Raw genomic sequence first — 144,179 nt, 5'->3', positions numbered from 1 at the left:
TCAGTGATGCCATCCAGCCATCTCATCCTCTGTTGTCACCTTCTCCTCCTGCCCCCAATCCCTTCCAGCATCAGAGTCTTTTCCAATTAGTCAACTCTTCGCATCAAGTGGCTAAAGTATTGGAGTTTCAGCTTTAGCATCAGCCCTTCCAAAGAACACCCACGACTAATCTCCTTCAGAATGGACTGGTTGGATCTCCTTGCAGTCCAAGGGACTCTCAAGAGTCTTCTCCAACACCACAGTTCAAAAGCATCAATTCTTCAGTGCTCAGCCTTCTTCACAGTCCAACTCTCACATCCATACATGACCACTGGAAAAATCATAGCCTTGACTAGATGGACCTTTGTTGGCAAAGTAATGTCTCTGCTTTTGAATATGCTATCCAGATTGGTCAAAACTTTCCTTCCAAGGAGTGAGCGTCTTTTAATTTCATGGCTGCAATCACCTTCTGCAGTGATTTTCAAGCCCCCCAAAGTAAAGTCTGACACTGTTTCCACTGTTTCCCCATCTATTTCTCATGAAGTGATGGGACCGGATGCCATGATCTTACTTTTCTGAATGTTGAGCTTGAAGCCAGCTTTTTCACTCTCCTCTTTCACTTTCATCAAGAGGCTTTTTAGTTCCTCTTCACTTTCTGCCATAAGGGTGGTGTCATCTGCATGTCGGAGGTTATTGATATTTCTCCCAGCAATCTTGATTCCAGCTTGTGCTTCTTTCAGCCCAGCATTTCTCATGATGTACTCTGCATAGATGTTAAATAAGCAGGGTGACAATATACAGTCTTGATGTACTCCTTTTCCTATTTGGAACCAGTCTGTTGTTCCATGTCCAGTTCTAACTGTTGCTTCCTGACCCGCATATGGGTTTCTCAAGAGGCAGGTCAGGTGGTCTGGTATTCCCATCTCTCTCAGAATTTTCCAGAGTTTGTTGTGATCCACACAGTCAAAGGCTTTGGCATAGTCAATAAAGCAGAAATAGATGTTTTTCTGGAACTCTCTTGCTTTTTCCATGATCCAGCGGATTTTGGCAATTTGATCTGTGGTTCCTCTGCCTTTTCTAAAACCAGCTTGAACATCAGCAGTTCACAGTTCATGTATTGCTGAAGCCTGGCTTGGAGAATTTTGAGCATTACCCTACTAGCGTGTGAGATGAGTGCAATTGTGCGGTAGTTTGAGCATTCTTTGGCATTGCCTTTTTTGGGGATTGAAATGAAAACTGACCTTTTCCAGTCCTGTGGCCACTGCTGAGTTTTCCAAACTTGCTGGCATATTGAGTGTAGCACTTTCACAGCATCATCTTTCAGGATTTGAAATAGCTCAACTGGAATTCCATAAGAGATAATAATTACAATGGCTCAGACAAATTACCACAAGGATTTAATCTAACTTGGAGAAATATGAATGAAAAGGAAAGACTAAAGTTGAGGGAAATTTTGTAATAAAAGCCGACATAAATCCGGGCTTACTAAACACGAATGATTGGTAAAGGCCAATGGTGAGTGCAAATTTTCTGAGTTATTATTTGTTCAGATGGCAGGTGAGCAACCAGGATAACGAAAAACAAGAATGTCTTTGCAGTTCAGATGTGGCAGATATATTATATTATGTTTATGATTGGTGGAATTTGAGATTCTTATGGAATATCCAGATAGAGATTCTTCTGTGGAGCTGAGAGGGAACACAGACAGCGGAGACTAATTGACCTTAGGGTCCATTAGTGATTCTGAAGAAGAGTAGGCTTAAAGAAATAAGAGAACATTATTTTTGGAACCCAAGTAAAATAAAGAACTTGAAAAGGAGAGAAAGAGTAGTAAGACAAGAGAATAGGAACTGGGATAATCATATGTTAAAGATTGAGGAGGTGAAAGAAAAACATTAAGTAAAAGGAGAGTCTGTGGAGAAATGAAGAAAGTAGGACTCAGGAACTGCTAATGGATTTGGCAAAAGAAGATAATTTTTTTTTTTAAGTCTGAGGGTAGAAACACAAATGAAAAGGATAAAATGGTGACTAGAGACACTACATCCAAACATTTCTGAGTTTTGCATTCTTAGTAAGTCAAAGCATACATTATGGCTTAATGGGTATGGCCAGTATTTATGGATTGCATATCTGGCTATCATAATTATATATGTTGCATCAAAGTGTATTTCCTTTCATTTGTTCACAAATTGCCTGTTAACAGTGACAGTGTTAAAATTTTTGTGCTTCTTCAAACTTCAACTGTAGTCAAGCCTCCATAAAAGAGAAATAAGAACCATTTGGCTATTGTTTAGAAATGCTATGTGAGTCAGTAGGTTTTATTTCTGCATTCTTAGATAATTTATCAATGTTAACTGACTTAAATTTCACTCTCTTCCCTTAAAAAATATGTTAGGTAGCATCCAGAAAGTAGTCATGGAGAAAAGAGAAATGTCCAAAGATCCTAATGTTTCTACCTGAGAGGGTTGTTTGTTTGATGTAGGTTTATTTGTGTGTGTGTGGATGGGGAGAGGGGAAGATAAAAAATAACATAGGGGTAACAGAACTTATTTCTTTTCTGTTGTGCCTGATAATGATACAACTTATCACCTTAAGTCATGTCATGTTTATTTCCACTTGTAGTCTTAGGTAAAGCTACCAAATACCAAAGGCTTACACATCTCTGTTCAGATATCTTTGTCCTAGAAAGGAGCAAGAGACAAAGACTGCAATGATACTCTCAATTTTCAGACAAAGTATCTGTATTAAGAGGTCATGACCATCACTCCTGAAGTTGGATATGATTAGCAAACACTTCCATATGTTGCCCTTTATATATATGGTAACTATAATTACTCTTGATGTAATTATGTGACATTTCAAAAACATGATACCATGAGATTCAAATCACTAAAATAAAAATGAAATATAACCTGTTTATGATATTAAAAAAATTAAGCATCCACATTGTCATATTTTAAAGCATCTAAGAATACTTGAGTAATCATCAGGATATAGAATCTTAAGATATTTAAATGTTCTGATTAAACCTAACAAGAGATTTCAACTTTTATGCCAGATCAGTTAATGAAATAAAGCATTTCACTTTGTAATAGCTATTGACTCTTACTATATCATTAAGCTATTTTTTTTTCTAAGAATTTGGAACATGCAGTATCACTACATCATGGTGAGAAATATTTATTTTGTTGGAAATGTGTGAATTTAGAGAATTAAATGAAAATTATGAGAGGAATTTGGCTCTTTAATATGACTCCCAAATGCAAACTCACCGTTTTAATCCATTATTTTTAATCAGGCAGGATTAGGGAGAAAAACTCTAATTTTGTTACTCAAATAAGGAAGAGTATAGACTTTGCACAACCATAATTCTATAGGACATCACTGAAATTATATATCTACCATCCAAGGCTAATATCTACATGAAATAATCCAGGTAAATGAAGTTAATGTATGGCAGAAGTCCAGAGAAGCTAGAATTCTCTGAATGAGAAAACTAAGCAAGTATTCAGTCTCTGCCAGGAAAGCTCTGCTGTCTCTGAAATTCTCCTTCTTCCACCCTGGTCTCCTTTACCAGAGTATGTCCTTTCAGAACAGTCTTTCCATACATTCCTGGTGGCTTGATGGGTTACAAGCCCTAAATGGTAAGAGTTAGTGTTAACAGTTTGTTGTCATGGTTGCAGAAACACTAACTACAGTAGACAATTAAACCAACTTCATGATATGCCTTTCCTGCAAGACTGAAATTCTAATTTTCCAGTTGTACTTGGATCTGAAATTTGGCTTCACATGAGTTCAATATGTCCCAGAACAAAGAGAAACCAACTTTACACTGTGTGTTAAGTGGTTGACACGACTTTTTCAAGCATGGAACACAATTTACAGACTGGAACATAAGAGGAGGTAATAAAATCACAGGATTTATTTAGAAGTTTTTTTCATCCTTTTTTTAATCCCAGATTTTTTTGTCCAACATTAGATTTTCTTAGTTTTTCAATGGCTATTGTTTATCTAACAAAGAAAGCAGAGATAGCTTAAATTCTGGAAAGAAACGGTCAAAGATAAGAACTAATCAATCTCCAGTAATTCTTTCCACTCATTTTGTTTGCTCCCTTTTTAAATTTCTCACCATGAGTCTCTGCAAGTTTACAGTTCAGAGTTCCTTTGACCTTGTACAAAGAACTGCTGTTCCTTTAGCACAGAAGCTCTGGGTATGAGGTGGACTGTCCGGAAATTGACATAAGAAACTAGAGCTCCTAAAAGATGAGATAGCCATTTCTCATTCCAAGAATTACATACAATTCTTCTCTTGTTTTAGAGGTAACAGGAAAAGTTGATTTAACTTAAGAATTAAAATCTGATTTTAAGGCCTGTTATGAAGTTAACATACAACTGGGCAAATTTAGCATATCTGATTAAACCCATGAGATATCACTTTGATTTTGTAAATGATAACAAGGGACCCAAAGTTACTCAAAGCAGTTTATAGATAGTCTTCACTGTCATAATTGGTGACCTTAAAACTTCAGTTGAAGTTATATCTGTACATATTTCTGCTGTTAGCTGGTTATTTTCAGAAAGAAAATGAAACATAATACATTTTTTTAAAAAAGAGAAGGAAAAAAGGAGATGCTTTAGACTCAGGATAATGCATGTTTTGACAGGAATAGAAAGGAGAGTTTTCCTGAAAGTTTACTTGGCTACACCAGGTTTTATCTGATACTTTTTGGGAGAATGTCTGCACTCATGAGTGACAATTAGTTGCATGCCTGTGTATTACATTCAATATTGGAATCCAATTCAAAATGAACCCTACTTCAAAGAGCAAGTGGAGATGGACACTATGGTCCTAAATCAAACAAGCTCTGTAGAGTTGAGAAGGACTGGGGGCTAGTGTCATTGCCAGAATGGGGAAGAGTGAGGGAGCCAAGATCACTCCTATACATTCTTATTAGCTCTGTAAACACTGGTTAAATTGAACATAGGTCGGTAACTTAAAATTCAACATATCATCACTGCAAGGCAGAAGGATCCGCACAAGCACCTGCCTAGCAAGTTTTGGCCAGCAGCGCAGGGAGGGACAGGGGGACAGAAGCACTGGCAATGATCCCAGGGACAGGGGGACAGAAGCACTGGCAATGATCCCAGGGGACTGGTGGCACTGCAGTTACACTGAGAGAGCCACTTTGAAGCAGGTGCGGAAATAGACTCGTCTAATACCATGAAAGCTAGAACAACTTCCCAAAGGCACACTGAACCCAGAGACACTCCAAAACCTACTCCTGGACACTGCACTGCTCTTCAGAGAGAGGAGATCTAGCTCCATCAATCAGAACACAGGCAGAAGCTCCACCAACCAGGCAAACATCACAGGACACTAACTCAGCCCCATCCACAGGGGCAGACTCCACAACCAAGAACTACGGCCTTGAAAACCCTTTTTAAATTTTTTTCTTTTTTCATTTTTTTTTCTCTTATAAATTACAGTGTTTATTCCCTCAGCATATCTCCACCTTCACACTAGCATTTAGTGGTGCTGTGGAGTTTTCCTCATTGTTTTTCTTGTTATAAAAAAAAATGTCATTTTAAGATTCTTTCATCTTATAAATCACACTGCATATTCCCCAACATATTTCCACTATCTCATTAGCTTTTTGCGGTGCTGTGGAGTTTTCCTTTTTTAAAAAAAATTCATTTTAAGATTTTTTTTTTCTTATAAATCACATGGTTTATTCCCCCTACATATTTCCATCTCTGTATCAGCCTTTTGTGGTGCTGTGGAGTTTTCCTCTTTGTGTTTCTTGTCCAAAAAAAGCAAGAGAAAAATTCATTTTAGCTGTTTTTTTTTCTTTTTCTCACTTTTTTTTTCCTTGAATTTTTTTGTATTTTATTTTGGATGTATTCAATTGCTTTTACTGTTCTTTACTGTCTGTAGCTATTCTTGAATATATATAAATCTTTTCCAAACATGTCTATTCATCTTTGCTTTTCTATTTTTTCTCTTTTTATTTTTTTAATCCTCTTCTCCACCCCTTTCTTTTCTCTTTTCTTTCCTTTCTTCTCTTTCTATCTCTCTCTTTTTTAATTCTCCTTTTTTTCCCTTCACTCTTTCTTCTTTCACCAATTAAGCTAAATTGTCAAGCTCTCTATGCTATATTCCCCAGTTGGCCTTCTGCTCATGCTCAGATTTCCAGATTGAGCATTAGCTAAATCTGCCTTCAATTGGTTGCTATCACCTCTGGTTTCCCTTGCTCACCAAGTCAGACTCCTGTAGTCTTTTCTTTAGAACACTTTGGTTACAACTGTATGTGTGGAAGTGTGTGTATATGTCCCAGTATTCCTGTAACTACTTACTTGAACTCCTCCCACTAGAACACAGGCTCGAGTCACCCCTAATAAGAAATCAACGCAAACCACCCAGCCAACATTTCCTTCCAAGGGAAAAAATCAAAAGGAAGAAGTAATACAACCCTAAAGCCTGGGAAAAGGAGACCTCAAGTGGAGCAAGTTAGGGAAAAAAAAAAAAAAGCTGATGAAAAGACAAGACAGAGAAATACAATGCAAATGAAAGAGCAAGGTAGAAAATCACAAGACCAAATAAACAAAGAGGAAATAAATAATCTCCCTGAAAGAGAATTCAGAATGATGATAGTAAAGATGCTCCCAAGACTTGAAAATAGAATGGAGAAAATGCAAGAAACACTTAACACAGTTAATACAATCACCAAGGACATAGAAGAAATAAAGAATAAGCAAACAGTGATGAATAGCACAATTACTGAAATTTAAAATACACTAGAAGGAACCAATAGCAGAATAACTGAGGCAGAGGAATGGTTAAGTGAGCTGGAGGAAAGAATGGTGGAAATGACTGCTGAAGAGCAGTATAAAGGGAAAGGAATGAAAAGAGTTGAGGGAAGCCTCAGCGACCTTTGGAACAATATTAACTGCACCAATATTCAAGTTACAGGGGTCTCAGAGGAAGAATAAAAAAAGAAAGGCACTGAGAGAATTTTTGAAGAAATTATATTTGAAAACTTCCCCAACATGGGAAAGGAAATAGTCAATCAAATTTAAGAAGCGCAAAGTCCCCTACAGGTTAAACCCAAGGAGAAACACATTGAGACACAAATTAATCAAGCTAACAGAGGTTAAGCACAGAGAAAGAATATTAAAAGCAGCAAGGGAAAAGCAATAAGTAATATACAAGGGGAAGCCCATACAATTAACAGTGGATCTTTCAGCAGAAACTCTACAGTCCAGAAAGGAATGGCAGGATATATTTAAAGTACTGAAAGAGAAAAACCTACAGCCATGATTACTATGCCTAGCAAAGATCTCATTCAAAATTGACAGAGAAATCAAAAGCCTTATGGACAAGCAGAAATTAAGAGAATTCAGCGCTACCAAACCTGCCTTGCAACAAATACTAAAAGGACTTACATAGTCAGTAAACACAAAAGAAATGAAAGACCTACAAAAACAAGCCGAAAACAATCAAGAAAATGCCAATAGGAACATATATATTAATAATTACCCTAAATGTAAATGGATTAAATACACCAGCCAAAAGATACAGACTCACTGAATGGATACAAAAACAAGACCCATATATATCCTGCCTACAGGAGACCCACTTCAGACCTAGAGACACATACAGACTGAAAGTAAAAGGATGGAAAACGATATTCCATGTGAATGGAAACCAAAAGAAAGCTGGAGTGGCGATCCTTATTTCAGACAAAATAGACTTTAAAATAAAGAATATCATAAAAGACAAAGAAGGACACTACACAATGATCAAGGGGTCAATCCAAGAAGACATAACCATTGTAAATGTCTATGCACCAAACATAGCAGCCCCTCAATACATAAGGCAAATGCTAACTGTCATAAGAGGAGAAATCAACAGGAATACAATAATAGTAGGGGATTTTAACACCCCACTATCATCAGTGGACAGATCATCAAAACAGAATCAATAAGGAGAATTAAACCTTAAATGAAACATTAGACCAAATGGACCTAATTGATATCTTCAGGAATTTCCATCCAAATGCAGAAGAATACACTTTCTTCTCAAGTGCACATGGAACATTCTCCAGGATAGACTGCATCCTGGTCACAAATCAAGCCTCAATAAATTTAAGATAATTGAAATTGTATCAAGTATCTTCTCTGACCACAAACCCTCTGAGATTAGATATCATCTAGAGGGAAAAAAAAAACCAGCAAAACACACAAACTCATGGAGATTAAACAATACATTACTGAATAACGAAGAAGTTACTGAAGAAATAAAAAAGGAAATCAAAAGATCCCTAGAAACAAATGATAAATAAAACACAATGACCCAAAAGCAGTTTGGGTCTGCTTTTGGGTCAGCAAAAGGGACTCGGAAAAAGCAGTTCTAAGAGGCAGGTTTATAGCAATAAATCATACCCCAAGAAGCAAGAAAAGCTTCGGATAGATAGCCTAACTCTACATCTAAAGCAGCTGGAAGAAGAAGAGCAAAAACCCCCAAAATCAGCAGAAGGGAGGAGACCATCAAAAGCAGAGCTAAATAAATGAGAAAGAAATGAAGGAAACAATAGCAAAGATTAATAAAAGTGAAAGCTGGTTCTCTGAGAAGATTAAAAAAATTGACAAACCACAAGCCAGACACCTCAAGAAAACAAGGGAGAAAAATCAAATCAATAAATTAGAAATGAAAAAGGAGAGGTTACAACAGACAACACAGAAATACAAAAGATCATTAGAGAATTATGAGCAACTATATGCTAATAAAATGGACAACCTAGAGGAAATGGACAGATACTTAGAAAAGATCAGCTCCCAAGACTGAACCAGTAAGAAACAGATATCATGAACAACCCAATTACAAAAAGTGAAATTGAAACAATGATTAAAAAATCTCCCCAAAAAACAAAAGCCCAGGGCTAGATGGTTTCACAGGGGAATTCTATCAAACATTCAGAGAAGAGCTAATGTCTATTTTTCTGAAACTTCCAAAAAATTGCAGAGGAAGGAACACTTCCAAGCTCATTCTATGAGGCCACAATCATCCTTATACCAAAACCAGGAAAAGACAACACAAAAAAAGAAAATTACAGACCAATATCACTGATGAACATAGATGCAAAAATCGTCAACAAAATTCTAGCAAACAGAATCCAACAACACATTAAAAAACTCATACACCATGACCAAGTCAGGTTTATTCCAGTGATGCAAGCATTCTTCAATATATGCAGATCAATCAACATGATACACCATATCAACAAATTGAAAGATTAAAACCATATGATCATCTCAATAGATGCAGAAAAAGCCTTTGACAAAATCCAGCATCCATTTATGATGACAAACACTTCAAAAAATGGGCATAGAAGGAATCTACCTCAACATAGTAAAGGCCATATGAAAAGCCTACAGCAAACCTTATTCTCAATGGTGAAAAACTAAACATTTTCCCTCTAAGATCAGGAACAAGACAAGGGTGTCCATACTCACCACTATTATTCAACAAAGTTTTGGAAGTCCTAGCTACAGTAATTAGAGAAGAAAAAGAAATAAAAGGAATCCAGATCAGGAAAGAAGTAAAACTCTCACTGTTTGCAGATGACATGATACTATACATAGAAAACCCAAAAGAAGCTATCAGAAAATTACTAGAGCTAATCAGAATATTCAGCAAAGTCATGGGATACAAGGTCAACACACAAAAATCACTTGCACTCCTCTATACTAATGATGAAAAATCAGAAAGGGAAATTAAGGAATCAGTACCATTCACCATCGCAACCAAGAGCATGAAATATCTAGGAATAAACATACCTAAGGAAACAAAAGACCCTTATATGGAAAACTATAAGCACTGATGAAAGAAATCAAAGATAACATAAGCAGATGGAGAGATATTCCATGTATCTGGGTGGGAAGAATCAATATTGTGAAAATGACTATACTACCAAATGGAATCTGCAGATTCAATGTGATCCCTATCAAATTACCAATGACTTTTTTCACAGAACTAAAACAAAAAATTTCACAATTCATTTGGAAACACAAAAGACCCCAAATAGTCAAAGCAGTCTTGAGAAGGAAGAATGGAACTGGAGGAATCAACCTTCCTGACTTCAGACTATACTACAAACCTACAGTCATCAAGACAGTATGTTACTGGCACAAAAACAGAAATATAGACCAATGGAACAAGATAGAGAACCTGTAGATAAAGCCACGCACCTATGGGTACCTTGTTTTTGACAAAGGAGGCAAGAATATACAATGGGGCAAAGACAGCCTCTTCAATAAGTGGTGCTGGGAAAACTGGACAGCTATGTGCAAAAGAATGAAATTAAATCACTACCTAATACCATACACAAAGATAAACTGAAAATGGATTAAAGACCTAAATGTAAGACCAGAAACTACAAAACTCTGAGAGGAAAACACAGGCAGAACACTTGATGACATAAATCAAAGCAAGATCTTCTGTGACCCACCTCCTAGAGTAACGTAAATAAAAATAAAAATAAACAAGTGGAACCTAATTAAACTTAAAAGCTTTTGCACAGCAAAAGAAACTACAAACAAGGTGAAAAAACAGCCCTCAGAATGGGAGAAAATCAGGGAAACAACTGATAAAGAATTAATTTCTAAAATATACAAGCAGATTATACAACTCAATATCAAAAAAGCAAACAACCCAGTCAAAAAGTGGGAAAGGGACCTGAAGAGACATTTTTCCAAAGAAGACACAGATGGCTAACAAACACATGTAAAGATGCTCCACATCACTCATTCTCAGAGAAATGTAAATCAAAACTACAGTGAGATACCACCTCTCACCAGTCAGAATGGCTGTAATCAAAAAGTCTATAAACAATAAATGCTGGAGAGGGTGTGGAGAAAAGGGAACACTCATGCACTGCTGGTGGGAATGTAAACTGATACAGCCACTATGGAAGAGGGTACGGAGACTCCTTAAAAAGCTAGGAATAAAACTACCATAATACCCAGCAATCCCACTCCTAAGCATATACCCTGAGGAAAACTGAAAAAGACACATGTACCCCAATGTTCACTGCAGCTCTGTTTACAATAGCTGGAACATGGAAGCAACCTAGATGTCCATTGACAAATGAATGGATAAAGAAGCTATGGTACATAAATACAGTGGAATACTACTTAGCCATTAAAAAGAAACACATTTGAATCTGTTCTAATGAGGTGGATGAAACTAGAGCCCATTATACAGAGTGAAGTAAGACAGAAATATAAATATAAATATCACATATTGACACATATATATGGAATCTGAAGAGATGGCACTGATGATTTCATTTTCAGGGAGGCAATGTAGAAACAGAAATAGAGACCAGACCTATGGACAAAGTGGGAGGAGAGGAGGGGGAAGAGGAGATGTATGGTGAGAGTAACATAGAAATTTACAATACTATGAGTAAAACAGATAGTCAATGGGAATTTGCTGTACGACTCAGGGAACTCAACAGGGCTCTGCAATAGGCTGAAAGGTGGGGCAGGGAGGCAGATGGGAGGGAGGTCTCGGAGGGTAGGGACATGGATATACCTATGGCTGATTCTTGGTGATGTATAACAGAAAACCACAGAATTCTCTAAAGCAATTATCCTTCAATTAAAAAATTAAAAAGAAATTCAACATATCAGTCAACCAAGCTCATCATCCCAAGGAGGCATATTCCTGTTCGTTCAGTGCTCCTTTTCACTGCTAAGGGGATGCTATACCCCTCCTCCACCCGCCGCCCCACCTTGCTGCTAATCAAACCCAAAACTTGGAAGCAATCCATGATTTTTCATTCTCTCTCATAGTCCACATCTAGTCATTCATGAAATTGATTTTCTTCCCTCAGAAATATGTCTGGAATATTAAAATTTCTTCTTATGTCATCATCATTGAAATGACTGTGGAAGTTTCCTAGTCTCTCTCTTCATGTCTAGGTTTGCCCTTTCTAATTCATTTTTGGCCCAGGAACCAGAAGACTCTTTTTTGAAAATACAAATCTCATCTTGTCACTACCTGTGTAAAACTGTATGAAAACTTCACATTGTCTTAAAATATACAAAATTCTGACAAAACAATCCGGTCTTTATAGCTCTAGCCTTAGCTCAATTTACCTTGGTCATTTATGCTGTCTATCTTCCGACCCTCTGTCAGATTTCAAGCATTATTTACAGAATCTTGGTTCTAGGGTTTCATTGGCGGGGGGTAGGTATGGAATGCTATTACTCCTTCATTTTCACCTACTCATGTTCACCCTTTCCTGTCAGTTTAAGAGTTCTTTTAAGAAACCTTCCTCACTCCTGCTGCTGCCACTGCTGCTAAGTCGGTTAGACAAGTGTAAATCCCCATATTCTGACCCAAAGCCTTTGTGAACCGAGCCCCTTCTCCACACTTCAGTGTCCAGCTCAGTGCTCATACCTAACTTTAAGCTCCATGTCTTCAGGGACTCTTTCTATCTTGTTCACCCTTGGTCTCCTTATTTCTACTATAAATCCTGAAAACATAGTGGAAGCATGATAAATATTTATTTATACAAATTGAGAGAAATACATTAGAATGATAAAATCATATGTATCACCTTCCTTTCAAATGCTGAAGGCTAGCGATTTCAAAGCATCATACCTATATTGTCATAATCCATACTTTACTTCTGCTTTGCACATTTGAATTGTTTGTGAGTGCATATGAGTGTGTGTTTATATATAGGTGTGTGTGAAATGGAGGAGAGTGGAAAGAAATAAAGTATGAGTACCAAGGCCCACCCCACCCCCATTTTTTTTTTTTTTTTTGCCAATAGTGTGAAAAACACTGTGGGGGACAATTGGCCTTCTTTTTTATCAAAGTCTTGCCATGTTCTGAAGTCTTTTCTAGGCTTCTTGGTAGAAGAACATATACCAAAACAGAAAGGTTTATAAAATGCAAATAGAAATCCTCTGGAGAATAAATCATAGCATACCCTGATTCCTCTGTCTGCCTTTAAAGATGTGAAGATCTGAGAGAATATATAAAACCTAATCCCTTCCTGTGGTTTTAAGAAAATATTGAGAACAAAACACATGTAACCCTCAGCACATACTTGCAGTCACTCTACGTAAATGTTTCCTCTGCATTGTGGAGGAAGGAATTTTGTAACTCCCAGCTTTTGAAAATTAGCTAGTTTCCCTCCCCCCGAAAAAAAAGCACTTTATTGAGAAGTCTATATAGTTTGGAAGCAGTATATTTCTCAAATCCTGTACATTGGGATAGTATTTCTCTGTAGATGTTTATAAGTTTAATAAAGGAAATCCTACATCTTTGGGGGTTGGATGAGTTACATTGCACTATATCACAGTATTAAAATTTTTGAGAGGTATAGTTGTGAAGAAACTTGGGCAACATAGATTAACTTAGATTTTCCAGATATTTTATCATGTAGCCAAACTTTTTATTTGTTTGTTTATTGGGTTTGAATGCTTGTTAAAATCCAAGCCACTCAGAAAAATATTGATGAATTATTCTAGTGTGATAGGAAAGTAAGTTCCGCTCTAGCAACTTTATCAGTCTCTTTTACCCCTCAGATAACCTAACATATCCTAGTCTCAGTCACAATTTGTAAAATGACAGTAATCACACCTACTCCCTAGTTGTTGTAATGAGAATTAAAGGAGAAACACATACTAGAATTCCTACTCAAAAGTCTCTTTTATGTCCCAAACCAGAGGAGAAAAATTGTGATAAAGCACTTTATACAATATATATACAGCAGCATTTATTGCAACATTATAATCATGACATAAGGATTTACATAAAATAAACAGCAATGCTTTTTGCACTGCGGTAACTTTAAAAGTGGAGATTATGTACAAATTCCAGTTGTTGCCATCAGAAGTTGCACAGATGAATGGCAAGCAGCACCGCACATGTGCACCGGGAGAACTTGATGGGCACTGCAATCAAAGTGCAGCGAGATGCACTTTACAGATGAGCCAAGCAACTGCTGAAACAATGGCTCTGAATGCCTTTTATATTCACATCACTCTCAGCATGTCTGCAAATCATAGACAGACTTCAAGGAATGAAAAGTCGGAAATCGGAGCACAGCATCTGGGTTTCCAGACAAGTCTAGGTTATGAATTAGAAATGACTGAATTTGAATTCTCTGTCACATTTGTGCCAGCTCTGGGACCTGACTTTTATCCCCTTACCACTTCCTTCCCCACTCCTAGGACCCATCACATGTGGTCAAATAAAGGCGAATTCAAGTTAAAAGGAGAACTCAGATACCACAGAGTAAACACTCACAACATCCTCCACCTAAAGAGTTACACTTCAGAGAAAAGAAATGATTTTTTCCCTCGAGAGAATTGCTGTAAGCAAATATATGACAGTTTACAGACTTTCATTCTGGTGAAGCTAACTAGAAATGGAAATCAGACTTGAAATGAAAATTATCTGCAAGAGTCTCATTTGTTTCAAGTTTCAGTGATTTCCCCACGTGAGTTTTACTAAATTCATGTTAAATAAATAAGAAAGTCAAAGCATGGTTTCTCTTTTAAAAGGACAAGAAAGTAGTACTAAATTTTAAGGCTTTGAAATCATGCATTCAGTTCAGTAATTATCAGTTCAGTCACTATCAGTTCAGTCACTCAGTCGTGTCCGACTGTTTGTGACCTCCATGGACTGCAGCATAACAGGCTTCCCTGTCCATCACCAATTCCTGGAGCGTGCTCAAACTCAAGTCGGTGATGCCATCCAACCATCTCAGTTTTTGTCATCTCCTTCTCCTCCTGCCTTCAATCTTTCTCCACATTAGGGTCTTTTCAAATGAGTCAGTTCTTCGCATCTGGTGGCCAAAATATTGGAGCTTCAGCTTCAGCATCAGTCCTTCCAGTAAATATTCAGGACTGATTTCCTTTAGGATGAACTGGTTTGACTTCCTTATTGTACAAGGGACTCTCAAGAGTCTTGTCCAACACCACAGTTCAAAAGCATCAATTCTTCAGCACTCAGCTTTCTTTATAGTCCAACTCTCATATCCATACGTTACTACTGGAAAAACCATAGCTTTGACTAGATGGACCTTTATTGGCAAAGTAATGACTCTGCTTTATAATATACTGTCTAGGATGGTCATAGCATTTCTTCCAAGGAGTAAGCATCTTTTAATTTCATGGCAGCAGTCACCATCTGAAGTGATTTTGGAGCCCCCAAAAATAAAGTCTCTAACACTTTCCATTGTTTCCCCATCTAATTGACATGAAATGATGGGACCAGATGCCATGATCTTAGTTTTCTGAATGTTGACTTTTAAGTTAACTTTTTCATTCTCCTCTTTTACTTTCATCAGGAGGCTCTTTAGTTTCTCTTCACTTTCTGCCATAAGGGTGGTATCATCTGCATATTTGAGGCTATTGATATTTCTCCCGGCAATCTTGATTCCAGCTTGTGCTTCTTCCAGTGCAGCATTTCTCATGATGTACTCTGCATATAAGTTAAATAATCAGGGTGACAGTATACAGCCTTGACGTACTCCTTTCCTGATTTGGAACCAGTCTGTTGTTCCATGTCCAGTTCTAACTGTTGCTTCCTGACCTGCATACAGATTTCTCAGGAGGCAGGTAAGGTGGTATGGTAGCAGAAGTAGATGTTTTTTCTGGAACTCTCTTGCTTTTTTGATGATCCAGAAGATGTTGGCAATTTGATCTCTGGTTTCTCTGCCTTTTCTAAACCAGCTTGAACATCTGGAAGTTCATGCTTCACATACTGTTGAAGCCTGGCTTGGAGGATTTTGAGTGTTACTTTGCTAGCGTGTGAGATGAGTGCAATTGTGTCGTAATTTGAACATTCTTTGGTATTGCCTTTCTTTGGGATTAGAATGAAAACTGACCTTTTCCAGTCCTGTGGCCACTGCTGCATTGTCCAAATTTGCTGACATATTGAGTACAGCACTTTCACAGCATTATCTTTTAGGATTTGAAATAACTCAAGTGGTATTCCATCACCTTCACTAGCTTTTGATTAATTTCCAAGGACCAGACAGCAAATTAGCAAATAACGAAATTTGTGTGTAGATGTTTGGATTGGATTAAGAACATTTTATTCGATATTAAGGTGAGAAGAAACGAGGCATAGGAAACATACTACCGGGCCAAGTGTGTTAGAGAAGTTCAACTGGGCAATGAAATGCTTCAGCTTCTGAGGCTAAGGTTTTTCTTTACAGAAGACTCACAGGTTCATTTATCTAAATTATATTTCATTATATATCGATTTTTGTTATTTGACTAATATAGGTAAAAACATGGATGAATCAGTAAGCAGTAACAGAGAAAAAATTCTGTCAGCAAAGATTATATACTATATGATTCCATGTACATAAGATTCTTGAAATAATTAAACTATAGAAATGTAGAGCAGATCAGTAGCTGTCAGCAGTTAGGAATAAGCTTGAGGAGGTGTGGTCATAAAGAAGCAGCAGGAGTGTTCCTTTGATGGGTTGCTCTACGTCTTGACTATAGTGCTCCACACAGAAACTATACATGTGATAAAATTACATAGAACCAATATGGTATTGTAAAGTAAAATATATAAAAAAATAAAACAAGGATTCTCACTAAAAAAAAAATTACATAGAACACCCACAAAAATGAGTACAAGTTAAATTTGGGAAGTCTGAGTAAGACTGAAGGTTTGGATCAGTGTTAATATCCTTGTAATACTGTGGTATGGTTTTGCAAGATATTACTACTGGAAGCAATACATGAACAGTACAAGATTTCTATTACTTCTTAAAAAATGATATGTGAATCTACAGTTGTCTCAAAATAAAAAGTTTAAAGTGTATTAATACTGTCTTTGAGTACCTTTTCTTTTAGATACTCTCCAATTTATTCTACATGAGAGGTTAGTACCAAGACGTATCTAACCTCTTGCATCCATGCTTCTTTCATTCCTTTTTTCTACTGTTTAATACTCCAGTGTGATTAGGGCAAAATTCATGTATATACTCTACTAATGACTTGCATATGTGCTTTTTCCTGTTTTTGTTATTATGGACCATCTTGCCTTGGTACACATGGTTCAGTTCAGTTCAGTCGCTCAGTCGTGTCCGACTCTTTGAGACCCCATGAATCGCAGCAAGCCAGGCCTCCCTGTTCATCACCAACTCCCGGAGTTCACTCAGACTCACACCCATCGAGTCAGTGATGCCATCCAGCCATCTCATCCTCGGTCGTCCCCTTCTCCTCCTGCCCCCAATCCCTCCCAGCATCAGAGTCTTTTCCAGTGAGTCAACTCTTCGCATGAGGTGGCCAAAGTACTGGAGTTTCAGCTTTAGCATCATTTCTTCCAAAGAAATCCCAGGACTGATCTCCTTTAGAATGGACTAGTTGGATCTCCTTGCAGTCCAAGTGACTCTCAAGAGTCTTCTCCAACACCACAGTTCAAAAGAATCAATTCTTCGGCCCTCAGCCTTCTTCACAGTCCAACCCTCACATCCATACATGACTACTGGAAAACCATAGCCTTGACTAGCGGACCTTAGTTGTCAAAGTAATGTCTCTGCTTTTGAATATGCTTGTGCAAGTGTTTCTAGTTCACTGATCTGCTCTCATAGTTCCTTGAAATTTGTAATTTAATCTCTGTTCCTTTTATAACTAAATTTCTACTACACTTTCCCAGTATAAAGATTTAAGACTGTACATTTCCTTTAAAATACTGTTTCTGCATTTTTCCACAGGATTTGATGTACAGTATAGTTAACCTTACTTATGGTGTTAAGCCACTCAGGTGTGTCTGACTGTTTGCAAACCCATGCACTGCAGTCCACAAGGCTCCTCTGTCCATGGAGTTCTCCAGGCAAGAATACTAGAGTGGATTGCTATTTCCTTCTCCAGGGTATCTTCCTGACCGAGGGATGGAATCCATGTCTCTTAAGTCTCTTTACCACTAGTGCTACCTGAGAAGCCCCAAATATATGGGGGTTTATTTATTCATCTTTTGTTGTTGTTCTTTTACATGTTTAACTAAATTGCATAGTCTTGAGAGAATATGAGCTCCATGATACCTATGCTTTGAAATTTATTGTTACTTGATTCATTCATTAAATAATCAATTTTGGGAATGAGCAATGGTTTTAGCCTTTAAGCCATGTCCTACTCTTGCAACTCTATGGACTATAATATAACCTGCCAGGCTCTTCTGTTTATGGGATTCTCCAAACAAGAACACTGAAGTGGATTGCCATTTCCTTTTCCAGGGGATCTTCCTGACCCAGAATCAAACCCGGTTCTCCTGCCTTTCAGGCAGATTCTTTACCTACCGAGCTACGAGGGAAGATTACTGTAATATGAGGACACAGAAATATGTGTAATTCCATTATAATAAAGCTGTTATTGTTACTGTTCAAATAATGTCTTCAATTATTTTTATTTGTCTTTTCAAGGATTAACAGAAGGATTCTGAACTCTCCCTCTATATTATTAGATTTATCTTCAGTTCAGTTGTTCAGTCATATCCAACTCTTTGCAACCCCATGGACTGTAGCACGCCAGGCCTTCCTGTCCATCACCAACTCCTGGAGTTTACTTAAACTCATGTCCATTGAGTCAGTGATGCCATCCAACCATCTCATCCTCTGTCATCCCCTTCTCCTCCCTCCTTCAATCTTTCCCAGCATCAGGGTCTTTTCCAATGAGTCAGTTCTTTGCATAAGGTGGCCAAAGTACTGGAGTTTCAGCTTCAGCATCAGTCCTTCCAATGAATATTCAGGACTGATCTCCTTTAGGATGGACTGGTTTGTCAAACGGACTCTCAAGAGTCTTCTCCAACACCACAATTCAAAAGCTTCAATTCTTCAGCGCTCAGGTTTCTTCACAGTCCAACTCTCACATCCATACATGACTACTGGAAAAACCATAGCTTTGACTAGACAGACCTTTGTCAGCAAAGTAATGTCTCTGTTTTTTAATATGCTGTCTAGGTTTGTCATAGCATTTCTTCCAAGGAGCAAGCATCTTTTAATTTCATGGCTGCAGTCAACATCTGCAATGATTTGGGAGCCCCCCAAAATAAAGTCTCTCACTCTTTCCATTGTTTCCCCCTCTAATTACCATGAAATGATAGGACCAGGTGCCATGATCTTAGTTTTCTGAATGTTGACTTTTAAGTCAACTTTTTCACTCTCCTCTTTCACTTTCTTCAAGAGGCTCTTTAGTTCTTCGTCACTTTCTGCCATAAGGGTGGTGTCATCTGCATATCTGAGGTTATTGGTATTTATCCTGGCAATCTTGATTCCAGCTTGCGCTTTATCCAGCCCAGCATTTCTCGTGATATACTCTGCATATAAGTTAAATAATCAGGGTGACAATATACAGCCTTGATGCATTCCTTTCACAATTTGGAACCAGTCTGTTGTTCTATGTCCAGTTGAGGCTACCTTATTGAAAGCAAAAGAAGTTAAAGTTGTATCTTTTGGAAGGATTTAAACCATGATCATTTTTATAGAAATCCTAAAAATGTGCTTTGCTTTAGTGTCTTTTTCTCCTGAAATTGATATAGCTAAATCAGCTTGCTTTTGTTTCTTAACTAGAAAGTGAGCTAGTTACTATAACTGTAGAATTTTATTTCATTTCTTCTGAGAGTAGAAAACAATCAAAAATCTGTACCTCATTGGATTATACTGGGATAATCACTTGTGGCTCAAGATGCAATAGGACTTACTAAAGATTTTACAGTAAAGTTACTTTGCATTAAACTTTATAATTTCTATATTTTTTTTCTAAGGACAGTGCATTGAAAATGCAGTTGGTTTTTGTGTATTTCTTCAATAATTTATAAATCATCCATGAACCAGTATAAGTCCCCCTTTTTATTTCCCTCTAAGCAATTTTATTATATGTGTGAAAGCAAACAACACCCTCTACTAAAAAAATTAAGAAAGAAAATTTATCTCTGCTTTAAAATTTTCAGAGATTTTTATCCTTACTCTTAAAATGAAGAATCTTCTAAATAGGGAAAGTAAGGTAGATTTATGTGCAGTATCACATTCTACATTTCAATAAGTTTGATAATATCTTTATAATGCCCCTTAAGCAGGCCTTACCATCACCTATGGGGCTTTTCTGGTGGCTCAGTGTAAAGAATCCACCTGCAATGCAAGAGATGCAGGAGATATGAGTTCAATCTCTGGGTCAGGAAGATCCCCTGGAGGAGGGCATGGCACTCCATTCTAGTATTGTTGCCTGGAGTATCCCATGGACAGAGGAGCCTGGTGAGCTACAGTCCATAGGGTTACAAAGAGTTCGACATGACTGAAGAGATAGCATGCAGGCATGCACCCTGTCCTATACTCCTGTGTAGGAAGTATATTTTAGGAAGATAAATATGGGAAAAAATGTACTTAAGATCACTAGAAGAGAAACATGGGATAAACATTTAAGCAGATAAATAACCAATGCATTGAAAAATAAGAAAATAAAATGGCTACTTTTCTGTTAAAATAAATCAACTTAGATAGGTTAGAAAGGGTTCAAAACAATGTTTAGGGCACGGTGAAACATTTAGCTGATGTCATTAGGACTTTTCCCAGCTGGAGAATACTGATCCTTTTATGAGTAACAAATTCGGACCTCTTGATGAATGATCAGGATATTCTGAAGCTTTCCACTTTGGCAAGCTTTCAGGAACATCTCAGCAGAAAGTAAGGTCATTGCTTTCCCCATTTAGTGAATGTTTAAGGAGTCAATAAAATTTCTGACCTTGTTTTATTTGGGACGTTTTTTTCACTTGTTTAAACAATTACATTTTAAAAGAAGTCTAATGGAAAAAGAACAGACATTGACCATGGATATGTCTCTAGTTTAACCTTTCCCAAAGCAAGATATTTCACAAGGTTGGCAACAACTGCTGGTCACAGCCTTTCAGCTTTGTCTCCTAGACACATAGCTGCCTCATCTATCTTTACAAAGCATGGTTCTAATCATGTAACACCTCCCACCTCCCATCTTAAAAAAAAACTCAATGACATCTGTTAATTTCGGATCTATGCTGGCAATGTTTGACCTATATCTCCAATTTAGATCACGTCTTAACCAGGTCTGAATTTACATTTACAAATTAACTTTACACTTTTCCTTTTATGTACCTGTGCTCCAGCCAAACTCAGGGATGGAATATCTTCTGTTCGTTAATCATGCTATTTTCTTTCCTTGACTGGTCCTTTGCCTCATCCTCTGCCAAGTATGTCTAACATCCTATATTTTTCTTCTCAAGGTGGGATTTCACCTGTTTAATGAACACCACTCTAGAACCCCTCTGAGCTAAAAATAACTCTCCTTCTTCTGAATTACCTATTAGAACATTATATGTGAAAAATAGAAAATATGATTTCTAATATCAATATTATATATCAACATCAGTTTCCCCAGCAACCTTTCAACAGCAATTGACCAAGTGAATACTATGCTAGGAAATGGAATAGAAGTGTAGGCCTAAAGCATTGCAAGTGGACAAAAAGCTTCATGCAAGAAGTGTAGGAAGATGAAATCTTCTCTAGGACAGTAAAGAATATTTCAAAATAATGAAAACAGTTGACTGGATCAGTGCAAACTGGGTAATGAAATCTCCAGTACAAAACTATTAAACCCTGTGGTCCAGGAGGACAAAGAAAGTTAAGGAGGTATATTCCCCAATGACCCTCTGTCCCAGTTAGACTTTGAGTGAAGAATATTAAAACGTTGATGAAGAGATTTTTAATGAGACTAGCTTTCTAAAGCAAAACAATGATGAAGAGTTATATGCATGTTTAAGAAATTGGCCTCATGAATTCAAGAAGTCAAGATCACAAATTTGGACTTCATTTTGTAGACTTATTTATCAAACTGAATGGACTGAAACATTCTGAAGTGTTCATGATTCTGAAAGATGTTTTTAAAAATTAATGTTTAAACGTTGCTAATTGATGGTCACTCTAAGTGCTGACATGGTTGCTACCCCCTCCTATCCCATAATTGTTTTTCTTCCATCTTGATAGAGATAAGGAATTTTTCCTGCTTCTATCATGGACTGAATTCTTCCTGTGTGCCTGCAATATCACCCTCTTTCACCCCCTAGAGACTTCTTTGCTCCCAGTAACACTTTTCTTTCTGATTGATCAGTTTATTCCTTTTGACTTACTCATCTGTCAGTTCAGTTCAGTTCAGTTCAGTTGCTCAGTCATGTCTGATTTTTTGTGACCCCATCAATCACAGCAAGCCAGGCCTCCGTGTCCATCACCAACTCCCGGAATTGATTCACACTCATATCCATCGAGTCAGTGATGCCATCCACCCGTCTCATCCTCTGTGGTCCCCTTATCCTCCTGCCCCCAATATCTCCCAGCATCAGGGTCTTTTCCATTGAGTCAACTCTTCGCATGAGGTGGCCAAAATACTGGAGTTTCAGCTTTAGCATCATCTTTCCAATGAACACCCAGGACTAATCTCCTTTAGAATGGACTGGTTGGATCTCCTTGCAGTCCAAGGGACTCTCAAGAGTCTTCTCCAACACCACAGATCAAAACCATCACTTCTTCAGCACTCAGCTTTCTTCACAGTCCGATTCTCTCATCCATACCTGACCACTGGAAAATCCATAGCCTTGACTAGATGGACCTTTGTTGGCAAAGTAATGTCTCTGCTTTTGAATATGCTATATAGGTTGGTCATAACTTTTCTTCCAAGGAGTAAGCGTCTTTTAATTTCATGGCTGCAGTCACCATCTGCAGTGATTTTGGAGCTGCCAAAATTAAAGTCTGACATTGTTTCCACTGTTTCCCCATCTATTTCCCATGAAGTGATGGGACCAGATGCCATGATCTTCATTTTCTGAATGTTGAGGTTTAAGCCAACATTTTCACTCTCCTCTTTCACTTTCATCAAGAGTTTCTTTAGTTCCTCTTCACTTTCTGCCATAAGAGTGGTTTTACCTGCATATCTGAGGTTATTGATATTTCTCCCGGCAATCTTGATTCCAGCTTGTGCTTCTTCCAGTCCAGCGTTTCTCATGATGTACTCTGCATAGAAGTTAAGTAAGCAGGGGGGCAATATAAAACCTTGATGTACTCCTTTTCCTATTTGGAACCAGTCTGTTGTTCCTTGTCCAGTTCTAACTGTTGCTTCCTGACCTGCATATAGGTTTCTCAAAAGGAAGCTCAAATGGTCTGGTATTCCCATCTCTTAAAGAATTTCCCACAGTTTATTGTGATCCACACAGTCAAAGGCTTTGGCATAGTCAATAAAGCAGAAATAGATGTTTTTCTGGAACTCTCTTGCTTTTTCTATGATCCAGCGGATGTTGGCAATTCGATCTCTGGTTCTTTTGCCTTTTCTAAAACCAGCTTGAACATCTGGAAGTTCACAGTTCATGTACTGCTCAAGCCTGGCTTGGAGAATTTTGAGCATTACTTTACTAGCGTGTGTGATGAGTGCAATTGTGCAGTAGTTTGAGCATTCTTTTGCATTGCCTTTCTTTGGGATTGGAATGAAATCTGACCTTTTCCAGTCCTGAGGCCACTACTGAGTTTTCCAAATTTGCTGGAATATTGTATGACCTAAATCAAATCCCTTATGATTATACAGTGGAAGTGAGAAATAGATATAAGGGCCTAGATCTGATAGATAGAGTGCCTGATGAAGTATGGAATGAGGTTTGTGACATTGTAAAGGAAACAGGGATCAAGACCATCCCCATGGAAAAGAAATGGTAAAAAGCAAAATGCCTGTCTGGGGAGGACTTACAGATAGCTGTGAAAAGAAGAGAAGTGAAAAGCAAAGGAGAAAAGGAAAGATATAAGCATCTGAATGCAGAGTTCCAAAGAATAACAAGAAGAAATAAGAAAGACTTCTTCAGCGATCAATGCAAAGAAATAGAGGAAAAGAACAGAATGGGAAAGATAGGGTGCAGCATGCTTGGGGCTGGTGCATGGGGATGACCCAGAGAGATGTTGTGGGGAGGGAGGTGGGAGGGGGGGGTCATGTTTGGGAACACATGTAAGAATTAAAGATTTTAAAATTAAAAAATAAATAAATAAAAAATAAATAAAAAAAAAAAGAAGAAAAGTAGAGATACCAAGGGAACATTTCATGCAAAGATGGGCTCGATAAAGGACAGAAATGGTATGGACCTAACAGAAGCAGAAGATATTAAAAAGAGGTGGCAAGAATACACAGAAGAACTGTACAAAAAAGGTCTTCACGACCCAGATAATCAAGATGATGTGATCACTAATCTACCAGACATCTTGGAATGTGAAGTAAGTGGGACTTAGAAAGCATCACTACGAACAAAGCTAGTGGAGGTGATGGAATTCCTGTTGAACTGTTTCAAATCCTGAAAGATGATGCTGTGAAAGTGCTACACTGAATATGCCAGCAAATTTGGAAAACTCAGCGGTGGCCGCAGGACTGGAAAAGGTCAGTTTTCATTCCAATCCCAAAGAAAGGCAATGCAAAAGAATGCTCAAACTACTGCACAATTGCACTCATCTCACATGCTAGTAAAGTAATTCTCAAAATTCTCCAAGCCAGGCTTCAGTAATACGTGAACCATGAACTCCCTGATGTTCAAGCTGGTTTTAGAAAAGGCACAGGAACCAGAGATCAAATTGCTAATATCCACTGGATCATGGAAAAAGCAGGAGAGTTCCAGAAAAACATCTATTTATGCTTTATTGACTATGACAAAGCCTTTGACTGTGTGGATCACAATAAACTACGGAAAATTCTGAAAGAGATGGGAATACCAGACCACCTGACCTGCCTCTTGAGAAATCTGTACACAGGTCAGGAAGCAACATGTACTGGACATGGAACAACGGACTGGTTCCAAATAGGCAAAGGAGTACATCAAGGCTGTATATTGTCACCCTGCTTATTTAATTTCTATGCAGAGTACATCATGAGAAACACTGGACTGGAAGAAACATAAGCTGGAATCAAGATTGCCGGGAGAAATATCAATAACCTCAGATGCGCAGATGACACCACCCTTATGGCAGAAAGTGAAGAGGAGCTAAAAAGCCTCTTGATGAAAGTGAAAGAGGAGAGCCAAAAAGTTGCCTTAAAGCTCAACATTCAGAAAAGTAAGATCATGGCATCCGGTCCCATCACTTCATGGGAAATAGATGGGGAAACAGTGGAAACAGTGTCAGACTTTATTTTGGGGGACTCCAAAATCACTGCAGATGGTGACTGCAGCCATGAAATCAAAAGATGCTTACTCCTTGGAAGAAAAGTTATAACCAACCTAGATAGCATATTCAAAAGCAGAGACATTACTTTGCCAACAAAGGTCCGTCTAGTCAAGGCTATGGTTTTTCCTGTGGTCATGTGTGGATGTGAGAGTTGGAATGTGAAGAAGGCTGAGCACCGAAGAACTGATGCTTTTGAACTGTGGTTGTTGGGGAAGACTCTTGAGAGTCCCTTGGACTGCAAGGAGATCCAACCAGTCCATTCTGAAGGAGATCAGCCCTGGGATTTCTTTGGAAGGAATGATGCTGAAGCTGACACTCCAGTACTTTGGCCACCTTATGCGAAGAGTTGACTCATTGGAAAGGACTCTGATGCTGGGAGGGATTGGGGGCAGGAGGAGAAGGGGACGACTGCGGATGAGATGGCTGGATGGCATCACTGACTCGATGAACGTGAGTCTCAGTGAACTCCAGGAGATGGTGATGGACAGGGAGGCCTGGCGTGCTGCGATTCATGGGGTTGCAAAGAGTCAGACTTGACTGAGTGACTGAACTGAACTGAACTGATTGAGTGCAGCACTTTCACAGCATCATCTTTCAGAATTTGAAATAGCTCAACTGGAATTCCATCACCTCCGCTATCTTTGTTTGTAGTGATGCTTTCTCAGGCCTACTTGACTTCACATTCCAGGATGTCTGGCTCTAGGTGAGTGATCACACCATCGTGATTATCTGGGTCTTGAAGACCTTTTTTTGTACAGTTCTTCTGTGTATTCCTGCCACCTCTTCTTAATATCTTCTGCTTCTGTTAGGTCCATACCATTTCTGTTCTTTATTGAGGTCATCTTTGCATGAAATGTCCCTTGATATCTCTAATTTTCTTGAAGAGATCTCTAGTCTTTCCCATTCTGTTGTTTTCTTCTATGTCTTTGCATTGATTGCTGAGGAATGCTTTCTTATCTCTTCTTGCTATTCTTTGGAACTCTGCATTCAGATCCTATATCTTTCCTTTTCTCCTTTGCTTTTTGCTTCTCTTCTTTTCACAGCTATCTGTAAGTCCTCCCAGACAGCCATTTTGCTTTTTTGCATTTCTTTCCCATGGGGATGTTCTTGATCCCCATCTCCTGTACAATGTCATGAACCTCATTCCGTAGTTCATCAGGCACTCCATGTATCAGATCTAGTCCTTTAAATCTATTTCTCACTTCCACTGTATAATCATAAGGGAGTATTAGACTGTTCTAAAGTCAATCAACTGTGGTGATGGATGCAGAATTCTGAATATACAAAAGCTGTTGAATTATATACTTTAAAAAAATGAATTTGGCATGTGAATTATATCTGAATAAAGATGTTTAAAAATAAAGCGACAGATAAAGTAGCTGTCACTGTTGACTGCTATGTGTGAGAAAATATTCTGAGATTTTAACCATAGGAGTGGGTAAGGGGCTGGTTCATTTCAGAGAATAAAAACCTTCCAGGTATTTCAAGTGAAATGGATTTAATACAGGGAGCTAGATGCATATAAATCTGTTGGAAAGACTGGGGAAGCAAATGTGAGATCACAGATGCCATCATGATCCAGAAAGTCAAGTAGTTGCTGCCACTAGAGGTCAGAAAAATGCAGACAGTGGTTGCCAGTGTCTCAGCTGCCCCCACACCCCTAAAATGAATGATTGGCAGGGGAATGGATTTAGACTGCCCTAGTAAGAACTCACATGTGCCAGAGCTATGTGGCTTTCACCTCTGGCAAAAGAAAATTGGGGTTGATGTCCTGTCTTTCAAATTGCATACAAGCCTGTCTTGTTGGCAGAATCTAAACCATATCCAGAAACACGGAAGCTTGCTGTAGCCATTAAATAAATAAATAAAATAAAGTGTCTTGTCTAAAGGCCAGCATAAGACAGATGCCAGTGGAACTGTAAATGGTAATTTAATTCCAAACTGAACTGAGGCTGTATTCATTTGAGTTATTCAGAGCCTTGTCAGAGGAGTTTACAGGCTAATTTTTTCTGTGGACACAAAAGCCCCAGCTACAATCTAGGAATGCTTTACCCTTATCTTAGAAGAATAGATTTAAATGTCATTAATTTCCCCTGATGATTCAGAGTGGATTTTTATTTAGGTCTCAGTTAATGCCAAACAAGCAATCCACACTGTTCTCAAATCTGTTCGTCATCATTTGGATTGCTTTAAGTGTTGCTATCACCTGCAATAGACTATACTTTTTAGTTCTTTGTGATGCCTGGGGGTGTTTGTGTCCCAGCTGCCATCTGGCAATTATTGCTAAGCAAATGCCCCCGCTTTTTTCCCTAGATTAGTCATCATAGGAAAGTGCAGTGTTCTTATGAATGTCTGTTCTATAAATGAATGAAAAGGAGAAACTGTGCTTAAAGTATTAAAATGTATGAAAGTACTTTCAGAATTGGATAGGATTTGAATAAGAGAAGGTCTAGAATTACACAGAGCTTCCCAACTTTTACCTAATCACCACACATCCGTGTATACTGTTTTATTTTCATTGCTTTTATGTAATTCATGGACTCTGAGTCACTTGATTTTTATTTATTTATTTATTTCAGTCACTCATCCCTACACCCTCTGACCTTCCGTTTTTATGTCTCCTTCCTACTAAGGCATTTTTGGCTTGTCTGTGTGGTTCTAATCTTAGGTAAGCAGATGATTTTCTCTATAGGATGTCTTTTAGTATTTCCCTGACATTGTTTAGCATCCTCTCCAGAGTGTCAGCTTGCATCCTTGTTGCTCTCATACACAATAGAATATACCCTTGGGTGAGGTGGAAAGGAAACTCTTGTCTGGTAGGCAGAGACAAAAATACCAGGGGAAACTTAAGGGTGGCGTGGAAGTTAACTAAGTGATGCAGCCTTTGATCCTACCTGTTTATGGCAGGAGGATATGCAAGACAAAATAGTGACAGAAGCAGAAGGAAAATCAGAGTTAGCTCTGTTTGTGAAGGAGTGTCAATTAATGGCTTCCTGAGTAGAGAACTGGCAGCCAGAGCTTTTGATCTTGGCCGATGCTAGGAGGAGAACTGTGAATTAAAGTTTCAGGTTGTGAGCACCTAAACAAGGGCTACATCTGTGTGACTGGCTTTGTATAGCCTAGAGCCATGCTTGGGTGGTCACTTTGTAATAACTAGTGACTACTGTGGTAAAAGGCTTCCAGTTGACTCTAAGAGTACATCCAATGAGGCCAGAATCTGTGATACTTAAGCAATGCTCTAGGTTTTTTCTCTCAAACTGAGAGCAATGATACAGCCTATATTTATATAAAAATTTATGTATGAGATTAAAAGTGACAAGACTGATACAAGCTGATGCTAGCACTGGTGAATAAAGGTGTTACAGGCAATAAAGAAAGCCAAGAAATCATATGGAGAAGGAATTTGAGCAAAATATTAGAAGGAAAAAATTTTCCAGTTCCCCTAATTTATTCATCCATTGCCGCATGCAAAAAGTACATATTTTATGTCCTTGCTGTTCACCTCTGCAAGACTGTAACCAACTTGAGGTTGGAAGAAACTAGATCCATATGCTATGACACTGACTAGAAAATTTTGACTAGACTAGACAATTTTAAACACGATCTATGGTTAAAAAAAAAAAAAATCCACTGCAGTGTGGGAAACCCAGGTTCGATCCCTGGGTTGGGAAGATACCCTGGAGAAGGGAATGGCAACCCCACTCCAGTATTCTTTCCTGGAGAATTTCAAGGGCAGAGGAGCCTGGCAAGCTACAGTTCATAAGATCACAAAGAGTTGGATGAGACTGAGCGACTAACATTACTACTACTACTATACCATGCTAAATGCTAATCATAGGTCCCCGATAAAGAGCAGAATAGTGGCAGGAATTTTGAATAGTAGTGTACATAGTTCAGGCAGAGATTTAGGAAAAGGTAAATCTATAAGATAACAATTCCTAATTTCTTCATTTTCTCCTATCTTACTCATTTGTTTCACCCTTGCTCAACATGCTAAGCTCTTGAAAAGAGGTCTTGTAGAGTAGATAGAATTTTAACTGGCAGAGAAAAAGATAGGAAGTGCTTTTGAAGAAGACAAACTATTCAAAATTGTAATGATAGAGCAAGCCAGAATGGTGAAGGAAATCAAAATATGTGACCTTAAAATGTGCCTCTGACATCACTATTATTTTGAGCTCAAGGCAATTAAGAAGGAGCAAATGCAGAAACAGCTCTCCCTACTCTCTTTTCTGCCTAAAGGCAAGATATAGATTCTCTTTTTTACTGGAGATAGACTTTTAGCAGCCTAGAGGCACCAAAGGAATTTGCTAACAAACCTTACCAACATTGGTAGTGGTTTAGTCACTAAGTCGTGTCTGACTCTTGCAACCCCATAGACTGTAGCCTCCCAGGCTCCTCTGTCCAGGGGATTCTCCAGGCAAGAATCCTGACGTGGGTTGTCTTTTCCTTCTCCAGGGGATCTCTCCAACCCAGGAATCGAACCCAGGTCCCCTGCAAATTGCAGGCAGATTCTCTACTGACTGAGCTACAAGGGAAGATTTACTGACATTAGACCTCTCCAATATATTTACCTTCCTGCAGTTTGCCCTCCTTGGAGGAGTAAAATGCTTTTCTTCCTCCTGTCATTTCTCTACAAATGTATCGTTCTTGGTTGAAGACGCTGTAAAAAGTCAGAGTTCTAGCCATCACTTTGAGTTACTTTTGTCAAGATTCCTCTCATGTGAGGTATGCAGCAGGCATTAATAAACTACTTGTTTTTCTTTTGTTAATCTTTCTTTTTTGGTAAAGATACTCAGCTAAAAACCCAAGGTAGGTAAAATTTTATTTCCCTTTGGTTAGAGTACAGGACATACAATTAGGGAAAGTGTTATAACTTTGGCAAGGTGGTTTTGGACAATGTCCTGGGTGAGGAGGAAGTAATAGGGTAGACATTGATTGAGGAGTTTCAGCTTAATTTATTGTGCATTGAGGAGGCATTAAATCAAGGTTTTAATTGTAGGGAAACAATCAGGTAAGAGTTGCACTTTAAAAAGTTAACTCTGATAGTGGAATTTACTCATTCACATCTGTTTATTTACCAAATATTTTAATAATAAAGAAAAAGACATTAAATGCTGCAAAAAGGAAAAGTATAACATGATCAGCTTATTGCTATGATGAGAGTGCAGTTTAGAGAGTCCTTATGAAATGTATGCTGTAACTATACCACCTGCTACAAGCAATGAAAGGAATTGGGAGGAGGGAGAAACTGCTTCCAGCCATCAGAAAGACCACGTAGGGCTAAAGACAGAGGCCAAGCATGAGCAACGTAGGTCACCAGAGTGACTGCAGTCAGAATAGAAAGTATAGAGAAGACATGCTGCAAAGGTAAACCTAAGATCCTTAGTCACAATTTTCATTAGTGAGGTAATAGGAAATGAGCCAAATGTCTGCATTTTTCAAACCAAGATAACCAGGATTCATCTATTCATTCTACTATTCATTAATTTGGCACATTTTATATACTGGTGACCCTGTGCCAGGATTATTTAAATTGTTAGAAGAGAGAGGGATGAATTAGTCCTCATGGAACTTACTGCCCAGTAGGTGAATGGCAGCATAAACAGAGTGATAATGTTGTATGATCAAAACAGGAAACTAGGGGGAGAGGTTGGTTGTAACAGAGGATTTCATTTTATTTTATAGTATTTTGAGTTTGAGAAAATGATGAGGTATGTTTCTAGAGAGAAAGGAGGGCCAAGTGGAAATAGTTCAAACCATGACGATAAATGGGTTCACTAAAGGAGAGGTATGGAAAAGGAAAAAAAAAATAGAGTTTTGCATAGAATCTCCAGAAATACCCATATTTTGGAAATGGAATGTTGAATAAGAGCCAATTAAGTAGACAATAGGAGAGAAATGAAAAATTTGGAAGTGACTCAGATGCTACAAATATCAAAGAAAATATTTTTACAAACACAACAATCAAGGAATACATCTCATCTCATGTAAGAAAGTGTGGGGATGTAGAGGGACAAATCTGGCAGTTATAGTACTGTGATGGGGGCAGAAGCCCACCTTAGGTGTGAAAGGAAGCAGAGAGACTGGATAAGTATTTGAGAAAGAGAAAGGAAAGCTATAAGAAAGTTGTTTTCAACCTAATCATCATATGTGGTCACTAGCGTATAGGAATTTTTAGAGCCAAGAAAGAGAAAGCAAAGTGAGGAAATAGCTAATCAGGGGGAGGAAGTGTGAGAGGGTGAGATTGAGCATACACACAGCCTTGGCAGAGGAGATGGGAACCCTTTCCTCAGAAGTGTGTCAGGTATGCAGACAGATGGTTAATCCAAAGTACAGGAAAGCTGAGGAAACTGCTGGCAAATGGTCCCGATACTCTTGGTAACTTAGAGGGAGGATGATGTACGGATTTGGAAAGTGCTGGATGAAACTTCTAAGCATGAAGTATGAGAACAACTTGAAAAAACGTGACAACAAATGAAATTATGATTCAACAAAAGATGACTCAAATGATTACTCACCATTCAAAAGGCTCCCCTGAAATCAGACAGCATTATCTGGACCGGACCGATACATATGATTTTACGATTTCCTCCAATAAGTGTAGGCTGTCTGGTGGTGGCGAGAAAGGTCTGGGTGATCCCAATTCCCCTTTCTCATATTCTACCAAGCTTGCTACTGGCAGGGACTAGGGTGATCCATCTGGTGTCAGATAATATACAAAGGGGTTTTCTCTTCATGTTCTCCATGGTTTGCTTTACCTCTTTGTTGAAAAGAAGCCATATGCCAAAGCGAAGAAAGCCAAGCCACCAAGACGTAAGCTCACTCATCGATCACTGACAGTGTTTCAGACTTATTCAGCCCAGTTGTCGTGCTGACGCGTGGGGCTAGAATTGCCAGAAACCTGAGGAGAAGAGTTCTCAGAAAGTTAAACCAAGTGGGAATAATTCATTTTCCCAAACATAGAGTGAAATGTCTCTACGAAAGCAGTAGGAGGTCACAGTCAACCTCCAGAAACTCCCTGTGTTGCCTGTTGGGAGCCCCAAGTACTTTCTGTCACTTTTGTAACTCCTCCTGAGCGAGCTTGGATGACTTGATGCCGGTCAATGTGCGCTGATCCTTATAGATGTTCCAACTCCAGATTTTTGTGAATTTATATAATATAAAGGTGTTGCAGTTTAATATGTGTGATTGTGACTCAGATCTTAGGCTCAGCCTCAGAACTCAACTGGGGACAGGGTCAATATAATCTCTGTCAGGAGTAAATGCATCAAAAACTTGTAATTCATAGAATAATTTAGACAGTAAAATAACCGAACACAATAGGGTTTAAAAAAAAAAAAAACTCTAAGGAGATCATTTTGACAAAACTAGCCTGAAGGGAAGTACCTAATGATTGTAATCCAACCACTTGACATTAGGAGAAATCTCTCAACAGAGAATTTTTAAACTATTGTAGTCTCTGCTTTTGCAATTAATTTTGCTAATGGTCAAGTTCCTAAGTTAGGCAGTAGCATTCAAGCCCAGCTCTGTGTTTTCCCAAGCGAAGGGTCTCTTGAAAGAATACTGTAAAGTAAAGCAAAGATAAGGCTCCTTTGTGCCTTTGGAGGAAGGGAGACAGAATGGCATCAGATTGGGGATAACTTTAAGCACTATCGCTGCTACGTGAGGAGATAAAACAGAAAGCAGTCAGTGTCTCTGAGTTGTTTTGAAGCAAAAGTCTGCACTTGAACAAGGAATATTTGTAACTGGAACCGACTGTAGTCTGAACTAAGAATTACCATTGGCTGTGAGTAATGAATTCTGTGCCTGAGGTCTGTGTTATTGCTTCTGCTATCTAATATCTTGGTTCCAAGGAGTATGCTGTTGGATTTAAGCACACTTGTTAAAAAGAATAATATGGTATAACTTTCTAGAACTGATGGAGACAAGGAAAAGGAAGTGCAGTATGAAGCACTCTCAACCACTTCCTCGGAAGAGTGGAAAAGAAGCAGTCTATTGTGTGCTAATGACTTTGTGTGTGCTCGGCTTTTCTGAAATATTATATCATCTTAACTCTGCAACTTAAATATATTAAACTAATTTTTAAAATAATGAAAGTAAGTATTTAAGATTCTTGTTCAATCACACAGCTGAAGGTAGACAGTCAAGTAATTCAACTCATCAAATTTCTCTTTGCTTAGCTTAGTTTGTCTCAAAATGTGGACTTTGGGCCAGCAGCATTGGCATAAACTGGAGATTTGTTATCAACAAAGATTCTCAGATCCCATCCCAGACCTACGGAATCAGAAGCTCATGAGAGCGGGGCTTAGCCATCTGTGGTTTAACAAACTTTCCACATGATTCTGATAAATACTAAAGTTTGAGAGTCAACTAGTAAAAAGTTCATGTTCCCTCCCAGTTTATCACTCTCTTCCTACTGTATAAGAATATTAAGAATTCAAATATTAAAATGGGATCATAAACACTTTGCCCATATTACATGTCCATAATTTCATCATCTCCTTAGCCATTTACTTATGCATTTAGTCATTCATTCATTTAGCAAATACTACATAGTATGTTTATATGGATAATAAATAGATAAAAGATTTAGACAAACTCTCTGATGTTAGAGAAACAGAGCAGGCACACACAAAGCAGTTATGTTAGCAATATGCGGCACTATCCAGTAACTGACAGAATGCTAAATCAGAGAATTCCTCAAGATTTTGGATGAGAAGATGAAATTGTCATAGTAGGACCTCGTGCAAAATATCAGATTCTAGTATGATCTTGGGAAAATGAGAATATAAAATGGTAATGGTGATGCTGGGGTTGTAGTAGGGTATTCCAGGTGGACAAAAGCCTAAATAAATATGTTTGATGATTTCCAGAGCAATGTCCTGTTTTCCTAGATAAAGAAATTGCCACAATGGTTTCAGTGTTCACTGGAGGCAGCTGAGGTATACAGAATCTTGGAATCAGAATGGTGAGACCTGGGTTCTATTCTCTCACAGTTGGTGACATTTGGCAAATCATCCAGTCTAAACCATGATGATATACATGATAGTATCTGAGCACAGAATGGTGCTCTTAAATGTTTATTTAACTGGCCTTTATGCAGACCAGTCACAGTTCTTCTTAGATCACAACATACAGCAATGGAAATTACAGAGTAATATGAATATAAAGCCAACCATTCTAAAGTCCGAGGACTATAGGCCAACATCTATCTCTTTAAGCTGTTGCCCTTAAATTTTGCACAAAATGCATTAGTTGCTAAAAGTGTTAAGACTTTTGACATTCTGGTGCCTTAGAAATGTAATGAAATTGGCAGAAAATGTATTTCATGATTGATGCAGTCAATTGATAAATGTAACCTATGAAGTTTTCTTATGTAATAAACAAATATTTGTATAAAAATTATACACATATATAATTATACACACACACATATATATACTATGTTTTATAGAGAGCTATATCCAAATGAGTATTGTGATTGGTGTACAGAAATAGGACAAAAGTTGCATATCATAATTTTGTAGTCAACAAATATTTTTTATCTTCACTCTATGTGTAGATATTAGGCAGGCAAGCTTGAAAAACATGACAAAGTATTTTCCCACAAGGTATTCATGAGCTACTAGAGGATATCAATACCCATGTGGACTAAGAAATGGCCAAACATCTCATGGAAATCAAAGACAAAGCATTTCTTTGGGGGAGGAGGAATTATGAAATGCTCCATCAACAAGGCAACTTCCCATGCAGGCCTTGAGGGGTTATTTCAACATGTTCAGAAGGAAAAAGTAGCAGAGGGTTCCAAGGAGAAAAAAAAAAGGAGGAAGGCACAAAGATGTCAAAGTGTTGAGTCTTGTTCAGAAAAATTAAATACATGTGTGTAATGAGAGAATAGAATGCTCGTAAGGAGCAGTGGGAGAGCTGGACACTGATATTGAAGCAGGACTGTAAAGCTTGTTAGTGGTACGGTACAGCAAGAAATTAGGGCTTTATTCTGAAGAACATAGGGTGTTATCAGCAAGATTCCTGACAAGACAAATCTTTATTTTCAGAAACATGTTTCTAATTTCTCACGTGAAAATATATTCCAGGCGAATCAAATATTTAAGTATAAGAGATAGGAACAGTAGGGGCTTCCCAGGCGGCACTAGTGGTAAAGAACTTGCCTGACAATACAGATATATAAGAGACATGAATTTGGTCCCTGGGTCAGAAAGATCCCCTGGAGAAGGGCATGGCAACCCACTCCAGTATTCTTGCCTGGAGAATCCCATGGACAGCCTGGGGTGCTACAGTCCACAGCTTTGTGAAGAGTTGGCACAGGATACAGAAAACTAGCTCATAAAAGGAGGAATACTATTGGGAATATTTCAGAATAGACAGAGTGTGAAATAAACAAAATTGGTTGGGGTATAACTTTGCACCATCTTTCTCAAGGGAATTTTGACAATACATATCATAATGTAATGATGTGCATTTTTTGACCCAATAATTTCAAGATAATTTTCTTAAATAATAAGATACAGTTCAAGAAATGGAGGCAAAATAAATTAGATGGGAGAAAAGGGGCTTTGCATGAGAAAATAAAAATCTATGGATATGAGATTATCTTCCTCAAATTCTTTTAAATACCCTGAGCAGACTCTGTGGTCCTTGGCACTTCTCTGAAATACAACAAATCTCCAGGGAGAGATGATGGATATTACAGAGAGCTGTGGGCTTTTGTGAAATTTCGCTTGGAGACGTGAAATTCAAAACCATGGCCCCCTTTTCATACAGGGTATATTCTGCTGACCTAAACCCTAACACTAACCCTACCCAGGAATACTCAAAAAGTTGAAGACTACTTAGGATTATAAAACTGAAAGCATTTTAAAAATACCATTTTCGCCTACATTCCAGCATATTAACCCAAGGTCAGAACTTTGAAATTCAGATCTTTGGACGCATTTTTTTGAGTTTCATAACTTCAGGCACTGTGTCTTCTAGTAAAAACTTGTTTGTTCAACAGGCAAATATTAGGTACTTGGCACCTGGCTTCTTGTTTGCCAGTAACCAACCCGCTGCATGAGTACATATCAATGCAACCACGTCACCTAGATATCATTATAAAATTTCAAAATCCTGTGGTCTTTTCTTAAAGACACAACTAAATAAAAAATGAAGTCAAGAGGTCAAAAGTATTTGAAATTGAAAGGGACTAGGGTTTACAACCCCTATGGTGAAAGAGGTTAAGAACAAAAGACATTTAAATGACTGGAAATGTTTAATTCTCATAAAGTGCTATTTCAGTTGTTAAAAAATAAACACAAGGGACATTTCTCCTTAATTTAACATCCTCTTACTGTATCTCTTAACATAACTTTCTCACTGTTTTGAATTTCTGCCAGTCACCATCTTTGGCTCCTTATTATCTTCTCTGTTGAACTAGGAGAAACTTCCAACCTTTGATTTTCTCTGAGAAATATGAATACTGCACACCATGGTTGTGCTTCCTCTGTATGAAGGATAGGAAGTAAGGAGTCTGCAGTCAATACTTCTAATTAGAGCTTTACTCTGACACACAGGAAGCGGTCCTTTCCTAACTGTGCACCCAGGGCCATTTTTATCCATGTAAAGCAATAACCAAAGTCCCATCAGTAATTGAATACAATTGCGCACCTTCTACGTGAATCTGAGATGCTGCTGGGGTTTGGGTATTTAGACTCAGCCACTATGGGACTGTGTTTGGAAAACAAAAAGTGCTACAACTCAGTAAGACCAATAGATAATATTCTATACCCTATTTCAGTCTTGGCTTTTTAGTTCTAGGATGTCTCTTCAAAGCATAAGAGCTATATTAACCTGGAATTACTTTATGTAAATATAATTTAAGTACTTCTTTTCACTGACTGTGCCCTGGAGAAGGGAATGGCTACCCACTGCAGTATTCTTATCTGGCTACCACAGGTGTGTTAGTCACTCAGTCATGTCCAACTCTTTATGACCCCATGGACTGTAACCTGCCAGGCTTCTCTGTTGATGGAATTCTCCAGGCAAGAATATTGGAGTGAGTTGCCATTCTCTTTTCCAGGGAATCTTCCTGACCCAGGGATTGAACATGGGTCTCCAGCATTGCAGGCAGATTTCTTTACCATCTGAGCCCCTGGGGAAGCCCACAGGACATCAACCCATTTGAGAATCTCAGCAGTTTTGAGGAGTGACAGAGATAGCTCTTAAATGCTCACCAGCATATCTGGTGGAGAAGGCAATGGCACCCCACTCCAGCACTCGTGCCTGGAAAATCCCATGGACAGAGGAGCCTGGTGGGCCACAGTCCATGGGGTCACTAACAGTCAGACACAACTGAGCGACTTCACTTTCATTTTTCACTGTCATGCACTGGAGAAGGAAATGGCAACCCATGCCAGTGTTCTTGCCTGGAGAATCCCAGGGACAGGGGAGCCTGGTGGGCTGCCGTCTATAGGGTCACACAGAGTCGGACATGACTGAAGCGACTTAGCAGCAGCAGCAGCAGCATATCTGGCCAGCAGTCATGTAGCTACTCTTGTTTCTTTCCTCTCCTTCTGTCCAAGTCACCATTCACTGAGAGTTTGTCATCAGCACCTGAATGTCATTACTTTTGCCATCTCTACTGGGTATCTTTTTTTTTTTTCTTAAATAACAGGATCTGCCATCCAGTATTTATTTTCTTCTATACATAGGATCAGTTTGTCTTTGAATCTTTATAGCTTTTCTTTGAGCTTTTATTTCAAAGAAGAAACAGCTTCTCTAATTTCACAAAGAATGTACAGTCAAAAATGTAATCTATTTCATGAAGGAATTCCTCTTGTTTTCTTCCATTTCCTGCCTCTCTCATGTTTTTATTTTTCTTTGCTTCTTGTTATATTTTTTCTCAACACATCAGGTCCTGTCAGCGGTGTTTTCTAGCTATTTTGATCATGATGTATAGGGGTTTATTTATTTCAGGGCCACCTATTGACTGGCAAAAAGCTGGTCTGATAGGAAGCTTGTATATAGATCTCTTATCTCAGAATACTTCCTCCCTAACTTTACTCTGTGAATTGAAGCAAAGATTCCTTAGTGCAAGCAGATAGATGGATGTCTGGCTTGCAGTAAATCCCTGAATGGTTCAAGTCCTTTATAGGGAGATTTAGTGTTTACTTCCTTTCAGAAACTCTGGAAATTGTTCTCATGTACAATAACTCCTTTATCTTGCCTCATTAATAGTCTGCTTTTCGCAAAATGCTTGTTTAAATGAATGAATGAAAAATGGTCCCATGGAGATGGCAGTTTGATATATTCCTCACAGAAATGGTTCTCCTATTTTATTCCAATCCTTCAATATTCATCTGGTTATGTTCTAACCTAAGGATGCACCAAAACCTAAGCTGTACCCAATGTGGAAAGTTTTAAACCTCATGTACTATAAATTTAAAACAAAACTTAAAAGAACATGGAGCCTCAGCAGCATAAACTAAAGGGAAACGCTATTTGCAAAGATTTCAAGGAGATCCAACCAGTCCATCCTAAGAGAGATCAGTCCTGTGTGTTCATTGGAAGGACTGATGTTGAAGCTGAAATTCCAATACTTTGGCCACCTGATGTGAAGAGTTGACTCACTGGAAAAGACCCTGATGCTGGGAAAGATTGAGGGCAAGAGGAGAAGGGGATGACAGAGGATGAGATGGCTGGATGGCATCACCGACTCAATGGACATGAGTTTGAGTGAACTCTGGGAGTTGATGATGGACAGGGAGGCCTGGTGTGCTGCAGTTCATGGGGTCGCAGAGTCGAATACAACTGAGCAACTGAACTGAACTATCTTTTTGATCATCTGTGATTTAGGTTTTTAAATTAGCTTCATGAGGATTTTCTGGATCCCATGTTTATATAGTCTAACCGTAAGCATATTGAATATCCTAGATGACTAAACATGAAACTTTGAATTTTATTTTGAATAGTAATTTCTAATATTTATAGAGAGCTTACTATATTCAGAGCACAAGTGTTTCATGTGAATTGTTGTTGCTCAGTTACCAGGTTGTGTCCCACTCTTCGTAACCCCATGGGGTACAGCACGCCAGGAATCCCTGTCCCTTACTGTCTCTTGGAGTTTGCCCAAGTTCATATTCATTGCATCAGTGATGCCATCCAGCCATCTCATCCTCTGATGCCCTCTTCTCCTTCTGCTCTCAATCTTTCCCAGGGACTTTTCCAATGAATCATCTGTTTGCATCAGATGAACAAAATACTGGAGCTTCAGCTTCAGCATCAGTCCTTCTAGTGAATATTCAGGGTTGATCTCCCTTAAAACTGACTGGTTCCATCTTACTGTTCAAGGGACTTTCAGGAGTCTTCTCCAGCACCAAAGTTCAAAGTCATCAATTCTTTGGCATTCTGCCATCGTTACAGTCCAGCTCTCACAACTGTACATGACCAATGGGAAGACCACAGCCTTGACTATACGGACCTTGGTTGGCAGAGTGACGTCTCTGCTTTCCAACACACTGTTTGCCATCACTTTCCTTCCAAGAAGCAGTCCTCTTCTGATTTCACGGCTGCAGTAACTATCCTCAGTGATTTTGGAGCCCAAGAAGAGGAAATCTGTCACTCCTTTCACCTTTCCCCCTTCTATTTGCCATGCAGTAATGGGACCAGATGCCATGACCTTATTTTTTTTAATATTTAGTTTTAAGCCAGCTCTTTCATTCTCCTCCTTCACCCTCATCAAGAGGTTCTTTAGTTCCGTTTTGCTTTTTTCCATTAGAGTGGTATCATAGAGAGGTTGTTGACATTTCTCCCGCCTATCTTCATTCCAGCTTGTAACCCATCCAGCCTGGCATTTCTCATGGTGTGCTCAGCGTATAGGTTAAACAAACAAAGTGACAGCAGACAGCCCTGTCATACTCATTTCTCGATCTTGAACCAATCAGTTGTTCCATACAGGATTCTAACTGTTGCTTCTTGACCTGAATACAGGTTTCTCAGGAGACAGGTAAGATGGTTTGGTATTCCTAACTCTCTAGGAACTTTCCACAGTTTGTCATGATCCACACAGTCAAAGGCTTTAGCATAGTCAATGAAACAGAGATAGATGTTTTTCTGGAATTCCTTTACTTTCTCTACAATCCAGCAAATGTTGGCAATTTGATCTCTAGTTCCTTTTCCTTTTCTAAACCCAGCTTGAACATCTGCAAGTTCTTGGTTCACATAATGCTGAAGCCCAGCATGCAAGATTTTAAGAATGACCTCACTAGCATGGGAGATGAGTGCAAGAGTCTGACAGTTAGCACACTCTTTGGTACTACTCTTCTTGGGAATTGGGATGAGGATTGACCTTTTCCAGTCCTGTGGCCATTGCAGGGAGTTCTGAGAAAATGTGATCCACTGGAGGAGGAAATAGCAAACCACCCCAGTATAACTTGCCATGAGAACCTCATGAACTACATAAAAGGCCAAAAAGGTATGACACCAAAAGATGAGTCCCCCAGGTCTGAAGGTGTCCAATAAGCTACTGGGGAAGAACAGAGGAGAATTACCAGTAGCCCCAGAATGAATGAAGAGGCTGGACCAAAGTGATGTGGCACTCAGCTGTAGATGTGTCTGGTGATGAAAGTGAACGAGGAGAGTGAAAAAAAACTGGCTTAAAACTCAACATTCAAAAAAACAAAGATCATGGCATCTGGTCCCATCACTTCATGGCAAATAGATGGGGAAACAATGGAAACAGTGACAGACTTTATTTTCTTGGGCTCCAAAATCACTGCAGATGGTGACTGCAGCCATGAAATTAAAAGACACTTGCTCCTTGGAAGAAAAGCTATGAGAAACCTAGACAGCATATTAAAAAGCAGAGACATTACTTTGCCAACAAAGGTCCATCTAATCGAAGCTATGTTTTTTCCAGTAGTCATGTATGGATATGAGAGTTAGACCATGAAAAAAATTGAGCACTGAAAAATTGATGCTTTTGATCTGTGGCGTTGGAGAAGACTCTTGAGAGTCCCTTGGACTGCAAGGAGATCAAACCAATCAATCCTGAAGGAAATCAGCCCTGAATATTCATTGGAAGAGCTGATGCTGAAGCTGAAACTCCAATACTTTGGCCACTCGATGTGAAGAACCAACTCATTAGAAAAGACCCTGATGCTGGGCAAGATTGAAGGCAGGAGGAAATGGTTGGATGGCATCACTGGCTCGATGGACATGAGTTAGACCAAGCTCTGGAAGTTGGTGATAGACAGGGAAGCCTGGTGTGCTCCAGTCCATGGGATCACAAAGAGCTGGTCACCCCATGAGTGACTGAACTGACTGGTGATGAAAGTTAAATCTGATGCTGCAAGGAATAGTATAGTATAGGAACCTAGAATGTTAGGTCCATGAATCATGTGAATTACTTTTATTTAATTCTAATGACAACCCTAAGAGTGGGTATAATATGGAAAATAGAAGTAAATGTCTAAGCTAGTAAGTGGTGAAGAGGATGATTTCAACCCAGGTAGTATGATTATAGTGAGTACCACATAAACATTTACATTATGGTACTTTAGAATGTTAAAATTAAGGGCATTGTCTTTTCCAGTGTTAAGTGAAAAGTTGACTAATGATACCTTGCACAAACCTACACTAGTTTTCCATATCAAAGTCAGCTTTCCCTATTTTGTCTAGAGTCCTTTGTTTGTGCTTACTTTTATTAAATCATTTATAAAGCTTTATTTTAGGCACACATCTTCCTAGTCACTAGTTCAATATCCTTCTGCTGTGCTTAGTCGCTCAGTCATGTCTGACTCTTTGTGACCCCATGGAATGTAGCCCACCAGGCTCCTCTGTCCATGGGGATTCTCCAGCAAGAACCCTGGAGTGGGTTGCCATGCCCTTCTGCAGGGGATCTTCCAAAACCAGGGATTTAACCCAGGTTTCCCACACTGCAGGCAGATTCTTTACTCTCTGAGCCACCAGGGAAGACCATGCATAGTAGAGTGGGGTAGCCTATCCCTTCTACAGCGGAACTTACCGACCCAGGAACAGAGCTGGCGTCTCCTGCATTGCAAGAAGATTCTTTAGCAGCTGAGCTACCTGGGAAGCTTCACAATATCCTACACAGGAGTAACTGTAATTACTAGGTAATCTTTTCTCAATGCTTATTTTTATGTCAAGGAATGTATAGGCAGATAACAATAATGAAAAATCTTCTTCCTATGTCTACCATTTCAGTTCGTTTATTAGTATAGCCAGGGCATAAGTTGAACTCAGAATAAGTTGGAACAAGTTGGACTCAGAATACTGGGTACAGCTGGACTCAGAATACTGCTTTTTTCAAATAGCAACAGATGTCCAACATTCACTTAGGACTAACCGTGTAGAAAACAAATAAATGTATTGGGTGCCATGAGAGAAGGGAACTCTAATATGAATCTCTGCTTTGGGCTCAAATTCATTCTAAGAAGACAGACACATAGACACAGATACAAATGTGACCCAGTGTGATCTAGCCCTGTGACTCTTGGGTATACTTTATGTCAGGGAGGTTTAGTCTTGAATGAAAAGATTTGTGCTGCCTGGAATTGGATCAAAGAAAGTTTTACAGAGAGGGGGTAACTTCTGAGCCAGAATCTGAAGGATGAGAAAGGGGTTAAAAGGCATAAAGGAAAAGTTTTCTAAATCCCACTATAAAATGCCTGTAAGTCTCTTGTAAGTCCTAAAATATTATATTACAATATTCTACAAGGAGCACTGAAATATTTGGGCTTAAGCATATAAATTTAGTGGCATTTCCCTAATTGTGTGTATTGCTGTTATATTGCCTCTCACTTTGTAAACCTTAGTCACACACACACAAACACACACCTCTCTTAATCAGGCTGCACAGAATGTAAAGTGAGACATTTGTGCTACACCAGACAGAAAGATAGTGCAAAGGTTACTGGCATGAATGCTTGGGAGTGGGATTTATACCGAGTATAGAGCTGCTTTTAGGAGGAAGATTAGAGCAGCCATGTGTTCATTTAAGAAAGTAACCAAAATAATTAAAGATTTATAAAAGTTAAACAAGTTGAAACCGTGAAGAAATTAGATAAAGAAAGCATACACAGAATAGATGCTGAGCTGAGAATTAATGGAAATAGGTTAGGACTTAGGCGGCTATGGAACAACAACATTGTCTGCAATTGGGGGCCATGTAAGGAAGGGTCTAGAATGAGTGTATCTAAAAATCAGGACCAAAAACAAACCTGCCAAAACGAGCGTAGGAAAAAATTGAACTATTAGCACTAAGCTTTACCTGTGGAATTCAGCGACCAAGCCAGACCCATAAAACTAATTTATTTGTATGGAGCATACAGTCTACCCTTAATAGTACCTTAGCTGGCTATATTTTCTCACTTGTAGAGCACACAATATGCTGATGACCCTTACAACCCTGGGAGATATGCTGCATAAAAAGCAACGATGAACGTTTTCTTACCAAGGGTGAACATCCTTCTGTGCTTTGTATGTGTTCTTGCATGTCCTCCTCACTACAAACATGTGTGGCAGGAGCTATTATTTCCCCATTTTCCCAACTGAAGTTGAGGAGCTAAGAATTAAACAACCATCCTAGGTGATCTAGGCAGTTATTAATAGTTAAGGGGCTGGTCCAACTCCATTCTTTGGCACCTTAACCATTAGCACACTGCCTCAGAGAGGGTACCTCCCTAAGACAGCACAACTATCTTTTCATTTTTGTAGAATAAGAGACTGGATGTTTGTGCACAAGAAGAGCATCTACTAGAGTATGTGTGCACATGTGAACCTGGAACTTTTATCTCTGTCTCCTTTCTGAGAGAATGCCATCACCCAATTACTCAGTGAAAATTCAGTTGCTCAGTCGTGTCTGACTTTTTGCGACCGTGTGGACTATAGCCCACCAGGCTCCTCTGTCCATGGGATTCTCCAGGCAAGAATACTGGAGTGGGTTGCCATTTCCTTCTCTAGGGGATCTTCTTGACCCAGGGATCGAACTCAGGTCTCCCACATTGCAGGCAGATGCTTTAACCTCTGTGCCACCAGAGAAGCCCTGGTGTCCGAATTATAATTACTCAGTGTTCAAAGCCAAAGAGGGTTTCCCCAGTGGCTCAGTGGTAAAGAATCTGCTTGCAATACAGGAGACGTGGTTTCGATCCCAGGGTTGGGAAGATCCCCTGGAGGAGGAAATGGCAATCCAGTCCACTATTCTTTTGGGGGAAATCTTATGGATGGAGGAGTCTCATGGGCTACACACCTGTCTGGTCACAAAGTGTAGGACATGACTGAGTGACTGGACACACACAAAGCCAAAGAGGGAACAGTCTTTGTAAATACTTCCTTCTCAGTTTTTCCTGTTTAGGACATTACCAAATCCTAGCAACATCACTTTAGATCTACTGAATTCAGCCACTTCTCTACTTCCACTGCCTCAAATTTTTCTCACATAGACTTCTGTGACAGCATTTCTGTGTGTTGCTTCCTAATTCTTTCTCACTCATCCTAATATATTCCTGACTTTACGAACAGTAGATCAAATGTGCATGCATCACCTGGCTCATGCTCGTTTATCTCATAGCACTCATCACAGTTTTAACCTTCCCGATTCAGGGATCGAACCTAGGTCTCCCACATTGTAGGCAGATGCTTTACTGTCTGAGCCACCAGGGAAGCCTTTCCACTTTGTACATGACTGTTTATAAAATGTTGATTTTATCATATATCTCTGTTTAAAAGTTTTAAATGACTTCTCATTACTTATGGAATAAAGCGTTAGTCAGAATAAGCTATCTTAGCAAAGATCCCTCCAACACTCATAATAACTTAAAGCTGAAGTTTCGTCCTCTCCAAGGTGATGCTCCAGGGAAGGAGTTCCAGGTTGGCAGAGAATCTCCTGCAAGCAGTGATTCAGAGTCCCAGGCTGAACAACCATCTTTATCACACAGCTTCCAAAGGTACCCTGCTCTCACCACTGGAGCCCACAGAATGGGAGGTGAGCAAGGGGAGGAAGCATACTCACTGGCTTAAAACTCTGCCTGGGAAGTAGTGACACCACTTTTGCTTGGATTGCCACTGGAGAGAAACACAGCATGTGGCCACACAGTGAAAAGCTCATTGGAAAATGCAATCTCTGGTGGGGCAGCTCCACAAGCTATTTTGCAAAGGAGAACAGATTTAGCTCTTTCTGGCCCACCTTTGGCCAGCTTCATTCTCTACCATCACCCACTTCACTCCAGCCACAACTTGACATTTGCCTGTGAAAACAGTAGCTGTCCCTAGTTATCCCCTACTCATAATGCAGGTGTCAGAGCAAATATTACTTCCCAGGGAGGCCATTCCTCACCTATAGATTGGGCCAGGTCCACCTGTCCATCACATAGCTCATATTCTTTTCTTTCATAGCACTTACCACAGTTTTAATCTTTCCATTTTGTGCATACTTGTTTAGTATATTTCTCTGTCACTAGTCTTTAAGTCCCTGAGCAGGTACCTTGTTGAATTTTACACACCACTCTATCACTGTTTAGCACAGTAAATGAATAGGTACATAGCAACTTGTTACTTCAATAATGTTTCTGACCTTTTCCCTTAGTAGTCTTGTCACATGACGCTGTGTAATTATTTCCCTTATCTTTTACCACAAGCTACATTCACTTGTTTAATAAATATGGGTTATACTACATTAGGTATGTGGATGGTAAGTGGGGTAAGAAATGGAAAAATGTGATTTTTGATCTGAACGTTTTTATTTTGTATTTCAGAAAAGGCACAAAAAGTCCTTGAGTAGAATACACCTAAAGAAAGAAAAAAAAAAAAAAAGGTCTTGCAGAGTAGTATAGGGTTAAACGCTGAATTGAACGGGAAATATTGACACAAAGTGTTATATAATCTCAGACATTTAGATGAATGAGGACTGCTGTGCTGATTGAAATTTCCAGAAGGAAGTAAAGAAAGTAAAGGAAGGAAGAGCTACTGATCTTTCCCTGTAGTTGCAAGAGTGGTGCCCACACGTTTCAAACACTTGTGGGTTTTTAGAGACACCAGATAAAACACCAGACCTGGACTTTTCCCCCATAAGTTCCTTAGAAATCAGAAAAGTCCTTAGGGAGGATCCTTTGACCGCTCATGACCTCTTCTAGGAAGCAGCTCAGAGCTTGGACTAGAGCCAGAACCACCGATTGTTCTGGCTTGTGCCCAAGCAATTGTGTGTAGTGTGGTTGGCATTCTGTGCTGTTTAGCCCAGAGGCCCACTCCCTTGTTCTCAGTGGCATTAAATTCTCCACAGTTTAGTGGATTTGTTATAGCTTGGCCAAAGTCTATAGCACAACAACTTTCATCCACCTAAGCATGTCTGAAAATTTTCAAACTCTGGGGGAAGGTTTGTGTTCTTTAGTTTCTAGAGGGCAAGACCAAAAAATGCAACATGCAAACGGTGAAAATACAGATAAGCGCTTATAAGCATAAGGATACACCCAAAAGATGAGAAGAAATAAAGTTCCCACCTGATCAGATCAATATTTATGGATTTGTAATGGATAACTAATAAAGGCAAATTGTGACAGACCTTGGTTGTCCACTCTACATCCATCCTCCTGACTCCACTTTATCTTTCCTGGCAAAGTCCACCTCCCAGTTTAGAGGCCGAAAATGTCAGGTACAGCCCAGTGGGAAAGTTTTCAGCTCTGATATGATTAATGCCAACCAACTGGGGCCTGAGTATAGGGGAGGTGTTGGGAAAAGCATTCCTTAGTAACACAAACAGAGACCCTTAGAAGGGATCACCTCTTCTTCCTTCACTGGAGAGGTCATGTCTGCCTGTGCCTCGTGTGTTATCACAGCTACATTGAAAGTCCCGAATCCTAACCACTAGACCACCAGGAGCACGTTATCACAGCTATACTGAAATTATGGACTGTGACAATGTTGGCATGCTGAAGAGGGAATGGAATTCAGGTGAAAACACAGGCATGACATTAGTGAGCTAGCCTCCCTATCGCTGAGCTGTCCAGCCCTGTCTGGTACTCTGTTTATGTGAGATCATAAATGCCCTCATAATTTATGCCACTTTTTCTTGGGTGTCCTATTACCTGCAGCCCAAAGCTCATATCTGATTCAGTATCTAATCAAATAAAATATGAGTTAGTCATCTGCCTTCTTTATGACAATTTCTTTATGAATGATATTATTTATGCAATATGAAAAGGAATCTAAGTTAGAAATACCAAAACCAGAGGCAGTGCCTTGTAAGGGTCAATTAACCAGATCAGTGCCTTGTAAGGGTCAATTCGAAGTTTCAGCTTAAATAAATTCACTGTGTGTCCAATTTGGATAATCAGTTTTGAATTATATATATATATATATATACATATATATATATATATCTCAAAAGATTCAATCTAGTTCTTTAAATATTGACATAAAAATTCACATCATAGTTTCCACTCCTGGGGAAAAAGAAAAGAATAAGCATCATAAACCTCAAAGAAAAGACTGTTGGGTGAACCCAGGCTCAAGGCAATCTTTCTTCTTTTTCTAAAACTCTGTGCCCATAATTTTTCTTCCTCAAATGTCTCTGTCTGAAGTTCAGTCATAGAGTCTGTTCCCGACAGAGGAGAGAAATGAGGACGTAACGGTATGATCTATGCTTCCTGCCAAGGTGGCTACTTCGGTGTCGGAGGTGCTTTGTACCCTGTTGGTTATTGGATTACAGTCTCTGTTCCTGCCCACATCCACCAGGGAGCCCTGTGCCCTGCCTTTATTTCTTGACCTTTGTGTTTACACTGTTTCCCGCTCTGTGCTCTGTTTTCCTCTGAGCTATCAAATACTTCCAATTCCTATCCGAAGCCTCAGCGCTTCCTGCCAACTCCCAGCGGATATCAGGACACTCCTGGCTTTGCCTCTGCATGCCACACTTCCTGCCAGTATTTAACTGTTTTTCTACATATATGTATATGCAATTTCTATGTCCCCACCTATGCTGTCTTTTCTAAACTTGAAAAGCTTTGAAGCCATAAAACTTTTATCATGTCTTTTAACTTCCATCCCTCACCTTTTCGCAATGCACATCTTTTAACTCCTTAAGAGCTGGGAGCCTCAGTGCCTGTATTCTTCCACCTTGATTCATTTCAAAGTGTAAAGTTTTCAGGAAGAAAACTGGGCTCCGCCTATTTGTAGACTCAAACCTCACATTTTATTCATTTGGAATGGACTTTTAAAAAGTGAGTTACTAATTCTGTAGACTTTTTGAAAGTGATTTAAATAATTTTATTTTGTTTGCTCCCCTTGGACTCCAAGTACTTATCACATTGCACTTGAATTGTTTTCTCATCTCTCTCCCCACTTACAAAGGAAAAAAAAATTATTTAATTTCTTTTTAAGTACACTTTTCTTAATTATTAGAGCAATTTATATCATGGAGAATAATTCTTAAAATATGAAAACTTTAAGTATTCTATATAAGCTGCATAATTATTCTAATTTTCCCCATATATCATATCTGAAACCATAAGTATATTTTTAAATGTAAGTTTATTTTATTTCACTTACTATCTAAATTGCATGGGCTGCTGGTGCCTCACTTTTACTAAGTTCTGTGATCCTGGCTACTTTTAAGTAAAATGCCTTTTTTTAAAATTATATATCATAGAATTGACAATCAATTTATCATTTGAATTTTCTTCTTTGAATGTCACCCATATCTCTCTACACTCAACTAATGCTTCTGTTCTTTTCTTTCTTCTCTCTTTAATTTTTATCACTAGCATCACAGTGTCAAAATAAAGAACATGCATCTCATTTCCAACAGGGTCTCACCTGATGTATTTTTAATTGTTAAATTCAAGCCTAAAGAAGAAAGTGGACAGATATATAAATAACAAATCCTTACTGTTTTTACATGCACATCATGAATTTCACTGAGATAGTTAATAAGCAGATCAAGCTAGTAAGTTCTATATGTTGCCCTCTAAGAGAGAGAGGAATTAGAAAATTCTAAACACACTTGACTTCATATTGAGCTCTGATATTTTGTAGCTGGTGATCTTTAGCAATTACTTAAGTTCTCTGAACCTCAGTTTTCTCATTAGGAAAATAGAAATTGTAATGCTCTTAGTCTGTTGTTGAGTGGGTTAATTAACTTTAGTACCTAAGGCTTGATAAATATGTCAGTATTAATTCTCTACTTTTCATTGCATCTGTTTATAGAGTTTTTAAAAAGTCAGACAGGTAACTATAAATACTAGAACTTGATTTTAAACTGGACAAAAAATGCTATATTTCCATACTCTATTCCAAATGCTTTGTTTATAACTGCTGCTGCTAAGTCGCTTCAGTTGTGTCCAACTCTGTGCCACCCCATGGACGACAGCCCACCAGGCTCCCCTGTCCCTGGGATTCTCCAGGCAAGAACACTAGACTGGGGTGCCATTTCCTTCTCCAATGCATGAAAGTGAAAAGTCGAAGTGAAGTCGCTCAGTCATGTCTGACTCCTAGAGACCCCATGGACTACAGCCTACTGGGCTCCTCCGTCCATGGGATTTAAAATCATTTTTAACTTCATTCAGTTCAGTTCAGTTCAGTCTCTCAGTCATGTCCGACTCTTTGCGACCCCATGAACCTCAGCACACCAGGCCTCCCTGTCCATCATCAACTCCAAGAGTCTACCCAAACCCATGTCCATTGAGTTGATTATGCCATCCAACCGTCTCATCCTCTCTTGTCCTGTTCTCCTCCTGCCCTCAGTCTTTCCCAGTATCAGGGTCTTTTCCAATGAGTCAGTTCTTTGCATCATGTGGCCAAAGTATTGGAGTTTCAGCTTCAACATCAGTCCTTCCAATGAACACCCAGGACTGATCTCCTTTAGGATGGACTGGTTGGATTTCCTTGCAGTCCAAGGGACTCTCAAGAGTCCTCCAACACCACAGTTCAAAAGCATCAATTCTTCAGTGCTCAGCTTTCTTTATAGTCCAACTCTCACATCCATATATGACCACAGGAAAAATCATAGCTTTGACTAGATGGACCTTTGTTGGCAAAGTAATGTCTCTGGTTTTAAATATGCTGTCTAGGTTTATCATAGTTTTTCTTTCAAGGAGCAAGCGTCTTTTAATTTCATGGCTGCAGTCACCATCTGCAGTGATTTTGGAGCCCAGAAAAATAAAGTCAGCCACTGTTTCCACTGTTTACCCATTTATCTGCCATGAAGTGATGGGACCGGATGCCATGATCTTAGTTTTCTGAATGCTGAGCTTTAAGCCAACTTTTTCACTCTCCTCTTTCACTTTCATCAAGAGGCTCCTTAGTTCTTCACTTTCTGCCACAAGGGTGGTGTCATCTGCATATCTGAGGTTACTGGTATTTCTCCCGGCAATCTTGATTCCAGCTTGTGCTTCCTCCAGCCTAGCGTTTCTCATGATGTACTCTGCATATAAGTTAAATAAGCAGGGGAATTGGTGCTTTATGGATAAAAAGTGACTTACATATGCGACAAAGTATTATTTCTACTTACAAAGGAATTTGTATAACTGAAGAAATGGCATAGGAAAACCAAGGGGAGAAATCTACTTCTACTTATATCGGGTGGATGGTACAAGCACAATGAAACTTCTATATAGTCCAAACAGACAGAATTAGAAGTAGAAAGTTTAAAGTTTTAGAAGGCATAGACATTTAAAAAGAATTTGGGCTCTACATTATTGTTTTACATTTAAGCACGGATAAACTTTGTTTTAGCTTATGACATTTCAATTCCATGAGTGTAGCAAATCAGTTTGCAGCCCTTTCCTTATCTTCTGAGCAAACAGTCAGACACAACTGAAGCGACTAACCGTGCATGCATGCACGCTATTATAGGTGCTCCAGTACTAGCGCTTCAACAGTCATGTTCCTACATTCACTTCCCGTTAGGGGTGACCATGTGACCCACTTCTAAACAAAAGGATTAAGTTGAGTCACTGGGCTTGGCTGCTGAGAAACTTTGGCTTTTCTCTCTCCACTTCCTGCTTTCACCTGGAAAGCAGATGTAACCCTGCCCAAGCAGCTGATATCTCACAGCCTCACAGAGACAGCATCCGTGAGTACCTAGCTGTACATGCTGAGAATAACTGAACGGAAAAAAGCAGAAAGTTCCCCAGAGCCCTACACTACTACCCCCTGACTACTGGCTGTCTGAGATAAATAACCCTATTTGTCTAAGTCATTGACTAGACTTCTGGTTGCTTAAATCTGAATTCAATCCTCACTGATACAAGTTTCCACCTGAACACAGAAGAGAGAAAATGATTTAAAGACCATTTTCTCAATTCTCTCAGAGAAGACACATAATTAATATTCTAGAGTCATTGAAGTGAAGTGAATTTATTATACAATATGAATGAATTGGGCAGTAAGACTTGCCTCCCTTCCACATGTGGTTGAAAAAAAACCCTGCACTAAACTCTTGCTATATAAAATATCACCTGCAGACAAACATCATAATCATCATAGGATAACTTATTAGAAATCTAGAATCTCAGAACTCTTTACCTACTATGGGATCTACATCTAAACCATGAGCCCCAGGTCATTCATATGCGCATTAAACTACATTTTTAAATGCTGGATAAATTCCGGACTCTGGGATGAGAAAATCAGTCTCTTTTTAAAAAAAATTTATATCTCTGATTCCTGACACAATGCCTAGATAGCCCAATCAAATATTTGATAAATGAAGCTTCATCATTGGTGTCAATCATAAAATTTCATTATCTACTTGATTATCAAAAATCTAACTATTATTTACAAAGTAGAACTTAGGGCTATGAGGAAATGAGCAATGGGCCAGACATGCTGTGAAACAGGAAAAGTGGTAGAAAATTTACAAAGCTTAGAATGGAATTAACAATAGGCTCTAGTTGTGCACTGAAATTAAAAGTTTTAAAGAATGTAGACCACTTAGCAGAGTTCAAGATAAGAAACTGAAGGATAAGTCATGGAGAAATGCCCTTGCCAACATTTATTATTTTGCCTGGTCCAGTCTGATTTATCTGTTCTAGGTCAGTGGTTCTTAGACCCACCTAATATTGCTAGATATTCCATTCCTACAGTCTCCAGGTATTTAAAGCATGTCCCCAGGGACATTTCATTGAAAAATAAATAAGTTTTTTCAGCTAATTCAAAGTATCAGCCATGTTTTTCTACCCTCCACATGTGGCCACTGTCTGCTCATCACAGTGTTTCTGCGGATTCTTGCTTTCACCTGTGCTGGGGGTTCCTCACTGACCCTCTACTATGCAGATCAGCCCCTCTACATGGCTATTGGCATGTACACTGTTTCGCCTTCTCAGCTAATGCCAATTCCATTCCTGTTGGGAGGCTTTGACGAAAGTGAGATATTAATATTTCCACTGCATCTAATGTGCCCTTTGCAAGATAAGACCATTCCAGAACGTCGATGTAATCAGCTTGTACCATCTTCTACATTAGAGTGCAGAGTATGCCTCTATCTCTGTCTTCTCTCTCAAAGAAGAGAATGCTGCAATTAACAAAATAATATTTGATTTAATTCACCTTAAGTGATATTCATATGACATAAAAATACAGCAGGAAGGAGATATAAATTAATTAAACGTATAAGGGATGTTGAATTTTTTCTAAATGTTAGGAATTAGTAGGTAATATGATAATATCGTATTGTTTCCCATATTTTTTCCAACATCAAAAAGGACTAAGACAAAGTTTATAGTCAAGTCACAAGCTTTTAATCAATTTGGACCACATTTCAGAATGCCACTGTGAGCTGTGTGGACGACCAGCTGTTTTGCAGCTGCGATGAAAGTGACACGTCCTGAAATCACCATGGAGTGCTCCATATCCTTTGGAAATACAGAGCAAGCCTAAAGAATAAAAACTGTAGCCTGTCATGCTGGACAGAATTGGGAAAGACAAGTTCTAGAGGGCATGTGTGCATGACTATTTTAAAGAATACTCAAATATGAGTAACTGTAGTATTTAGAAGATTTAATTATATATATATATATATATATATATATATATATATATATTCTTTGAGTGAGTGAGTGAAAGTCACTCAGTCGTGTCTGACTCTTTGCAACCCCGTGGACTTCTATGGAACTCTCCAGGCCAGAATACTGGAGTGGGTAGCCTTTCCCTTCTCCAGGGGATCTTCCCAATCCAGGGATCAAACCCAGGTCTCCCACATTTCAGGCAGATTCTTTTACCGGCTGAGCCATAAGGGAAGCCCAAGAATACTGGAGTGGGTAGCCTATCCCTTCTCCAGTGGATCTTCCCAACCTGAGAATCAAACCGGGCACTCCTGCATTGCAGGTTGATTCTTTACCAACAGGTATGAGGGAAACCCATATATTCTTTAATTATATGTATATATCGATATATATATATATGTATATATATATATATATATATTAGGCTTCTCAGGTGGTGCTAGTGGTAAAGAACCCACCTGCCAATGCAGGAGATGTAAGACATGTGGGCTTGATCCCTGGGTGGGGACGATCCCTTGGAGAAGGAGATGGCAAACCAATCTAGTATTTTTTTTTTTAACTTTTCATAAAATGTTTCATTTAAAATATCACTTTACAGTGGTTTATACATTCTTCTAAGCTATTCTATCCTAGAAACTATTGTTGTAGCTAGATCTCCCTTTTTTTTCTCTCTTTTTTTTTTAGTTTTTTTTTTTTTTAGTTTTTTATTAAAATTTAAAAAATAAAAAACCAATCTAGTATTTTTGCCAAGAGAATCCCATGGACAGAAGAGTCTGGATGGATACAGTCCATAGTGTCACAAAGAGTCAGACATGACTGAAGTGACACACACACACACACACATATCTTGCATACATGCTAATGGCATCATTTTTTTAAATTTATTGCAAAAATTTTTCACCATAGAGAAAAACTGAATAGATTTTCAGTGAATACCTATATATTTGCCACCTACTAATACTATTTTATCATATTCTCTTTATCAAATATCCATCCAACTATTCATCCTTCTATCAACCATCAATTTACCTCACTTTCTATAAATGCTAATACTTTTTTTGACTACCTAATATGGAAGTGCACAATTTAAAAGAGCCAAGTGTAATCTTTCAGAAAATAACGGTTTCTAATCTGAGAAATACGGATTTTTAACACTGGAAGAGACCTTTATATCCGTTTATTGGAATCATCATACTGTTTGATTATAGAAATTGAGGCAGAGTTATTTTAAAGAGTTTGAGTAAGACTGCCTCACTAATTAGTCACTAAACCAAGATTAGACTTCTACTCGGTATCTTACATGAACGTTTACTTGGATAGTAAGAGAAAATTTGAAGTTGCTGGTAAAATGAGAATAAGGAGAGTATGCTGTTCGTTAAAACATTGAAGTGGCCAAGTTAATAGAGCAATACGTAGCCTAATTAGTAGTGAGGTTTCAGAAGGCACTAGAGTTAAGTGAGTTTGGAGCTGAACATCTATGAAAGTCTTCCCACCATGTAATCAAAAGAAAAAAAAAATCTGCTAGAAAAGCCCTAATGCTGGCAGAAATCTTGTATGTGTGCCCAGTTTCTAAAATTATGGAATGTCAAGGGGATGAAGAATCCAAGGCTAACTGATTTTTGGAAGAAGGGAATTTGAGTGGGAGACAAAGAGCATCTGCTACTTAAATTCAGTTTGACAAGTCACAGATAGTCCCAATCAGCACAGTTTACAGAGCATAGAAAGAATAGACAGATAGATAGACAGATAGATAGATAGACAGACAGATAGATGCTGAAACGTGCAAATTCTCTTAAATAAGAGATCCATTGCTAGAGGGGTGTTAAAATTAACTTTCATCTTGCCCACAATTAATATGCATTTTTTCCAGGCCTGTGCTTAGATAAGAGGGGCAACTCTATTCAAAGAATGAATGTCACCATTTAATCTTTGTCACTTTTATGTTTCCATGTTATGACATAAGTTTTAAAAGAAATGCATGTTAGAGAACTGTTAAAATTTAGAAAATGCAACATGCTTTACAATTTGATTCATACTTGAAAGCTGGTAAAACAGAAAATGCAGGGGTTTACTCTTTATTTCTTTCTCTCACATCCTGTAAAATCTATCTTCTCCAGGACTGTTTTCTCAGGCACCAGCTGAATGAGTAAAATAGTTTCCCTGATACCATGGTTTTAGTAATTTAGAGTACTTAAGAACGTGCTGGGAAGTATTTAAAATTAAACTTCCTCAGCCCTAACATAAGAATTCAACCTTCTGTGTTTTTAACAAACTCTTCCAGTCATTCTCTAGGTGACCAATACATGAAAACTATGGGTATGAAGTAATTCTGCATCAGAAGTCAAGAAGTCTGGTTTCTAATTCTGCTCCTGTAGTGATGATTGATTTATTGAGTGATCCTGTGTAAGTCACTTACCTCTGGAATTTATTCTCTATGATGTAGTAGAAGCCAGACCCATCCAGGAAGATAAATCAGACTTTCTTCTTCTCTTAAGGAGTCTGCACCACAGATAACACAGTAATAATGATTGTAGGGAATTTGCAAGATTCAAAGTCATGTATTTTGAAAACCTAATACAATATCTGATACTAAGTCATGCTCAATAAATAATGGATGTTATTATAATTATAAAGTTGTTAATACTATTAAGAGACAGGCATTAAACTCTTCTGTTATTTTAGACTAGCCCTATAAAATGCTAAATTGATTAAAGTACATTTGAATAGTACTGTCGTCCTGTCTAAATGCTCCACTGATCATAGTTTTACCAGATGACTCATTCAGTTTAGGATACCATAAATGAAGGCCGTGAGATCTACTTAGAGAAAGAAAAAGCTAACGAAGAAATGGTTTGGGTCAGTAGACCCTGGTGAGAGACCACAGGAAATGAGTACATTTAGCCTCAGAAAGATAAGGTAAAGGGTTTATAACAATCTCTTTGACTCTCAATTTCCTCATCTTCAAAGTTAGACTGATGATGCCTATTCTGAGGCTGATGAATCGAAAATAGTTGTAATCAAATTCTGCTATGTACTAGTTGTGCAGATTAGGCCCAAGTAATGTACTCTCTGAGCCTTAACCTCTTAATCCGTGAAATATAAAAATGTTGGGCAATATCTAATAGTCTATGAGAATTCTTGCTTCATGATACCAACTTAGTAGTTGATGAATATTTGATAGTACTATGGCCTCTTCTGTTAGTTTCCTAGGATTGCCATAACAAAGTATCACCAACTGGGTGGCTTAAAGCAACAGATATTATCTCAGTTCTGGAAACTAGACATTCAAAATCGAGGTGTCAACAGGGCCATTTCCCTCTAAAACCTGTGGGAGAATTCTTCCTTGCCTCTTCCTAGCCTCTAGCTGTTTGTCAGCAATCTTTGATGGTCCTTGTCTTGCAGCTGCCCAACCAGTTTCTGCTTTTACTATCTCATGATATCCCCCTGTATATCTCCATCTTCTCACAGTCATCGTCTTATAAGGACAACAGTCATGGTGGAATAATGGTTCACTCTACCATCCGGTATGTCTTTATAGTAACTGGTTATATCTGCAACTACTCTAGTTCCAAATAAGGTCACTTTCTTAGGTACTGGAGGTTAAGACTGCAACAAATCTTTCAAAGGGGGAGCACAATTCAATCCATAACAATGCATCACTGTCTACAGAGTTATAGTGACCACTATGACAAATGATAAAACTCCATACACAAAAGTTTAAATGCTGTATACGGTTTTTCCCATAAAAGCCTTCCCATAGATGAGGAGAAATTCTTGGAATGTGGAGGAATAGCAAATGTAAACACATTTAAACCTAACCAAAAACAATTTAAGTGACTTTAGAAAAACATGAAAGCAGTGATGTTTCTGAAATGATGGAATATATGCTTTGGTTTTCTTCTTTGAAAAGGGAAAACGTTCTACAATGTGTTTCTTCTACACATTGTAGAGCGCTAGATTCAACTGATTCATTTAGTACTAGGAGATTATGTTAGTCTAGAAAGAGAGTGAGTAAGACTCTAATACTTCAAAATGTAAAGTTTATTATCTTACCCTACTACATGTAAAAAATAATAAATCATATTTTATAGATATGTGCCAACCACTTCTCTCTTTAGTAACATGAACAGAATTTCCTTTGTGCTACAGAGGAAGACTATCAGCACCCTTTTCCTCCTTTATAAAAATGGGGAATCTGAGATGAAAAACCTTGCTCACAAGTCCTTGCTGACAAATTTACAAGGTTAGTAAATAAAAAGGTTGGGATTCAAGTCTGTCATTTTGAACAAAATTCTTATCTGTTTTTCTTTGATTCTTCATCTGTTTTTGTGTGTGTGTGTGTGGTTGTTGTTTTTTTTGACTCATGACACTGATGTGAAGGACGGTCATAGCCATGTCAGAGGTTGTGACCAAGATATTCACTGTAACTGCCCATTGATCAGAAATCTATATGGGAAGATAAGACCATACATTTGTAGTTTCCTTTCTGAAAATAATGTTTCCCATCATTTTTTTTTTGTTGTTTTTACTATCTTTCCTCAATTAATATTGTTATAAATACCTTATAAAAATAGAAATGATTCTGTGATAAAAGTTTGTTCCATTGAAATGATGAACCAAATAGCACTAACCAGTTCATTTGTGTGCACCAACCAATTATATATGACTTTGGACTAACTGTAATCCAAATATGAACTTGGTGGGGTATAAACTGAAATCAGCAAATGGCAGGTGCAGACAGAGGAAGCAGCATGTCAGCTTAACTCTGCTTGTCCTACTGCTTCCCTGGAGGACACTCAACCAGATTCATGCCATAATTTTACTGTTGTGGGTTGGCTTAACAAATTTTTTTTTCCTTTACCAAAACAAGAAAAATATGTTCACCTTGGGAAAACATAAAGGTTTGTCTCCAGAAGCTATTTCCAGCTGGCCTTCCCTCACCAAATCCCAGTGATTTGACCAAAGACATATGTTGTTTGCTAAGATCTAGCTTAAGTCCAAACTTTCAAAGTAACATCTGCAGAGAAATTACCAGCCAACATAAAAACACGTTTATTGTAATTGAAATTGTGAAGCTTGCATCCTTTTGAATTTTTCTGCTTCAGCGGGTATTCTTTATTCATATGTTCTCCAAGCCATTTTCTTTGGAACACAAAAGGATGGTTTGTATTCTGGGTTTGTTTTTTGTTTGTTTTTTATTTATTTATTTTTAAAAATTCTTATACATTATTTGTTAGTTGTCAAAGTCTAAACTTCTACAATGATGCTTTATTTGCTTTTTATACCCACTCACCTAAACCTCCATTTCCAAAAGAAAGCAGCTGGAAAATTTATTACACTACACATTTTTTTACATTCCTAAAGAATTGATTATAAAAACACTGATTGAATTTCTAAGGTCAATATGATATGCTTGATTCTGTGTGATTCAGATAGTTCTGTGTAGCTAAAAAGCCAGAGATGAAATGATGTGACCTAGAACACTTAACTTAGAAGAATCTTCCAGTCCTGCAGATTCAGATGATTAGCCTGTCTTCATAGTGGGTTCAACAAAGTCATTCCATTTGACCCACTTTAATTTATTCAACAAGCATGGACTTTGTGCTTACTAGGTGGGGGATTTCCAGGTGGCACTACAGGTAAAGACCTGCCTGCCAATGCAAGAAACGTAAGAAATTCAGATTTGACCCCTGGGTCTGGAAGATACCCTGGAGAAGGCCATGGCAACCCACTCTAGTATTCTTGCCTGGAGAATCCCATAGACATAGGAGACTGATGGGCTACAGTCCATGGAGTCGTAAAGTGTTGGACAAATTGAAGTGACTTAGCATGCACACAGGAGCTGTGAATACTGAAAAGGAATTAGAAGTCATGATCTTGGTCTTAGGATACTTAAAATTTCTATAATGGACATTTTCTTTTCTAGTTGACATGTGCCATATCTTGAAACAAACAAAAACACAATTAAGCCCTTGTGAATATCAAATCCCAGTGATGAAATAGCAAAATGTATAGCACAGAAAATAAATGTAAAAGACGATCGATATTTCTTAGTTCTAATGTAAAACCTCAGTGATTTGAGTCTATTTTTATGTTCTAAAATAATATGTGAAGGGTAATACATTAGTTATCTTTACTCAAAATGCTTCCTTTGTTAATATTTGATTTATAAACACTTTTTGGGAAAATTTTCAACATTGAACAAAAACAAAAAATATTTTTTCTCTCCGCTTTATTTGTTGTTGATTAGTCTCTAAGTCATATTTGAATCTTTCATGACCCCATGGACTGTAGCCCACCAGCCTCCTCTCTCCATGGGATTTCCCAGGCGAGAATACTGGAGTGGGTTGCCATTTCCTTCTCCAGGGGGTCTTCTCAAGCCAGGGATCAAACCTGTACCTCCTGCTTGGCAAGTGGATTCTTAACACTGAGCCATCTGGGAAGGCCCCTCCACTGCATACTTGTATGCAGTTTATAAGAGAGAGGGGAAAGAACAAAGGAAGGTTTAAAGTAGCTCTTTCTGAATCTCTGATATTTATAGTTTTAGGGCTTTCTTCTGAGTTTTCTGTTTTCAGTAGAAGGGATGAGTCCAAGATATAAACCATCTATTTATTCTGATCACATCTCATAATGTTAGTAATTTAGTCTGATTCCTGATATCAGAGAATTTCTAGACACTGATTTGAGAGGTAGCAGGGAAACAAATTGATCTCTGGCTGTTTTTCCATTGAGACTCTTATATTTCCTTTCTAAAGTATCTGCAAACTTCTGACATTAGTTTTGCCATTCTCGGTGTTCTGTTTTGTTCCGTTTCACTCAAGTCCAAAGTCAACCTCCTCTATTGTGCTTGGTTCTTGTTAGAAAAGACTGCCAAATAAGGAAGGGTTTATCTCTAGACCTCAAATCTCCTTTTTCCATATACACACAAATACACACATATGCACATACCACTCATACACCGAGAGATGATTTTTAACAATCAGTTTCTTTCCTACACCACTCCTGATACTTTCCCTAAGGAAAAGAACTTATACATTTATTTTCAATAGTATATTATTGACTGAAAAATCCAAGTTCCTGCTATTAAATCATTAGATTTGAGTTATGCCTAGGACATAATTCAAATTATGGGACAAGGATCTTATCTATTTTACTCACTGCTGCATCTTCAGTGAATAGGACAATGACTAGCACATAATATTGGGCTGGCCAAAAGATTTGTTTGGGTTTTTACATAACATGTTACAGAAAAAGCTAGATGAACTGTTTGGCCAACCCAAGTATTTATTAATAAATATTTGTTGAAGGAATGCATTCATTGAAGAGAAAGTTTTCAGCCAAAGGAACTGAACAACTGTAGGCATCAGGGAATAATGTTTATTTTCCATCTTTTTGTTATCCTTGAAATGCTGCTGCTGCTAAGTCGCTTCAGTTGTGTCCGACTCTGTGCAACCCCATAGGCAGCAGCCCACCAGGCTCCCCTATCCCTGGGATTCTCCAGGCAAGAACTGGAGTGGGTTGCCATTTCCTTCTCCAATGAATGAAAGTGAAAAGTGAAAGTGAAGTTGCTCAGTTGTGTCCAACTCCTAGCGACCCCAGGGACTGCAGCCCACCAGGCTTCTCCATCAATGGGATTTTCCAGACAAGAGTACTGGAGTGGGGTGCCATTGCCTTCTCCTGTCCTTGAAATGCCTCTCTCAAAACTGCTTCCAACTTAATATAGACTCACACATGTAGTGTCCCTCCTCCCCTACCAGCTGCCCACTCCTGCTTCTCTAACCTGATAGTGAACGGTAGAAATCCTCGCCTCTACCTGAATCTGCACAGAAACATCAGAAACCCCTGTGGGAATACTAGAAATGCAAGGTGTTAGGTGGGTGTTGACAGAGACTGGATTGCTGATCCTCTGAGTTCCCCAGCCCAACCAAGCCTTCCAACTGCTAGGGGTTAGGCCTGTGGGCAGCACAGGAAAACCTCTGTTGGGTGCATGGAATTGATAAAGGAAAAGCAACTCTGTGGCCCTCCTAGGACTGCCTGTTAGAGTCTTCCAAGTATTTAATCAACTGCACTGCAAAGGGACGACACTGAGGCAGAGAACGTGGGATCTAAGTATTTTGTGTGTGCCACTCCCTCCTGAATCAGAGGAGCCTAATGCAAGGAAGTACTGAGGAATCTCGTGATATTGACCCAACCAGGATGTATGAGAGGAGCTTCAGCCATTGTGTAAGTAGCAGTAAACAGTTACTGGACTGACATGCACGCACAGACTCACAAAGCAGTCCTTTATCTTCCTGATTTCTGGGACTAAATCTCCCCTCCAGTACCGCTGAGGGACCTCCAAGACACAGAGATACTAACATTCAAGTTCAGTGTTTTCTGGCTCAGATTACAGCCATGTAAGCCAAGTTTTCTTTTCCATAACAAATTCTAATCTTTAGTGTCTATTCATCCTAACACACACACAAACACACACACACACACTTGTGAGCCCATGGAGTTAAGCCTTCTGCTCAAGCTCGCTTTCAGTGGGTTACTGACACTCTCCTTCCCCCTCCATTGTCTGAGAATTGACAGCAGGAGCTCTTAAATGAAACCATTTCACACACACAATAGAAGGCCTTGAAGTCCCTGAGTGTCTGTGTCTACTTTTGTCAAGGGGAACACAGCATGTTTGTAAACATGTGGCTTGGAAAGAAGATTCAGGCAATGACAGCAAGCCTGTGGCCCACTGCTTTCCCGTTTGTCTCTGACAGTGTGTTACCCATAGCAACTGACGGGGAAATAATCTCTGACAGAGCAGTCAGCCTCCTTTTCCTTATTATAAATTCCAAGATAGGCAAGTAAGGTAAAATAAAACCTTCTAAGTGCATTCTTAATTGCAGGAATTTTGTATATCCTTGTTTTTGTTTTCATTCAATCCCCCCCCTCCCCACCGCCTTCATACTCTTTCAAGGAGAGTGAGAGAGAAAAAGCAAAAGGAGAAAAAGGGAGAGGTGGGGGAGAGGGAGTAGCAGAGACAGAAAGAGGGGAGGAGGAGAGGGTGAGAGAGGAGGGGGAATTCTGCTTTAATATTTAGATCAGCTGAAAACTATACTGCACTGAGTTTATCTGTGAGAAACTTCTGATAAAGATCACAAAGTACCTGTAGAGTTATTAATACAAGGAATAATCTCCACCTCCGCATCGTAAGAAGTGGATAGATCAGTGTTCCTTGGATGCCTTGTAATTATCACATGGACAGACTGAAAGATGTCTCACAAACCCACTCATTGATTCAGTTGGCACTTTCACCATGCCTGCTTGCATGATAAGTCCCTTCAGCCATGTCTGACTCTTTGCAGCCGCCATGGACTTGTAGCCTGCCAGGCTTCTCTAGTCAGTGGGATTTTCCAGGCAAGAGTACTGGAGTGGGTTGCCATTTCCTTCTCCAGGGGATCTTCCTGACCCAGGGATGGAATTTGCCTCTCTTTATGTCTCCTGCATTGGCAGGTGGGTTCTTACTACTAGCACCACCTGTGGCCACATACATTATTGTATCCCTTTTGTGGTAGAGTTTAACCCACTTGAAAACAGAACATGATGAGGTGAGGTAACTTGCCCTTGCTCACAACATTCTGGAAGATTTGGGACCTGGTCTGTTAGATTCCAAAGCTGGTGTGGTCCCCATACCATGAAGTCTTTCCATATTGAGAGATCTATTGTCTGAGGTAGAGCAGAAATTAGATAACACAGATTTTGAAGGGAAATAAGCCAACATAAGGAAATTATCACTGAGAAAACAGAACAATTGAGTACCAAACTGTCTCATTCACTACTCTTCTATTGAGAAGCAATAAGAAAATTTAGTCAGAGAGTGATGGCTAATAATGACCTTTTGGAGTCTAGCAAATGTATTAGTGTAAAATGGAAAGAGTATTCAGTAAAAATAATCATTTGACTCATTTTTTAAGTTTATATTCATGGTCACACAAACCAATGAGCAAAATCTAATTTTGGAATAATGATTTTCAGTCTACTGTGTCAATAAACATTTTATATTCCCCATCTCACAGCAACCATTACTTAACATATGTCGGACAAAAAGGTTTTACCTACATGTCAATTTCCTTTTAGTATATATCATCTCTTTGTCAGAACTCCTCAAAAAATATTGCCTTATGTATGTGGGCCTTTGATAGCTGCTGTTTTTACATTTTTTTTTAACCATAAAGCTTACCTTCATATTTTCAGATCTCATTATGCTGGTCATACAAGTAAACATTTTATTAGCTAATGAACCACTTGTTCCATAACCTCAGTTGTAGGTAGTGCCTTTTAAATTCTTAAAAAATTATTAAAAATTTAACTTGGGGGACTTAGCCTTACATTAGAATATACTAAATTAAAAAAAAAAATCATGTCTTCATAAAGATCTTTACTCACTGTTATTAACATTACCATTCCTACTTTGTACTGCTATAATACATGATACTAAAATCAACTTAGGTCATTAATTATTTATTAACATAACCAAAGAATTTCTATCAAGCAGTATCTTAATTTCTACCCATATTAGTACTCTTAATTTTACATAAATCTGTAGCTTCATTAATCTGTCAAATTTAGCAGAGAGAACCTGACCATGCTTTAGCCTTTCACTTACACAGGCTCCTTCCCAGAATTCTTAGAAACATTCACAAAGTCTTTAACAATTTTTGTGATAGGGGCAGACAATTAATTAATAAAACTATTATGCTTGGGGCAGGGGTGATGCTTATTGTATTTGTAATCTTGGAAAAAATTTGGCCTTATTGTGATGCTTTCCATTACATATAACTAATTTTTCATTTGCTTGTTTGTGTTGTCTTTCTTTGAGACATCCCCAATTGTATAATCTTCAATAACTGCAAAACCTGGATTCAACCCTATGCTGTGTGCTAAGGTGCAGCAATTGTGTCTGATTCTTTGCGACCCTGTGGACTTTAGCCCACCAGGCTCCTCTGTCCTCGGGATTAACCAGGCAAGAATACTAGAGTGGGTTGTCATGCCCTCCTCCAGGGGATCTTCCTGACCCAGGGATTGAACCCACATCTCCTGCTTTGGCTGGTGGTTCTTTACCACTGGTGCCACCTGGGAAGCCCTGCATGACAGTAAACCAAAATAATTCAACTTTTTTTCTCAAGATTACATATTTTTTCAAATTAAATTTAGTTACCAAAAGTAAAGTTTTGCAGAAGTTTTTCCCTCTTTATTTTACTAGATATTATCAAGATGAAGGATATTTATACAGCTACTCCTTATATGTTTATTCTGTTATGTTACTTCATAGCCTGCCAAACTAATCCTAGCAAATGGTTTAGAAATTTTCAGAGTCAGTTTTGCTGTCTATTAAAAGGATAGTAAATTAGACTGCCTATTTTCATTTCCCTCTGGTTTCTTTGGTTATGCATCTTTCTACATGAGAGAAAAAGGCTAATACTTATCACAAATAATATGCATTAGGCAATGGCACCCCACTCCAGTACTCTTGCCTGGAAAATTCCATGGATGGAGGGGCCTGGTATGCTGCAGTCCATGAGGTCGCTAAGAGTTGGACACGACTGAGTGACTTCACTTCGACTTTTCACTTTCATGCATTGGAGAAGGAAATGGCAACCCACTCCAGTATTCTTGCCTGGAGAATCTCAGGGATGGGGGAGCCTGGTGGGCTGCCGTCTATGGGGTCGCACAGAGTCGGACACGACTGAAGCGACTTAGCAGCAGCAGCAGCAGCAGCATATTATAATATATATTAACTTAGGACAGGCTTCCAATTTCTCTTTGCTTTAACTTTTCCAAAAATAATGTGGGGCAACTGATACATGCCTCGCAGGGAAGCTTAGAGGGTTCGCAACATAATACCAATATAAAAGGCTTAGAGGAAAAGTGGCCCCTAAGAGTGAGGTAGAATTATAGACGATGTGTCCCAAGCAAATTGGATTATTCCAGAATGGCTATAGGCCCTAAGTTTCATGAATAATCCTTTAAAAGCGAAGAGATAAATTGTGGAGGTTAGGTTACAGCTTGAAAAAGTGCTTGAAATGACTGATTTAGAATTCATACTTTGTTGTACTTAAGAGATATGGAGCAGCTACAACTACCATTTCTTACATTTGTCCAGAATAATGTCTATTATTTTCTCCTCTCTCCATAAATTGGAGTTTATTAGGCTAAGCAACTTTCTGCAAACGTCCTGCAGGCATATACAGTGACTGCCACCTGATAGAAGGGGTGAAGACACTTTTATGCACCACTGGTCATGACCTTAAACTGTTAGTCATTTTATTTCTTTCCTACCCATCCAATATTTTTGTTAAAATAACAAAGCACAGAAGTTAACACTTAACACATTTACTCAAATTACTTACATTTTATAAAATGATAATACTGAGAACAAATTTCAAAGAAGTAAAATTTTTTCAGTACATTTTAATTCTTGCCAACTATTGCAAATTTATATCTTGTTCTAACTCACTCAGAGCATTTTCCTAAATTCAAAGTCATTCATTGACATTATGGACTCCCAGTGCTAGTCCTCTATTGCTTGAAAACAGCCTGGCTAGAAATAGCCTTCACAGAAAGCTCTCTTGAAATTTTGGGGGTAGAATAATTTTTTTCTTTTATAAATACCACCCACACCCGATCAAAACAAGGTATTAACATGCCTGTTTTAGAACTTCTGATTAGCTCTTAGTTCATACAGGCTGAGTTTCCAAATTTTTACAGCTTTCTGTTTCCATGTGGGCACAGTAGAAGAAAAATATTCACCTCAGTTTATAAATCTTTTCAGAGGACAATGCCTCAGCCCCAGATTTCTCAGATGGTCTCTTTCTTGTTTTTAAGTGTTTTCTCTAATTATCCTACTTTTCTATGAGATTCCTATCCTTTAAAATGATCAGCTGGCATAAAAGCTAATATATGCTAAAGTACTTTCTTTTATTAATATAAGTTTTTCAGGTTTCTGCTATTTCATAACTATTCCTTTCCAGAACCTTCTGGCACCAATTTACTTCTTAAGGGAACCTTAGATTTTTATCACAGACTTTATTTCAAAAATGACTAGAACAGCAAACTCAAGTTTTGAAGAGTTTATAGAAGTTTCCTCGCTTAACTAAAGCACCCATGGTCTAGACAGAAACTCTGATACAAAGGCTCTCTTGATAACCAGAAAAACGATATTGCTGGAAATTGTTTAAATTCTGATAATGCAACCCATTCCCAGCAAAACCAAATGAGTGTAGAAATGTATATTCTGTTATGAAAATAGGCTTCATTTTATCTTCCCTGCTAAGTATTTATTGTTTTGACAGCAGTTGGTAAGAGAAGCACAGCTACGCGTAAGGCTATAATTTTCTTTGATGTAAATTTCTCTGCAGTTATTTCCCTTACCTCCCATTTGCAGTTTTGAGTTGCTTTATGGAGCATCTGTGACACCATTAACTTTATTTCTCCAAACAAATAAGGTCATTTACTCTAGTTCCGCTCCAATAGCTTGAAAAAGCCCTAGTAAACACCCAGGTATTCCTAATTAAAGCAAAAATTGAACTGTTAAAGGGCCATTGGGAAACTCCACTGATGTTTGACACTGTGGACAAATCAGCAAAGAGGCCTTGCTTCTGGTTAAGCTTCTTTAAACTACAAAGGTATTTCTTAGAATGGGAGCCAGGTACTTAACTAGTGTAATTTTTCTAAAAAATTCCAGAACTCTGAGCTTCTTGAGCTGATAAATCAAAAGCTATAAATAAAACTTTATCTTAGGAAATTATCTCTGGACACTTACTACACAATATTTTGTTGTATAAACAAACAAATGGTTTCAAAGGGAAAACCATCCTTAATTAGAACAAACCTTAACGTGGGTGCTGAAAATGGTGTATCCTGAAACCCTTAAAGGAGCAACATGTCAAGGGTATATTTTTATGGATTCAAAAATACGTGACCTGTGGCATAAGCCTGGTTATACTCCCATTAGTGGAGACAGCCAATAGCTTTTGAATCACAGCTTCACTTAAGGTAATCAAGAGTAATGCCAGAGAATAATGTTCCTCTTCAGGATGTTAACAAGTTCAGTTCAGTTCAATTGTTTAGTCATGTCTGACTCTTTGTGACCCCATGGACTGCAGCATGCCAGGCTTCCCTGTCCATCACCAACTCCCAGAGCTTGCTCAAATTCATGTCCATAGAGTCAGTGATGCCATCCAACCATCTCATCTTCTGTCATCCGCTTCTCCTGCCTTCAATCTTTTCCAGCACCAGGGTCTTCTCTAATGGGTCAGGTCTTTTCTAATGAGTCAGCTCTTCGAATCAGGTGGCCAAGTATTAGAGTTTCAGCTTCAGCATCAGTCCTTCCAACGAATATTCAGGACTGATTTCCTTTAGGATTGGCTGGTTTGATCTCCTTGCAGTCCAAGGGACTCTCAAGAGTCTTCTCCAACAACACAGCTCAAAAGTATTAATTCTTCAGTGCTCAGCTTTCTTTATGGTCCAACTCTCACATCCATACATGACTACTGGAAAAACCATAGCTTTGACTAGACAGACGTTTGTTGGTAAAGTAATGTCTCTGCTTTTTAATATGCTGTCTAGGTTTGTCATAGCTTTTCTTCCAAGGAGCAAGCATCTTTTAATGTCATGGCTGCAGTCACCATCTGCAGTGATTTTGGAGCCCTAGAGAATAAAGTCTGTCACTGTTTCCATTGTTTCCCCATATTTGCCATCCCATCTATTTGGAATGTTAACAAGTTTCCCCCAAATATAGAAAATCTGATTGCTGCAAATGCATTGTTCTGATATAATTAAATGCCATTTTTCTTCAACTTATGTTTGTTTCAAAATAACATTTGAAATAATTGTAACAGGGAATTTCATGGTGGTCCAGTGGTTAGGAATCTGTGCTTTCCCTGCTGCGTGCATGGGTTCAGTCCAATCCTTGGTTAGGGAGCTAAGATCCCATAAGCTGTGCAGTGTGGCCAAATTAAAAAAAAATTTTTTTTAACAAAAAGTGTGCACACACAATGTCAAAATAGAAAGATATAAGAGAGAGTGGCTGTGTCAGTTTGAGCTAGTTTGGCGGTGGTTTAGTCTCTAAGTTGTGTCTGACTCTTGCAACCCCATAGACTGTAGCTTGCTAGGCTGCTCTGTCCATGGGATTTTCCAGGCAAGAATACTGGAGTGAGTTGCCATTTCCTCCTCCAGGGGATCTTCCTGACCCGGGGATCTTCCTGACCCAGGGATCTAAACCAGGACTCCTGCATTGCAGGAGGTCTCCCGCATTGCAAGTGGATTCTTTATTGACTTAGCCACCAGGGAAACTAACTACTATAGAACAGGTGGCTTATAAACAACAGAAATTTATTTTACACAGTTCTGGAGACTGGCAGTCCAAAATCAAGGTGCCAGCATTGTTGGGTTTGGGGCCTGGAGTCTTCTGACAGACGGCAGAGTGCCCACTTCTCCTTGGGTCCTCACATGGAGAGCAGAGAAGGAGGGCAGGTTCTCTCATGACCCATAAGTGCTCCAGTCCCATTCATGAAGGTTTCATCACCATGCCCTCACTTAATCCTCATTGCTTCTCAAAGGTCCCACCTCCTAACAGCATCACATTAGGGAGTAGAGTTTCAACATAGGAACTGGGGAAGAGGGGCATAACAAACAGTCTGCAACAGATAATAGAGTGAAAATGATGTCTACCCTACTTTGTCCTCCATTCCTCCTTCCTGGAGGCAGTGTTAACAGTTTCCTATAGATCCTCACATAGAATTCATTCTTCCTCTTTGCTCTCTCTCTTTGAATTGATCATGGTGTTCTGCCTTAAACTTGGAATGTTTGCTTGATTTGAAAGAAATGTTGGTTTTCCTTAGTTTGTGTATCTATCAACAAAACCACTAAATCTGTCAAATATTATCTTCAAAACAAGTAAATTCTCAGAGTGATGCTATACATGTTTGACCTCAGTGTTTTAGGTTCATACACATACAGTGAGAGGATATTTGCCCTCTTGCAGAATCTCTTTAGCAAATGAAATAACAACAACAAAAATATGGAATTATCTCTTGAGTTACTCCAAGTAGCCAGTATAGCACTGTATCAGGCAATCTGTATATGCTATTTCATCCTCACAACAAAGATAGAAATTACTGCCTCTCATCTGTAAATGCAAACTGAGGTTTAAGATTGAAAGACTGGACAGTAACTGGAATGCAGTTCAACATAGGTTTATCAGACTCCAATTTCAAATAGGATCATGAATTGTGGGGATTGTATGACTATTATTTGACTTTATTACTTTCTAACTTCCTTCTTTCTGTCCTTCTCTTGCAGTTAATCAGTATCATTGTCATTTGTATGTTGTTTAGGTTGCTACAGAATTGTTATAAAAAATACAACTCACAGAATATTTCTAAATAGTTTGGGAAGGAAAAAACCTTAAAAAATGAAATTATCCTTAATATCGTACCTCTCAATTTCAAAATCTTTAGGCTTGTCACAAAAGTATCATGAGAGTTGATTCCTTATGAATAACCAAAAATTGATTTTAAAAAATCAATAAGCATACTCAGAAAAGAAAGACTACAGTGCAATATAGTTGATCTTTTGACTTGCATGAGAAATTGACCCTTTTTCTCTATATTCCTTTAGTCTGCTAATTTATTCATTGTATCAATAGGCCAAATCTATTTAAAATGGCATTGCTGTTTTTGCCATTTAGTTACTAAGTCATGTCTGGACTCTTTTGCAACCCCATGGACTGTAGCCCACTAGGCTCCTCTGCTATGAGATTTCCCAGGCAAGAATACTGGTATGTGTTGCCATTTCCTTCTCTGAGGTATCTTCCCAATCCAGGGATCTAACCAACATCTCCTACCTTGGCAAGCAGATTGTTTACCACTGAGCCATCAGGGAAGCCCCTTAGAATGACAAAGAATAAGTCATTACGTATTGTTGTCACTTTTACTATTTTGCACTTTGCTCTCTTTATCCACAGTGAGCACTGAACCAGCCAAGCAATCTCCAGGGTCATTTCAAGGACTAAAAATCCATCCTATTTTTGTTTTGCGAACTTATGTTTCTAGTCTGTGAAAGCTTGGATGCCTGGGAAGAAGGAGGATTTTATCAAAAGTGCACAGGCTTCTCCCTAGAGGATAGAATTAGCTTTACAATTTCCCTGAGTTCTTAAATTGTGCTGGTCACTGAGTCCTCCATACTGCCTGGTCTCTAATTAAAATAAGCTCTCTGATATCAGAGGAAATGAGAAGTAGAGAGCTCTGGCATGAAAAGCATTTCGCACTCCTTTTGGACATTGGGACTTGGAGTAAGTCGTGGGGCTTCACCTCTGGTGATGCGATGACACCATCCATTTTTACACAATATCTTCTCCTCTCTTCATAACACAGAACTACAGTTTAGGACATCATTATCACAGTTTAGGACATCATTATCTCATCTGAGAGGTTGCTGTGACTACCAAGATTAGCTCTGCTTCAGTATAGACTTTATATGAAAAGTGCTTAATGTATAAGTTCAGATATAATGGAGGGTTTCCTATACCACCACATCTGGTTACTAATCAGCTAAGATATACTGATGGCAAAATATGTGAATCTATTACTACTGTAAGAGTTTGTTCTAAATAGTGTGCGCAAGAACACTTAATAGGGAGGAATCAAGACATTAGTTTGAAAGACTGAAAAAAAGGTTTGACCTTGTTTCTCTGAGCTGGAAAAACAGGTCTAGGTATATGCTTACTCAGAAGAAATAGAACATGCATGCAGAAATCAGTTCCTTGAGGATAAGATTAATTTGCTACATGTCAAACTCTATCACTGCAAACTTGCTGCAGGCATGGGATCTTTCTTCACATATTTTATACTGTCTTTTATCCATAGTATGAATGTCTTGCCAAGCATTTATTTGGTATCATTAGATTGGTAAATGGTCTTCAAGATATTTTCCACAATCATTCTGTAAACTCTGTTTCAATAGCCTTTCCCAGAATGGAGATCTATGAAAGGCATCAGAATACCAATCAAATATTAAGATTTGGTCCAAAAGAGCTACAGACATTTAGAGCAATAAATTCTACCCCAAATAATTTCCTTTCACTTTTTCCTTTGGAGTTTTTAGTTGCCTTTGCTGAAAGATGTAAATATGAAAGCTGTACAAACATAATAAACTTAAGTCAGTGTGGGGGTATAACGGAACTATGCTTTAAATTTAATAATTGACTGTCCTTCATGCAGTCACCATGACAAACTACAGAGGCTAGAAAGCTGTGTTTTTTTCCTATTGTGTTTCACTATGTTTCCTCAAGTGTGGTTTGATTTTTATCAATAGGGCGTTGACATCATTTCCTTTCTAAGTGGCCATTGTTTAGCTCTGGTGGAGAGGGACAGGAAGAGGGCAATATATTTATTTATATAAAAGGTTCTTGTCAGGAAAATGTTTTCTTGGGTACCTTATTTCCTCTTTGTCATATGTAAGGTTCTTATAATAAAGATATTGGCAGTGTTTTGCATTTAACATAGAGGCACGGTAGATTCTCTTCATGCAGTTTTTCCTCAATTCGTATCACTTTTGATAGACATGTTTTATTTTGGATATTACTTTTTAACCTGTCATAAATTGCAGAAAATATTTTGACACTAAATCCCCTGAAATTAAAAAAGAGAGAGAGAGAGAAAAGACAAAAAAATCAAATACATTCATGTTGAGTGAAGATTGAGTTGTCTTCCATAATTCAACAGTCTGTTCTTAGAGCAAATCCAGCTAAAATGGAAAGGATTAAAGTCTGAGTTGATCAAAAGATTGCAGGAGGCTTGGGGTTTTGCTTTGACTTAGAGGCTGAGTTAGAGAGCAGTGAGAATGGAATAATAATGAAAAAGTATATGATTCCCTGAAGTATGCTTTAATCCCTATTTTTCCTTCTCATTGCCATGGTTTCTTTTTCAGAAATGGAGTTCAGAAAACAAGGACAAAATGTGATCTTTTGATCAGCTTTGAGGTCATTTTTGTCTATCTCTTTAATGATAGTGTAGGAGATATTTCCTTGGGCATTAGTAAATCTAAGGTTAATTGTTGCTCATAATAATATTAAACTTTTACTGATGCCTGGAGTGTTTTCATCACTCAACCAAGTATTTTGCTAGCATCAGTCGGTTTATTTTCACAACAACACTGGCACATGTTGGTTCAATTGTCAACTCATTTCAGAGAACAGGAAAACTCAGGCTTGACTAAGATGATGAAGCTGGTAAGTTGCAGGGCTGGGATCGAACCCAGGCAGCCTGGCTTCAGATCCTTTACTCTTAAAACTGTTATGAAAGTGAATGTGGAAGTGTTAGTCACTCAGTTGTGTCTGACTCTTTATGACCCCATGGACTATAACCTTCTAGGCTCCTCTGTCCATGGAATTCTCCAGGCAAGAATATGGAGTGCATTGCCTTTCCCCTCTCCGGGGAATCTTCCTGACCCAGGGATTGAACCTGGGTCTCTTGCCTTGCAAGACAGACACTTTATTATCCGAGCCACCAGGGAAGCCCCTGCTGCTTAATTAATGTGAGATACTAGTCACCAAGCATGCATGTTCTCCATGAACATTAAATACATTGAAGAGACCATAATGTAAAAATATATGTACTTTCATCTTCCCCAGCACCTCTACCTTTAAGAAAACTAAATATTTATCACCAGGGATCCTGGAATTCTGCTAAGCCTTAAAGACACAGAGATGAATCACACAGAAATTTTTCTCTCTTACATCTTGAAGCCTGATGATGGAGGAAACTATCCTATATGCTTATTTGTTGGATTGTGTGGGTTTTAAAAAAAATAATAACTGCAGGTTCATCTAAGATAACAAATACATTCAAGAATAGTTCTTAAATAACTTTACATGTGATCAATGTGAAAATCTTATCTTCATGCAATGGACATAAGTGATGTCTATGCATGACTGCATAATGGTAAATTATTCATATTGTTGCATAAAGAAAATATCTGTGCCATTTCATCAAGCAAACTATAATATCTGACTGACAGGCACACGATCATTTTAGTCCCTATAGCATCCTAATGAACTTTTCCTTCATTTCATAGTCTCGGTGACTCCACAGGGACTGACAAAGAAGCCTTATGATATGGAAAGCATTGTAATGGAATGGGGAAAAAAGCAAATAAACACAAGCTCAAAGATCAGAGAGTAATATTTTCATTCCATTTCTGACCTTTTACAAGTACTGGGACTTTAGACTGTGTTTATTTGTCAAAATTTGGAATCATGTCGCCTGTCTCAAACAGTAGGTAGTTTTAAGATGACATGAGATGAAAGTAACGCACTGTATAGTGTAGGGGGCTAGCGCAGGGGCTGTCATAACTTGGGCTCTCAGTAACCACTCTTTTTTGCTAAGCCCCCAAGTCTTTTAATATTCATGGCAACAACGAGGCAGACTAAGTAGAGTTTCTACAAGGAATACTGTTGTTAAGAGCATAGTGGAAATGTATTTTATGGGAGTAATATTACAAAGCTAGAATAATGCAGACTAGTCATCTCTCCTGTGTTCTCTCCAGATACCTCGAGGAGAGGCTGCCCTCTGCCCTCCTGCCATTGTGTCTTCCTACTGGAATTACATAATGAGAAATGGATATTCAGCTGTTTATTCCTAGCTTCCAGGGCACATGGACAAAGACACTATTTGGATATTTCCTGCGCAGATATTATGTTTAGAAGGAGAGCGTTTCAAAAGAGCAAAGATCACACACACTAGAGAAGCTCTGGCTTAAGCCTTCACCAGTTCATTCTCTCTCCTTGTCTGTGACCACAGAAATCTTCAGAGGTTTTAAAATCAAGCTTCTTATGAAAGTACAAACTCAGAAGTAAGAAAATGTCTTGCTTAGAGCCTGATGTGCAACTCAGGTATCCTCTTCCAAATCGTCGTTCTTCCCAGGCAACACAGTATCCACAATGTCGACACAACTGCACACGGCTAAGCAGAGCTGCGATCTAATCTCTGTACTGCTCACATTTAACAAGCTATCAGCCCGAGGACTTTGAACAATCATATCTATCTCTACAGTGGTTTTCCCTTTGGGAGAATTTCAGATGATTTACAGGGCATTTAAATCAACATGTCTTCTAAAATATCATCTGGAGACATTTCTCCCATCTCCAAAGTTTAATTTTTATGACAGATGCTAAAATTGTGCACAACCGCTAACCACAATCCCCACATTTATGGCACCTCGCCGCTATTCTTCTCCCTTCCCTTCCATTTATTTCTCACTCTTAACTTGTCCCACTCCCTCTAATGGAAAAAGTCAGTATTCTTTGAATCTGATGCTCTTTATACCAAGGAACACCTACTCTATAATCAAGAGAATAATGCCCTTCATTATCTTGTTATGGTGACATAATTAGTACTTATTTCAACTCTCTTCTACAAACTCTTAATATTAACATGGAAAATAAAAACCAGTCAAATAACTATTTGCTCAGGCAATGGTCAGGACATTGTAGGTTGTTCCAAGAAAACTCCCTTCCCTGACCTATAGCCACTAAAACCTCATTCTGAATCATTTTTGACCAAAAAATAAAACACAGGTTAAAAGAATGTAGTCAGAGCTGCTGACCAGGGTTTTCCCAGCTGATGCAAGTGGTAAAGAATCCATCTGCCAATGCCAGAGATGCAGGAGATGTGAGTTTGATCCCTGGGTCAGGAAGATCCCCTGGAGTAGGAAATGGCAACCCATTCCAGTATTCTTGCATGGACAATTTCCATGGACAGAGGAGCCTGGCAGACTCCATGGGGCTGCAAAGAGTCAAACACAATAGAGCACTAAGGCGTATCTGGTTTGGAGTGAATACAACTTGCTGTGTTTTCTCCTTATTTTTTTGAATGTCTTTCTATGTGTTTGTTTCTTCTACTAGACTGTGAGATCCTTGAGGAAGAACTGTATCTTATTGTTTAGACCCACAGGCTTAGTATTTTACCTATAATAAATACACCAAAAGAATATGTGAAAAAACAAATAAAAATCACTGTGGAAACTAAAATTTTGGAGGTACTGAATAAAGGAGAGAGCAAAAAAGAGAAAGGATTGCTGTCTCAACTTCCTAATCCAAGCTGACAGCAGAGATTTGAAATGAGCTATGTGAAAGATATCCATTCCTCCCAGATGCAACCCACTCCTCTTCCCTTAACAATCCATACAGGCACTGGAGCAGGGCCATCTCATTCACTGTCTGGGCACATCAAGGCAGCTTTCCTTTGCGGTCCGTGGTTGGCATTGGCAGAGGCTAACGGATCCCATCTGCCTGGCTCAGGGCTGTAATCTCCTTTGCTGGCCTCTGGACTGTGATAACACTGCCCAGAAAGGCCAGTGGGGAGCCTTCATGCCTTCTATGTGTTACTCATTTCCTGAAAAGCATGACAGGTCTCTATCACTTCTCTGCATAAATAGCTAGTTAGATTTTATGCCTCATGCAGTATCAAAAGTAGCATAAATCTGAGGCTCCCACACCTAATCTCCCCCCTCTTCCACCTCTACCATTACTAACACAGGGTCTTTCTTTACACTGAGAGCTGCCAGCTGGGCAAAGGCAGATAAATTAGCCACTCTCACAGCCAAAGAGCTCAGTAAGGGTGAGAGCATATTGATGAGATGGACTGTGGCTGGAGCACCTAGATTACAAATCCAGTTTGGAGATTGCAAAGGTGCCTTAATACCATAAACAAACACTGTAAACATGAAAAAAAAAATTCCATCTCCCTTATCTGATTGAGACTGATCCAGGTTATCTCAGCAGCTAAGTGTGTCAGTGCATTTTAAATGAAACAAGAGGCAAATCCAGGTACTTTGTATAAGCACAAAAACAGAAATTGGGGTTGGGGGAGGACACTCTAGTGCCTTATCTCATGTACAGAGCTCCTAGGAAAAACTGTTATTCTCAAAGAAAAACTTTAGCTGATAAGAGTGGCCAGTTGATAATTCTATGGCCTTTAATAATTTATGTACCTAATTTCATCTTTTTTTAAATTTTTTTTAAATTTTTTATTTTTACCTTATTTTACTTTACAATACTGTATTGGTTTTGCCATACATTGACATGAATCCGCCAAGGGTGTACATGAGTTCCCAAACTTGAACCCTCCTCCCACCTCCAACTCCATATCATCTCTCTGGATCATCCCCGTGCACCAGCCCCAAGCATCCTGTATCCTGTATCAAACATAGACTGGTGATTCGTTTCTTACATGATAGTATACATGTTTCAATGCCATTCTCCCAAATCATCCCACCCTCTCCTCCCTCTCAGAGTCCAAAAGTCCGTTCTATACATCTGTGTCTCTTTTGCTGTCTCGCATACAGGGTTATCATTACCATCTTTCTAAATTCCATATATATGTGTTAGTATACTGTATTGGTGTTTTTCTTTCTGGCTCACTTCACTCTGTATAATCAGCTCCAGTTTCATCCACCTCATTAGAACTGATTCAAATGTATTTTTTTTAATGGCTGAGTAATAGTCCATTGTGTATATGTACCACAGCTTTCTTATCCATTCATCTGCTGATGGACATCTAGATTGTTTCCATGTCCTGGCTATTATAAACAGTGCTGCAATGAACATTGGGGTACATGTGTCTCTTTCAATTCTGGTTTCCTTGGTGTGTATGCCCAGCAGTGGGATTGCTGGGTCATATGGCAGTTCTATTTGCAATTTTTTAAGGAATCTCCACACTGTTCTCCATACTGGCTGTACTAGTTTGCATTCCCACCAACAGTGTAAGAGGGTTCCCTTTTCTCCACACCATCTCCAGCATTTATTGCTTGCAGACTTTTTGCTTGCAGCCATTCTGACTAGTGTGAAATGGTACCTCATTGTGGTTTTGATTTGCATTTCTCTGATAATGAGTGATGTTGAGCATCTTTTCATGTGTTTGTTAGCCATCTGTACGTCTTCTTTGGAGAAATGTCTGTTTAGTTCTTTGGCCCATTTTTTGATTGGGTCATTTATTTTTCTGGAATTGAGCTACATAAGTTGCTTGTATATTTTTGAGATTAGTTGTTTGTCAGTTGCTTCATTTGCTATTATTTTCTCCCATTCAGAAGGCTGTCTTTTCACCTTGCTTATATTTTCCTTTGTTGTGCAGAAGCTTTTAAGTTTAATTAGATCCCATTTTTTAATTTTTGCTTTTATTTCCAGTATTCTGGGAGGTGGATCATAGAGGATCCTGCTGTGATTTATGTCGGAGAGTGTTTTGCCTATGTTCTCCTCTAGGAGTTTTATAGTTTCTGGTCTTACATTTAGATCTTTAATCCATTTTGAGTTTATTTGTGTGTGTGGTGTTAGAAAGTGATCTAGTTTCATTCTTTTACAAGTGGTTGACCAGTTTTCCCAGCACCACTTGTTAAAGAGATTGTCTTTACTCCATTGTATATTCCTGCCTCCTTTGTCAAAGATAAGGTGTCCATAGGTGTGTGGATTTATCTCTGGGCTTTCTATTTTGTTCCATTGATCTATATTTCTGTCTTTGTGCCAGTACCATACTGTCTTGATGACTGTGGCTTTGTAGTAGAGCCTGAAGTAGGGCAAGTTGATTCCTCCAGTTCCATTCTTCTTTCTCAAGATTGCTTTGGCTATTCGAGGTTTTTTGTATTTCCATACAAATCTTGAAATTATTAGTTCTAGTTCTGTGAAAAATACCGCTGGTAGCTTGATAGGAATTGCATTGAATCTGTAGATTGCTTTGGGTAGTAGATTGCTCATTTTCACTATATTGATTCTTCCAACCCCTGAACATGGTATATTTCTCCATCTATTAGTGTCCTCTTTTATTTCTTTCATCAGTGTTTTATAGTTTTCTATATATAGGTCTTTAGTTCCTTTAGGTAGATATATTCCTAAGTATTTTATTCTTTTTGTTGCAATGGTGAATGGAATTGTTTCCTTAAAAATGCAATGAGATACATTTGATTTTGAATTTGAGTGTAGTTTGAGTTATATTAAGAAGACTCTTGAGAGTCCCTTGGACTGCAAGGAGATGCAGCCAGTCCATTCTGAAGGAGATCAGCCCTGGGATTTCTTTGGAAAGAATGATGCTAAAGCTGAAACTCCAGTACTTTGGCCACCTCAAGCGAAGAGTTGACTCATTGGAAAAGACTCTGATGCTGGGAGGGATTGGGGGCAGGAGGAGAATGGGCCGACAGAGGATGAGATGGCTGGATGGCATCACTGACATGATGGACGTGAGTCTGAGTGACCTCCGGCAGTTGGTGATGGACAGGGAGGCCTGGCGTGCTGTGATTCATGGGATTGCAAAGAGTCGGACACAACTGAGTGACTGAACTGAACTGAACTGAACCGAGTTACATTAACTGATAAAACACAGCAAAATAACTCCCTGTGCTCTCAAAATTGCTTTCCCCAGATATCAAAATGAAAGTGAGATTGAATGTTGGATAAACTAATTTGAATTTATAAAATTTTACTCCCAAAGAGGCATTCTTTTATAGATGAAGGACTAACAGCTGCATATTTACACTATCATATGCACTGCTGTGTTTTCAAGGGTTTCTCACCTGAATGGATAGCAGACATACCTGGCCCATGGAAATTCCCAAGAAAGAAGTCTTCCGTCTCCTGTTTTTTTTTTTTTCTCTAAAATGAACAATGCTTCATTTTATACAATGAATTCAATGTATTAGCAATGAATAACAATTACCTATTTAACACAGTACAACACAATATTTAACACAAAACTTTAGGGATGGTGGTAACAGTTTAGTTGCTAACTTGTGTCTGACTCTTGCGACCCCATGGACTGTAGCCCGCCAGGCTCCTCCGTTCATAGGATTTTCCAGGCAAGAATACTGGAGTGAGTTGCCATTTCCTTCTCCACCGTATCTTCCCAGGGATCAAACCTGGGTCTCCTGCACTGTAGGCAGATTTTTTACTGACTGCACTACCAGGGAAGGCCAGACAACAGGGATATGATTTGGCAAATCTGTCTTAAAAGAAATTAGAACAGATAGAAGAGAGATAAATAGACCTGAAGCTGAGAGCTAAGAACTAAGTTAATATGAAAAGTAAAAGCAATTAGTTCAATGAATTAGAAGTTACCTACATTCAAATAAAACTGTTATTGAAGAATTAAATGTATCATTATGGAATAGACAGAATCCAACAGTCAATCATTTTTGATACTAACATAATTATGCTCTAATTTAGATTGGTTTAAAATCATCTGCTGCAATTCACTATGGTTTAGATAACATCACATTACCAATAAATTTATAAATCATCAAATGTATAGCATAAAGAGAATCTAATTAAAAATAGAATTAATAAAAAGCAGAGGTATTTTTAAATGTTGTTTCAAAGAAATTGTGACTATTTTATGTTACTGAAAAAGTCATTGGAAGCAGAGGTCATTTGTAAGAGCAATTTGTACCATACTCAGTGAACATGAATAAAAAGAGACATTTGATTTGCATGCAGTATAGATCACTGAGTAATTTTAGAGAACTGCTGGTCTCTGGGGCAAAAGGAAAATGAACATTAGAGTCTTGAATAAAATTCACAGAAATAATCTGAGGACAGTAAATTGCCTATAAACTCTTGCCTTGGAGAAAGCACTCTGAAATGCTGAATAACATCAAAGAAATGTGTACATATCATGAGTTTTCCATCCAAGAGTCTAAAATTGAGCTACCTAGTCTGTTCCATAACTCTTTCACTTGATGCTAATTACTTTTCACATTAACTTAATTCTTACCTCTCATCTTCAGGTCTTTTCATCTCTCCTCTATCCGTTATAATTTCTTTTAAGACAATTTTGCCAAATCATATCCCTGTTGCATTGTGTTAAATAACTATTCACCATCCAGCTGTTTGACATTAAATGATGTAGGAACTATCTGAACCAATGTTTCTTTAGGTTACTGTATCCCTAAAACATTATTTGGTGGTTCTACAGCTTTTGCATATTATTCTTCATAATGATACTATTTATATATTTGGCTGTGCTGGGTTTTAGTTGCCACATACACAATCTTCAATCTTTGTCATGGCATGCAGGATCCTTAGCTGGGACATGTGGAATCCAGTCACCAAACAGGGATCAAACCCAAGCCCGCTGCATTGGGAGTGTGGAGTCTTAGCCACTGGACCACTAGGGAAGTCCCCATAATGATAATGGTACCCTTTATGTGGTACAGGATTCTCAAATGTTGATTCCTTTTGCAATAAACATTTGTCAAATCCTGGTGTTTTGTTGTTGTTCAGTTGCTAAGTCGTGTCTGAATTTGGGACCCCATGGACTGCTGCACACCAGGCTCCTCTGTCCTCCACTGTCTCCTGGAGTTTGCTCAAATTCACATCCACTGAGTCGGTGATGCTTTCTAACCATCTCATCCTCTGTCGTCTCCTCCTCCTGCCCTCAATCTTTCCCAAGATTAGGGTCTTTTTCAATGAGTCAGCTCTTTGCATCAGGTGGCCAAAGTTTTGGAGCCTCAGCTTCAGCATCAGTCCTTCCAATGAATGTTTAGGGTAGGTTTCCTTTAGGATTAGACTGGTTGGATCTCCTTGCTGTCCAGGAGTCTGCTCCAGCACCATAGCTTGAAAGCATCTATTCTTTGGCACTCAGCCCTCTTTATGGTCAAACTCTCACATTCATACATGACTACCAGAAAATCCACAGTTTTGACTATATGGACCTTATTGGCAAAGTGATGTCTCTGCTTTTTAATATGCTAAGTCTATCATAACTTTCCTTCCAAGAAACAAATGTCTTTTAATTTCATGATTGAGGTCACCATCTGCATTGATTTTGGATCCCAAGAAAATAAAATCTATCACTGCTTCCACTTTTTCCCTTTCTAATTGCCATGAAATGATGGGGCCAGATGCCATGATCTTAGTTTTTTTTAAGTTGAGTTCCAAGACAGCTTTTTCACTTTCCTCTTTCACCCTCATCAAGAGGCTTTTTAGTTCCTGTTGGTTTTCTTCCATTAGAGTGGTATCATTTGCTTATCTGAGGTTGTTGATATTTCTCCAGCAATCTTGATTCCAGTTTGTGATTCATCCAGCCAGGCATTTTGCATGAGGTACTCTACACATAAGTTAAATCAGCAGGGTGACACTATACAGGCTTATCTTAATCTTTTCTCAATTTTGAACCAGTCAGTTGTTCTACATCCAGTTCTAACTGTTGCTTCTTGACCTGCAAAAAGGTTTCTCAGGAATCAGATAAGGTGGTCTGGTACTCCCATCTCTTTAAGAATTTTCCAGTTTGTTGTGGTACACATAGTCAAAGACTTTAACATATTTAGTGAAACAGAAGCAGATATTTTTCTGGAATCCCCTTGCTTTCTCCATGACCAGCAAATGTTCAGTGTTTGGAGCATAGGCTTGTATTACTGTGATGTTGAACGATTTGCCTTGAAAGCAAACAGTTCATTCTGTCATTTTTGAGGCTGTGCCCAAGTACTGCATTATGGACTCTTTTGTTGATTATGAGGGCTACTCCCATTTCTTCTAAGAGATTCTTGCCCAAGGTAGTAGATATAATGGTCATCTGAATTAAATTCTCCCATTCCCATCCATTTTACTTCACTGGTTCCTAAGATGTCAATGTTCACTCTTGCCATCTCCTGCTTGACCACATCCAATTTACCCTGATTCATGAGCCTAACATTCCAGGTTCCTATGCAGTACTTTTTGTTACAGCATCAGACTTTACTTTCATCACCAGATACATCCATAATTAAGAATTGTTTCTGTTTTGGCCCAGCTGCTTCATTCTTTCTGGAAATATTATTAATTGCCCTCGGTTCTTCCCCAGACACATATTGGACATCTTCTGAACTGGGGCCTCATTTTCCAGTGTCATATCTTTTTTGCCTTTTCATATTGTTCATGGGGTTCTTATGGCAAGAATACTGGAGTGGGTTTCCATTTTCTCCTCCAGTGGACAACATTTTGTCAGGACTCTTCACTGTAACCCATCCATCTTTGGTGGCCCTGCCTCAATGGCTCATAGCTTCGTTGAGCTATACAAGCCTCTTTGCCATGACAAGGCTGTGATCTATGAAGGGGACCTGGTAAGCAAAGGCCTAATATTGATATTATCACAGAAAGATTAAATTACTTTTAAATTAATAAATAAATCATATTTGTGGAAAATGCAAAAATATGGAAAAGTATCTTCAGTTTGATATTATTAAATAATTACAAATTTTAAAAATGAGTTAACACTGTTCAGCATGAATAAACAAAATGCTGTGTTTAGGAGTATTTGAGATTATTATAATTGGCCCAGCATTCTTGCAGAAGCATTTGGTCTTATATTTTAAAGGTACTAAAATATGTGCTAGCCTAATCCACAGATCCCATATCTAGGAATATTTTCTAAGGCAGTATTAACAGGTATGCAAATGTATATTTCTAAGAATTTCATTAAAGTTTTATAGAGTATAAACATTATATATATGTATATCATGCTTCATTCAAATGATAGTGATATGATGACAAAATGACAATCTGGAAATATATACATTTACTGGTAAGGAAAGGTGTTTATGTTTTAGTTTCACTGATAAGAGTAGCTAATAGCAGTTGGCAAATTATAAGCAATTTCTATAAAAATTCTTATACAAATAAGAGGAAGTGTCTAAAATGTATACATTAAAATATTTATAGTGGTTGTCTCTGGTAATTGAATTATAGCTGATCCTATTGTTTTCATTTTTGTTTAAAAATATTTTCAGATTTTCTATAATAACAATAGGTGTTATGATTTTTTGTGCTTAGTCACTAAGTCACGTCTGAATCTTTGCAAAATCATGGACAGAGGAGCCTGGCCTGCGACTCCTCTGTCCATGGGGATTCTCCAGGCAAGAATACTGAAGTGGGTTGCCATGCCCTCCTCCAGGGGATCTTCCTGACTCAGGGATCAAACCCAGGTCTCCCACATTGCAGGCAGATTCTTTAACATCTGAGCCACCAGGGAAGCCCAAGAATACTGGAGTGGGTACCATATCTCTTCTCCAGGGGATTTTCCTGTCCCAGGAATTGAACCAGAGTCTCCTGCATTGCAGACAGATTCTTTACCAGCTGAGCCACTAATGACTAGAGAGCCTCAACTGGCCTGAGGTATTTTCTTCAAAGTGGAATTAGGTGTTAAATTTGTAAATGGAAAGCTCCCCACATTAGCAGATGCAAACTAGTGTATATATAGAATGGATAAACAAGGTCTTACTGTATAGCACAGGGACCTAGATTCAATATCCTGGGATAAACCATGATGAAAAGAATATGAAAAAATGTATGCATATGTATAACTGAATCACTTTGCTGATTTAAATCATTCTAAAATAAAAATTCATTTAAAATGGGAAATTATTACTGGTATATTCATATTTGTTCATTTTCTGCTCATTAAAGATAATGAGCGAAAATAGTTCATGCGTTAGCTAAGCTTGAAAAGAAAAATCTGTATATATGTTCTGTACATGTTCCACCTGTGTGACAATCACATCCCTTACTTCTAATGTTCATCCTTAAATTCTCTTACTTCCGGTGGTGTGTGTGGAACCATTTGTAGAAACTGCCAATTGTAATTGAAAGAGTAGGCAGCAGTAAAAGTAGATCAACCCCAAGGAATTACGAGTGTTTTGAAGGAATTGGCACAGTGAAGAGAAAACATATTTGTAGGGCTGTGAGGGAACCCTTCATGGCTGCCATCAGGGCTATGGGGACTCTTCAACATACCTCAGTAGGAAGCGGGCCACTGCCACTGAGGGATGTGATAAAGAAAAGCAGTCCAGTCACCTTAGCAATAACAGTCCTTGATTGATTAGTCCAAATCCATTATCTTTATCAGTAAAATGAAAGCGCATCTTCTGCATGTTGTCAGCTCAACCTGTGAAGTAGAGCATATCATTCTTTATTGTTCCATCCACTGAAAGCTAGACATTTGCTTGTGATGTTTCTCAACATGTTTTGTTTTTCTATGGAGAAATTTATACATAAATGCTGAGCACTCCTTGCTTCTATGTCACAGCACTCTTTGTCCAAGACCATTCCCCTGTGAACTGCAATCTATATAGTTAAATTATTCATCAGAAAATATGTAAATTCTACAAGAACTGGAACCATATCCTATCTACCACTTTATATCTAGCACTAGATACAAAAAAGACATTCAATTAATCCTTGTTGAATGCATGAAGAGTGAGTAATGAATGAGCACATGAATTAAACAATAGCAATTGCGAAAGAAGTGTTCATAAATGAACAATCATGAAGAATTATGAAAATTATGCAACGCCAGGTAGACTCAACTGTATGTGACCATTTAAAGTATGATGGATATGATGTCAGTAAATAACAAGAAGAAATGCTCAGCTAAATAATCAGCATTCAGTGACATAAAAATTCTAAGCTACTATAAAATTTTTAAAATGATAAAACTGTATTTTTACATGCAAATTGACTGGAAAATTGGGAAAAAATACCCCAATGACTAGATATAAAATATGATTAATGAAGTCCTTCAAGAGAAAGTACACTTAGTAAACTAACATGTTGAAAAGTCTGCAATCTCAATAACAAGGAATAAATAGAATTAGAAAAAAGTATCATGGCACCATTTTTCACTTACTGAATCAGACATTAAAACCTGTTGACAGCTCATGCTTTTCCAGAGCATACTAAAAAGTGGTAAAGTCAGTCATACGTTGGCCATAGCAAGGTAAGGGAGCACTCTTCCTTTCGGAAAACAATTTTGCAATATGTTTCAAGTATTGTAAACATGTTTGCATTCTTTGGTCTTATGTCCCATTTTGCAAAGATTCACTCATTTGAAAATAGCACACAAGAAATTGCCTGTCTGCATTCTCTGCATTTTATCTATAGAAGAGAAAACAGAGCTAAAAATGTCCAAGAATAGGGGGAAAGTTAAGTAATTTTGGAACATCCATTTAAAAGAGTATGAAGGAGCAATTTCAGTGAGAGTTATGGGCATGAAAAAGTTATGGATAAGAAAAAAAGTACATTATATACATAGTATGATTGCAGCTATGTTCAAATATCTGGGAAAAGTGGGATAGAATTATTTTTATAAGAGGAAGAGAGGACACCTTTATTTCTTACTTCTTCCATCCCATAGTCTGGAGTAGAGATTTATGAGTCCCTGAGGCTCTTTTGCCTTGATGTGGATGGTGGCACTGAGGGAGAGTCAAGCCTTGAGCTTGAAGTCTGAGGGCCTGGCAGACACAGTGAAGCTGCCCTGAGAGGAATATGTCAGATTACTTGTCTCGGCTTTTATTATTTAAGCCTCAGCTGTTTGGGATTTTCTGTTACTGTTCGTTAGTTTTTGTTTTTGCTAAATGCGTCTGAATCTAATCCTAACCCATATATAATAAAAAATAATCTAGGATTCATTCTATATTTAGCATGAATAAGAATTTGAAATTCTAATTAAATTTTTAAACTGGACATTAATATTTTTATTCAGAACATAGTCTGCTATACTGCATCATTAAACACCACATATTATTTTTAAAGTGTCCTATTTATCAAGATGTTTACCAAAATAAGAAATGGTACCCTGCAGTATTTTGTCATTATTCAGTTCAGTTCATTTCAGTCGATCAGTCGTGTCCGACTGTTTGCAACCCCATGAATTGCAGCATGCCAAACCTCTCTGTCCATCACCAACTGCCAGAGTTCACTCAAACTCACGTCCATCAAGTTGGTGATGCCATCCAGCCATCTCATCCTCTGTCGTCCCCTTCTCCCCTGCCCCCAAGCCCTCCCAGCATCAGAGTCTTTTCCAATGAGTCAACTCTTCGCATGAGGTGGCCAAAGTATTGGAGTTTCAGCTTCAGCATCAGTCCTTCCAATGAACACCCAGGATTGATCTCCTTTAGGATGGACTGGTTGGATCTTCTTGCAGTCCAATGAACTCTCAAGAATCTTCTCCAACATCACAGTTCAAAAGCATCATTAGTAATCATTAAATTCCAAAGTTTTGTGAGTAGCTAATCTGACTTGATTCATATTTTTTCTTGCTTCTAGTTCATTCTAACAATGAGAGCAGCCCTCTATTTTCAGTTTATTTCTCTTTGTTTCAGAACCATCATGTTCCTCTCATGGGAACTGGCTAACTGTTTAGTCTTGGCAGCCACAAAATATGTTCCCAGGACAAACAGCCCATGTACATTGTGAAGTATACACAATTCCCAGCTCAGAATAATGCTACATGCTAACAAGCAGATGCATACAGCTGGCTTTTTAGAAGACTTGGCAAAGATCACTCTTTGTTCAGCTTTCTTGCAACTAATCCTTCTAAGATTTTTCTGAATATTTTACACTGGACTTTATACAAGAACATCTAAACTGAGAAGAAAATTGAATATATACACTTGATTACGTTTCAGGGCTTTTTTTTGTTGTTGTTGTTCACTTAGGGCATCAAAACCTCAGTGTCATTAATTTTTAGAATTAAATATTGTGGATGATAATGATAACAAATCGGGTATAATAAGGCATTAAGAAAAGTCAGAAATGTTTATTAAAACATTAAAACATTAAATGTTAAGTTGATGAAATAAAAAGCATAAAGATTTTATTTTGGCAGATCAGCTAGGTCTGTGAACATAAAGAAAAGCAAATTTTGCAAAGTTTCCATTTGACTATACACAAAAAGAATAGTATGCAATTTAAAATATTTTTCTGCACCAATTCTATGCTACATGGTCAAAGAACATAGTTTCTACTTAAGTATTTATAATCCAATTGGTCAGAGCTCAAAGAAGAGAAAGGAGAGAAAAAAAATGTATGGAGGAAGAAAGAAAGAGAGAGAAAAGAAAATAGACAATACTATGTTTAAAAAATAAAAAAAAAAAAAAAAAAAAAAAACTAAATATTTCTTGAACATGTCTCCAAATAGGACAAGGTTAAGCAATTACTAAGCATTCTAATTACAGAAAAAGAAAGAAAGGAAAAATGTATATGCTAATAAAATATCTCCAGATGTCAGCCTAAAAGAATGAAAGTACCATTTGTAATTTATATCTGCTTACTTTTGCAAAACATTTAGGTCTCTGTACGTATATAGCTGGTGAAAGTTCTGATTGACTATTTAGGCAACCAAGAAGTTAAAAAGAATCAGACATGCAAGTTTGTATCTGTTTTGCTGGCATTAATAAATTTTCTCCCATGGGAAAAAAAAAAAAAAAAAAAAGAAATATTACAGTTAACTTCTCTAGGAAATCTATGTGAATATCCAGTAAATGGTAAAAAAAAAAAAAGACCCACATTTTACATCTGCATGTACACATACATGCATCCCAATACATAGGTATATATATTTCTTTTGAAGAGCCATATATGTATTCCTCATCATTTTAAGTTATATATGTGCGTATATATATATATGAGCAATTTTAAAAATAGGCTTAATTCAAAAATGGTCAATGAAGTATTTTTCATTAGGGTAAATCTCAAAAATTGTACACAAGAGTCTGAGTCAATTGATTTTGCACAAGTTTTCCTGATAGTCTAGTTGAGAAACTATTCACTAGGAAGATGGATAACTCAGTAGTCACTATTTCTATCAAGCTATAGTTAGGCATTTTTCAAAACTGCAATCAAGAATATAGTCAGAAAAAAGTAATACATTGGATAGTAAATTAAGAGTTAAAAAGTCACAGATTCAGCTCAAATGACCTCTCCCCTAAGCAGCCTATTTTAACAGCTGCCCTGCTTCCCTTGAGCAAACATGGCAGTTGCTCATGCCTCTGATATGACACCCTCTAGCTCCCATTGTAATTTTTTCTGTAATCTTATATAGGTTATTGACCCAATCTCCTGCATGGTTCCTCTTCCTTCAGTCTTGTTTCTGTCTGATGTGTGTGTGTGTGTGTGTGTGCTCAGTCTGGACCATAGCCCACCAGGCTCCTCTGTCCATGGAATTTTCCAGGCAAGAATACGGGAGTGGGTAGTCATTTCCTACTCCGGGAGATCCCTACCCAGGCATCAAGCTCACATCTCTTGTGTCTCCTCCATTTCCAGGCACTTTTTTTTTTTAACCAGTGTGACACCTGAACACTAGATCTCTCTGATTTAGTGATTCTCAAAATGAGTGTGCAGTGGAATCAACTGAAAGGTGCATAAAACCATGAATCGGTGAGTCTCCATCTCACCATTTTGATTCAATAGCTCTGGGGTGAAGCCCAAGAGTTTACATTTTTGAACAAATTCCTAGGCAGTTCCTATTCTGCTGGTTCTGAGAACATTTGGAGAACCACTGACTGGTCTAATTGCTTCTCTACCAAGGAGACAGAGAGCTTTAAAAACAAACACCCAATGATGTTTAAAGAGTTATCTTAAATATTCTATAGTACAAAATGCACTCATTTACATGGCACCTACCTAGTGGGGCCTATTTCTCACCAGTCCCTCCCTTCACAACCAGAAGCAGTCATGTTAAACTGTGTTTGGAATTCCCTAGTAAGCTTTCTTTCTCTTCAGGGCCTTTATCTCGCTTCTTCCTAGCACACTTGTTTCTTTTGCATTTTAGGTAGCAGATTTTTCTTCTTTCAGGAAGCCTTTCTGCCTTATTAGAGGTGTGGCTCCTATGTATGCTCTTGAGTGCATAAGTGCTCAGTAGCTCAGTTATGTCCGATTCTTTGCAACCCCATGGACTGTAGCCTACCAGGCTCCTTTCTCTATGGGATTCTCCAGGCAAGAATACTGCCATTTCCTCTTCCATGAGATCTTCCCAACCCAGGGACTGAACCAGCATCTCCAGTGTCTACTGCGTTGGCAAGCGGATTCTTTACCACTGAGCCACTTGGGAAGCCCCATTCCCTGAGTACTCAGCTACTATTTTAGTGTGGCAATAATACAATAGCTCTTCACTCAAGTAAACAGTTTATAGTGGGCAGTGGCAGCATCTCTTTGGTTCACTACTTTTTTTGCACAGATTTAACATGTGCCAGCTTCTCCATAAAAATCTGTGGAATGGGGGAATGATTTAATGAATGAATTAAATGATAGGTCCTGGTGTATGTATCAGGCTTTAAGCTTAGGGGATAAGAATTTAGTGCATGGATCTTTGCCTTCTTCTGTGGCATACAGAATAGTCCCCTGCACATGGTAAGTGCTACATGGTGATGATTTGGCTAAAAGAAGAGATGAGTGGATATAGTGATGGATGAAAGGAAAGGGGGAAACATGGAAACAAGACACACAGACAGATATCTAGAAATAGGTATGGTATTTGAAAGACAAAGTAGGAATCTTCTTATATTTATCAAAACAAACACACAAACTCTTTGACATGGATTCAGGGAAGCTACCCCATATAAAGAAACTAGTGGCAACTATTTATAATAGAAAAGTGAAAAATACTTTTTTTGAGGGGGTGTTCCATCATATGAAAGTATAGTAATACAAGATGTTAAGTCTTATTAGAAAAGCATTCCTGGAAGTAGTATAGGGAGAGATGTTCCCACCAGAAACAACATTCATATTAACAGAGGAAGTGGCAATATCGCATTACATTTATGTTAAATAAAGAGCCATAACACAAGAATATTCAGACATTGGTTTCAGCTGTGGCTGCCATCTGGTAGGTAACAGTGTGGGAAAAATGAGAGCAGTGACATAAGAAAATAAATCATAGGCTGGGAACTGGAAAATCAGGGTTCTGCTCGTGATTTTAGCTGCTAAATTACTACATGAACTTGAATGTGCTGAGTGCTTTAGTTTCCTCATCTATGAAGTGGGGCTGATAAAATTTCCAGTAAGACTACGCATGAATGAACAAATATCTGTCAATTGGGAAAGCCCTCTGGAGGTATAACCTCGGATACTATTTTTTTCCCAGTCTTAGTTTTCCCTGTATTCAAGTATGGATAAACTTCCTGTTATTTTGCAGTTTTATGAAGTCTGTGTTTTATAGAGAGCTTCATTTTTCAAGCTGCTGACTAGAGTGATTATTCTTGCCTTCAGTGAGAAATTCTGCAGATAACAGAAATAATTGGAATGGAGCAGCTGCTAGCATTCCCATTTTTTTAAGAAACAATCATGAATGGTTTCATTTTGTGTATTATTTGCTGCTCTTACATTCGCTTTTCTTGCAGCCTCCAACTAAAGGCTTTTCTGTTATAAGCCTATAGAGATTAAGAATATAATTAAGCAGCAGCAGAACTTGTAGTTGGCACAACCTCCAGTAAAGATGGCAGAAAAAAACACCATTGAGGAGGAAAGACAACTTGAACCCGCAATCATCTACAGAAAGGCAAGGCAAACATAGGGGGAAAGGAAATCCAGGGGAAAATATTTGACACACAAGAAAGACTGTCCAACCTCTCAGGGGGAACTCAGCAACAGAAACAGGCAAATGCAGCTGGTATGTAACTTGGGAAGATAAACTTGGGCTTTTCCATATACCTCTAGTAACTGCTATATTGATCGTCTCTGGCTTCATGGCTATTCAGGAGGGTGAGAGTCTTGCAAAGCATTTACTGTGTACCAGGTAGTGCTTTTCAATAGTAGCTTTGTTTACATGATTCCCCTAGCCATGTCTTTTCCTTCCCTTTCCCTAATTCTTCAGCGCTTCAGTGGAGACAACTCAAACCTTTCTCAGGTGTAAGTATCTACTCTGTCCTCATGTCTATAATAGAACAAGAATCTCATTATGTCAAGATTATCTTATCTCTCCAGCATCATGTTAACTTCTTAAGAACAGAGATCTTATTCTCCTTCCTCTGCACTGCTGGTGCCTCACCCAATGTTCCCACCACATAGTAGAAGCTATCACTGTACAAATGTTGAGTGGCATCTCAACCTTTGGATAAAAAGGGAGAAATGCATGACTCAGTGCCAGCTGACATCATCAAGTGCTGCTATCATTTCTTTACGTAAGATGAAGAACATTTCCGTTTTATCAGGAGTGTCATCTGTGTTTATGGAAACCTGCATACTGCCTCTTTCATAATTCATAAGTAGCTGTTCTCTCCTCATATTCCTACAAAGTCAAAGCAATAAAGCATCTTACATCACAGACTTGGCATTAGATCAGCTCCATGAGAGCATTTTCCATATAAAGATCAATGTAGAAAAATCCAGGGCAATTACTAATTAAATGGAGAGAAAAATGTTTTCCTGACTCAGAGCCAATAGATCAGGTTCATTGGCCAGATACTCAGCATCTCCCTCCAGCACAGTGCTCTGGTTTTCAGGGAACTAAGGTTATTTAATTTTTAGAAAGACTTGCTGCTGCTGCTGCTGCTGCTAAGTCGCTTCAGTCGTGTCCGACTCTGTGCAACCCCATAGACGGCAGCCCACCAGGCTCCCTGTCCCTGGGATTCTCCAGGCAAGAACACTGGAGTGAGTTGCCATTTCCTTCTCCAATGCATGAAAGTGAAAAGTGAAAGTGAAGTTGTTCAGTCGTGTCCGACTCTTTGCGACCCCATGGACTGCAACCTACCAGGCTCCTCAGTCCATGGAATTTTCCAGGCAAGAGTACTAGAGTGGGGTGCCATTGCCTTCTCCTCAGAAAGACTTGGGGCCCCCTAATTTGAGAGATGAACCTGGGGCAGGTGGGTGTCCAGTTTTGGATCTCTACAGGGCTATTCTTCTTGTAGCAGGCACTCAACAGATCCTTAAAAAATAAATATAAGATCTGGAGGATACAGATGTTTTTGGGGAAAAAAATCTGTTTGAGCTTGTGATCTGGGTAATTTCAAATTGAAGCTACCAGATACATTGCAGTCTTCAGCCAAGTCACTAACAGCTGTCACCGTGCCAAATGCTGAACTGTAGAAATTATGACACTCATTTTTGTAATGATACCCACTAATAATGCCCTGGTTTTCAAGAACGACTAAATGAGCAACACTGGTGACTTTACCAAATTTGCATCCTAACCAATTTGTAAACGTGAAGAGAAACAAATCTATAGAAATAAACTGAAGATTTTGTTTTTTCTACATTTTTCTACCTTTATTACATCTTCAAAATGCTTTTTGTCCTATGTCCTATGCTATTTGGACCTCATTGCTGTCTTTTAAGTAATGACGAGCAGTAGTTTAGATGGATTTTAGACATTTAAACTAATCTTTAGCCAAGTGATTGAACCCACAGCATCTCTGAGTTATGCTCATATAGCTATGACATTAGGGACAGTCTGCTTAGAATCACATCATCTTTTTTGTGATTATATTATCCAAGCATTAAAACAAACAAAAATCTTTGGTGGATGGTGAAGTGCTGAGGAAACTAGAATTTGGATCATATTTTCTGAATTTTTCACTGGTTAAAACAAGTTTTAGGCAGCAGCTGTTTCCTGTTTGTCTCATTGTTTTGGCTTCAGGGCTTCCCTGGTGGCGCAGTGGTAAAGAATCTGCCTACAATGCAGGAGATGCAAGTGACGAGAGTTTGATACCCAGGTCAGGGAGATCCCCTGGAGAAGGAAAATGGCAACTTACTCCAGTATTCTTGCCTGGAGAATCTCATGGACAGAGGATCCTGGTAGGCTCCAGTCCATAGAATTGTATAGAGTTGGACATGACTGAAGCGACTGGGCATGCACACTGAGGACTGTTTATGTCATAGAAATCCTCCCTCAAATTTCCATTCTTATGGCCAAGTCTATGATTAATTTAAATAAGTAAACTGTTTGAATTGGAATTGATGTTTTCCATCCTAAATACATGTATACCCACATCCACACATAAATTCTATAATCCTAAACTTTACATTAAAAATTATGCTTTCTTGAAGTAGCAGTTAATCCTTAAAATAAATACCAAATAATCATTTGTGTCAATTCTGGTAAATGTTTTCTGGCTTAGATTTTTTTCAAGTGAATCTTTCCACACTTTTACTGCCAAGCATGTTCTTGTTCTGGCCAAGGAGGGTAAAGAAACCTCTGTGAAAACTGTAGATATGTAAGTCACAATAAATATATGCTCAAAAAGAAAGAAACTTAAAAAAAATCCTTTAGTGTATAATGTATTGACTTTTCTCTAAAAAGAAGGAAAATCTCCAAGAATCTGTTTTTCAAATACCTCCCCCAGTTTGTACAGTAAACTCAGCACATACATGATATGACAGAGTCTAAAAGAGTATGCTGCCTAATTCCTCACCCCAAAACAATCCTAAAACCCTTGTGAATTTTGATTTAGCTTTCTTTCTATCTCATGTGGCTAAATTAAAAACAAAACAAGACTCTGCCCTGCAAACCACTTTTTTATAAAATATAATTCCTTTCCTTGTGACCTCAGTTCCCATTTTCTTAATCTTTGCCAGCATACACACACACACACACACACACACACACAAACACACACGCACACACACAAGTATGATGGGAATGCAAGGGGACACAAGATAGAAAAAATAAGGAGCATCTGATTTCCTTCTTCAGAGACTGCACAACAGAATACATTAGGAAATTAATTTTAGTCAACTCATGTGACTGTAGCTTTGGGGAAGCTGAAGCCTGGGAATAAATCACTTTCCCGAAAAGTAATGTGAGAAGATTCCACCCAGAGACTAAATGCCACTATTAGAATGGCAAAGAGCACAAGGGTGTCTGGACAGAACCTGTCCTGAATCCCTAATGTGCCTGAAAAGTCCAAGTGTTGTTCAGCAGCCCGAGTCAGTGGCTATCCTGTAAGAAGGATTAAAGCCTGCATTTGAAGCTTCAGAATTCACCTTGTAGATGTATCACTGCTGAAAACCTTTTCTCTTTTCCATTCTGTAGTTTTAAAAATAGCTGGAAAACAATAAGTATTATATCATTAATCAAAGCTACAAGCAGGGCATGAGTTAGAGTCAGACCATTGTGATAAGAATTTACACAGCAAAAACCCAGTTCATCGTTATTCAAAAAGGTGAATATAATCATTAACATGAGCACTTAAAAACAAAATTCTCCTGATTTTTTCAATTAGTGCTTCCATTCACAATTAGAGCAATTGTGGGAGTAAACATCATACATCCAGACTCCATTCAGTAGGAAAAAGAGGTGGGAACTTTGCATCTCAGTAAACAAAAATTCTTGTCTGTTTAATCTAAACTCTGTCACTTATTGAAGGAAATTAGGAGAAGCAATTTTCTTCATGTCTTTCTACTCCAAAATATAAGAACACACACTGTGGGCAGAGTATCACACCAAGGTGAAATACTACCAATTTAGAGAATTAGGAAAAGCTTATTCTATTTTTTTAAATTTTTTCATCTTTTTTGCCTATACCGTGTGGCATGTGGGATCTGATTTAAAACGTTGAAATAGCAAAATCTGCATCATCTCCCAAATCTATTGAAAAAGTGCCACATGTCAGTTTCAGGTGTTCGTATCAAGAGCCATCAGAACTCTTGGGGCAGCCAGAGGGTCGGCACCAGTAATTTCAGCAACCCTTGGCCTCTGGAAGAAGATGGTTACAGAATTGAAGGTGGCAGGTCATGTAGGGTAAGAAAGAGAAGCTCTTTGGGGACTACATTTCTGTCTGTACACTACAGTCACCTCTGAAGAGGAACTGACGGAGCCTTCCATTATTAGTCCTGAGACAGAAACACAATGCTACTCTAAACTAGAAGTCAGAAAATTCTGCAAAGGACCAGGCAGTGCGTTTAGGCTTTGCAGCCACGTGATTGATGTCACAGCTCTTCACCTCTGCCATCAGTGATACATAAAGCAATGAAAGCACTGTGATCCAATATAATTTTGTTTAGAAGAGCAGGCGGCATGCTAGATATAGCCTGTGGATTTTGGTTTGCTGATGCCTGTTCTAGATTGTCTGGTCTGGAACATATTTCTAGTGCTACTGAAGAAGATCCTTGATGCATTTTCTCCATGTATCATAAAGAACAGAAGAGTGGAGATTCTACAGAACAAATAATGGGGTCAGTGAAAGCCTGGATGCATACAGAGATCAGAAATCAGAGACACAGAGAGCTACAGCACCTCACAGCCACTTCCAAGCTTTTGAACTGAGAATAAGAACAGTCTGTAATGATTAATAAAAGCAAGCAGCTGCCCTCTTAGACCACATGTAACTACACGGGATGTACAGTAGACTCTATGCTGTCTCATACCCATTCCCTTAACTTTACTGTTTGAAGTTCATCAACAGTTTAGACTCAGAGAGGCAAATCAAAATGCATTATCCATTATTTTTATTTCATTGTGTGTGAGTTATAGTAAAATACAGGTCTTATTAGAATATTTCTATTTGGCCATTCTTATGTTGATATTTCTTTTTAAATTCTGAGTTAAATATCTCTGCCAGATATTGCTAAATGTACTCCTTCAGTAAGCCACATCCTTACCCACCTAATACAGAAAGGCTTCCCTGGTGGTTCAGACAGTAAAGAGTCTGCCGGCAATGCAGGAGACCTGGGTTTGATCCCTGGGTTGGGAAGAGCCCCTGGAGAGGAGAAGGAAATGGCAACCCACTTCAGTATTCTTCCCCGGAAAATCCCATGGATGGAGGAGCCTGGTGGGCTACAATCCATGGGCTCGCAAAGAGTTGGACATGACTGAGCCACTAACACTTTAATATAGAAAAGATTTTGAAATCCAAAATTGAGAAGCATGTTTTAAATTGTTCACTAATGTTTGTTTCCTTCTTATTTAGCTCATTATTCACAATCCACCACTATAACTACCTTAATGAAAGCATCTTTATTTACCCATCTTTCTAATGCATTTATTTTTAGAAAACTCTCTAAGAATTAAATCCATACTGTTTTGATGACTGTGGCTTTGTAGTAGAGCCTGAAGTCAGGCAAGTTGATTCCTCCAGTTCCATTCTTCTTTCTCAAGATTGCTTTGGCAATTTGAGGTTTTTTGTATTTCCATACAAATCTTGAAATTATTTGTTCTAGTTTTGTGAAAAATATGGCTGGTAGCTTGATAGGGATTGCATTGAATTTGTAAATTGCTTTGGGTAGTATACTCATTTTCACTATATTGATTCTTCCGATCCATGAACATGGTATATTTCTCCATCTATTAGTGTCCTCTTTGATTTCTTTCATCAGTGTTTTATAGTTTTCTATATATAGGTCTTTAGTTTCTTTAGGTAGATATATTCCTAAGTATTTTATTCTTTTTGTTGCAATGGTGAGTGGAATTGTTTCCTTAATTTCTTTTTCTACTTTCTCATTATTCGTGTATAGGAATGCAAGGGATTTCTGTGTGTTGATTTTATATCCTGCAACTTTACTGTATTCATTGATTAGCTCTAGCAATTTTCTGGTGGAGTCTTTAGGGTTTTCTATGTAGAGGATCATGTCATCTGCAAACAGTGAAAGTTTTACTTCTTCTTTTCCAAACTACCTTATGACCCAGCAATCCCACTGCTGGGCATACACACCGAGGAAACCAGAATTGAAAGAGACACGTGTACCCCAATGTTCATCGCAGCACTGTTTATAACAGCCAGGACATGGAAACAACCTAGATGTCCATCAGCAGATGAATAGATAAGAAAGCTGTGGTACATATACACAATGGAGTATTACTCAGCCGTTAAAAAGAATTCATTTGAATCCGTTCTGATGAGATGGATGAAACTGGAGCCGATTATACAGAGTGAAGTAAGCCAGAAAGAAAAACACCAATACAGTATACTAACACATATATATGGAATTTAGAAAGATGGCAATGATGACCCTGTATGCAAGACAGCAAAAAAGACACAGATGTGTATAACGGACTTTTGGACTCAGAGGGAGAGGGAGAGGGTGGGATGATTTGGGAGAATGGCATTCTAACATGTATACTATCATGTAAGAATTGAATCGCCAGTCTATGTCTGACACAGGATACAGCATGCTTGGGGCTGGTGCATGGGGATGACCCAGAGAGATGTTATGGGGAGGGAGGTGGGAGGGGGGTTCATGTTTGGGAACACATGTAAGAATTAAAGATTTTAAAATTTAAAAAAAATAAAAATGATCACAGTAAAAAATAAAATAAAATAAAATAAAATAGGCAAAAAAAAAAAAGAGAGAAAAGAATTAAATCCAACTAATCTGCTTAGTCTATAGCTACACATATTAAGTAATGAGACTTGGTTAGAGAAATTTTTGCATTTTGACTCTAATCCCTCCAAATTTAAGAGCAAAATTTCAAAAAAATAATTAAAACTAAGACCATCCACATGCCCAGAAAACTCACTTTTTTGCTCTCTAAAACAATTAATTTTTTACCTTTGCTGTTTGATAGATTAGGAAACCTATGAAACCAACATATGAAGTCTGTATACAAGACTAGACCAAAAGCTTAGGCAGTACCTAGAAGGAGATAGATTTGTGGACGAACACATATTTGAGTAATGCTGAAGTATGCAAGCTGCCTTTAAAAAAAAAATCTCTGCATAAACTCTGCTCTTCTTCCAGGGAAATGTGTGAATTACTAGAGAAGCAGCTGTAGTTTTAAGGACTGTGCCCAGCAACTGGGCTTAATACAAGCATGAAAAATAAACCACATCATCTTATAATGGAAGCAATTTGATAGTTTTAATTTCATACATGAGCAATATATTCTCTAAAATTGACCACAATACTTGAGGAATATTTTTGTGGGTATAGTTGTTCTTTTTATAAGATTGCATTTGCAATTAAGCAGTCTCTTGTATCCTGCTTTTCTTCTTGCTTCCTGCTCCTTCATTTTTCTAATGTAGTCCACTGGGTAGAGAAAAGCAGAGTTCTGAGTTTCTACTTTACAGTTATGCTAAGATCCATCAAGGGCTTCCCACATGGCTAGTGGTAAAGAATCTGTCTGCCAAGCAGGAGACCCAGGTTTCATCCCTGGGTCAGGAAGATTCCCTAGAGTATGGAATGGCAACCCACTTCAGTATTCTTGCCAGGAGAATCCCATGAACACAGGAGCCTAGCAGGCTACAGTCCATAGGATTGCAAAGAGTTTAACATGACTGAAGGGACTTAGCATGCAAGATAAGTGGAAGTTCACTCAGCATAGCCTCTTGTGATTATAAGCAGTGGCTCTGGAGCTAGGCTACTTGTGTTTGAATTCTGGCTCTGGCACTTTTTCTGTGACCTTAGTCAAGTTAGTTTTTCTTCTTTGGCCTCAATTTTCTCTAATAATAGGGCTCCTTTCTTAACATGTTATCAAGATTAAATGACCCAATATTTGTAAATTTCTTAGAATAGTAAGTAGTATGTACCACTTCCTGCATATGTGCTAAGTCACTGCAGTCGTGTCCAACTCTTTGTGACCCCATGTACTCTAGCCTTCCAGGCTCCTCGGTTCATGGGATTCTCCAGGCAAGGATACTGCAGTGGGTTGCCATGCTCACCTCTAGGGGATCTTCCCAACCCAGGCATCAAACCTATGTCTCTTACGTCTTCTGCATTGTCAGGCAGGTTATTTAACTCTAGCGCCCCCCAGGAAGCCTATGTACCTCTTCAGTGTTTGTTAAATAAAGCACTTTTTTTTTTTTTTAGCAGTACAAAGTGCAGGCTACTGTGAATATTATACTGTATAATATAACCCCTTTACAAAAGGTAGACAAGAAGATAAGATTCAGTCAAAGTGTGTTCGTCGCTCAGTTATGTCTGACTCTTTGCAACCCCATGGACTGTAGCTTGCCAGGCTCCTCTGTCCATGGAATTCTCCAAGCAAGAATACTGGAGTGGGTCACCATTTCCTTCTCCAGGGGAACTTCCTGACCCAGAGATCGAACCCAGGTCTTCTGTATTATAGGGAGACTCTTTATCATCTGAGCCACCAGGGGAACCCAAGTTTCAGTCAAGGTCCTGCCCAAATTACGATCAGTTATAAACAATAAACATTCCTTATCCTTAGATCCAGATTAGTACCTTGTAGATAGTAGGTGATCAATGGATATTTGTTGCATGAGTGAGTGTGATCTCAAGGCTTGGATTTGGGCCAAGTATCTACCATTCAGTCTGAAACCAAAATGATGTATGATTATTCAGATAAAGTAATTGAAATGCTATTGCATCTAGGAGCAAAGTCCTGTAGACAGATGTTAAGACTGGATGATGATATTTTGTGCTCTGTTCTTGTGTCACAGGAAATTACCACAAACCCAGAAAGGCCCAGGAGTAGGAATAGATGAGAATTAAAGCTGGAAATGAGACAGAACAAAATGAAGACTAGTGTTTGATGAATTGTAGTCAGCAACTGACACAAACTATTAGTAATACACTCTCGGCATTTATAGGGACTTGAAAGATCATTTAAGTGTGCTTCTCCTTGTTCTTCAGGTAATGTTCACATATTCGAAAAAGCAGACATGCTTCCTTGTTTTGATTCTTTCCAAATATGGGAAAAACTCTTTCCCAAACATACTTTGTTTTCAGATCATTTGAATGAGTAAGATATTATTTGTTTCAAAATGCAAAACTCTAACTCTGCCCATATTTTCACATCATAGTAACTCAACAAAAGGATGTTAATTTTTCTTTCTCTGTAGCCTAGTATTATCTCAGTAGCCACGTATGTAAGTTTTTCAGTTTTTCCCACCTATCTATGGTAAGACTAAGTGCATTGTTTAAAATTTCAAGAAGTCAAATTGCAGCTTATACAGTGAACAAGTTTCTAAACATATCAATGTTTAGCATTGAAATGGACTGTGTCATAAGGAAATGGGGTTTCCAGTCATTGAATGTATTCAAAAGATGAAAGGTAAAATTTGAGGATGACTCAGAAATATGTATGTATCAAATAAATAGTGTAATAAATGACAAATAAAACCATGTCTACCTCTGAGAGTCTGAATCTGAAAGTTTGTTCAGCCAAATAATTATCAAGGATTTAGCAAAGAAACAGCCTCTTGACTCTCTGCTGATATCTTCTAGTGGGAAGGGAGGTTAAATACACAGCAAATAGCTTCCCTTGCTTTCATTATCAATCCCTTGTTATCTGTAGCTGCCATGATTGTATTGGCCCCAAAAGACAGGATATAGAATGAGACTGAATTTCTGACAATCTGAAAGTCATTAGATATTTATTTCTTCAGAGGAAAAAAGGAAATGCAATGATTCTTTTACTCCCTTTATTATAACTATAGCCATTTATAACTATAGCCTAAATAGGATCATTCCACAAAAGACACCAAACATTCCCATCTCTAGTTCATTTAGAATATTTCCCTGATGACCGTTTGTTTCAAGGATATTGTACTATTTTAAATAGCAGCACTATTGTCTAAACTGTGTGTAATATTTTGAGGAAAGAGAATGGACTGAGATAAATCTTTCATTAAGATGTAAAAGTTAGGCTTATGATTATATATAAGACAAGTACTTCTGAAAGTTATTTTCATCAAAACCCATTCATTGGGTGAAATTAACTTTTTCTAAAGTCAAACTAAACAAAAAATACATACACACTCATTATCTACACCCTGAAATTACAACATTCAATAGCAACATAGTAACATGATTAGAATGCAGTCATGAATATAGTTTTATCAGAATTTCTAATCAAAAAATTCTGTTTGATTGCTTTTTTTTTTATTCATGTAATAAGACAGACACATGGCAACATATCTTCTGCAACGATTTTCACTATCCATGAAAAATCACAGTGTACATTTCCTGATGGGTAAAATGTTTTTTACTTTAGTATTTCCTCCTCTTTCTATCTCCTACCTGAAATTCTTATTCCAAATTCTTCATCTTTAAGGTTACTACACCTTAGAGAGGTCATCATTCATAAAGTTCATGTGTAGGTTTGGAGTTTGAGGCTTGTTGTAGTAACAATCATGGAGTGTAGAACAAGAAAAATCAAAGCAGAATAAGAAGGCTATATAACATACTGATGCCATTTCTTGAATAACCAGAATATCATAATTCCTTTTTAAATGATAAGCCTGATTCTGTGAGTTCTTGGAGAACCTGATTTTGATTCCATTTATCATTCGTGGTATGTTCAGAACAACATTGCTCTACTCGGGAAAGCTGTTCCTCCCTGAGTAATTAAGTAGCCCAGGTGGAGGTGGCCAGGCGTAGTTTCACCCCTACTTCCATCTGACCACAACCAAGGGACCACGCTATCTTACCCTAGAGATTGTACAGGGCGTGGTTAGATGATCCAGGTTCTGTTCATCTAAATTTATTGCAGGGTTTTATGAACTAGGAGCTATGTCTTCAAGATGAGATCTGAGATCAGAACTGGGAGCCATGAATTATACTGAGCGGTGAAGGGCTTCAGTTAAGAGGCTCTTGATTGTAATCTAGAGGAAAAAAATAAACTCAAATTCTTATATGTGAGGTGACAAATGGGAGGCGACATCAGTGGGAAGGGCAGAGTAAAACCCTTCAAATATTCCCTGCTCAGTCAAAACAATAAGAGCACTAGCAAAAGAGTTTTTTAAATCAACTTTTTTAGAACTGTGGAAATTAACCAAAATCTTGCAACAATCTGGGGAGTGTTTACTTGGGAAAAATGCCTGAATTTCAGGAACAGCAGAGAGCCTTGTGGCATTCTAGTCTGCCCTGTTCCCAGTTCCCTTTCCCAAATTTGATGGTAGCCTTAAAAACCAACAATCCCACTATCATGGTGATAACTAGCAATCTAGCAGCCACTGAAAGGGCAGGATGGAGCTAGAGTGCCTTCAAAGGCCTATTCCCAGATAACTCTCATTATTTGATTAATCTGGAAGTTCCCTGGAAAATCCCATCCCAAATATTGTCTTTATTTAGTCAGAATCAGAGTTCATCTAGTGTGAACAGTGTTTTTTCCTGGGTGCATTTGATGAAGATAATCAGCAGCATTTGTTCTAACATGGCAGAACAATTGGAACAAACAACAAGCTGATGGAAAAACTTAAAAGAAAAAGCTGGAGAATGAATGTGTATAGGAAGTCCTAAAAATAGATGGGGAAACAGTGGAAACAGTGTCAGACTTTATTTTGGGGTGCTCCAAAATCACTGCAGATGGTGATTGCAGCCATGGAATTAAAAGATGCTTACTCCTTGGAAGGAAAGTTATGACCAACCTAGATATCATATTAAAAAGCAGAGACATGGCTTTGCCAACAAAGGTCCGTCTAGTCAAGACTATGGTTTTTCCAGTGGTCATGTATGGATGTGAGAGTTGGACTGTGAAGAAAGCTGAGCACCGAAGAATTGATGCTTTTAAACTGTGGTGTTACAGAAGACTCTTGAGAGTCCCTTGGACTGCAAGGAGATCCAACCAGTCCCTCCTAAAGGAGACCAGTCCTGGGTGTTCTATGGAAGGACTGATGCTGAGGCTGAAACTCCAATCATTTGGCCACCTCACACAAAGAGTTGACTCAATGGAAAAGACCCTGATGCTGGGAGGGATTGGGGGCAGGAGGAGGAGGGGACGACAGAGGATGAGATGGCTGGATGGCATCACTGACTCAATGGATATGAGTTTGGGTAAACTCCGGGAGTTGGTGATGGACAGGGAGGCCTGGTGTGCTGTGATTCATGGGGTCACAAAGAGTCGGACACGACTGAGCGACTGAACTGAACTGAACCCTAGAAAAGAATGCTGTGTACGTGCTCAGTCGTTCAGTTGTGTCTGACTCTGCGACTCCATGCACTGTCACTCACCAGGCTCCTCTGTCCATGGGATTTTTCAGGCAAGAATGCTGAAGTAGGTTGCCACCTCCTTCTCCAGGGGATCTTCCTGACCCAGTAATCAAACCTATATCTCCTGCATTGGCAGGTGGAGTCTTTACCACTGAGTCACCTGGGAAGGGCTTTTAAAACTCCAACATGTTCCTGGGAATTAGAAGTCTATATATATGCCTAAGTCTGCGTGCATGCCTAGAGAAATAAAGAAGGCTCTGACTGACTTTGAGGTTCTATGTGAGCAGGAAATAAAGGTTAAGGCAAAACTATAAACTGCCTGGCTGTATGTTGAGGTCATACCACCACATGCATGCAGAGCCACTCAGCAACCTGGGAGGTATACTGACTTGAGTCACTTAAGACAATCTCTCTCTAATCATTACCAGACCATTAAATTAACCATCCAAAAATGCTGGAGACTAAGTGCACCAAAGAATACCAATATTAAACAGTTAGTTTAGGAAAGTCACTGAACAAAGAATAACAACAACAACAAGCAGCCACAACAATAGTCTCTGCAGATGGGAGGGAATCTAATTCTAGAGTTGTAGCATTGTATTATTTAAAATATCCAAAAAAAAATAATAAGACATGGGAAACCAAGTAGGGACTCTATAAAAGAAAAATAAATGACAAGTCAATTGAAACTGTACCTAAGGAAACCAAGACATTGGCTCTACTGAGCGAAGATTTTAAGTCATGGTTTTAACCATGCCTAATGAACCAAAGAAAACTATGTCTAAAGAACTACAGGAAAATATAGGAAGACTGTCTCATCAAATAGAAAATATCAACAGAAATCTCAAAGATAGGTCCATTGAGATTATGTAGTGTGAGTGTCATGGTACATTTGGGTGCTGTTTAAAACAATAGGGCTTCCCTCATAGCTCCATTGGTAAAGAATCTGCCTGCAATACAGGAGACCCTGGTTTGATTCCTGGGTTGGGAAGATCTGCTGGAGAAGGAGTAGGCTACCCATTTCAGTTTTCTTGGGCTTCTCCTGTGGCTCAGCTGGTAAATGATCTTCTTGCAATGCAGGAGATCTGGGTTCGATCCCTGGGTTGGGAAGATCCCTTGGAGAAGGGAAAGGCTACCCATTCCAGTATTCTAACCTGGAGAATTCCATGGACTATGCAGTCCAGGGGTCACAAAGAATCGGACACAACTGAGTGACTTTCACTTTCACTTTAAAACAGCAACAACAACATATATTGGGTAGCTTATAAACAACAATATTTATTTTGCACAGTGCTGGAGGCTAAAAGTCTAAGAAGAAGGTGCCAGCTTGATGAAGACCCTCTTCCAGTTGCAGACTTCTTGTTGTATCCTCACAGGGAAGAAGGGGCCTGGCAGATCTGTGGAGGTGCTTTTGTAAGAGTACTAATCCCATTCACTCTGATAGACAGAGTAGCTGATGAACTATGTATGGAGGTCATGACATTGTACAGGAGACAGGGAGCAAGACCATCCTCAAGAAAAAGAAATGCAAAATGGCTGTCTGAGGAGGCCTTACGATTAGCTCTGAAAAGAAGAGAAGTGAAAAACAAAGGAGAAAAGGAAAGATATACCCATTTGAATGCAGAGTTCCAAAGAATAGCAAGGAGAAATAAGAAAGCCTTCCTCAATGATCAGTGCAAAGAAATAGAGGAAAACAATAGAATGGGAAAGACTAGAGATCTCTTCAAGACAATTAGTGGTACCAAGGGAACATTTCCTGCAAAGATGGTCTCAATAAAGGACAGAAATGGTATGGACCTAACAGAAGCAGAAGATATTAAGAAGAGGTGGCAAGAATACACAGAAGAACTGTACAAAAAAGAAAGACACTTACTCCTTGGAAGAAAAGTTATGACCAACCTAGACAGCATATTCAAAAGCAGGGACATTACTATGCCGACTAAGGTCCGTCTAGTCAAGGCTATGGTTTTTCCTGTGGTCATGTATGGATGTGAGAGTTGGACTGTGAAGACGCCTGAGCACCGAAGAATTGATGCGTTTGAACTGTGGTGTTGGAGAAGACTCTTGAGAGTCCCTTGGATTGCAAGGAGATCCAACCAGCCCATTCTGAAGGAGCTCAACCCTGGGATTTTTTTAGAGGGAATGATGCTGAAGCTGACACTCCAGTACTTTGGCCACCTCATGCGAAGAGTTGACTCATTGGAAAAGACTCTGATGCTGGGAGGGATTGGGGGCAGGAGGAGAAAGGGACGACTGAGGATGAGATGGCTGGATGGCATCATGGACTTGATGGACATGAGTCTGAGTGAACTCCGGGAGATGGTGATGAACAGGGAGGCCTGGCGTGCTGCGATTCGTGGGGTCACAAAGAGTCAGACATGACTGAGTGACTAAACTGAACTGAACTGACCCAGATAATCATGGTGGTGTGATCACTCACCTGGAGCCAGACATCCTGAAATGTGAAGTCAAGTGGGCCTTAGGAAGCATCACTACGAACAAAGCTAGTGGAGGTGATGGAATTCCAGTGGAGCTATTTCAAATCCTGAAAGATGATGCTATGAAAGTGCTTCACTTAATATGCCAGCAAATTTGGAAAACTCAGCAGTGGCCACAGAACTGGAAAAGGTCAGTTTTCATTCCAATCTCAAAGAATAGCAATGCCAAAGAATGCTAAAACTATGACACAATTGCGCTCATCTCACATGCTAGCAAAGTAATGCTCAAAATTCTCCAAGCCAGGCTTCAACAGTACACAAACTATGAACTTCCAGATGTTTAAGCTGCATGTAGAAAAGGCAGAGATCAAATTGACGACACCTGCTGGATCATCAAAAAAGCAAGAGAGTTCCAGAAAAACATATATTTCTGCTTTAGTGACTATTCCAAAGCCTTTAACTATGTGGATCACAACAAACTATGGAAAATTCTGAAAGAGATGGGAATACCAGACCACCTGACCTGTCTCTTGAGAAGTCTGTAATTAGGTCAGGAGGCAACAGTTAGAACTGGACATGGAACAGCAGACTGGTTCCAAATAGGAAAAGGAGTACATCAAGGCTGTATATTGTTACCCTGCTTATTTAACTTACATGTAGAGTGTTCTTGCCCGGAGAATCTCAGGGATGAGGGAGCCTGGTGGGCTGCAGTCTATTGGTTCACACAGAGTTGGACACGACTGAAGCGACTTAGCAGCAGCAGCAGCAGCAGAGTACATCATGAGAAACACTGGGCTGGATGAAGCACAAGCTGGAGTTAAGATTGCCAAGAGAAATATCAATAACCTAGGATATGCAGATGACACCACCCTTATGACAGAAAGTGAAGAAGAACTAAAGAGCTTATTGATGAAAGTGAAAGAAGAGAGTGAAAAAGTTGGGTTAGAAGTCAACATTCAGGAAACTAAGATCATGGCATCCGGTCCCATCACTTCATGGCAAATAGATGGGGAAACAGTGGGAACAGTGGCTGACTTTATTTTGTTGGGCTCCAAAATCACTGCAGATAGTAACTGCAGCCATGAAATTAAAAGACGCTTACTCCTTGGAAGGAAAGTTATGACCAACCTAGACAGTATAGTAAAATGCAGAGACATTACTTTGCCAAAAAAAAGGTCCATCTAGTCAAGGCTATGGTTTTTCTAGTAGTCATTCTATGGATGTGAGAGTTGGACTATAAAGAAAGCTGAGCACTGACAAATTGATGCTTTTGAACTGTGGTGTTGGAAAAGACTTTTGAGAGTCCCTTGACCTACAAGGAGATCCAATCAGTCTATCCTAAAGGAGATCAGTCCTGGGTGTTCATCGGAAGGACTGATGTTGAAGCTGAAACTCCAATACTTTGGCCACCTGATGCGAAGAACTGACTCATCTGAAAAGACCCTGATGCTGGGAAAGTTTGAAGGAGGGAGGTGAAGGGGATGACAGAGGATGAGATGGTTGGATGGCATCACCGACTCAATGGACATGAGTCTGAGTAAACTCTGGGAGTTGGTAATGAACAGGGAGGCCTGACATGCTGCAGTCCATGGGGTCAAAAAGAGCTGCACACGACTGAACAACTGATCTGAACTGAACTGAATCCCATTCATTGGGTCTCTACGCTCATGGCCCAGGCACTTCCCAAAGACTCCAGCTGCTAATATGATCACATTGGACTTTAGGATTTAAGCATGAATTTTGAAGATATACAAATATTTAGCCATAGCACAGAGAAACAACATAATCAAAACTATACACTAGAAAAATATATTTAACACAATAGAATGTAGTGAATGGAAAATTATGGGATTAAAAAGCATATATAAACTAATATAAAAATGGCACATATAAACTCTATCTTATCAGTAATGACATGACATGTAAATATATTTTAAAATCTCTAATCAAAAGTCAGACATCGGCAGAATAAAGTAAAAAATATTGCTTAATTATATGTTGTCTATGAGAGATGCATTATCAATTCAAATAATCAAATAGATGGGCTTCCCAAGTGGCGATGGTGTTAAAGAATCCACCTGTGAATGCAGGAGACACGAGACGTGGGCTCGTTCCCTGGGTTCGGAAGATCCCCAGGAGGAGGGCATGGCAACCTATTCCAGTATTCTTGCTTGGAAAATCCCATAGCAGAGGAGTCTGGCGGGCTACAGTCCAGGGGGATTGCAAAGAATCAGATACAACTGAGTGAATTATTCAAATAGGTGTGAAAATAAAAGGACAGAAAAAGATACCATGTAAACAGTAACGAAACGAGAGATGGAGTGGCTATACTAATCTTAGACAAAACAAACTTCATGATAAATTGTTCTTAGTGGCAAAGATTGGTGTTTTATAACAATAAAATAGTCTATCCATCAAGAAGACAGAACTATTATAAATATAAACACACCTGGCAAGAGAGGCCCAAAAAGCATGAAAACAAAAGCTGACAGAATTGAGCAGAGAAACAGACAGTTCAGCAATAGCAGTTGGAAACATCAATACTGCATCGTTTCATAACTGATAGAACAACTAGACAGAGAGATAACAAAGAAAGAAGAGATTTAACAACACAATAAACCCACTAGGCCTACATAGCCATGTCCAGAACAGTCTACGCAACAACAGCAGAATACCTGCTTTTCTCAAGCGCACATGGAACATTTATAAACCATCTATCTGATATGGGACTAGTCTTATACTTGACTATTCATATAATGCAATAATAAAAATACAAATAAACCAGTAAAGGATGTGCAAAGGGTAAAAACAGACATCTCTCCAGAGATGTATAATAGTCAGTAAGCTCATGATAAAAAAGCTCTACATCATTAATTGCAAAGCAATGCAATCAAAACCACAATGAGATACCATTTCACACCCACTAGGAACCAAAATAAAAAAGATGGACAGAAACAGATGTTAGTGAGATGTGAAGAAATTAGAACTCTCATGTATTGCCGATGGGAATATAAAATACTGTAGCAGATTTGGAAAACACAGGGGATTCCTTAACCTAAGCATGAAGTTGCTATGTGATCCAGCAATTTGACTTCTTGATATGCACTCAAAAGAAATGAAAACATGTCTACTCAAAAGCTGCTACAAAGATATCCATAGTAATATTATACTTAGGCCACCTGACACAGAGAAGCGACTCATTGGAAAAGATCCTGATACTGGGTAAGACTGAAGGCAGGAGGAGAAAGGGGTGACAGAGAATGAGATGGTTGGATGGCATCACTGAATCAATGGATATGAATTTGAGCAAACTCTGGGATATAGTGAAGGACAGGGAAGCCTGGCCTATTGCAGTCCATGGGGTCACAGAGTCAGAAATGACTTAGTGATTGAGCAACAACAAAAAGAAAAAAACTCAAATGTTAATCAATTAATGAATGGATAAGCAAAAGGACATATGTTGTTTAGTTATATAAAGAAATGAAGTATTAATGCATGTGGCAACATGGATGTAAACATTAACCTAAGTTGAAGATACCAGATACAAAAGAGCTCATGTTATGTGATTCCATTTATATTAAAGTTCCAGAATAGACAAATCCATAGAGACAGAAAGTACACTAGTGATTTCCAGAACCTGAAGAAATTAAGGAAATGGTGAATGACTGCTAAATTATAAACGATATCTTTTCAAGGGATCTATCATTCTGAGATTATCAGTGGTAATGGTGGACAACTTTCTGAGTATACTAAAAAGCTCTGAATTGTACACGTAAAAAGGGGTACATTTTTTTGTCATGCAGATTGTATCTCAATTTAAAAAAGGAAAAACAATCTTATACATAAAAAGTCAATAATAAAAGAAGCTAATAGCACAGTCTAAGGCTCCCAACATTGTCAAGTACATAAATTTGAACCTGGGGAAGAGTTAGCATCTCCAGAACCTCACAGATTGTCAAGCAAATTTGGAAGAAGGTGACATGCTTGTGAAAACAAGGCCCCAAGAGGCTGAATAGGGCTTGCAGTTAGAAATAGAGAAAGGGACATAAGGAGGAAATCTGAGACAAACACTGCGTTCACCCATTGCATTCTTTCTCATGGTTTAGTTATCAGAGCCAATTAAATTTCCTTTTTCCCACTTAAGCCATTAGGTTGGATTTCTGTCACTTGCTAGTAAAACTCTGGAATAATAGCTGTGTTTAAAGAAAAACACTACTCAAAATGACTCAAACCATTATAATAACACTAAAAATAGGAGTATATTGCATGGTGATGAGTGAAAGTGAAGATACAAGAGGGTTGTATTTCAATACCATTGGCCAGAAAGTTGCTAATGGATAATTTAAGCTCAAATCTTTAATATGATGATTCTGAAATGTGAATAAAATATCTTGATAAGATCAAAGCTCAAAATGTTCAGGAAACATATGATTGTGAATTATCAAGCCTGATTGTTATAAGCAACCTGTGCTTGACTAATCTCTATGTTTTAATGCTGTGAGCAAGCTCTTATATTACTGCTATGGAATTATTTTCTAGGTCACAAAATAAGTAGCTCAAACAATGGATTTCTTTCCACATATAAATATGTCTTATATTTCAGGTTTTTGAGAAATGAAAACTATTTCCCACTATTCCTTTCTTTACTAAACTGTTTTGCTTAGCAGAATTTTTTAAAATCTTCAGATATTTTTGCTATTAGTAAAATCAATTAATCTAGTGAAATAATGCTAGTAATTTTCATTATGTTTCCTCAGAGTGTACTTAAGGGGTCATTGTTACCAAATTCACTATTTTAGTATCTATTAAAACGTACCCAAGGAATGAAATTATAAATTATTTACTTATAGAATAATCCCTTTTATACTATTAAAGAATAAAATAATTGAATTTTATGCCCCAACACTTCAGGAGGAGTCCATAATATCCTAAATTAACTGGATTAATTTTCTAGTAATAAATGAGTATCTGATAACTTCCTGTCCCCAAACAAACAACAAATGAAATACAAAAATGACTGAATTATCTTAGTCGATAAAAGAAAATGCACAACACACACACAAATACTAACCTGATTCTAAATGATATCTAGAATAAGCAACCACTGATAAGTGAACAGATTAATGCGCAGATACACACAGACACACAAAACAGAAATAGATCTGTAAATCAACTATACTTCAATAAAAACATTTTTTAAAAGCTGTTGATAAAATTTTAATGAATTATGGAAGTTCTATAGAAGAAGATGATCTTCCAAAATTATCTGGATTAACTGAAGACCAAAACCTAACTTCTTATAAAGATATATATGTGAGTGTTTGAAAGACAAAGACATAAAGAGATAAAGACAGAGGAAGAGAAAAGATAGATAAAAGATTACAGTTATTCCTCCCTATCTGCAGCTTCTGTTTTCTTGGATTTAACCAACCATTCTGGATGGAAAATATTTGGAAAAAAAATTCCAGCAAGTTCTGAACAATGCGTGCTGGCAGCTATTTATATAGCATTAACATGGCCACTTGATGCGAAGAGTTAACTCACTGGAAAAGACTCTGATGCTGGGAGGGATTGGGGGCAGGAGGAGAAGGGGACAACAGAGGATGAGATGGCTGGATGGCATCACTGACTCGATGGACGTGAGTCTGAGTGAACTCCGGGAGTTGGTGATGGACAGGGAGGCCTGGTGTGCTGCAATTCATGGGGTCGCAAAGAGTCGGACACGACTGAGCGACTGAATTGAACTGAACATTGTATTTACATCTATTTACATAGTATTTCCATAATATTAGGCATTATAGATAAATCTAGAGATGACTTAACATATACAGAAGGACATGTGTAGGTTACATATAAACATTGCCATTTTATATAAAAGACTTGAGCATCCATGAATTTTGGCCCTGGGACCAATTCTCCACAGATACTGAGGGTGAGTGTATTTTGAGAAACACGTTTTTCACCCTGGAAGTTCCTAATAACAGTGTGACAATACTTGTTTGACTTACAGTACAAAAAAATCCTTTACTTTTTATAGGCAGAATATACTGCAATTTGGGGTAAATACACTTTTATTTTTTAAAGCACATTTGAACAATTTTTCCTGAAGTAAAGTCACAGAGAAAATGCAACAATTTATAAAATATATGTGTAGGAATTGCTGTGTGCCATATAAAGTAATTTATTGATATAGCAGGAGTTTTGTTTCTATATAATCTATGTCTATTGACCAAATCATACTAATTATTTAGCCTTTGGACATTTTTTTATAAAATTGATGGCCCAGTCTTCTGGTCAGTTAGATTCCGTCTTTAACACATAGACTATTTCTATGTAGCTGAATTTTTGTCAGGAAATAGGTTTAATTTTTATATTGGGTATATTTTGGTTCCTCTATGAGCCTGCTTATCCAGGATTTCCTCTAGTTAGGCTGGATTCTGTGTGGCAGATCCATGATAAATCTAATGCAGAATTAACAAAAAAAAAAAAGTGAACAGCTTCTGTAGCATAGAAAGAATTGCTTTACACGTTATTAAGAAGAGAGCTGAATGCTAAGATGGCCCCTGTCCCAACCTAATGGATGAAACACCTTTATTTGTTGGCTATTATCACTGGGCAGGATTCTCAATACCTATGGGCTGCCAACTCCTAAACTATGAGCATATCTCCCTAAGAAACGGAGGGTAGCCTTTCAGAGCCATTGCTAATCAATTATTTGTATCCTCATTTCATACAAACTTTGTGCTACTTGTTTGCTATTTCAGTGATAAACTGAAATGACACACTACTGAGGCCATCCAGAATTAACATTCTTGCCAGCCTTCAAATCCAATCCAGCAATTTGTGGTCTAACTCAGCTCATTTGTCATTCCACAAAGTAAGTAGGATTGATTAAAATCATTTTGTGCTCCCACTGCATTTGTCACAGTTCAAATAAGTAATCACAGGCTATATTAAGGATAATCATATAAATCTAAATATATACTTTAATGGAACAAATGATAAAGGACATATAGGGAGACAAAAATGTACATCAAAGAAGTCTTCAGCATGCTAGATGCATCTACTAGTGAAAAACAATTCAGCAGTTTTAATGTCAACAAAATGATTTAATGAATGACTACAAAAAAAGGTCAATATTCTCAGTTTTGCCCCTGTGATTTAATAAGCATGAAAATAATCATAGGAAATATTTTTCAGCTCCCTGAGATAACCAACTAACTAATGCATAAGAGAGAGAGATGGCTAATGACTTCTACTATGTGGATGTTATACATAGGTATAGGAAGAGTCTCTGGATCTTCCCACTCCAGTATTCTTACCTTAGAAATACCATGGACAGAAGGAACCTGGTGTTCTGCAGTCCATAGGGTCTCAAAGAATAGGACATAACTTAGCGACTAAACAATAAGCTATTTATACATCAGTTCAGTTCAGTTCAGTCGCTCAGTCGTGTCTGACTCTTTGCTACCCCATGAATTTACACATAGATATAGGATATTTATAGGGTTTCCCAGGTGGTGATAGTGGTAAAGAACCAGCCTGCCAATGCAGGAGAGATGTGAGGTGCAGGTTCGATCCTTGGGTCAGGAAGTTCCCCTGGAGGAGGGCATAACAATTCACTCCAGTATTCTTGCCTGGAGAATTCCATGGACAGAGGAGCGAGGTGAGCTAAAGTCCATGGGGTAGCAAAGAGTTGGACACGTCTGAGTGAATTTCACTTCACATACGATATTTATACTTAAGTGCCTAGAGTAAGTCACAAAACAACTCTTAAGTATCCCCCTGAAGCATTAATTTTAATCAAGTAGTTGGTAATAAGTTAAATATTTTAACTCCTTTAATATGCTATATATATAATATTTTCTCATCAAAATCAGCATAGATATATGTGAAGATAAAATTTATTTGAATTTTGGAGATTAAAAAAGAAATGCCAAAATTCAAAGAAATGCCAGATGTTAAGGGAGCAGTTTGCCTATACTTCACAATATCTGTGACATTAGAGATACAACAGTGAAATGTTTGAGAAGCATTGATACAAGATCTTATAAGTAATATTATTAAAGAATAATTAGCAAATACCTCTGTTACTAATTAGAGACCAGAGAAGAATGCATCACATTTAATAAATAACACAATGGTGTCACACCAGATGTTCTTTACCTCACAGTAACCACCCCACTCAGTTCTTATAATTATTGGTCGCTGCTAAGTCGTGTTTGACTCTTCAGACTGTATGGACTGTAACCCGCCAGACTCCTCTGTCCATGGGATTTTCCAGGCAAGAATACTGGATGGAGTTGCCATTTCCTTGCTAGGAGATCTTCCTGACTCAGGATCCAACCCATGTCTCCTGCATTGCAAGCAGATTTTTAGCTGAGCAACCAGGGAAGCTTTTATTAGTTGCTAGTAGCTCAGAGATGCTCCCTATTGTGGTCAACTGCTCTTAGCCAACCAAATCCATCTTATCTGTACTGTTATAATAGCTCCCAGGCAATGGCTAAAGGCTAAGGAAGGGCCACCTCTAAGGTGGGATTCCTGTTCCAGGACTGCCTCTGAAGGGGTCATACTGGAGTGGGTAACCTATCCCTCCCTTCTCCAGTGGATTTTCCCAACCCAGGAATTGAACCTGGTTCTCCTGCACTGCAGGCGTATTCTTTACCAGCTGAGCTACTAGAGAAGACCAAAGCTAGATTACAGCCAAGACCAAATCCATGCCATTTCCTTCTACCCTCAATCTCTGTCTCCTAAGAAGATTCCCTCAATGAATCCTTGCACAAGAATCCTGTTCAAGCTGTGCTTCTAAAGAACCAATCTCAGGCATCATGTTTCTGCTTGTCTCCACAGGCCTCTACTAATAATAGTGTGAGATGCCTAAACTTTCCATAGTTTGTCCTAACTGTGCTCAGCCAGTGGCTTCTGGGCTTTTGCTTTTCTCCTTGGTTACACCTTTGTGAACCCTTCCCTCTAGGAAATTGCCTAGATTTTTATAGTTTCTTCATCACCCCATCTTTGACTTGGTTTTTCCATTCTCTTTGGATTCGGATTCATGGCTTCCTGATGGCTCAAATGGTAAAGATCTGCCTGCAGTGGACCTGGGTTCTATCTCTGGGTTGGGAAGATCCCCTGGAGAACAGAATGGAAGTCCACTCCAGTATTCTTGCCTGGAGAATCCCATGGACAGAGGAGCCTGGCAGCCTAGAGTCCTTGGGGTGGCAGAGAATTGGACATGACTTTCATTTTGCATTGGAATTGGGAGGAACTTTATCTTCATGAGTCTGGAAAGGAACTTCAAAGATAGCTTCGAGCAGAAGAGTGTATAATATATGGAAAATCAACCCACTTCACTTTTTAAAAAAATTATTAGTTCTTTTATCTTTACATCCATTTAAAATATGCACTTCTTTATACCCATTTCGTGGTTTTGGACCTGGTCTTTTGTGGATGTAAAGAATAGCTCCTTAAATACTTCATAAACAAAGACGGCTCACATAATGTAAGATGGTCAAAAATGACCCATTAGATCATGTTTAGGTCATTTTGCCCAGAGCCAGTTCTTTAAAAGCCATTTCACCAGACAATGTTTCAAATGACCAGTTTACCTAAATACTTGTATCTTTAACTGTTTAGCTTTAATTCAATGTAAGTTCTCGTTTGGTTTTCAAAACAGGCCAAGGGGCTGAAACAAATAGAATACTTCTTATATTATTATAATAAGGCAAAATGCAAAACAGTCAAATGAAATTAAATGCTTAGAGGAGCAAGTAAATTCTGCAAGTTGATCATTCCAAGGATTTTATTTTGCTTCTGGGAAGTTGTTGTCTGCTTGGCTTGCATCTGTTAGATATCTAGCTACATATACTTAATTTTTTCATTCCCCCATATTTTAGAACTGAATTCCATTTATTTATATTCATTTAAATGTCCTTAGTGTTGTGGGAGTTAATCTATCTTCAAATAGGTTCAGTTTCCTGTAATTCGTCTCACTTATTAATATAAAAATCACTTCCAACTTAAATTGTAGTTCAGTTCAGTTCAATTCAGTCTCTCAATCCTGTCTGACTCTTTGCGACTCCAGGACTGCAGCATGCCAGGCTTCCCAGTCCATCACCAACTCCTGGCGCTTGCTCAAACTCATGTCCATTGAGTTGGTGATGCCATCCAACCATCTCATCTTCTGTCATCCCATTCTCCTCCTGCCTTCAATCTTTCCCAGCATCAGGGTCTATTCCAATGAGTCAGTTCTTCACAGCAAGTTGCCAAAGTATTGGAGCTTCAGTTTCAACATCAGTCCTTCGAAAGAATATTCAGAATTGACTGGTTTGATCTCCTTGCAGTCCAAGGGACTCTCAAGCGTCTTCTCCAACACCACAGTTCAAAAACATCAGTTCTTCGGTGCTCAGTTTTATTTATAGTCCAACTCTCACATTCACACGTGACTACTGGAAAAACCATAGCTTTGACTAGACAGACCTTTGTCGGCAAAGTAATGTCTCTGCTTTTTAATGTGCTGTCTAGGTTTGTCATAGCTTTTTTTCCAAGGAGCAAGAGTCTTTTAATTTCATGGCTGCAGTCACCATCTGAAGTGATTTTGGAGCCCAAGAAAATATAAAGTATGTCACAATTTCCATTGTTTCCCCATCTATTTCCCATGAAGTGATGGGACTGGATGCCACAATCTTTGTTTATTGAATGTTGAGTTTTAAGTCAAATTTTTCACTCTCCTCTTTCACTTTCATCAAGAGGCTCTTCAGTTCCTCTTAACTTTCTGCCATAAGGGTGTTGTCATCTGCATATCTGAGGTTATTGATATTTCTCCCAGCAATCTTGATTCCAGCTTGTGCTTCATCCAGCTTAGCATTTCACATGATGTACTCTGCATATAAGTTACATAAGCAGGGTGACAATATACAGCCTTGACATACTCCTTTGCAATTTGGAATCAGTCTGTTGTTCCATGTCCAGTTTGAACTCTTGCTTATTGACCTGCATACAGATTTCTCAGGAGGCACATAAGGTGATCTGGTATTCCCATCTCTTTCAGAATTTTCCATAATTTGTTGTGATCCACACAGTCAACACAGATTCACACAGGGGGCTTCCCCTGTGGCTCAACTGGTAAACAATCTGCCTGCAATGTGAGAGATCTGGGTTCAATCCCTGAGTTGAGAAGATTCCCTGGAGAAGGGAAAGGCTACACTCCAGTATTCTGGCTTGGAGAATTCCATGGACTGTATAATTCATGGCGTCACAAAGAGCTGGACACGACTGAATGACTTTCACTCACACGGTCAAAGGCTTTGGTGTAGTCAATGAAGCAGAAGTAGATGTTTTTCTGGAACTCTCTTGCTTGTCCTATGATCCAAAGGATGCTGGCAATTAGATCTCTGGTTCCTGTGCCTTTTCTGCATCCAGTTTAAACATCTGGAATTTTACGGTTCACGTAGTGTTGAAGCCTGGCTTAGAGAATTTTGAGCATTACTCTGCTAGCATGTGAGATGGGTGAATTGTGTGATAGTTTGAGAATTCTTTGGCATTACCATTCTTTCAGATTGGAATGAAAACTGACCTTTTCCAGTCCTGTGGCCACTGCTGAGTTTTCCAAATTTGCTGATATATTGAGTGTAGCACTTTCACAGCATCATCTTTTAGGATTTGAAACAGCTCAACTGGAATTCCATCACCTCCACCAGCTTTGTTCTCAGTGATGCTTCCTAAGGCCCACTTGACTTCAGACTCCAGGATGTATGGCTCTAGGTGAGTGGTCACACCATCATGGTTATTTGGGTCATTAAGGTCTTTTTTGTACAGTTCTTCTGTGTATTGTTGCCACCTCTTCTTAATATCTTCTGCTTCTGTTAGGTCCATACTATTTATATCCTTTATTATGCCCATCTTTTCATGAAATGTTCCCTTGGTATCTCTAATTGTCTTGAAGAGATATTTAATCTTTCCCATTCTATTGTTTTCCTCTATTTCTTTGCATTGATTACTGAGGAAGGCTTTCTTATCGCTCCTCGCTCTTCTTTGTAACTCTGCATTCAAATGCTTATATATTTCCTTTTCTCCTTTGCCTTTAGCTTGTCTTCTCAGCTATTTGTAAGACCTCCTTAGAACACCATTTTGCCTTTGTGCACTTCTTTTTCTTGGGGATGGTCTTGATCACTGCTTCCTGTACAATGTCATGAACCTCTGTCCATTGCTCTTCAGGCACTCTGTCTGTCAGATCTAATCCACTAAATCTATTTGTCCCTTCCACTGTATAATTGTAAGGGATTTGATTTAGGTCATACCTGAATGGTCTAGTGGTTTTCCCAACTTTCTTCAATTTAAATCTAAATTTTGCAATAAGAATTTCATGATCTGAGCCACAGTCAGATCCTAGTCTTGTTTTTGTTGACTGCATAGAGCTTTTCCATCTTTGGCTGCAAAATAATATAATCAATCTGATTTCAATATTGACCATCTGGTGATGTCCAAGTGTAGTGCCATCTCTTGTGTTGTTGGAAGAGGGTGTTTGCTATGACCAGTGCGTTCTCTTGGCAAAATTCTGTTAGCCTTTGCCTTGCTTCATTTGTACTCCAAGGCCAAACTTGCCTGTTACTCCAGGTATCTCTTGACTTCCTATTTTTGCACTCCAGTCCCCTATGATGAAAGGGACATCTTTTTTTGGTGTTAGTTCTAGAAGGTCTTGTAGGTCATCATAAAACCATTCAACTCAGCTTCTTTGGCATTAGTTGTTAAGTCATAGACTAGGATTACTGTGATATTGAATGGTTTGCCATGGAAATGAACAGAGATCATTCTGTCATTTTTGAGATTTCACCCAACTACTGCATTTCAGACTCTTTTGTTAACTATGAGGGTTACTCCATTTCTTCTAAGGGGTTCTTGCCCATAGTAGTAGATATAATGTTCATCTGAATTAAATTCACCCATTCCAGTCCATTTTATTTCACTGATTCCTAAAATATCAGTGTTCACTCTTGCCATCTCCTGTTTGACCACTTCCAATTTGCCTTGATTCATGGACTTAACATTCTAGGTTCCTATTCAATATTGCTCTTTACAGCATCGGGCTTTACTTCCAACACCAGTCACATCCACAACTGGTCACTGTTTCCGCTTTGGCTCCATCTCCTCATGCTTTCTGGAGTTATTTCTCTACTCTTCTCCAGTAACATATTGGGCATCTACCATCCTGGGGAGTTCATATTTCAGTGTCATATTTTTTTTTTCCTTTTCATACTGTTCATAAATTGTAGTAGTATATTCTATAAGTGACTACTTGAGAAGTCCAAGATAAAGATTTTGTTTTCACCTTTAGGATTTTCTTTCTTTTCTTTTTTGAGTTGTGAGTGGCACTCAACCATTGATGGTAGAAATTAAAAGTACTATCAACAGTCTTGAAAGCAGCTTGGAAGCAAGTATCAAAGATTTTTAAAATGACCTTTCTCTTGGAAACTCTAAGTCAGTTTTTAAAGAAATAACCAGATGTATTAGAAATGCTCTGGTTGGTCCATCTCTGGTGCCTTTCTTTCTGTGTCTCCTGTACTCTCACTGTGCCACCACACTCACCACACTCCTGACACCAGATGTGTGGAGGCTTTCCCCACACCGAGAAGTTCTCTGACACCAGCTGGGTATCCTACAACTTAACTCAGTACTATCTCCATCTACCTGGCAACAGTGTCAGATCCCATAAGTTAAGGGATCAGTCCTATAAGACTATTGCCACCTTTTGTTTGATGCTGATCTTAAGTAGTAAGTTTGTGGGGTAACCACAGCTTCCATTTACCTGACTACAAATCAGAGGTCCCAACCACTTCCTCTTTCTTTGGATTTGATTAATTTGCTAGAGCACCCCACAGAACTCAGGGAAACACTTATGTTTACCAGTTCCTCAAAGGATTTGATAAAGTATACTGATGAACAGCCAGATGAAAAGGTGCAGAGAGCACACAGGGTGAGGACTTGGAGGGTCCTAAATACCGGAGCTTCTGTCCTTGTGGAGTTGGGGTGTGTCACCCTCCTGGTATGTAGCTGTGTTTACCAGCTTGGCAGCACTTTAAACCCCATACTATTGGGAATTTTATGGAAGCTTCATCACATCAGTTCAGTTCAGTTCAGTCGCTCAGTCGTGTCTGACTCTTTGCAACCCCATAAATCGCAGCATGCCAGGCCTCCCTGTCCATCACCATCTCCCGGAGTTCACTCATACTCACGTCCATCGAGTCCGTGATGCCATCCAGCCATCCCATCCTCGGTTGTACCCTTCTCCTACTGCCCCCAATCCCTCCCAGCATCAGAGTCTTTTCCAATACGTCAACTCTTCGCATGAGGTGGCCAAAGTACTGGAGTTTCAGCTTCAGCATCATTCCCTCCAAAGAAATCCCAGGTTTGATCTCCTTCAGAATGGACTGGTTGGATCTCCTTGCAGTCCAAGGGACCCTCAAGAATCTTCTCCAACACCACAATTCAAAAGCATCAATTCTTCGGCACTCAGCCTTCTTCACAGAGGCATGATAAATCATTAGGTCCATTTTTAGCCCTACTCCATTCTCAAGAGAATGGGTGGGCAGTACTAAAAATTCTAAGCTTCTAATCATGGCTTGGGAAACCCTGATTGCTCAGCAGGTAAAGAATCTGCTTGTAGTGCAGGAGATGCGGGAGATGTGGGTTCAGTCCCTGGGTCAGGAAGATGCCCTGGAGGAGGGTGTGGCAACCCACACCAGTATTCTTGTCTGGAGAATCCCAAGGGCAGAGGGTCCTGGAGGGCTACAGTCCATGAGGTCACAAAGAGTCAGACATGACAGAGCAGCTAAGCATGCATGCACACATGCAATCATGGCTTGGTATTTCTGGTCACCAGTTTCCATCCAATAGCTCACCAGGAGTCACTTCATTAGAATAAAAGACACTCTTATTATCCAGGAAACTAAAAGATTTCAGGAGCCCTGTGTCAGGAATTCGGGTCAAAGACCATATATTAAAAGCGCAGTTATTACCTAGGGAATTAGAGGGGTTTTTGAAGCACTGTGCTAGAAACCAGGAGCAGAGAACAATATACATTTTCTTTAATCTCACATCAGACATGAGGACAAAATTAATTTCTGAGATATTAATTGCAGCATTTTTTATTGAAAATTTAAATGAAGAGGACAGAACTACGATTAGTATTGGAAATGAATTGACACAGAATCCAAAAATTTTTGTTAAGAATTCAACCTTTCTTTGCCTCTTGATTCTGTTCTTTATTTTTTATATGGTGGCCCGCAGGACAGTATTTCTGCATCTACCATTTATTAACCCAAAATGTTAATGTGTCCCCCCTTGAACAGTTTTGTGTCCAGAAAGCAAAGATCTCTTGATTAGTTTATAAGCTTATAACAGTTTATAACAATATGTTTATAGTTTATAGCAATAAGCTCTACCTCTGGCCCTTAGAGTAGAAGCAACCCCACCCAGATTGTGAGTTGAAAGTAAAGGAAAATTAATAGAATAAAAGGAAATTTATCATAAGAAGAAAGAATGTTTTCTAGGTGACAGAAACTAAGGACACCCCCTTAATGATGATTTGAAAATGTGATAAATTGCTATGTATATATTAAAAGTCATGTTGTTAAAGCATATTTAGTTATATAAGAAAATGCTTAAGGTAACATGTCACATTAAAAAAGTGGAGGAATAGCAAGTGTGAACATCTGAGGCAGAATCAGTTTTGACCTGTGAAAAGTGAAGAATTATAAAAGCTCAAGCATAATAAAAAAGAGGGAAAAAATCTTTGTAAACAAGACTGGAGAAATAAGCAGAGTCCAGATCGTGAAGCATCTTATTGACCATAGCATTGATTTTAGTCTTTTTACCAAGTTCAAAGAAAGACATCATACAATATTTTAGCAAGAAGTTTTCATGACACAAATATCTTTAAAGAACAATGTGACCAGGATATAGAAAATGGATTAGAGAAGGGCAAGTGTAGAAGCAGGAACTAACAAGATTTCCCTGGGAAAATCAACATTCCTGTATCTGTTTAGTTCTATATTTAATCCACATCCAGTGATCTCATCATCCATTTATTACCTATGTTCTGCCATTTGGCACACACCAATTCCAGGAGGGCAGGGATACCCACACTTTAGCCCTCTTTTTGGATCTAAGCTATACCAGGCGACACTTGCTTGTAAAATCTTTATGTGTGTGAGCTTCAAGACAACGTTCAAGATTTCAAAGTCTTTATAACAGTTCTTTAATTTGTGTTAAAACATTGTATTTAAAATGTTAAATGCAATATATTTATCTTTTATTATCAAATATTAAATAACAAAATTATTCCATCTTACTAAGCAGAAAGAAGGTCTCTTTGGACCCTAAACTATATTCTGTAATTTCTGAGAAATTACTGAACCCAGAGGGTATTTATGTGAATACCATCATGATTAATTTAAAAATAATAGCATTCAAGTAAAATTGACTTGAATTATACTGTTATCCCTGGTATTTTCTGTGATTTGTGAGATTTTTACAGACAATGTAAAATTGCTAAAAGGATAAATAAAACAGTTTAGAACAATTTTGTGCTCTAGGCTTTTTTAAATTGGTTCTCATAATATTTATGTTGTTTTCCTGATATTTAAGCATATATGTTCAGTTAATTTTTATTAGTTCTATATACATGTAAATTTGGAATAAAAAATTTTGAATTTCTTCTAACCAAAAAGCCTTAGCACTTAATATTTAGCAAAATCCTTTGTCGTAGATAGTAGTGTTCCTATTTGAAAAACAAAAATATAGAAGATGAGAAAATTTCTCCAAGTTATCTAGTGAGTTGGTGAATTTAACCTTGCTCTATACATATATTGACAAATCATAATTTAAACTTTTTAATATTCTTGCTGTGATTTCAAATATTTTCAGTTCTACTTGTTTTTTACTAATCTATTCACTGATATCCCAAGAAGAGCATGAACTTGAGAGTAGGAATTGTTTCTTGGATGCACAGTAGACCCTTAGTAAATAGTTTTAAATAAATGATCATTTAAAATAACTTATTTTTCCATAGTAGTAGATAGAAACAGTGAAGGCTTGTTAGTTATAGAAAGTCTTCACTGACCTGGAATAATGTAATTTGCTAGTACTACTCCCTGGAAAGACAAATTTGGAGTATATTAAAAAACACACATGCATATACAATATATGGCATATAGTTTTCTGAAACATGACTCTTATGGAACCACTTTAAGGAAACCTCCTTGGGGCTGATCTCAAGTACATGGTTTTCAAAAAAAGCTGAGACTATGGGGATGAAGTACATATAGGCAAATTGGCATCATTTGTCTTTGGATAGAATTTCAGCCAAAGGAGACTCAAGACTATGTTGACATGGCCAAGTATCATTTAATGCCACTTCTGGGCATTTCAAAAATTTCACAGAAAATACAGTTCTCAGGTTTCTTATTTAATAATATGAGCAGTTGCCAGTGATGGGAAAATGCCAAACCTCTTTCAATTTTGAGGTTACCAGACCTAATTTACTCAAAACCAAATCTTATCTCCTAAAAACAGTCGCTACTGAAGACTTATGGAAGAGTATTACTTACAAACACATTTGTGCCTACAGAAATAATGCTAGAAACTTACTACAATTTCTGTATTGTTTTGTTTATGCAATTAAATTTAGTTTAAGTGGGTTTTGATTCCTTAGCAAAAATATGATATGTATTATAGAAAAAGGAATGGTGGATTTTCCCATGAGACCCTAGAAATCTCAGGTTTTACCTTAAAAAGCACACATAATTAATTTAATCCATTCAATATATACTGAAAAGTAGTTTATTTAATGAACTACTTTTGAATGAAATGTTAAAGTTGAATGAAGTTATTTAAGTTGACTACCTAGTAAAGTGCTACAGTTCTAATGTAGTCAACATATGCCTTTTAAGTACTCACCTCCTACTTTGAGTACTCAACTAAAGATGATATTATAGAACTATGTTGTCATAGTTTGTCACCGATCTAATGGTGAATTTGATTAGATTTGGGTTTGATCTGTTATAGTAAGGTTGAATAGCTGGTTGTGTATATGGATGTGATATTTCTCTCATAAAATAACAATGAATCTCATTTATTCTTCAAACTGCTCCAAACCAGGAAAAAACCTCATTGGCAGTTTCCAAGGAGCCTCTGAGGAAGCAATGTGATGACATCCATCTCCACCTAGCATTCAAATTACTTTATTATTTTCCATTTTTGTTTTATTTCCCCTTTCTTCTCCCTTTTCTTCTGGGTCTCAAAGGTCTTATGTTTTGTTTTGTCTTCACATTTTAGCTGTGCTGCATGGCATGTGAGATCTTAGTTCCCTGACCAGAGATCTAACCTATGTCCCCTGCAGTGGAAGCAAGGAGTCTTAACCATTGGACCACCTCCCTCAGAGGTCTTTTAATCGTTTGTTTTCTTTGTTTACCTTTTCTCCTCCTCTATATGTTATGACTTCTGGAGAATCTTGGATTAACATAATTTAGTGCTTTCCATAAAGTACTATGCACAGCATGGACTGACCAAAATCATAGCGTCATTCAACAAGTAAAGGCTATAGTTGTCACGTTTGGTTTCCTCAATGTTTCCACAAGCTGCCAATCATGGGTGGGGCCCCATAATTCTCATGTTTTCTGTCTTATGTCATTCCTTAGAGCTTCTCAAAACTAATGCTACTTAACAGAGCTTACAGACTAAATTTCAGAGCAGACTTCTTCAGAGCTGACTGACAGGAAAACAACAGACAATAAAGCTAATGGCACTGCTCTTGTTTTTACTCTTCATGGTGCACCCATACTCCCTTCGCCTTCTGTGCGCAGGTGACTGCAAATTTTCCCCAGCCTCATCCAAAAATGGCATCTGGTTCCATCACTTTATGGCAAATAGATGGGGCAACAATGGAAACAGTGACAGACTTTATTTTCTTGGGTTCCAAAAGCACTTCAGATGGTGACTGCAGCCATGAAATTGGAAGACACTTGCTCCTTGAAAGAAAAACTATGACAAACCTAGACAGAGTATTAAAAAGCAGAGACATTACTTTGCCGACAAAGGTCTATCTAGTCAAAGCTATGGTTTTTCCAGTAGTCATGTATGGATGTGAGAGTTGGACCATAAAGAAAACTGAGCACCGAAGAATTGATGCTTTTGAGCTGCATTGTTGGAGAAGACTCTTGAGAGTCACTTGGACTATAAGGAGATCAAATCAGTCCATCCTAAAGGAAATCAGTCCTGAATGTTCATTGGAAGGATGATGCTGAAGCTGAAACTCCTATACTTTGGTCACCTGATGTGATGTACTGACTCATTTGAAAAGACCCTGGTGCTCCAGTTGGTGATGAACAGGGAAGCCTGGCATGCTGCAGTCCATGGGGTCCCAAAGAGCTGGACATGACTGAGTGACTGAACTGAACTGAACTGATGAGAAGAGCTGATTCATTAGAAAAGACCCTGATGCTAGGAAGGATTAAAGGCAGGAAGATAAGGGGACAACAGATGATGAGATGGTTGGATGGCATCATGACTCAATGGACATGAGTTTGAGTAAGCTCTGGGAGTTGGTGATGGACTGGGAAGCCAGGCATGCTGCAGTCCATGGGGTCACAATGAGTCAAACACGACTGAGTGACTGAAATGAATCGAACTGAACTGATGTGTCTACTGCTCTAAGCACCCATCTTAGAGATGGTCTTTCCTTCTATTATTTTCCTCTATTTCTTTGCATTGGTCACTGAGGAGGGCTTTCTTATCTCTCCTTGCTATTCTTCAGGAACTCTGCATTCAGATGGGCATTTCTTTCCTTTTCTCCTTTGCCTTAGCTTCTCTTCTTTTCTCAGCTATTTTTAAGGAGGAGAGTTCTGACAAAAACATGGTCCACTGGAGAAGGGAATGGCAAACCACTTCAGTGTTCTTGCCTTGAGAACCCCATGAACAGTATGAAAAGGCAAAAAGATAGGACACTGAATGATGAACTCCTCAGGTCGGTAGCTGCCAAATATCCTGCTGGAGATCAGTGGGGAAATAACTCCAGAAAGAATGAAGAGACAGAACCAAAGCAAAAACAACACCTAGTTGTGGATTTGACTGGTGATGGAAGTAAAGTCCAATGCTGTAAAGAGCAATATTTCATAGGAACCTGGAATGTTAGGTCCATGAATCAAGGCACATTGGAAGTGGTCAACCAGGAGATGGCAAGACTGAACATTGACACTTTAGGAATCAGTGAGCTAAAATGGACTGGAATGGGTTAATTTAACTCAGATGACCATTATATCCACTACTGTGGGCAAGAATCCCTTTGAAGAAATGGAGTAGCCATCATAGTAAACAAAAGAGTCCAAAACGCAGTATTTGGATGCAATCTCAAAAACGACAGGATGACCTCTGCAAACTATTCAATATCACAATAATCCAAGTATATGCCCCGATCAGTAATGCTAAAGAAGCTGAAGCTGAACGGTTCTACGAAAACCTACAAACCTTCTAGAACTAACACCAAAGAAAGATGTCCTTTTCATTGTAGGGGAATGGAATGCAAAAGTAGGAAGTCAAGAGATACCTGGAGTAACAGGCAAATTACTCCTTTTGACAAAAAGTTTTGCCAAGAGAATGCACTGGTCATAGCAAACACTCTCTTCCAACAACACAAGAGAAGACTCTACACATGGCCATCACCAGATGGTCAACACTGAAATCAGATTGATTATATTCTTTGTAACCAAAGATGCAAGGGGTCTATACACTCAGCAAAAACAAGACTGGGAGTTGACTGTGGCTCAGATCATGAACTCCTTATTGCCAAATTCAGACTTAAATTGAAGAAAGTAAGGAAAACCACTAGACCAGTCAGGTATTACCTAAATAAAATCCCTTATGATTATACAGTGGAAGTGACAAATAAGTTCACTGGATTAGATCTGATAAACAGAGTACGTGAAGAACTATGGATGAAGGTTCATGACATTGTACAAGAGGCAGTGATCAAGACCATCTTCAAGAAATAGAAATGCACAAAGGCAAGATTGTTGTCCGAGGAGGCCTTACAAATAGCTGAGAAAAGACTATCGGCTTTTAAAATTAAACCATTTGTCTTCCCAGAGTCTCAGTTTCCTCAGCTGTAAAAGGAGGATACTAGTTCTGAAGAGTAAAAGAAATAATTTTTACTAAAGGCCCCGAGAAAACACACATAGAAACTGTTGTTATTTAGCGAATGTTTAAATGACCTCACACACATAGAGCACGGTGTTAGCCTTACTAGCAAATAGAATAATAGAAATGAATCAAACCACTCCTCTATACAAATATTGTACTCACTCTAGTGGAAGAGATGGTGTATGAGATTTCTCAGTGTACTATAGTGTTGTATACATAGACACAGGATAGAAAGACCTCTTACAAAGGTTCCACAAGCTGCTATGGGAACTGAGGCTTGGAGAGAGTGCTATTTCTTGGGCTCCTGGGACGTTTCATAAAGGAACTAATTTTCTATCTGAGCCCTAGAAGGGAAGGAGGTATAGAGCGGAACCTTTATTGACATAATAACAGTTACAACCAGCACTCCAGTAACATCAAGACTACGAGAGTCAGCTAGAAGACTGACTTGAGACAGCCAACATGCTGTCTTTATTATTTTCAGGATAAAGAGCCAAGGCTAGTATATGGGAAAAAGAAAACTGAAAAAAGAAGTATCCACTCATATATACACATGGCATTGGTAAAGGATTGAGCCGTTTTGATAGAGTTGGTAGAAAGTAGGTTGTCAAACTAAAAGAATATTCTTACAGTAATTATCTGCCATATTTAGTCACACCATTAAGTCATACAGTAGAATAATGAAATAAAAATGTTGAATAGGTGTATGTGTGGTTTTATACTCACGCGTTTATAATGAATCTATTTCCAGGCCCTGCTCTGTGTCCACAGACATACCTTAGGCTACTATGTCCTAACCGTCAACTGAATAAATTTGCTTAAAATTGCTTTAATTACTTAAGCTGATTTTCCAACTCAGTGTGTATACAGTAATTTCCTTTTCCTTCATGCTAAACTTTTCTCCAAGCAGTTTTCTAAGAAGCAACCTTTTTTTCCCCTGATTCACAGAAAGTCCTGTGCTGGTTTACACATCCCTCCTAACAGTCCTTGAGTTCAGACAATTTGAATTCCTCATGTGGAGGAAACATTTCTAAGTGAAAACCAATCTGCCCCTAAACAAACCAGGCAGCACAGGCAAGGAGGAAGCACAGAGGGTAGGCCGGGTGACAGAAAAGTTGTGCTCTAGGATGCTGTTCTTGGCCTATTGATTCCAGAATGAGCCTGTGTACACTGATGCTTACTATTGTATTAGGTCAGTGTGTCCAACATGTATCTGTGCATAAGACACCAACAGACAAACGCATGGGTCATGCTCAGTTGTTAAGTCATGTCCAACTTTGCACACCCATGGACGATAGCCTGCCAGGCTCCTCTGTCCATGGGATTTCCCAAGCAAGAATATTGGAGTGGCTTGCTGTTTCCTTCTCCAGGGAAACTTCTCGACTCAGGAATTGAACCCGAGTCACCTGCTTGGCAGGCAGATTCTTTATCACTGAGCCACCAGGGAATCCCCATGCATGCATTCAGCAGGCCAAATTTGACACCAAAAAAAGACTATCCTGAACCAGTTAACGCCTTTGCTTTGAGGAGAAAGGAAATGCTGCAATCTATACTTACACCATTGTCCCTGCTGGGGTGGGCGTGCGTACATGGAATAAACATCTAGGTGCATGCAAACCTTTCTTCTTCCCTTTGTGATATTGGTCAAATAATATAAAATGTTCACATCTCAGTGTCCTTATGTCATTATGGGGATGATATTTACACCAGCCTAATAGGGCTGTTGTCAATACAAAGTGTATGCAAACCACTTAGCACAGCTCCTGATAGAATATAAGTCAGCCGGCATCATAAAGATTAATTACTCAGTTGAAGTTTCCTTTTAATGACAGAGTATAAAGGCAGGACCTAAATGTCAGAAAGATAGGATAACAGATATAATTTGGGGGAAGTTATTTGATGAATGATATTAAGAGGGAGATATCCACTCATGCTACTATTGAAGTGGAGAGTACCCATCAGTAATTTACCCACAAGTCAATGTTTGTTATCTTTAATTTTGCTTTTCTCACTACAGAAATCATTTAAATTTTTACTGCTATAAATAAATCTATTTGGAAAGCCTTTGTAAAGTAAATTCCAGGGAAATAAGAGCATCTCTAGGTGTGAGCATTAGAGATGAAGCCAATAACTTTCTTTTTTAGAAAATAACAGTCTTCCAATTTTTTTTTTAATTTTTATATTGGCACATAGTTAACTAACAATGTCATTAGTTTCAAATGTACAGCAAAGCAATTCTGTTATATATCCATGTAGCTATTCTTTTTCAAATTTTTTGCCCATTTAGGTTATTACAGAATATTGAGCAGCATTCCCTGTGTTATACAGTAGGCCCTTGTCGGTTATCTATTTTAAATCTAACAGTGTGTACTTGTCAATACCAAACTGCCAGTCTATCCCTAACAAGTTCATTTGTATCATTTTTTCTCAGACTCTGCATATACGTAATATCATATGATATTTGTCTTTCTCTATTTGACTTACTTCACTTAGTAGGATCATCTTCAGGCCCATCTATGTTGCTGCAAATGGTGTTATTTCGTTTTTTTTAATGGCTGAGTAATATCCCTTTGTGTATATGTACCATATCTTCTTTATCTGTCAATGGGCATTTAGGTTGCTTCCATGTCCTCCTGGCTGTTGTAAACAACGCTGCAATGAGCACTGGGGTGCATGAATTGTTTCAAACCGTATTTTTCTCCGGATATATGCTCAGCAGTGGGATTGCTGGATCATATTGTAGTTCTATTTTCAGTTTCTTAAGTAACCTCCATATTGTTCTCCACAGTGGCTGTACCAGTTCACATTCCCGCCAGTAGTGTAGGAGGGTTCTCTTTTCTTCATATCCTCTCCAGCATTCATCGTTCGGAGATTTTTTGATGCTGCAGCTCTGACTGGTGTGAGGTGCTATCTCATTGTGCATAGATTCTAATTCTAATAACTAACAATAATTGCAATATTTCAACAATTTTTCTTATTGTTCTGAGTTAAAATTACAGTGTCTTCAAAAAGTTATGACTTATTAAAGGATTTAGACTTCCCAATGTATTTCCTCCAAAAAAAGAAACTGCTCAGAATGAAAATGTTAATGCAATCATCATAACATCTGAGATTCCTTTTGAAAATTAGGACAGACCATATGTTGAAAGTACATTCACCAGGTACATCTCACTCACTGCTGCTTAGCAGACAGCTCAGGAAAAAATAGTGGCAAGAGACCTGGCTGACTGAAGCATGGAGAGAAATCATACACAGAGGAAGTTGTCCATTTCCTTTGTTCTTTATGTGTTCTATAAATATTTCATGTATTTATTGAAGCTGTGTTATTGCTGGAAGTCAGCCTTCTCCCTTGTTGAAATCTTTCCCCATCCTTGAAGGCTAGAAATGTTTGAAATATAGAGAGTCTGCATTCCATGGGCATGTTTTCTTAATAGACAACACATGAAAATTGAGATGAAAATTTCTTAAAAGGAAGAGAAGGGGAAATATTTAGGACACCTGGAAAGAAAAATCTCACAATACCCTGGAGCCAACCTTGGAGTGATGGCATTTATCAAAATTCTATGAGTTGAAAATACATGCAAGTTTCAATAGAAATGAGAATCAGCGTTTTCTTCTCACAGCTCTGTTTGTCTTCCTTGGCCCATGTGAAAGGGAAGTCTTGGTTTGAGGGGCTTTATTAGAAAGCTGCCTGTGGGTGGTTCATAACCAGTTGTACTTATTTCAGTGCTAAAAGGGCAAAGTTCCTGTTTTTATAATATGCAGCTTTGAGGGCGAGAGATCACTGTTGGAAACATCAACAAAATCATTCCATTCACTAACACAGAAACCCAAAAGCTGGAATAATGGGGGGAATCAATAAATCAGGAGTCAACATGGAGTCCTTTTCCTTTGGAGACCCTGATGATCCTGTTGTTTCAGTCCTGTCTGGGCTGGAAAATGAATAGAAACAAGTGGGAGCATTCCATTTGGTCTTTGGTGAACACAGGTTCAGCTTATCTCTTTTACTCATGAACATCACTGAGGGACTAAGCACTGTTCTATTTAATCTTAATATTTCCTAAAACAAAGCACTAATAAGTTGAAAAGCATTACTTCAAACCAGGGAAAAATAGTGCAATGCAAAAGTAGATACTAAAATCAATTCACACAAATTTAAAAGTGCCAAAATCTATGACGGATGATGAAATGGTTGGATGGCATCATTGGCTCAATGAACACGAGTTTGAGCAAACTCTAGGAGATAGTGAAGGACAGGGAAGCCTGGTGAGGTTGCAAAAAGTCAGACATGACTTAGCAACTGAACCAAAAAAATCAGCGACAAATTCCATGCTGTGTTGTGTCTTCTGAAGAAAGTATCTATGCTACTCAATATGTGCCGGACAACATGGTAAGCGATGGATGAACACTATCTTGTTTTTATTTAACAATTTTGAGTCTCAGCGTTACTGAGAAGGAAACTGAGACTTAGGTTGAGTTCTTGTCTGAGTTCCGGAGCTACCACATCAGAAAGCTGAATTCCAACCTTTGCTTGTCAGATTCGGCACCTGAGCACCCAACCACTACATCATCTAATTAGAAGTTATGGGGCTGTAGTTGTTTAAGAATGAGGCTGGTTTAACCATTATTACTGAAGTTCTTCTAAAGACATCTGCCCTCACTGATTGACACAACTATATGCTGCATTCACAGAAGTTCAAAGGTATTTAATACTAGTGTTATCATATAATCCCCAGTCTTCCAAACTGGGACACTTTTGTGAAGTGAAGAATGTGCTAATAATACTTGGCTGAGAAAACAGGTATAAACCAGGACTGATCAAGTAAACTCGGAATGTTTGTTTAGTCTACTCAAAGACAGTCTTAACCAATCATTTTATGATTAATGAATTTTCTAGCGTGGGGCTTCCCTGGTGGCTCAGATGGTAAAGAATCTGTCTGAGATGCAAGAGACTGGGGTTCAATCCCTGGGTTGGGAAGATCCCCTGGAGAAGGGAATGCTACCCACTCCAGTATTCTTGCCTGAAGAATTCCATAGAGAGAGGAGCCTGATAGGCTATAGTCTATGGGTTGCATAGAGTCAGACACAACTGAGTGATTAACACTTTCACTTTTCATCCTAATAATGAGACCTACAGTGTAATGCTTGCTGCTAAGATCAAAATCTGGTTATATACATTGTCTCCATCATCTGCACCAATTTTTCAGGTGAGTTTATTACCTCCATTTTACAAATGAGAGAACAGGGATTTGGAGGAGACAGAAGACCTGCAAAAGGGCATTTAATTGTTAACAGGCAAAACTGGGATTTAGGACCAGGTCTACATTAACCCTTACTGCTTTCCTTTGGTTTTTGCTTGTTTCCTACACCCATAGGAAAATTTTAGTTATGGAAATTTCATCCCTTCTCAAGGGGGAACTTTGGTAGATAATCCTTTTAATAAAACATCATGTCAAAATTGAAGAATAAGTAAATGTAACTGTCTTCCTTCCCTCTCCAAATTCTTAGAAGTGACAGAATTTAGTTTTTAAAAAAGAATAGACCAATATTATCCCAAGCAAACTGCAAATAGTGCCATCAGCAGACTAAACATTTTGAGCAATTTTGAAAATAATATAGAGTAAATGGGATCAGATTGTCATAAGATCTACAGCACAAACCATTTTGCGGGAAGAGCTGCTGCAGGGACGGGAGTGGATCTAGGGCACAATGTGCTCAGAGACAAAGGATGCAGACAGAGGGTTCTTTTTGGCAATTGTCAGGATGAATCACTGGGGCTCTGATCCAGAAAAGTTAGTAGGCTGGCACCTGTGATTTTGCAGATTAATTGGCAGCAGAGATACCCTTCCAAGTTACAGCAGTGAGGATGTGGACACCTGGGAACAAGGACAGTGCAGGATTGATGTGTAGCTGCTATAGACCAGCTAGACCAGTTGTTTGAATATTTTAAGATTTCTTTTCCAGTTAATTAATCAAAGCTACTCTCAGTCCCCTGAATTCCTCTACTGCCTAGCCTCCCAAACATTTCTTCCGAGATTCATCTTTCCCTTCATGACTCAGCACCCAAGGGGTAAGTCTCCAAGGGACTGAAAAGACCCCAGTCTGGTGCTCTGGTCAATGTCTATTCTGACTGCTTAGTAGCTATGTTGTGTAAGGGAGCATAAATAGTCATAGACATCTCAGATAATTGCTTGCTTCTTTCTCAGTACCCACTCCTTGGTGGCTGGAAGTGGCTCTGTAAGTTGCCTGAAGTCAATAAAATAGGTATGGAAGTGACACATATCACTCCAGGATGAAAACGTTTAGAAAATGCACACTTCACCTTCCACTGTGAAACCTGAAACTTTATGTAAAGATGTTAGACTCGCAACTTGATGGAGTGCCTGTCAGTCTGGGTCCCAAGGGACTGTGATAAATATTTGTCATTTGATGTCGTTGAGATCTAGGGATTGACTACTAAAACACCAGAACAGAGCCTGATTTAAACCTAATAACAGTTAAACATTTGTGTCATCCAATAGGAAGGGGATTGCTACTTACTGAGAAGCCAAGCTCAGTGCCATCAACAGCCTACTCTGCCTTTCCTCTGAAATAACCCTCAGAAGTGGCAGCCACCAGTAATCAAGGGTTCTCTAGTGTAAAGATAGCCAAAGAATAAACAGTGACAAAAAGAGATGCAAAAAATAAGGCAGGTTTCATAGACTGTGACCCTCGAGGAGGAAAAGACAGTCCACTCCAGTATTCTCCCTGGGATAATTCCATGGACAGAGGAACCTAGCAGGCTTCAGTCAATGGGATTGTGAAGAGTTGGATGCAAAAGAAGTGACTGAGCACACAGACTGTGAAGATAGATTTGAAAATTCCAACATCTACTTGAGAGACATCCAGAGGGTTGGATAAAGGATATGAAGCAACAGAAATAATTCTCAGGGCTTAGATAAAATTCAAATCTTTGATATAAAATGACCCTCTAAGGGCTATACAATACAAATAAAGACAAACTCACTTATACATTCTTAAATTACAAGACGATGATAAAGACAAAATTCTGAATCCTGTTGAGCCTGAGAAAAACTACAGGCTCAATAGACAAGAATAAGCTGGTGGTGTCGTAGTTTTATTGGCAGCTCTGGAATCTACAAGTCAATGATTTAAATTTCAAAATTTTGATAAAATATTTTGATCCTAGAGATCAGTCCCTAATGGTGGGTGCTATAGATCCACTGAATTCAGCAGCGACTTGAATAAGTCTCACTTAACAAGATGTATCATTGTAATGTAACAATTTCTCAATACTGTTGATATCCCAAGCTCCTTCTGTCTAAAGATCACTGTCCTTTGAATGTGATTTTTTTCACTGTAATAAGTATCTCACAATAGTAAGATGGCTAATTATTATGGTTTCACATCTGGCAGTCCAGAAAAGAAGAGCAAAGTAACAAAGGGGAAAAAGCCTATCCTACACAGGAAACTACTCAATATGGGGCCTGCACTGAAAAGGAAGCTGTCCTAGATGTGCTCAGAAAAATTTTACCCACAACTCTGTGGAAAGAGGGCTTCCCTTGTGGCTCAGTGGTAAAGAATCTGCCTACCAAAGTAGGATTCAAAAGGAATCAATCCCTGGGTCAGGTTTGATCCCTGGGTTGGGAAAATCCCTTGGAGGAGGATACAGCAACCCACTCCAGTATCCTTGCCTGGAATAATCCCCTGGACAGAGGAACATGACAGGCTATAGTCCACAGGATTGCGAGAAGTCTGAAAAGAGAGACTGAACACACACTTGCACAATGTGGCAAGATCTGTAATCTGTCTCTAGTTTCATAAAAGACTGGAAGTTGACTTCTTTTAAGAAGACACATTCTACAGTAACCACAGTTGGAGTTACCACAGTAAGGAGAAATGAGAAGGTGGATTTTGGGCAGGAAATGAGCAGAGTATGCTTGTGATTTTCCTTAGCGTGACTCAGCAGTTTCAAGCTTCCTCTCCTTGAAGGCACACATTATCAACAAATGTGAAGATGATGACCTGCCCATTTGGAAATAAAGTTACAAGACAGTCTTGCAAGATATATTTTTAAAAATTCCTTTTGAATCATAGAGCAAAACATAAAATTATGAAAGTATTGTAATTTTAATGTTACGTAGTTAGAATAGGAAAAAGGACTCCAAAATGGTGGTGAATAAAAGACAAAGAAATGAAAAAGCCGGAGAAAATGCAACAAAAGAAAATCCATGGGCCAGAGTGAGAAATTCAGGTGAAACAAACACCCTCTTCTTGGCTAGCCCAATTTGCATGGGGCAGGCTCAGCAGGAAAGAGACAAAATGTATAAAAAGAGGAAATCAAAACGGATTGAGGTCTTTCCTTTGGGGTCGGCCTGCCCTCATGCCTTGAGGGTGTACAATCCTTTGTTTGCCGAATAAAACTCTGAGCTGTAACTGAGCTATAACACTGGTCATTTCAAATATTTCAAATCTTTGCTGAGGCGAGGAAGAGCCAAGGAAATTACACACTCCCTCTACATTTAACATTAAGGATTTTAGTTAAAAAAAAAAAAAAAAAAAGCAAAAACCTCAGAAAGCTTAAGTTAAAGGATTAACATTATTAACATTTACAAATACAAAACCTCTCTACAGCAAAAGAAACCAGAAAGAAAATGTAACTTGAAATGTTGAAGAAGGGTTCTCATAATTTTTCTTATACCTATTATGTTTGAGTATTTTATTAAAGAGGATATATTCTTTTATTATTTATGTAGTTATTTGACATACAAAACAACAACAAACACACAAGCATTTTATTTTACTTAGGTCTGAACCAACATCTTTTCCCACAATCTTATCTATTTTAGTTATTCAATCTAACACCAGGTCAAAACAAATCTAATGTATCCTCTAAAGTGATGACTATCTTTCAGATATTAGATGAACACAATCGCAGTGTCATTCCTGAGTTTTCCCCTTGTCCAAACCAAATCTTTTTAATCTCCTCAGTCATGGCCAAGTTGAATGGTATTGAGTTCTTTTTCTCCTGTCAGTATAGCAATTTTACCTTTTGAACCACAGAGGTTCAAACTCACATATCAAGTGTGGGTTTTTTTCAGGGGTAAAATCAGTCAGGAGTATCTCTCCTCTAATTATAGGTATAACATTTCCACTAATGAGGACTAATCGTGCATTTACTTTTCAAAGCAACTTCACAGTGTAGTTAGTACATATAGACTTTACTGGTTTTGCCTTAAAGTTCATTTTCTTGGTACTGGCTCATTAGCTACTCCTTTTCCTTGTATTCTTCTTTATGGAGAGTGTGCTTCTGTGTCTTTCCCCCGCTACTCTATGAAGAACTGCTGTTGTCTTCTGTTTTTTGAAGAAACTTAAAGGCCAGCTTCCTTAGAATTAGGGTTGGGCTGGCCTTGCTTGGATGTTTTGACTGCTCTTTTGAAGTCCATACATACGTCTGGGTCACCTGTGATGCCCTCCATGGTCATCATGTTAGGTTCTAGACCCCTGACTTTCGTCCGCTACCTCATGTTATTGTGTGACAGATCGCCATTGTATCCAAAATTGGCTAAGCTATGATTTGCATATTATGTACTTACGGAATTGGACTTTTGCTTATAAATATGAGGTTTTATTTATCCTCATTTTCAATTTTTGTGTTGAATACTTACAATAGGTAGAGTTTCTTCTTCATTTGTCTGCACTGTATCAGGCCTGTTCTTGATAAGAATCGTCAAAGTACGTGCAAGTTACTGGCATAAGCAATGAGCAAAGGGAAGGCCTAGGACAGAGCCCAGTAGCGCATTATCAGAAGACTTCTCCAGGTAGGGATGTGTCAATTCAAGCACTTATGTTTACTTACAAGGTTTGTAAGAATAGTTGCATATTAGATTTACATTTTTTGCTTCTTTTTCCTGTTATAGGAGAGCAACTCAAAAAGCTTAAACTTCTGGATGTCTTACTTCTATCAATCCCAGAATACTAATGTGTGTTAGGTTTTATTAGGCAAGATGGTTTGAGAGAGTACACAGCTCCAAATTGAACAGTAACATCAAGTCCTAAATTTACCTATTTTATGATCATATTTTGCTTCTTTAAACTCTAAACTATTGATTAAAAATGGATAATAAATTTTCAATGTAATTTTCCCAATTGTTTGGAAAAAACAAAAAACAAAAAACAAACTGATTGGAGCTTTGCACTTAACCTGAATAAGAGAAATTCTGTCAACTGGTAAAAAAACTAATCAGCATATTAGTTATCTTTTTTAAAAACTAACCAATTATTTTAACATTGCATAATTATGGCTAGATTTACTTTATATGGTCATTTGGAATACTTAATATGATTAATTTGTTACATGCTTTATTTTGTTTAATCCTCACAAATACTTACAATGAAGCAAATAACTCAGTGAGGTAGTGTCATTTATCTGAAGTTATGCAACTTGTAATGGAAAGTAGGACCTGAGGCAAGCTGACACAAGAACAGGCACAATTATTTGCTAGACTGTTGGCCCTTAAGTACATTATTTCTGTTAATCTTTAGAACAGTTAAAGTGGGATTTTGTTATTGGTTTTGCTTTTCCAGTATTTAAGAGACATAGAGAGACTGTTGGAAGAGTTCCTCACCCTGAGTCCTTTTGAAAATGAGACAGCATTCTTGGCCTAGAGGAGCTTAACAAGCAGAAGCTGCCTGTTTAGCCTTCCCTACAGCCTCCTTCCCTATTCACATCCAACATCACCAGAGCCTGACCCAGGATGAGGAGCTCTGTCCCTCTTCCTTGGGATGGTAGCAGTAACAGTGGCCACTGATAACACTGACAGGGGCAGAGTGGAAGTTGTATGTAAGTTACAATAATACAACTTTGGATTATGTGTGGCTGACTCTTTTTTGACCCCACGGACTTGCCAGGCTCCTCTGTCCATTGGTTTTCCTCAAGCAAGAATACTGGAGTGGGTTGCCATTTCCTTTTCCAGGGGATCTTCCTGATCCAGGGATTGAACCTACATCTCCTTTATTGGTAGGTGGATTCTTTACCACTGAACCACTAAGGAAGCTCTAAAGGCTCAGTTGAGAGTATTAGTTAAGAACACAGGCCCAGATCTGACACTTCTTAGCTGTGTGAGACCTTGGGTAAGTAACTTAATCCCTATGTGCTTCAATTACTCCTCTGTGACAGGGAATAATAGGAATGTGGGAAGTCAACGAATGTAACACTTTAAAGGCTCTGAGGCAGGTAGAAGGTACTCCTTAACTATTCACTCTATTACTAGACTAATTTTCTCATTAACCAGGCAAAGTCCATTTCTTACAACTAAGAACTATGACTGACAATTATTAATATTTGTGGTTTTGATGAGGATAAAGGCTCAGAAGAGTTACTTAAGGTTATACATTTGTTTAAAATATGGATGCAAGAATTCTAGAATAAAATTTAGCTCCATCTGAATTCAAAACTTAGTTCAGTTCTTTGCCTTTTCCTACTTAATAAAGTATGGCTTAAAATATCCTTATGTCAAACAAATAGAAATGTCCTTATTCAAATACATCTGACTGGAAAAGAGAAAAGAGTTTTGACTAGAAAATTTTTCTTTCTCTATTGTAATTACATTTAGGAGACCTTCTACCAGCTTGAAATTCCAATCCTCAATTAAACCACAAGAAAAATGTGTCTGTGTATATAAGATATAGCATGAACTCAATAACTTAATAATTCTGTTTATTAAAACTGTCTTGAAGTTAATCCTATTATAGCTATCTAGTGCCCTGGGAGCAGGCAAGATTACTAAAACAGAACGTGTGTAGTTTTACTTTAACAATTTTTTTTCCTTCCATCTCATTTTCTTGGCTTCAAAATTCAGTAAGCTGCAAATCTCCACTTTCTTTCTGATGCTAAATGTAGCAAGGTTAGCAGAAACTCTTGGTATAAGGGCTTATCTTTCTCCTTTACACTCACCAGGCAGAATTTCATCTCCCTCGCTGTGGCTGCAAAATAAAAATGTGTGTTCCAAACGAAACAGTCAAGCATTTTACTGTTTGAGCTAAGTTTCTTTTGCTGTAGTAGAACATTCTTTGCACCTTCATCAAGGAAATCATCAGAAAAAGGGCAATCATTTTCAGCCTGAGGTTTTCCTTTGTACAAACCCAGCCTCAAATGAATGCATTTATCTTTATAAAATGCTATAATGTGGTTCATGTCTCCATAGCTAAATGTGATGATTTGATGGGAAACCCAGGAAGTAGCTTTTGATAGTACACATTATAATCGCATTACTTACATACTTGTAGGCAGAACTAATCAATCATTGAACATCATATATCAATTTTTTAAAAAAATTATTTCTTTTAGAAAGTGAAACATCGTTCTATTCTTTTTCTATTCTAAGTTCATGTTTTGATTTTAACAGAATACCAATATATAGCATTTCCATTTCTATCTAATTGTGTGTATATTTGAGTATGTTTTAAATGAGTATGCAAGTTATTATGTGCAATTTCTGTGTCATGTGGTATTATTTTTCATGTATTCTTATAATTTTCAGTATGGTATACATTTGATGCCCAAAGGTGGTAAATTCTCAATTTATTAAACCAAACAATATAAATTATTTAAAATATTAATTTTCATAAAGCAACTGTGAAATATTTTTTGCAATATTAAGTAATATTCCTGGAATAGATCTATTGTCTCTTTTATGACCTTAAAGGACAACTTTGTTCTTTGCAGTGTGTTTAAAAATATATGAAGTGCTTTTACATTGATTTTCTCATTTAATTCTAACAACCATATAATCTGTATATAGAGGGTTTTATTGTTGCATTATCAGTTGAGAAGATTCTGAGATGAGAGCTAAGTTGTCTTGCACAACAGGAGGAGGTGGGTGGGAGACAGGGAGGAAGGAGACTGGCCATAAATGCTCGGACTTGAATCCATTATTCTAAAGTGCAGATCCAGTGTCCTTCCTATTACAGCCATTCCTCTCATTCTTCAGAGGAGCTGATTTATCTCAGGAAACTTGCTCTGACTGCTTGCCTTGCAGCAGAATATGCAGTGCTAAGTCTCAAGTCCTGCTGGAGGCAAATCCCTGATTCAGGATTCCTGGAGATGATGCAAAAAGTCAGCTCATTGGAAAAGACCCTGATTCTAGGGAAGATTGAGGGCAGGAGCAGAAGGGGACAACAGAGGACGAGATAGTTGGATGGTATCACTGACCCAGTGGACCTGAGTTTGAGCAAACTCAGGGAGACAGTGAAGGACAGGGAAGCCTGACGCGCTACAGTCCATGGAGTCAGAAAGAGTCAGACACTACTCAGCATCTGAACAACGACAACAAGAGCTGAATGGAAGGGTGCATGTGTATGTGTTTTCACGGCTACTCTAGCTGGGCCTGAGAGGTGCATGGCACAGAGCTGACACCAAGGGCCTCTCCAGTATCTGGTTGTTAAATGAATGAAGCCTAGATATGGTGGTGATCTCCTGGAAAGAACATTTCACTAAGATTCAGAATGTTTACCAGGGGCTTAAGGAACCCTTCAGAACCTGAATGGCAGTTTGCTCATACACAAATGAGGGTCTTGTTAGAGATAAATATGTTCTGATGTTTGTGATTGTTGTATAGCAGTTAGGGAGCGATAGTCAGGGTCTCATTTTGCCCTAGAGGTGAGCATCTTTTAAGCTTCATTTACAGATAGTCTTGTTTGCTTTACATAATATTTTACCACCTCACCTCAGTGGTGTGGAAATTACTTTGGTGAATGTTTCTGTGTTTGTGGTGTGTGTGTGTGTGTGTGTGTGTGTGTGTGTGCTCAGTCACTCAGTTATGTACGACTCTTTATGACCCCATAGTCTGTAGCTCGCCAGGCTCCTCTGGCCGTGGAATTTTCCAGGCAAGAATACAGGAGTGGGTTGCCATTTCCTCCTCCAGGGGTCTTCCGAACCCAAGGATTGTACCCAGGTCTCTTGAATCTCTTGCATTGGCAGGTGGATTCTTTACCACTGTGCCTCCTGGAAAGCCCTATGTTTGTGGACTTCTGGGAAAAGTAAAAGCTTCCTACCTGTTAAGATCAGCTGTTACTACTTTTGTAAAAGGAACACTGCAGTCAGGTTGTAAGGCTGGGTTTACCTGGCTCAGTGAATAATTTTTGCACCAGAAAACTGGTATTTTATTAAAAGATCGTATTTTTAAAAGGGACTTACAGATCTTCATATTGCTTTTGTGTTAAAACACATACACATACAAAACAAAAGAAATTTCTCTGAGTTTAGCTTTTGGATGAATGATACAATTTTTGCCATAGTTTAAGAAAAGTCCACATTAATGCCTGTAGTATAAAAATATTAGCGAGAATTATTCTATTAGGTCTTTAAGGTATTACATTGCTTCTGTGTTTTGAATGGCTTAAGTATATAGATTGAACACGATAGTACAGGAGTTGAATAGGATTTCAAGTTTATAATGAATTTGATGATTTGTTGTATAGCAGATAAATGTAGAGATAACATGGACAGATTTCTCATTTCTCAGAACAATGGTTTGCCTTACATGCCTCTTTATTCCTATAAACCAGCCAGGATTATATATCCTCAACCTATTTTCCCTTCTGGTTCAAAAGTGAATCTCACATGACAACATAGAATATCACATTTAAAGTTATAATTACAGTATCTTTCCACAAAATCTTCAGAAACAAGATGTGCACACCCTTTTCAAAAGGAAAACATAGAATCAGAGGTCATTTTCCTCCTTAAGAAGGAAAATAGCTCATCGTCAACAATTGCCTCAGTTTTGGTTTATGATGACCAAGGAGGAAAAGATAAGAGACTTCTAATGACATATAGAACTCATACATATCTGTTATGAAGTGCCCATTAAAGTCATTTGTGCTTATTTGAAAATTTGCTTTAAATGATTACATAGTCATGAAATGGCAGTTGTCTAATAGGAAAACGAATGATGGATTATATATTGATTCTGTGCATCTATACTCAGTCGTGTCCGACTCTTTGGGGCCCCATGGACTGTAGCCCACCAGGCTCCTATGTCCATGGGATTTCCCAGGCAAGAATATTGGAGTGGGTTGCCGCTTCCTCCTACAGGGGATCAGTTGTCTAATAGGAAAACGAATGATGGATTATATATTGATTCTGTGCATCTATACTCAGTCGTGTCCGACTCTTTGGGGCCCCATGGACTGTAGCCCACCAGGCTCCTATGTCCATGGGATTTCCCAGGCAAGAATATTGGAGTGGGTTGCCGCTTCCTCCTACAGGGGATCTTCAGAACCGAGGGATTGAGCCCGTGTCTTTTGCATCTCTTGCATTGGCAGACAGATTCTTTACCACTGTGCCACCTGGGGAGCCCGTACTGATTCTAGTTGATACACAAAACCTTCCTAGGCTCCAGTTTTCTTATCTGTAATGGAAGACCTTAAACTAAATGATTTGTTTATCCCTTTCCAATTCCAAACTACAATAATTTATATATCTTTCAGAAGGGACAAGTAAGTTATTTTCTTGTATTGTTTCTTAAATACTTCCAAGTGAGTGTCTTCTGTATTCACTGAAAATCTCATGAAACTTGCCATTCACATAAAAATCAACACATATTCATTGTAAGCTATAAAATACCCAAAGGAAAATAAGAAGTTGCTAATAACCTAAGGAGCATACAATCTAATTTTAGAGACAAAAATATAAGAAAAGTCAAATAATACCATACAATCATTAGATAAATGATGTCACAAGGGAATTAATGAATATTGTCTGATTTAATTGTATGTGTTAGAGATGCTGAGTTCATTCACTGGGGCTGAATGGAACTAGGGATTCTTATGAAAAAGTAATTTGATCTGCATCTTGAAGGATGAGCAGAGCTTGAATAGGTAAGGGGAAGAACCATGGCCATTAGGGCTACACTACTGTTAGAGTTTGTAAAGCAGTGACTGGTACATGCATGTGTGCTAAGCTACTTCAGTTGTGTCCAATTCTTTCTAACGCTATGGACTGTGTAGCCTGCCAGGCTCCTCTGTCCATGGGATTTCCCAGGCAAAAATCCTGGAGTGGATTGCACATCTTCCTCCTCCAGGGGATCTTCCTGACCCAGGGATCGAATCTGCTTCTCTTAGGCAGCTGGGCTCTTTACCCCCAGTGTCACCAGGGAAGCCCTTAAATTAAGAAAACAGAACTCTAAGAACTTTACTTCTGGTCTCTAGATGTCCAGTGTTCTTACCTCTACTTTTACTGTAATCTTGAATATGTATTATTTCTTAATTCTGCTATTATTTTGTTTTGTTTTAGTTTTGTTTAGAAAGGGATTAGAGAATTGAGATTTGAATTGGACACCCTTATTCTACATTATCTTTTAAATATAGGTGACTGTGGTATTGTTATTCTTATTTAACAGAAGAGGAAGCTGAACTAAAGAAATTAGGGATCAAAATCAGGAATGTGGAAAATGGCAAGGCATTATACTGTGATTTTTGTCTTAAACAGTTTACAAGAGGAAAAACTTCCAGAAAAGTTGATTGTACAGCTTCTCTTTCACAAATGGCTAATTGTTATCCTTTTGACCTCAAAGAGTTCATGAACCTTTATAAATCCTTAACATACACACAGGAACCAATGTAACTAACTAGGGTCTCTAATTGCTATTATTATTTAGAAATCAAGAAGTAGTTTTGAAGCGCTAGCCTTGTGCCAGATGTCAAACTCGTTGCCCTCCCATCATTAAGAAAAATCAAGAGTTGAATGATTTTTAGAATTATTTATCCATATGTTTTATAATTACTTGGAAATTTTAGTTTCCAGGTAATTAGCTATATAGTGGGAGAAAACATATTGAAATAACAAACAGTTCTCTTACATCATCTAGGAGATCTAAAGGTCAGATTGCTAGTTGAGTGTCTGATTTTCCCCGGGAAAACACAGTGTGTCCCGGAGGAGGCTGTGTTAGCAGCTATTGTATACATTTATAGAAAAATACAGGAAAGGCATTTTATGAAATCAATAGCTGGACTCCTTGAAAACCCTAATGAGGGACTAATGAAATTTCCAGGCCTCTCTTCAATCAAAAGAAACAAGGGAAATGTCACTCTGACATCAAAACTAGCTTCTACATCCTTGATGTAGTTTTCTTAACAAGGAACACAAAGCAGGAAGTGGAGGAGAAACTGGGGAAATGGATAACAAAATTTCTGCAGACTGAGGTAATCAATTTTAACCCTTCTAGTTATTCCTGGTACAAAAATTTCACAATCTTTCATTTCCCTGGTGCTAAAAAGTCCACAATGTACTTTTATAATTTCACTTTGAAGAATTCATTCATGCTGTGAATTTTCTTTTTTAAACCAACTGTTTCTTTCTTTTCTCTAATAGAAAGCATGTTTTAGTTTGTCTGTCCTCAGGTCTAGATATCAATGAAAGCTTTCTTCATATGTTTAATCAAATGATTTAAAAAAGACCCTGTACGAGGCAGATAAGCCAATGAGAACAGCTCTGGTATCCAAGGCTCTTTAAACCCTCCACTTTTCTTTAGCAGCACAGAATTTGGTACACAGCACCTGAGCTTTAATACCTTACACTTAACACGCAAAGATAAGAATAGTGTTCCCTTTTGTGTAGTTGTATCCCAATTATGGGGCAGTATTTACACACTTGTGCTAGCTTGGAAAGAGAACTTTTCACTAAAGAACCTTTTACAGTAGGTGTTTTACCTCC

Source organism: Ovis canadensis, chromosome 17 (genome assembly GCF_042477335.2).
Source record: "Ovis canadensis isolate MfBH-ARS-UI-01 breed Bighorn chromosome 17, ARS-UI_OviCan_v2, whole genome shotgun sequence".
NCBI lineage: Eukaryota > Metazoa > Chordata > Mammalia > Artiodactyla > Bovidae > Ovis > Ovis canadensis.
Note: the sequence above shows the minus strand (reverse complement) of the source record.